The following is a 134,831-nucleotide window of genomic DNA, read 5'->3' on the forward strand; positions in this document are numbered from 1 at the left end:
TGTCTAGAAAAAATAAATTGGACATGTTTTTTACTACTGCTCAAGAAAAAAATTTTAATTTACGAAAAACTGCCATAGTACTGAAAAAAAAATGTGCGCAAATTTAAAAATTTCTAGGCCTGGGAAGATAGCAAATGACTCAACCTATCTGCTGTTTTAATTTGGCAAACGATGTACCAAACAACCTGTATATAATACCTACCTTAGAGTAAATTTTTCAGTGAACGTTTTTACTTCTTAAAAATTAACTTAATACCTACCTACTTAATTCGCGACTCTACCAAAAGCTTTTTATATCTTTGTCTGACTTTTTTAATTATTACGAGTAAATTGAATAGATACGTGGGTGGATAGGTAATTGCATTTTAAACAATATGTACGAATAAAAATACAAAAACTTAGCCTACAGTATAAATTTATAAAAAATATGATTTCATTAAAATTTATAATTATAGACATATTACGCCCAACTCTATCAATTCTCATGAATAGTACATTTTTTACATGTACGCGTTATACATACAAAATAGCTTAAGTAGGAAGATACAGATGCTTGACAATTAACAATATTAACTTAAACCAAACCGTTTCCATAACTAATTAGTTAATTACTAATTACAATAAAATCAGTAGACAACAATGTCACGGTATCTGCGCAAAAATGCTGTCTAATTAAATCTGAAAATATGCGAAATTATACCATAAAGTCTACACACATGTATGCCACTCGAGCACGTATGTGGACATAGATAAAACATACATATAACGCTATAGTCCGACTTCAGTACGATTCGCGCCGTCTGTATGACTCTACGTTCGTATTTAAAAAAAAACTACGATTAAAAACCAAGCTGTGATAACTTAACTTTACTTTTAAATATGATAAAAAGTTATATTTATCATTAATTTCTAGTAATCAAACGGTAAATTAATATAATTGTGCGTATGGTAATGTTTACGCAACATAACCTCTAAAAGTATCGAGTGTAGTGTTTGTTTTTAAATCGTCCGTCATCGATGGTGAACTGTGGCAGTGGCAATGAATCATACAGCCATGGAAAGAAAGCGGCCGCCTGTCGAAAGTAGTGCTAGGAGGCAAATTTTAACAGCACTGTTAGGTAAGAGAAAGTTATTTTTTTTTAATATAATAGAAATATTGAACACCTAATATTATAAAAAAGATGACTCAAAATTCTGAAATTGCACCTTGTATCTATAGATGGTCAAGCAAATCTTGTCAGTAGAAAAAGGCGCGAAATTCAAATTTTCTATGAGACGCTATCCCTTCGCGCCTACATTTTTCAAATTTGCCGCCTTTTTCTACTGACAAGATCTGCTTGACCAAGTTTATATTTATTATTTATAATTATAAATATTAATGAATGTCAAATTAACTTACTTAATTAAATATTCTGACAGCTGTACAAGCACCGATTGGTTATGCGAGAGTGTCGTTGTTAGTTAGTCGTTGTGATAATAATAGGTAATTTCGATATCTTTGTTTTTAATATTATTAAAGTAGGTATATAGGTACGCAAAAAATGCAAGATAATCATGATAGCATGTAACCAATCAACCTGAGCGATCGTCAAAGTCGTATCAAAACAATATCAAACCCGTAACAAATCGTTAAATCAGAATCTTACAAATAAGTTTTGGCAAAGATCATTTAAAATTTATTTTATGAGGTATTATAAATGAGTGTTTATCGGGTTTTTCCGAAAAAAATGGTACATTTTCCTTTTTTTTTCGAGAAACTATAACTTTTGGGTTATTTGGACTCAGAATCACGAGTACTATTGAATGAGACAAAGAAAAAAAGTGTCCCCAGTTTTTCATACATTTGGGTGTCAGTTTTGTAACGGTCCATGCAAAATGTAGGTACCTATGTGAAAATGCGTTACGAAACTGTCATTTTTCAGGACACATTTTTATTCTTTTTAAATCGATATTCCTCGAGATTCTGAGTAGAAATAACCCAAAAGTTGATGGATTTAAAAAAAAAATGGTACCTACACTTTTAAGAAAATTTAAGAAAAGAGTATGGAACGAACACTCTAAGCTTACTATTTCTTTCTCTTATTTCTCTATGATATTACATACATATCTATGATGTTTCTTTGAAAACAGCAGGTTAATAATAGCATTGGCTCATAACATAAACAGTTGAAGTCGATATTGCATATTGCAACATGTGTCGTAAAGCGAGACGCGGTATGGCAATCAAACGAGTATAGCATTTAATCGAATCTAGAGGCGTATTCAGGTGTAAGAAATATGATGTTGATTTGATTTCAATCCCATTTATAAAGCCTGACCAGAAATATATGATCACGAGCCAAAACACAAGAAAATTATTATCAATGCACCCTACTGTAATTTCTTTGCACTTGCACCATCCCACCAACCCGGGGTTACCCGGATAAACCGTTAAGGATGATTTTAAATTTAGACAGGGCCTCATCGTTTTCTAAAAGGATCACGTGATCGCCTGCCATGCCATAGAAAAGTACGCCCTGGAAGCTCCGGCCCGGACACGGCCCGGTCTAACGTGAGTCATCCTTTAACCCAGTGTCAAATTGTACTGGTAACCATATACCATATGGTATCTCCAGGTTTAACCGGTTAACCACGGGTTAGTGGGATGGTGCAAGTGGCCGTAAGCACAGAATAAATAATAGTACTAGCTACAGAAGACTCACTCTCTAACAAAACGCGTCTGTTACGATCAGCACAGATATGGCCGCTAGGTGGCGACAGCGCCACGCGCGGCTTATGGCTTCCCCAAAATTGGAGTGGAACGGATGTACTTTTAGCTACCTGTAGCAAAGCGACGAAATCGCGGAGTGAGCCACGCCTACCCTAAGTACATAATTAGCATAGTATTAAGCATGAAGGTGTAAATATTTACGTATAATTGGGTGTATTTCATTCGCCAACAAACTGTTTCGCAGTTTGGCGAAGTTTTGTAATAGTTATAAGTGTTTTTTTGTTTATTAGCAATAAATAAATATAAAAAAAACTTGTTCACAGCAACAATCCCTACATTCACCTACGGCATTCAGATCGGCTGGCTGTCGCCAACCCGTCTCCAGTTGAAGGCCGCCGGCGTGACTGACAGCGACATCTCTTGGCTGGCGGCCGCACTACCACTGGCGGCTATTTGCGGCATACCGTTCTTTAGTTACTCCAGTGACCGCTTCGGAAGGAAGATCTGTATTATCACAGTGTCTCTTCTATCTTGTGTAAGTCCTTGCTTAAAGCACAGAATAAATAATAGTAGTAGGTACAGAAGACTCACTCTCTAACAAAACGCGTCTGTCACGATCAGCATATATATGGCCGCTAGGTGGCGACAGCGCCACGCGCGGCTTATGGCAAACCCCAAAATTGGGGTCGAACGGATGTACGTTTAGCTACCGACGAAATCGCGGAGTGAGCCACGCCTGCTTAAAGTCTACAGAAAGAACCTGCTACTCGTATATCCCGTAACTGACAGCGACATCTCGTGACTAGCGGCAGCAATATCAAGTAGATAAACCACCTACAAATGTAAGTACTTATCTATTACCATTTTAACCATAAACAAGAAAATATTGTAGCAGCAGTTTTGACAGCTGAACTAGATGGCATACTAATAAATAACCAATATGTCCCACAGCCACTAGGGCGGCGCCACAGCCATGCACGTGAATTAGTTCCCCCACCACATACAGTGATGTGTTTTACTCTCGACGTCAACTCATAATAAGCGTATAGCATATTATATCTTTGACGTAGATGTATGGAAACAAATATTGACATATTATCCACTTAACAAAGAACATAAGGCGCCATACAAATAAACTTGCCAACCAAATTCTCCTCCTCTCTGTCCTCTCAACGAATATTATTGTATTTCTTATAGTATGAAGATGACACTTACATGTACTACCTACATACGTTTCAACTTAACCTTTTCGCCGCCATTGACTTGATATAAAGTCAGTACCGTAAAATGGGGTGAGTTGGGTGAAATTTGACTTTCAAACCTCGATACAATTTTATTTTTACATTTTTACAACTGAATGGTGTACGTATATATATATAATAAGTGGTTCGGACGTTTGTATTTTAGTTTGTATTTTATTTTGGGTAGTTCCATATCATAACTTTGACGATAAAGAGGAAAACCCACCTCACCCCGTAGTGCCTCGTATTTGGGGTGAGAGGGTTTTCATACAAAGAAGGAAAGATTGGAAGATTGTTGGATTGATTTTTTTAATTATGCGTATTACTATAGCCCCATTTAAAATTGGAATACATTATTTTTGTAGCAGTAGCCTTAAAATCCCTTCTCACCCCCCCTCAAACCTTTTCTCCTCATTCATAACCCAACTCTCCCCGCGAAACCTACTCACCCCGTTTTACGGTACATCTCGTGCCCCACACCCCACGACTTTTTTTTGTTAAATAAATGCTAAGGCTATATTTCATACGAGAACCGGACAATCGGACATAAGAAAGCGTCCACACGGTCAATGAACAAAAGTTTTCGTAAATATTTGCTGTTTATTTCTTTTTGCCCCATTTTTCCTCACTTGCCATTTTTGCTTACTTGCTTGCTTGCTTTTTTTGTCAAGTGCCGACTGCCGACTAATCGGCGACTTGATATGTTAATGGAGCATTCCATGAAATTGTCTACCGTTGTCCCGTACAAACGCGAAGTTTCTGAAGATTTAAAGGTATAAGAGTTTCCTATTCTATGACAAATGGTCAAAAATATGCACAGAAAAATAATCGCCTGCTTTAAATGCCGAGAAAAAAGTCGCAACACAGCAAATAAAATGCGTTTGTACGGGACAGCCCGTGGAATGCTCCTAATACGGGTTGTTTACTGCAATCTGGGGCTTGGCGTTGATGAAAATGGCACTTTATTAAACCCGGGTTCAGGCGCAACCTAATTTTTTCATACCAATAGCCGAGATATTTATTCACAGATATCATGGACCATCAAACTATCCACCCTCTCCGCCCCACTACTGATAGCCGCGCGCGCCATCGCCGGTGCAGCGGCGGCCGGGTGCTTCGTCGTGGTGCCCGTCTACGTCAAGGAGATAGCTGAGGACTCCTGGCGCGGAGCCCTAGCTTCGCTTACTATGACTGTCTGCAAGGTACTTTCGGAATTTTATATTAAAGGAAAAAAATGGAAAAATTACGCTTCCGGCAGGACTTGAACCCGTAACCTCCGCATTCCGTGCTTACTACTTACTTTACGTGCGTACTTTCTGACCCTAGACTTTCCCTGAACTAAGAAGACTAGTGCGAGTCGGACTCGCCCACCTAGGGTTCCGTACTTTATAATATTTGTTGTTATAGCGCCAACATACATATATCATCTGTGAAAATTTCAACTGTCTAGCTATCACGGTTCTTGAGATACAGCCTGGTGACAAACAGACGGACGGACAGACGGACAAACGGACAGTAGAGTCTTAGTAATAGTGTCCCGTTTTAACCCTTTAGGTACGACGAATAAGATTATGATTATGAAACCTAAAAATGGTATGTCTATGTTAGGAGACTGCTAGTTACTCCAGACGATGAACTCTGGCTTCTCTTACGATGTCCGTCTGTAAAGTATTTTCTGAGGATCTTAAATTTCTACTGATTTAGGGAGATAATAATAAGAATAATATTTATTTGAAAAGAACCTTGTTAACAGGATTCTGAGTGCTTTCTTGTGGTACCGGTGTACATTGAACAGATCGCTTTGATATAACGTAAGCAGCACTGGCGCCGCTTACTGCATGTGACTGTCTACAAAAAAATTCGCCTCCATAAAATTAAGTAAATTAATTTTTTTCGAACGGACGTACGGACGGACAACTGGGCTATAACCGCGAAAATCAAAGTTCGCAAATTGCGGGCATTTTTCTCTGTCACTCTAATTACGCCTTCATTGGAGTAAAAGAGAAAGATCCCCGCAATTTGCGATTTTCGGTTTTCGCGGTAGCCCCTCTGAGGCTTATTATTGCGTCCCGTTAACCGTAGAAAACTCGCAATATCATTTTGGATCTATCATTAGACCCACTCGACTATATTGAGATTCATTGAATCTTAGTAACCGGCAACCTTGAGGTCTATTTGCTGAATAAATATACTCAAGGGCCTCATTCACACACATTCGATTCGAATTAAATTTAACACAGTTTTTACCACTCAGGACAGCAGCAAAAAAAAGCGGCCAAGTGCGAGTCGGACTCGCCCATGAAGGCTTCCGTAACAGCAAGTAACATAATTAAATTGCGGTTTACGATTTATGGCGATTAAAAAAAAATTCCTTACTAGATCTCGTTCAAACCAATTTTCGGTGGAAGTTTGCATAGTAATGTATATCATATATTTTTTTAGTTTTATCATACTCTTATTTTAAAAGTTACAAGTGTCTCTCGCGCAAAATATTCAGTTTAGAAAAATAATATTAGAAACCTCAATATCATTTTTGAAGGCCTATCCATATATACCCCACACGTATGGGTTAGATGAAAAAAAAGTTTCAGTTCTAAGTAAGGGGGACCCCCAAAATTTATTGTTTTTTTTCTATTTTTGTGTGAAAATCTTAATGCGGTTCACAGAATACATCTACTTACCAAGTTTCAACACTACCTATAGTTCTTAAAGTTTCGGAAAAAAGTGACTGTGACATACGGACGGACAGACAGACATGCCGAATCTATAAGGGTTCCGTTTTTTGCCATTTGGCTACGGAACCCTAAAAACCCCACTGGTGACAATAATTAACTTAGTGGTAACTAGTGGGGAATAATCCGGAACGGTGCGAACGAGTTAAGCGTAAATAAAATGTGTAGAGTCAGACCAATCTAAGTTGGCAGCGATATTGATAGCACATACTGTGCAAGTGTTATTTTATACGCCAAGCTTCTATGAAATTAAGTATGAAGTTTAAAATAACACTTTCACAGTCTGTGCTATCTAAATTGCTGCAGAGAGTTTATCTAATTAGCAAATCGCTGGGCCCCTATTCGCTATGATGTGCACGACAGGTGCTGCCCTCATTTTGTCGGAATTTCTATGTTAAATCTTATGAAGTAAAATTAGTTCAAGCGGCTGCCGCTAGTACTAATGTCGGACATTCCATATGATTACCTGTGTTTGTGACGATCAGCGCCACCGACTTCGCACGTTCCCAATAGAGAGTCATGCATAGAGAGGGTCATAGGACCCTGGTATTTTTCGCTTTATGCCAACTAAGGGCGGGGCCACATCTAGCGTCTTTCGAGCGTCGGCGTCTGGTCAGCGCTATGGAAAATGACGTAGCTGTGCAGTTGCGTCGACGTTGCGTCGAGCAGCGGCCATAGAGTTGTAGACGCCGACGCTCGAAAGACGCTAGATGTTGGGGGGGGGGGGGGGGCTAATCGATAGATACTTTATTTCGTACGAAATTAACTTTGATTTGTGTTTGTTGAAGCTAGGCGTCATCTTCGTATACGGACTGGGCACATGGCTGCCATACACACAGAACCAGGCGGTCTACTTGACCGTGGCGATCGTCCATGCGCTAGCCTTCTGCTTCATGCCGGAGTCGCCTAACTACTTGCTGAAGCGGGGTAGAGAGAAGGTAAGAAACACTTTCAGTAAGTTGGGTTTTTTATTCTATATCCCAATATAATCCTAGAATCTAAAATGATGGTCGTATTAACCAATTTACTACCCAAATGTTTATGATTTTGTACTATAGTTCGTTTTTTTAGCATTAGAAAGAACTTGCAAAAAGGTAAGCGATCTTGACATGTCTTTTGACTGAAAAACGCTATTTAAAATCAAAAACTATTACTTATGAAAGCAGAGGAATATAAATGATCGTATTAGATTCATAATTGTTACATATTTGTCGTAACTCATTTTTAAAATGTGTTTTTCAATTAAAAGACACATCAAGATTGTTTACCTTATTTCTAATGCTAAAAAAAAACGAAGTATAATTTTGTACTAAATGGTAAGGTAAGTGGTACTGGTGCTCGACGTGGTCCCAGTACATGTCATCTTGAAACTTAAGTCATTGTCAATAGAGGTGACAGCAGGGTGTCATCTATTGGGCATTATAGCATGTCGAGCACTAGTACAGCCACCTTAGAATGAGAGATTAACAAATTGAAGCATTCGGTCTGTCATTATACTTAATCGTAAGCAAAACAGTTGGTTATTTGATAAACCCCCGAGGCTCTAGTACTAAAACACATGTTTTACATATGTTGCTCAATCTAATAGCTGCTTTATACAATTCCACGTCTCATTCCACTCTAAGAAATACCACGTCTAGCGCTTTTGCAACTTGCTATAAATAGGGTCTGCAAAAAAGGAAGACGTATTGACTGGATTATTACGTAATAGATCTTATCACATAGCAACTAGGCTCTATTTTACATGTCTTCGTATTGAGCTCTCGTGTGGTCACTAGTTTATTAACTACGTAACTTGCATTTATTCCAAAATCCTTAAAATCCGTTTTCAATCTAAGATTAAGAGGAAAGGAAACGACGTCACGTGACCGCTACTCCATACAAACATAGTCCCCCATTTTCCTCTCTATATTAAATGCTGGTCTGAATCCAAACGGTACCTACGCACCTAATTTTTGCAATACTTAATCAAAAAATCTAATAAAGTCAAACATAGGGGCATAGCATAGCTAATAGACATCAAATTATATAAATATCTCTTATCTTTTGCAAAGATCTCTTATCTCTTATTATGTAAAACAAATTTCCATAATGTCAAACCTACCCTCTTAATTACTAATCATTAGGTACGTTAATATTTAATTTGCCCCTAACCGTGCACCTATCGAAATGCATTTCTTGCAAATATGTTTAAGGATTAGAATAACAATGTAATAATAAAATAAATGCGATCGATCTACTGTGTAGATATTATAGATGTCGGCAGCTGATAGTAAAATTACTGTGTAATGTTTTGACGGTATGTATTAGTCACATTAAACCAAATATCTGGGAGACCGAACTTTCCTCGGAAAACAAATAAAAACTCCGAAATACGCGTTTTTCAAAAATTAGACCTATAGCTATCATGATGATGATGAGCTTGGCTAGATCCCCTGAAAACCCTCATACTCGTATAGCAAATTTAATTGAAATCGTTACAGCCGTTTCCGAGATCCCTGAAATATATAAATATTTATGTATATATTCATATGTACAAGAATTTCTCGTTTAAAGGTATAGGTAGGATAGGCTCGTTAGATTGTTTCAGGTGCCCGAAGGGCAAACTGTCCAGAAATAGGAGCCCCGCTCGTCGACTCAGGGAACGAGACAATGATTTTCACTTTTCACGATATGCCTAGGAATTCCACGAGCTGCCCGATTTTTTCATGATTCTAATTTATTTTATTGTTCTTTAAATTAGTATCTCTTTGCCTGAGATACAAGTTTATATTCCTAGTTCAGGCGCACGTAAGGTTTTCTCAGTAAATTATTCTTAGGGATTCTTAATTAAAATGTATGCTGCATTTATTACAGAAGGCAACACAAACAATAGCGTGGCTTCGGAGCCTGAACAGAGGAGAGACATCCGTCCTTGACGAAGTGCACAAACTCAAAGACGAGCACAGACGGTTCGATGAGATGCCCAGGGTCACGCTCTGCAGTATAAGTAAGTACCGTTGGACCATTGACGTATTATATAGGGCCATTGCGCTAGTTTCCGTCCATGCTCTAGTTTTCGTCCACTTGACCGATTCGCAAATAACATAATTGATTACTAATTTTCTAAATGCAGAATATCGTTTTTATGTAGACAGATATTAATTGTTTTGACATTAAGGATTACAATACGTACAAATGTGTGCACTAATGTAGGTTTATATTCAAATATCGTCAAGTGGACGAAAACTAGAGCTGAACGAAAACTAACACACCTACCCTATCTCAGGACGCGATTTACGGGCACTAAAAATGGTGTCACTCAATGCTCGCCAATCGTGCAGTCTAACGCAACTAGTTGCGACCAATCGCGCGCGTGATGCGAACTCATCCACCAATCGCGTTGTAACGGTGTTAGTGTCACACCGCTGTACTGGGGGCCTACCGCGAACCACGTTCGACGTGTTGCCTCTGTGTCGCACTTGTAAATTCTTACATAAGTGTGACAAGGAGGCAACAAGTCAAAAGTGGTTCGCGGTATAGACCCTGGCCCCATTCATGCCCCATATGTTTTTATTGCCCGTAAGGCCAGTCCTGAGATATTCGTCAATGGCTGGACCTATCTGCGCTGCCCAGGGGCCGTAGGCTGACAATGGATTTATCCGCCAATCGAAAAGTAGGAATACAGGGTGCCTAGCCAACGTGCCACATGCGTGATATTCAAAGTTCATAGTTCTACTTATTAAGTATATGCAGTAATTATATTAAGTTTCTACACACTTAAAGCATAATCCAACGGTTATTTCATACTCTGTAATAATACGGAATTATAATTACCTTCATCCGTTTGTAAAATTATTATAAGTACTTGTATTGTATTCACATGACTATGAGCCTTAGTTCAATATAAATACGAGTTTAATAACCCTAAGGCAAGAATAATATTGCTGTGTATATATGAAGATTAGGTACTTAATGAAAATCTCGGAAATATACCTAGACGTAGATAAACACACTGTTTAACTACGCTAATCTGCAATTACATTATTCCTTTAGTTAGGTAAAAACAATGTCTTTGGTTTTTATCTGAATCCGTAGTGTAGGCAAGCGTGGGTCACTCCGCGATTTCGTCGCTTTGCTACAGGTAGCTAAATACATCCGTTCGACCCCAATTTTAGTGGGTAGCCATAAGCCGCGCGTAGCGCTGTCGCCACCTAGCGGCCATATCTGTGCTGACCGTGACGGACGCGTTTTTTTAGAGAGTGAGTCTTCTGTACCTAGTATTATTATTTATTCTGTAGTGTAGGTACATTTTATTGACTGCGCCACTGTTGAAGCTGGGGCGATTTCTGAATTTCGATCGCTCGATTTGGTCACTCGAAAATCAGTGGAAAATGGCGAATCGCTAATTTTTTAAATACGAGCGATAGACATTTGGAATCTGGTGGTACCTATTGACCACTCGTTTTAAATTCTATTAATAGAATTTAAATGCCTAGTAGTGGACATATTATTGAACGGAATACACGAAATCGAGCCGTTGAAATTCAAAAATCGGCCCCCAGAGCCACTGTTCCCGCTCTGACCCTACCTTCTTTTCCCAGTCCGGGACCGGGCCACCTTCTCCGCTCTCCGAGTCACGCTGATGCTGATGGCGCTCCAGACCCTGTCCGGGTGCTTCGCCCTCATGAACTACGCGTCGGAAGTGTTTGCCCGGGCCGGCTCCGCGTGGGACCCTAATCTGCTGACGCTGCTCATGGGGTTCCTGCAGTTGGCTGGCTCGTTCTTCACCACGGTCTCCATCGAGAAGTTTGGGAGGAAGGTAAGACAGTTACTATTGAAACAAGCAATGAAAACGGGTCACTAAGTGACCTCTCCGAGTCAAGCTCATGCTGATGGCGCTCCAGACCCTGTCCGGGTGCTTCGCCCTCATGAACTACGCGTCGGAAGTGTTTGCCCGGGCCGGCTCCGCGTGGGACCCTAATCTGCTGACGCTGCTCATGCGGTTCCTGCAGCTGGCTGGCTCGTTCTTCACCACGGTCTCCATCGAAAAGTTTGGGAGAAAGGTAAGACAATCGAATTTATTGAAACAAGCCCGCTTTGCATCTTATTGAAGTGAAAACTTCTTTAGCAGCGCTGACAGCGCAGTGATCATTTTGTGTAAAAATATCCTATAATATTTATTTATTAATTTATATGATGACTTACACTTTAAAATTTTCCTCCCCAGATCCCACTGGCCTGCAGCTGCGCCGTGGTTTCCCTCTGCATGATCGCCCTAGCAACCTACTTCCTCACTCACTCGGGTCCAAGATGGCTGCCCGTGGTATCTGTGTGTCTGTGTCTACTGTCATACGGCGCTGGATTAGCCCCCGTACCGATGGTCGTTATGGCTGAGGTGTTCACGTACCAGGTAAATACTTCAGCCTTTTATACCACCAATATTGAAATGATGGCCTAGCACCCAACTTCCTCACACACTCGGGTCCAAGATGGCTTCCCGTGGCATCTGTGTGTCTGTGTCTACTGTCATATGGCGCTGGGTTAGCGCCCGTGCCGATGGTCGTTATGGCTGAGGTGTTCACGTACCAGGTAAATCCTTCAGCCTTTTATACCACCAATATTGAAATGATGCCCTAGCAACCTACTTCCTCACACACTCGGGTTCGCGATGGCTTCCCGTGGTGTCCGTCTATCTATGTCTGCTTTCATACGGTGCTCCTGTGGCTATTTTTGTTATGGCTGAGGTGTTCACATACTAGATACCGGGTAAATCATAGTTCATTTTTATTTTTGTTTTTAGGTAATAAAAAAAAAGCAAAAAGAAAACGGTCACCCATCCAAGTACTGACCCCTCCCGACGTTGCTTAACTTTGGTCAAAAATCACGTTTGTTGTATGGGAGCCCCATTTAAATCTTTATTTTATTCTGTTTTTAGTATTTGTTGTTATAGCGGCAACAGAAATACATCATCTGTGAAAATTTCAACTGTCTAGCTATCACGGTTCGTGAGATACAGCCTGGTGACAGACGGACGGACGGACGGACGGACGGACGGACGGACAGCGAAGTCTTAGTAATAGGGTCCCGTTTTACCCTTTGGGTACGGAACCCTAAAAATGGACTTCCGGCAGGAAAGCGTCAGCTTGAGCTTTTGGCCCGCTGAGCACAACAAAGATTTTCCGGCTCTGTCGCGCAGAAAAACAGTAAACAAATCTCAGGAAATTAATAAAAATTCATTTCTCACTTTAATAGTATATCTAATATATTCCCTAGGGATTCTTTTGAGATAAGTACCACCGTAGTTACACATATTTATATGAAGATAGAATGTAATTTACATTAACATTCGGCCCAATTCGAACTTTAAGATACTTCAGTTAATAGATCTAGAAAAGATATGGATTAGATATGTAGGTAAGTGTCAAACAAGTGTCAAAATCGACGTTTCTTCAAAGAAATACGTCACTTTTGACACTGACATATCTAATCTATATCGTTTCCATATCTATTATTTGACGTATCTTAAAGTTCAAATATAGCTGTTATTTCGCTGCAACTATTATGATCGAAACATTTCGTCCACAGATGCGAGCGCGCATGGCCGGCGCGTCCATGGCGTTCTCATTCTTCTGCAGTTCCATGACCGTGCTGTTCTACACGCCCATAGCGACCGCGTTCGGTGTACACGTGGTGTTCTACGTGTTCGCGGTCGTGACGGCATGGGGGGTGGTGTACACGGCCCTCTGGGTGCCCGAAACGAGGGGGAAGAGTCTGCAGGAGATTAGGGAGTATTGGGTCAAGCCTCAACCCGTCCATGTATAAAAAAAATGAAAGAGATGTGACATATCTATATTCTACAGATAAATTTATTAAAAAAAGACGTAAGCTCAAGATTACATCCCGTCGACAATTTAAAGAGATTTAAACGCAGTATACCATTCCACCAGTACTGGAGTTAAATAATTGTAAATTATTATGGTTAGCTTCTATGGAACGCCTCTGCAGCTCCATGACTGCTGTTCTACACGCCCGTAGCGACCGCGTTCGGTGTACACGTGGTGTTCTACGTGTTCGCGGTCGTGACGGCGTGGGGCGTGGTGTACACGGCCCTCTGGGTGCCCGAGACGAGGGGGAAGAGTCTGCAGGAGATTAGGGAGTATTGGGTCAAGCCTCAACCCGTCCATGTATAAAAAAAAATGAAAGAGATGTGACATATCTATATTCTACAGATAAATTTATTAAAAAAAGACGTAAGCTCAAGATTACATCCCGTCGACAATTTAAAGAGATTTAAACGCAGTATACCATTCCACCAGTACTGGAGTTAAATAATTGTAAATTATTATGGTTAGCTTCTATGGAACGCCTCTGCAGCTCCATGACTCAGGGCTTTAAATACCGTTAAAAAGTTGGTATCGTTACCACGAGGTGACAGATTTAACGTTAAGTTGTAACTAACGTTAGACCAGGTACCGTTAGTTATACTACTCTTTACCGGTAATAAAATGGTAACGTTAGCAGCTGTCAATTTGAGGTAACGTTAAGTCAAAGGTATCGATACACCATTTTTAACGTTAGTTGGTAACGTTAACAGCTGCTTATTACCCGTTTGATTAACTGATAGATGTCATCATCGTTGACAATCGAGCGAATATTCATTCACTCTCAAGCTCAAGCAGAGATGGGTATTTCGTAATTGATTCCTGATTCTACGATTACTCGAAATTACTTTGTAATCTGATCACTTGAATCAGGAATCATCTTTTCTAATATTACAATTACTACTAATTGAAATCAATGTCGATTCCTCACTACAGGAATGTATTAATTGATTCCTTTCAGATTACATTTCGTACTACTACTATCAAAAGTACATTTCGACTGTAAATATGTATAGATGTTGTTGATGTTGGCTTACTAGATATAAATGCACCTTATTTGAATCAGGTGTGCAGATTTCGAAAATGACCATTTTGGAGTCCAAGATGCCTGCCGTGCACTTTGACATAAAGTTATCATGGGTGTCGTTTTATAGGTTTTAGGGAGTGCCGGTTTCGAAAATCATGACAGTTTTGGGATCCAAGATGTCTGCCGTGTGCTTTGACATAAAAGTCATCATGGGTGTCGTTTTATAAGTTTTAGAGAGTGTTACGAAGCCGGTAAGATCTTTTCACGGCTAGGCATGTATAGTGCTTTTCTCAAACATGCAATGAAATAATAATGATGTCCTTAAAATATTACTATAATAATGTCCTAATGTGATAGGTTGTTCAAATGTTCAGTGCGTGTGGTTCTGAAGAGGAACGAAAATTTTATTATTTTTGCGTGACGACGCACGGTTTAGGAGATCCATCCCTATTTAAACTTTTTTGTAGTAGAAAAATTGCATTGCAAGACTTGCATCTTTTTACAATGTTTTTGATGGAATCATTTTTACAAACAAGCAATGACATCAATAAACAGATGTCTCATTTAATATAATCCGACTAAATTACATTTCAGTAACACCTCCATATTTCACAAAATAAATCAAGACATTATCCAACCTATATAATCTTGACGTATTTTATACCAAAGACGCCTGTACCTAATATAAACCGACCAAGTAACGAATTAGCTATACCATCATATTTAACAAACAAAATTATGACGTTTTGCAACCTTCTTATATTGGCAAATACATATATTACGACACAGCCGGGTGGTATTCTATCTGTCCAATCTCGGTCCAATGTGTATTCGCGTCTCACATTTTGCATAATGAGAGAGGGAGACGCAATGCATATTAGACAAAGATCTTAAACAAGTAGAATACACCTCTTTCATTTGATAAACATGAAGAATAATGACAAAAGACTATGAACTCTTAACTACTAGAATTAAAGTTGAGTTTTACTAACGTACATAATTATCTTTAATGTATTTTGACTGATTTAAATTTGACAGAAGCCCTACCGTATTTATGGTCAATAAGGTCTACTGGCCTTAAAATAGTATATGAAATTACAAGCAAATATCAGCTTAATGAACCATAGTGTTAACGTTAGTTGGGTAACGTTAGTTTATAATGGGAATTGGGTAACGTTAAGAAGCCCTGCAATAAAAAGTAGATTTACCGGTAAAATTAACGTTAACTAGCTAACGTTATAATAATGTTAAGTTACCAAGTATCGTTACCGTTTACTACCGGTAATAAGGTATATTTATGATTTTAACGTTAAGTAACGTTACTTTATAATGTGAATTGGTAACGTTAACAAGCCCTGCCATGACTGCTGTTCTACACGCCCGTAGCGACCGCGTTCGGTGTACACGTGGTGTTCTACGTGTTCGCGGTCGTGACGGCGTGGGGCGTGGTGTACACGGCCCTCTGGGTGCCCGAGACGAGGGGGAAGAGTCTGCAGGAGATTAGGGAGTATTGGGTCAAGCCTCAACCCGTACATGTATAGAAAAAATTGAAAGAGTTGTGACATATCTATATATACAGATAAATTTATTAAAAAAGACTAAGCTCAAGATTACATCCCGTAGACAATTTAAAGAGATTTAAACGCAGTATACCAATCCACCAGTACTGGTGACTGACGCATAAAACAAATAAAGTTAAATAGGGTAATTCGCCAGTCGGCCACCCCAAGCCAAAAATGATTTCTATTCACCTATAAATATAATTAATTTTAGTATAGGTGGCCAGTTATTGAAACCTTATACTAAAAGGAATTTTGTTTATAGGTGAATTGAATTCATTTTTAGTACAGAAAGACCTTAAGCCCCCTCCAGACTATGCGCGTGAATCGCGGGCGAAGCCGATTTTCGCTGTCTGCGAAAATCGACGCCACACTCGCGTTCGCGGCTTCGCGCCGCGATTCGCGCACGAGTGTGGAGGAGGCTTTAGCGAACTCGGCGCCGTCGACTGGACAGAAACGGCGTTAGACAGAGTAGCATGACAGTCTTTGGTGTCGGAGGCCAAGATCCACTTCGGGTCGTTGGGCCACAGCAGTAAGTTTAGTTTAGGTCGGCCAGTTACTGGCGAGTTGCCTAATCTAATTGTTATAAATTATTACGGTTACCTCCTATGGGACGCCCCGTGCGTTAGTTCTTTCGCAGCCTCACACCTCGGCCTGACTGCGGACTACTGGTTCCGCTGCATACTAGTGCGCTGGTATAACCGACGTTAAATATACGTTTATATTTTTCGCCTTATTACAAAGGAGTAAGGACTGATTTAGACGGCGCGCGAACTCGCATGCGATTTTAGTTACCTCGCGGATTGTTGGTTACGTCCAATTCAACCGACCGATCAAAACCCGCAATGTAAAGAAACTCGCATGCGTGTTCTCGCATCCTCTAAATGAGCCATAAGGTGCTAAAGTGTCATCAACTTTTTACTAAGTGCCAATTATGGGAGATTTGGTTGAGATTTACATTGTAATATATGGGAGATTTGGTTGAGATTTACATTGTAATATATGGGAGATTTGGTTGAGATTTAGATTGTAATATATGTGATATTGTTTTTTATGTATACCATGTTGTATTTATTTATGGAGGAATTAAATAAAAAACAAAGTGTTATATTTATTATTTAATATATAACTACAGAGAATCGTCTCGACGCACGCGTCGCGTCACCGCCGTCAGTTGTAATCCAATTTTTGGTACACTTAATTGAATACAAAAGTGAATTTAAATTAAAATTAAAAACAATACACTATTGCCAGGCTCGAAACACAGTTTGGACACCGAGCAAAAAAAACGTACAGTTACAAAAATGTGACGTCCCACTGGTTAAGGTACCTTATGGAGGTTGGCGCTTACGCTATTATTAACGCCGCTCCAATATTATTGCGGCGCTATGCCACGTAAGCGCCAGCCGCCATAAGGAACCTTTTGCCGTGGAACGTCACAAATACTTATGTACGTGTTATAAAGAACAATTTTCGTTGGGTAGCTTTGACCATTGAATACAATCTGGGATGCGTATCCCTTATCTTTTCATCTCTTTTCCACGAGCCTAGAGTGAACGAGATGTATATTCCATCCCAGGGTACCTAGCCATAATGCCAATCGTTCGTTCCGTTCGAACGATACGCTAAGTAATAGAGGGAGATTACCGTTTCGTTTGCTGGCAACGATTGGCATCTTGGCTAGGCACCCTTGTCCACTGAACGATTAGAGTCCAGGTACATACACTGTGATCATTGAAAAAATTACTCTAGTCCTCTGACATAAATCTTTTCGCCCCTTTAAAAATGCCACAAACCTACACAGCCTAACCAGATAGGAACTGTAATATTCTGTTCCTAACTACAACACATTACTCATCTCCATACGAATATTTCCGAGTTTATCTTTTAAAAAATATTAAAAATAAAACTTAATAATAAGTGAAACGATTTCGAGAAAATACACACATCTTTATAGCGGGATCCGCTAGGAAATTAACCTTTTCGCCGCCATTGACTCGATATAAAGTCAGTACATTTCGTGCCCCACACACCACGACTTCATATCAAGTCGTGGTTTTGGTCAGGTTTGCGTGCAACTTTTGACATGGTTTAACGACACTATTACTTCATTGACGCGGCGGCGAAAAGGTAAATAGTTCTTCTTTTGTAAGATAATAATATCACGAAGAAACTGCTAATATTTAAGACTTAAGTAATTCATAAGATAACTAGCTACGATGTCCATGAAGTGTCCGAATGAATTTATAATTGATACAATTAAGTCAGAATAGTAAAAACATAATTGTTTAAATTTTAAGATTTTGTCGAAACGAAAATGAACAGATAACTATCAGCCGTAAATACAAACTTAAAACAACGGGCAAACAAATTTACGTATTAAAATCTAGAAACTTATGATTATAATTCTATATTACAGACTCGACTTAATCGATATATCACTCCTTCAAATGTCAACTTAAGACATGGTGATGAAGAATGTAATGAAACGTTCTACCCATTGTCCTTCAGAAAGAACAAAATCATACTGTTATAATAATGACATAAGTGTCGCTTAACTTCAAACTCGGGTAAATCCATTGGACCCTCTCAGCAAATATCTACCCTATTACGTTTTCTTAATACCAAAATCGCATAATCTGACAGATGGATTTACCCGAGTTTGAAGTTAAGCGACTCATAAGATGTCGGTAATGTCCTTAACTTAGAACACGTTAAAGTTAAAATAGATTAATCCAGAAAATAGACAAAATTCATCTTAACATTTAAGCAAAGTGAATTTAAAATAGAGATTTACTGTCATAGTAAATTATGTAGCTATAGTACATTTACTGCCATCTTTCGACAGAAGATTTTGTTAGAACGCCATTTGACTTTGATCATTATTCTTTCACTGATATGTGTTAACTTGTTAAATATTAATATTAACGCCATCTACTCGAGAGGAGGCCAAAGGTATGGTGCAATCATTTCAAGCGATGGCGCCATAACCTTTGGCCTACAGTCGAGTAGATGGCGTTAATTTGAATATTTAACAAATTAACACATATGTGTTAATTTACTGATATCAGTAAAAGAATAAGGATCAAAGGCGTTCTAACAGTTTTAATCTTCTGTCGAAAGATGGCAGTAAATTTACAGTGGCTACATAATTATACTTTGACAATCCGCCTTTATACACTCTACTCTTTGATTTCAGTAATCAGTTCAAGATTTACTAAAAACTTCGATTATTTTGGCCCATTAAATAGGAATGGCAGTCATTAAGGGGCGTAGGTAGTTGAAAATATATGATTCTGATCCTTTAGTTTTCTGATTACTTAAATAGTCCGTAACATCATAAAGTTTGCGTTTATAAAACTTATACCTATTCAAAGACTGGTGGTTTGTGAAATTGCAGTTTTTAATGCTATATCGGAACCCAAATTTCATTACTATGACTTTTAGAAAAAGCAAACGAAATAAATGCTGCAGTCACATTAACATAAACCGAGTTATAAGAAGTATCATTTGAAATGACTTAAAATAACTACAGTACCATTCTTGCCTTAGTCTTTCGTCATTCTTTACACAAATTACATGTTTTTATTCATCTCTTAAGAATGAGAAGCTCTTACACACCATTTTAAATACCTATCAAATAAATTATTCGGACAAATCCAATTTTTCGACAGTCGAAACTCGGCTTTATTTTGTATAATATAAATGCCAAGTTTCTGTGACTCCGTCTTTCAATTTGAGACATGTTGACATATCCAATATAAAGTAACTCTTGGTATGGAGCAAATAAGTATGGCTCCTATAGGCCCCGTGCATGAACTATAGGGGGCAGCATAGGGGCCGTCAGATTTTTGGCGCGAGGCGTAAATATGTCGTTTATGCTTCCGATGTAGCCCACAAGATGGCAGAACCTATGCACAAGGAAACGTACCAAGTAGAACGGTAGATGGTAGCACTTGCTTTGGTAATGTACACTATGTGCACATAATGTTTCCGATTCAGACCACAAGATGGCAGACCCTCCAACGCGCACGGTCCCTATAGGCATTTAGGGTAATTTTAGTTTTATTTATATTTACCCGTATACAGAATACAGATGATACGGTTAATTTTATTTAACGTCGTAGACTTTAGCGCTCTTGAATTTGGAACTTTCTTTTATTGACCGAGCGTTAGCGAAGGTCTTCATTTCAGCTTGGGTAGAAATGTTTTTGTATGTCCGGATGTTCTCCTCTGCTAGTTGCATTTTTGAACCGATTCTCGTGAAATTTTGTATATATGTAATACCAGTGATTTTGCACAGAAAACACCCAAAATTTTACAGTTTTTCGAAAAAAAGTACACATTTAAAATTTCAACGCTATTTAAGTCCAGTTTTGTCCCCTTTTGATGCCAAGAACGCGAAAAATTTCACGACTGTTCTGTTATTAAAATAATACAATACCAGTGATTATGCATAGAAAACACCCAAAATTTTAGTTTCTTGAAAAAAAAGGTACACATTTAAAATGTCAACACTACTCAAGTCCAGTTTTGTCCCCTTTTGATGCCAAGAACGCCAATAAATCCTCACAAAGTCACATCAGCGCCAAGAACGCCAAGTGTTATGCTCTGCTAATGTAATTTATACTTTAAAGTAAGATTTATATTGGGTCACTCGCATACGGGGGAAATTTTCGAGTATGATGTAGACCAAGCTTTTAAGGGTCAAGATCACCTTGGTCGGTATTTCACAAAGGAATTTGGCGGTACACCAACTCGGATGTAAACCAGCCAGGGGTTACCTTGTCTGTAAACTTGGTGACCGTGTCTAGACCGATGACCGTGACCGTTCAATGGGTAAAGAAAGCATTCCACGGACCGTACAAACGCATTTTATTTCCTGTGTTGCGACCTCCTTTTCGGCATTTGAAGCAGGCGATTATTTTTCTGTGCATATTTTTGACCATTTGTCATAGAAAAGGAAACTCTTATACCTGTAAATCTTCAGAAAATTCGCGTTTGTACGGGACAAAAGGTATACAATTTCATGGAACGCTCCAAAAGTACAAAATTATCGACATAGATATCTAGGGACTGGCTTTACGGGCAATAATAATGAGGCATGACAGGGGCCAATACAGCTGTGACACTGCTACAACGCGATTGGTTGATGAGTTCGCATCACGCGCGCGATTGGTTGACAAGTTCGCATTATGCGCGCGATTGGTTGACGAGTTCGCATTACGCGCGCTATTGATTGACGAGTTCGCATTACGCGCGCGATTAGGTGACGAGTTCGCATTACCCGCGCTATTAGTCGCAACTAGTTGCGTTAGACTGCACGAATGGCTGGAATTCGTGACTAACACCGCTGAACTAGTTCATACATACATACATACATACATCACTGACCCAAAAAGGATCTTGGCCTCTGACACAAGAGCCTTTCTGCCCTATTTTGCGCCACTTCGCGCCAGGTGGGTATTCCGAGGGCGGACAGGCTTTTGGGCTTCGTCACCGCTGAACTAGTACCATATTTAATGCCCCATTACCGCTTAGATGTAAGTCAATGTACAAAATGTGTATGCCTCTATCCGTCCGTGTATAATCTTGTTGTATGTCGTTCACTCGGAGTTGGGTCGCTTGCCGGGCGGCTCGTCCACGTCGGTCTCGGGCGGCTGCTCGAGCCCCGGCAGCTGGATCTGCGTGTCGGACGCCTCCGATGGCTGGAATGTACATGTTACGATGAGAATGTGGATACAGAGATTATTCCTATAGGGCTTCGATGACAATGAAATTTTAAAGTAAAATATAATATTATAAAATTTTGAGCTTGAATATTTATTGAATATTTTGCTTACATCATTAAAGTGTATTTAGAAAATATTAAGTATGATAAGTGTACTGATTTTGATCTGAATATTATGATGAACATTTGTGAGTTTTTCACGAGAAACATCGATATGAATAATATTACATGCAAGGAACAAAACTTACAATAAACTATAACAGCTTTACGTGAAATTAATATTTACATATCATATATATAAGAACCTTTGTCCATACAAAACAATATTAAAACATTACAAAAAAGGCACAACAAGATATATTATCTATTACCACGATTTTCATATTGACATTCGCTAAAGCGTGCGTAGCTTTTTTTCAATACATTTCGCTTGCACTAATATGCCAGTACAAGCCAAATGCATCGAAAGTATGTTTCGCACACGTTAGCGAATATATCAGTGTCAAACTCGTGGTAAGGCTACAGAAGTTGATCAAGTTGATATAAAAAAAATAATTAACAAGTCATAAAAGTAAAAATAAAATTATGAATCCAATAAAAGCGAATTCACTATTGCAAGAAACCAAAATCTGAAATATCCACTTGACCGTCCGACGATAGCATAGTATCCGAAACCAATATGCTCTTAACCGTCCGACCTTACTATTCAAAGGGGTGGAAGAAAGAATTGATTTCACAGCCATTTAAGGGAATATTTTGGCATTATTTACTAATTCTCTCGATGCGACAACGTAGCCTAACTACATAGTTAGCTCTAAAAAAATTTAGACGGCAGTGTAGTCATAATTTTTGTAGAAAGTTGTGAATGCGCTGCGCGGGGCGTGCGTCGCTGAAAAAACCCGGACGGTTGACAGGAAAACAGTCTCGCGGGCCGGACGGTTGAGTGGATATGTAAGGACGGGCAACCAAGAGTATGCAACACAGAGTAGAGTCGCGCGGCAGGGCTGGGGTGGTTACCTTGAGGTCAATGACCCCGGGCAGCGCGCGCGGCGGGCTGCCAGCGCGCGCGCGCGGCCGCGGCAGCTTGCAACAACAACAACAACAACACGCTACAGGGTCGCATTTCTTCCATGGAATTTTAGACCAGTCAAATCTTACAAAAAAATCTCCTAAAAAAACAATGCGTGATGTAGTTATGTATTTTTTATATATTGTTTGGAGTCCTTGGAGGAATGTGAGACTATGTTTTGCAAGCAAAAAAAAGTTGTGCTCTCTGTGTGATTTGCGAAAAACTGCAAAAATTTCAGACTTTTTTCAGAATTTACAGATTTATTGTAAAACTATGGGTTTTTGGTCAAAACTTGCTATGTAATGTTGAAAGTATATTAAATTTGGAACAATTTAAGCCCATAAACAGCGCCGTATGTCAAATAGTTCTTGAAATATGGGGGTTTAAAAAAAGGGTATTTTTTTCCTTGGTATGAAATTACAAGTTTTTCTATATTTTAAGACAAATATCGGCACAACCGCTCATGCTATGATATATATTGCAATGAATAAAGTTATAGCAAATTTAATTACCTTTCATTTAAGTGCTAGAAAAAGTCAGTAAGTCTTACAGTACTGAAGTTATCGTATAAAAATGAAATTGCTATAATGGGGAAGGCAACTGATGTATTGTTTAAGGCATTGTCAAAATCCCTTCAAAAGGCAGTACCATCGTCGAGAACGCAATATACGATTATCTTTTACCGGTTTTCCCCGATAGCAGTAGAGCGACGTCGGAGATCAACCATTTTTAAAATGCACCCCTCTCTTAAGCACTTCAATTCAGTAATGAAATCAAGACACAATCTGTAGTTTGGCTTGTTTCTCGGCTCCATTTTTTTGCTTGTAGCCACAGATCCCACGATGCCGATTCCGATTTAACAATTTGTTATGATTTTGAACTTGTTTTCATACGACCGACCTTGACGGGGATAGTTCACGGCAATTGGCGTGGTGTTGGATAAACACACTGAAAGTCATGTCACTAGTATGATACTAGATACTAGTAGTATCTAGCTCGCGCTCGCTTATTGGTGCTCTTGAGTGAACTCTGAGTCGTGGTAATACAAGATCACGATAATATCCTAACCGTAACATAATGATTCATCAGAATCAGCTACCATTACCCACTCTAGGTAAACGTTTAGTTATAGGGCATGTATGTGACTCAGTCTTGTCATGTAACCAGTACCTATATCAAAACTTCTTCAATGGTTTACCGAATTTACACAATAAATTACAAATTCATTTCCAATGGTTGTTAAGGCTGAAATGAATGTGGTGCTACTGCTCAGAGAGTTGTCAATCCACGGGTTGTAACTAGCAATACCTCTTTCACTAGTAGTATTTACTGTATAAAATAAATGTATTTATAGTAAAAAATAAAAATAATTGGAAAGTAAATGGGTCAATTTATCAATAGAAAACAAGTAATTGTGTGGTTTTATGAAACCACGATACAAGTGAAACTTTTTTCGGATTGTAGATATAGGCATTTAACTAAAAATATTTGGAAATTTATCGGATTTAGGGTGTTCTAAACGGGTTTTTTAATCTTAACTTAATTAATATTCTCTTTAATTATCTTATAAAAGCTCGCCCAACGCCAATCACGCCAGTTACTCAACATGATGCTGTAGTTCATTATTAATATCGCTTATACGAGTCAAGGGCTAAAGAAACCGGTATGTAAGCTTACCGATATGAAACAAATGTATGCGATCCGCCCGGCTTGGCACATCATGTTAACACACACTTATCTATACTTTCCTACGTGTTTCGTTCAGTTCTTTTTCTATAAATGATTTGGTTTGTCAGTTTATACACCTATCTAGTACAGACTAGTAGTAACAGGATATTGCCAGTTAAGACCCGTGGATTATAACACAAACGTATACCTAGGGTGGGTAATGGTAACTGATTCTGATGTATCAATTTGTTATGGTTAGGATTTTATCGTGATCTTGTATTACCATTACCACGACTCAGAGTACACTCAAGAGCACCAATAAGCGAGCGCAAGCTAGATACTAATGACATGACTTCCAGTAATTTTAGTGTGTTTCACCAACACCACGCCGATTACCGTGAACTATTGTCAAGGTCGGTCGTATTAAAACAAGTTCAAAACCATAACAAATTGTAAAATCAGAATTGGCATCATGAAATCTACGGCTACAACCAAAAAGTGGGGCCGAGGAACAAGCCAAACTACAGATTGTGTCTTGATTTCATTACTGAATGAATGAAGTGCTTAAGAGGTGAGTGGCGTGAGTGCATTTTAAAAATGGTTGATCTCAGACGTCGCTCTACTGCTATCGGGGAAAACCGGTAAAAGATAATCGTAGATTGCGTTCTCGACAATGGTACCGCCTTTTGAAGGGATTTTGATAATGCCTAAAACAATACATTAGTTGCCTTCCCCATTATAGCAATTTCATTTTTTTACGATAACTTCAGTACTGTAAGACTTACTGACTTTTTCTAGCACTTAAATGAAAGGTAATTAAATTTGCTATAACTTTCATTGCCATATATATCATAGCATGAGCGGTTGTGCCGATATTTGTCTTAAAATATAGGAAAAACTTGTAATTTCATTCCAAGGAAAAAAATACCCTTTTTTTAAAGCCCCATATCTCAAGAACTATTTGACATACGGCGCTGTTTGTGGGCTTAAATTGTTCCAAATTTAATATTCTTTCAAAATTTCATAGCAAGTTTTGACCAAAAACCCATAGTTTTATGATGAAACTGTAAAATCTGAAAAAAGTCCGAAATTTTTGCAGTTTTTCGCAAATTACGCAGAGAGCACAACTTTTTTTTGCTTGCAAAACATAGTCTCACATTCCTCTAAGGACTATAAACAATATACAAAAAATACAGAACTACATCACGCATTGTTTTTTTATTGTAAGATTTGACCGGTGTATTTATCTATACCTCGTTTTTTTTAGCATTAGAAAAAAGGTAAACAATCTTGATGTGTCTTTTAATTGAAAAACACATTTTCAAAATAAGTTACGGCAAATATGTAACAATTATGAATCTAATACGATCATTTATATTCTTCCGCTTTCATAAGTAATAGTTTATGGTTTTTAAGCGTTTTTCAATTAAAAGACATGTCTAGATCGCTTAACTTCTTGCAAGTTCTTTCTAATGCTAAAAAAACGAACTATAATAGGGTTCACAATCTGAGGGTCTACCGCGAAACAAGAAAATCGAAATTTAGTTATCTGAGCGATTCGTTTATTTTTTGCCATTTTTATATATTGTGAATTTCAATGCATCTATTGTGTTATTTCAGGTCAGGATCGCGAGCCCTTTTCATCCTTATAGGAGAAAAAAAGTGTCCTAAAATTCCATACATTTTTCAAACTTTCCTTTTTGTTACCGCCATACAAAGTATATGGAGAAATGGTGACACAATAGGAAAAAAACTCTAGGACATTTTTTATCCCATTAGGATCGAAAGGGCTCATGCTTCTGAGTAGAAATAACACAAAAGTAGCAATAAAGGTCACAATATATAAAAATAGCAAAAAATAAATAAAAAAACGCTCATCTAACCTTTCTATAACTCTTGCATATTCGAGCGATAAAGAGGCAGATAACTAAATTTCGATTTTCGCGTTTCCCGGTAGGCCCTTTGTAAACAAACCGCCTCGATGCATCAATTTCCCAACCCCCTATTCCTAATAAGGAGCATTCCACGGGCTGTCCCGTACAAACGCATTTTATTTGCTGTGTTGCGACTTTTTTCTCGGCATTTAAAGCAGGCGATTATGTTTCGTGCACATTTTTGACCATTTGTCATAGAAAAGGAAACTCTTATACCTTTAAATCTTCAGAAACTTCGCGTTTGTACGGGACAACGGTAGACAATTTCATGGAATGCTCCATAAACATAGTTCGTATTTGGAGAACAGTACTAAAGGCTCGGGGGCTCTAATAGGGAATAGCCAGCCTCGTCTTACTAAACTGTTTCGTTTCCCTCGTCAATCCGGCCGGCATTTCATGGCATGAGTGCATTCCATCTGTCCAATATCATGGTACAATGTGGATTTGCGTCTCACATTTTGCTTGATGAGAGAGTGAGATGCAATGGACATTTGACCAAGATCTCAGACAAGGTGGAATACCACCCTTAGCAAGAACAAATATTAACTCACATTTATAGACGGGTCTATCGCGAATTTATATTATTACCTTCATTTACTGACATTTCCTCGCAGGTTTCACTGGTCATGGTCGCGGCTAACTGATGTCCCAGCAAAATGTCAAAACAAAGATTTGTGCTACCCCACGAAAAGTGTATAAAAAAGTTTGGGGTAGACGTCACATTTTAAAACCACCCACTACACCTAATGTTAATTGTACAGTGAAATCTGTGTCGAAACGTCGGTAAATAAAGGTAATAAATAGTTATTTGTTTTACAAGGTTGTTGTTTAACCGCTCGTGCTAATATTGATACCCTCGCAACGCTCAAGATTCCAATTCTCGAAGCACGAGGGTTAAACAACATATGCCCCCGAGTGAAACACAAATTTTTTCACCACACTAACCCGAAACGAATATCAAATCTAAAATATCAAACAAAAACAAACCAAATCAAATCCAAATGAATGTTATTCAATATTTTATCATCAAAAATCATCATTTAAAAGTCAATTCTACCAGAAAACATAAGAAAATACTTGCACTTGATTACTTTGCCTCACATGTGAATAAAATGCAACTTTGCTATCAGTTTTTTAAGTGCAAAGTAAGCCTTTCCGAGCTGGTGAGGTGAATATAAATTCGCGATAGACCCCTCTATAAATGTGAGTTAATATGTGTTCAAAACGCGGAAGTTTTAAATATTATAAGAACAAATATGTGATAGTGTGTTACCTCGACGTCGTTGGTGTCTATATTGTCGGTGGCGGGCCGCGAGCGCTTCTTGCCGCGCGGCGCCGCCTCGGCCGTCATCGGCTTCTTCGGCTGGAACTGCACAATAACATAAGAAATACGAATAAGTTAACAGTATCAAATTAACGTGCTAATCTTCCATACGTTACAACGTAAAATGTTTGTAGATATTTCTTAATTCCTATAAAAATGAACTGTAATAAGGCCCATCATTCGACGAGAGAGGAATATAGTGAAAGTGTCTTAGAGATGGGCCGAATATTCGGTAATTATTTGGGCATATTCGGCATATTTTTCAATGTTCGTATACGGCCGAATAGTTCGGTTCGAACTACCGAATATTTACAATAAACAAATTCTTTTTTAGGGCGTCCGCTATAGCCGACGCGGGTTCACTTCGCGGTCAGGCATGAGAGGGTTCCATTTCTTTTTATAAACATTTCCGGTCGATCCAGAGGGGGAAAGGTCAAAAACACGTGCGGAGTGCAAATCGCGTACTTGTATGAACTTGTTTTCAGCATTTCAGCGTTTTAGCCCAACCGAATATTCGGTTCGGTATGATTCGAACCGACCATTCGGCCGAATATTCGTATTCGGCAAAGTCCATATTCGGCCCATCTCTAGTGTGTCTGTATGTGGCACAGACAAAACATCCTCCAGACTGAGCATAGTCGCGCTACCCCCTCTGCCACGCATACGGTAATTTTACTCCGTGTTCGAGTCGAAAGTGTCTTTGTGTGACGACCGTGTCTTTGAACGGACCAATCTCGGCACGGGACTTCGCTCACGTCGTCCCGCGCACCCCCGCATTTTTGGCATCATCGGTTGCATGAAATAATTACTCTAAACCAGTCTAATTCCTAATCTATGGTCTATGGTCTCCGCGTACCTGCAGCTCGGGCGGCAGGAACACCCGGGTGTTGACGAAGAACTCGTTCTGGGGAGCGAAGTACATGGTGGGGATGCGCGCGTCCGAGGGGAAGTCGCGCATCTCGAAGCTGGCCGAGCGAGCCCAGATCACGGACATGGCCAGGTCGCAGATCGCCCACATTTTCTGAAATACACACATTTGATTCATTAATGAAACTATCAAAACAGAACTTTGGGAACAAATCAAATTATTCTCCCCACTAGGCCAGACCGGTCATCAATAACTTGCGAGTATATATACAATCTTACATAATTGTAGTTGTCGTCAAATTCCTGCAGGGCGTCTTTGTGGTTCTTCATGCGCTCGACGAGGCTCTTGTAGAAGCCGTAGCAGTAGAAGACTACCCACTAGGCCAGACCAGTGGTCAATAACTTGCGAGTATATATAAAAATCTTACATAATTGTAGTTGTCGTCAGATTCGTGCAGGGCGTCCTTGTGGTTCTTCATGCGCTCGACGAGGCTCTTATAGAAGCCGTAGCAGTAGAAGACTCCCCACTAGGCCAGCCCGGTCGTCAATAACTTGCGAGTTTATATAAAATCTTACATAATTGTAGTTGTCGTCAGATTCGTGCAGGGCGTCCTTGTGGTTCTTCATGCGCTCGACGAGGCTCTTATAGAAGCCGTAGCAGTAGAAGACTCCCCACTAGGCCAGCCCGGTCGTCAATAACTTGCGAGTTTATATAAAATCTTACATAATTGTAGTTGTCGTCAGATTCGTCCAGGGCGTCCTTGTGGTTCTTCATGCGCTCGACGAGGCTCTTGTAGAAGCCGTAGCAGTAGAAGACTCCCCACTAGGCCAGCCCGGTCGTCAATAACTTGCGAGTATATATTAAATCTTACATAATTGTAGTTGTCGTCAGATTCGTGCAGGGCGTCCTTGTGGTTCTTCATGCGCTCGACGAGGCTCTTGTAGAAGCCGTAGCAGTAGAAGTCGTTGCGGGTGATCAGGGGCTCCAACACGAACCAGATGCACTGCTTCATCACCTGACAAACCATTTAAAATACATAAGAAACGGCATTCATTATAAATGGATCTGGCTGTAAAAAATCCAGTATGCTGATTATGATTTTTTTCAATGTAAATAAGTAATGTAGCTAGGTTTTCAACCTTGCATCTTAATGTGCTGTGTTGCTCTTGCTACAGTTGATTTACGCGCCTTATCCCATAGTTTGCTTTAAATCAAGTCTGGTCCCATGCCCTGATTAACTCGAAAGCCATGAAAAGTCGAAAACACCGCTTTATTTTTGACGCTGACTGACGGTGTCCAGTGATAAGAAGTAATACTTTAGTTTAGATGTAGATGTGGTGTACCTTAAGTTGTGCCACGTTGTCGTACGCCTCGAAGTAGGGGTCGTGCGTGAGCACCGGCACCGCGAACACCAGCATGTAGTCCGGCAGGATGTGTGGCAGCTGGGACACCGCTCGTTCCACTGTCACATGTAATGTGGTGTACCTTAAGTTGTGCCACGTTGTCGTACGCCTCGAAGTAGGGGTCGTGCGTGAGCACCGGCACCGCGAACACCAGCATGTAGTCCGGCAGGATGTGTGGCAGCTGGGACACCGCTCGTTCCACTGTCACATGTAATGTGGTGTACCTTCAGTTGTGCCACGTTGTCGTACGCCTCGAAGTAGGGGTCGTGCGTGAGGACCGGCACCGCGAACACCAGCATGTATAGTCCGGCAGGATGTGCGGCAGCTGGGACACCGCTCGTTCCACTGTCACATTTAATGTGGTGTACCTTAAGTTGTGCCACGTTGTCGTACGCCTCGAAGTAGGGGTCGTGTGTGAGCACCGGCACCGCGAACACCAGCATGTAGTCCGGCAGGATGTGCGGCAACTGGGACACCGCTCGTTCCACTGTCACATTTAATGTGGTGTACCTTAAGTTGTGCCACGTTGTCGTACGCCTCGAAGTAGGGGTCGTGTGTGAGCACCGGCACCGCGAACACCAGCATGTAGTCCGGCAGGATGTGTGGCAGCTGGGACACCGCTCGTTCCACTGTCACATTTAATGTGGTGTACCTTAAGTTGTGCCACGTTGTCGTACGCCTCGAAGTAGGGGTCGTGCGTGAGCACCGGCACCGCGAACACCAGCATGTAGTCCGGCAGGATGTGTGGCAGCTGGGACACCGCTCGTTCCACTGTCACATGTAATGTGGTGTACCTTCAGTTGTGCCACGTTGTCGTACGCCTCGAAGTAGGGGTCGTGCGTGAGCACCGGCACCGCGAACACCAGCATGTAGTCCGGCAGGATGTGTGGCAGCTGGGACACCGCTCGTTCCACTGTCACATGTAATGTGGTGTACCTTAAGTTGTGCCACGTTGTCGTACGCCTCGAAGTAGGGGTCGTGCGTGAGCACCGGCACCGCGAACACCAGCATGTAGTCCGGCAGGATGTGTGGCAGCTGGGACACCGCTCGTTCCACTGTCACATGTAATGTGGTGTACCTTAAGTTGTGCCACGTTGTCGTACGCCTCGAAGTAGGGGTCGTGCGTGAGCACCGGCACCGCGAACACCAGCATGTAGTCCGGCAGGATGTGTGGCAGCTGGGACACCGCTCGTTCCACTGGCACATTTAAAAACAGACATTTATTAAAGCAAACACATTTTTGATGACGAATTTTAACATTTCATTTTAAATCAGTTGCTATTTAAAATAATTGAGGATTCCAGGTCTAATGGAATATTGCATTAGTTGACATATGACATTACGTGGACAAAACATAATCCGTACAAATGGGTTATACTACCTCTGGTCTAGGCGTACGTACAGTCGCCATCAGATATATCGGAGCGGCTGAGGCGCTGATAAATATCTGAACACGCCTCTATTGCCAGGGCGTTAGAGTGCGTGTTCAGACACCTTGGCCGCTCCGATATATCGCAACGCGATTGGGCGATCGGTCGCAACTAGTTGTGTTACGTTGTCTGTACACGATGCGAGAACTCGCATGCGAGTTTCATTATATTGCGGGTATTGACCGGTCTGTTGAATTGGACGTAACCATAAGTCCGCAGTGTAATTAAAATCGCATGCGAGTTCGTGCGCCGTCTAAATCAGCCCTTAGTCCCCCGACTGACCCTTGGTGCCGACGGTGATGTTCCGGATGTACTCGCGGCGGCGCACCACGTCGGCCAGCATGTACTGCCGCACGAGCCCGCGCAGGCGCCGCTCCGGCTCGCGCCCGCCCAGCGCGTACATGCCCATGAAGTCCAGCGGCAGACACTTGTTCGGGATACCCTGGACAACAAACACATTAACACCTGAACAACGGGCAAAGACATAACCACAGAATAAGTAGTAGTAGTAGTACTAGTAGTAGTAGTGGTGGTAGTAGTAGTAGTATTATTATCATACAGAACGGCCACTCACCGCCCCGCCCCGACTCGCATTACCTCGCCCCGCGACTGGCCGCGACATGAATCTGGCGGACTTCTGGCGTCCTCTCAGTAAAGCGACTTACCCACACATACACAATGACGTGTGTACAGACGTGCCGCGCACACATACAGGGTGTCCCAGAATTCGACGTCAAGCCGTAAACGGATGATAGACCAAGTCATAACAGTTATCATAAAAATACAAAAAAAAAATCCAACTCATGTTTTAAAAAAATTATGGTCACTTTAAAAATTCACTAAAAAATCCACACCTGTAATGGTTCTTTAACTCTTGTTACTACAAATTCCATAATTTATTCTAATTTTTTTATTATTGTGTAATCTTGAATAATTACAGGGTGTGGATTTTTTAGTGAATTTTTAAAGTGACCATAATTTTTAAAGAACATGAGTTGGATTTTTTTACATGAGTTGGATTTTTTTTTGTATTTTTATGATAACTGTTATGACTTGGTCTATCATCCGTTTACGGCTTGACGTCGAATTCTGGGACAACCTGTATAAACGCAAAATATTTTTGATGTATGGTCATATTTTTGATGTTTGATGTATGCGTGTCCGCCCTATGACATAACTGTGATTTTTTAACCCTTATTTCTTTGTGTTTAGACATGACACATATAACTACAAAATAAATAATAATACTAGGTACAGAAGGTTCGCTCTCTAACGAAACGCGACTATTACGACAGATATTTTATTTTATTTTTTTATTTTATTTATTAGGCACACAAAACAGATAACATTTATTACATGGAATAATTCTTTTCAGAGCAGGTTTTTGGTTGGGAATGCCATCCAAAGCATGTATGCACATCATGAAACAAATATTAGAGCGAAAACTACAACTATACTAAGACTACTATACAAACTAACTTAATTACACAATAATACAATTTTAGGCACAAAACATTGAGGAAATTAAAGACATTAATGAAACTTAATGTAATGGTGATCGATGGCAAAGAACTTCCATAACCTGTTTCCGAAAGATTGCAAATCTCGAGTTGAATATATCAATATGGCTATGTTTAGATACCAGTGGCCTATTTTATAAAGCTACAAGTTACAATTTACAAGCGGAAGTCTCTTTCTAACCCTATGTGTTAGAACGAGACTTCCGCTTGTAAATTGTAACTTGTAGCTTTATAAAATAGGGCACTGGTCGTTGTACAGGCGGCACATTCTTACAATAGGGTTGTAAAATGAAGTATTATTTTTATACACTTGTAGAGCAAAAGTCTTTGGGGCACGGGACCTGAACCGGGGGGTATTAAATGTAACAAGGGACAGAATATTGGGAGATACAATTTAAGTGGTAAGATATGACCATAGTAACGGTGACCGTTCTATAGCGGTGCGCGGCAACTATGTACTACTGCTAGACGCCAAAATTGGTGTGGGCCGCATGTACTCGTAGTGACGCGACAATATCGCGAAGTGAGCCACGCGATGAGTGGGTCGAACCCGATAAGTAAGCATGTCCGTGCGAATTCGGCCTGTCATAAACACAATGTTATACGACCCTAACTGTATCTGTCCACTCTGTGGTTGAAACCGCTATTTTCAATGAGTACTACGTGGCTCCTGTGGTAATATTTAGAGCATTTTGAGGGAATCTAACAAAAAATCCATCCTGCAGGTATAATTAGCCATCAATACTTGTATTTATTCAAAGAATAAAGAATATATACCTAAATAGCAAGCTTTATATATTGAAAATTACTACAGTTAAGAGACCTACTATACTGTATGCATTATTATTTGCGTTATTTGACACATTGTGACTGACGTATATAGAGATGTAACTAACCCAAATCGATTGTCACAGCAAGCGATTACGATTGGATGGCACGTAGACTGAGGTATCGAATTGTGACGTATAATGAATTTTTATTTGTGATTTAAATAAAGCTAGAATTATATGGTTTTCCCGCAAGGTAAATGCATTTAATACACCGACCGAGTAGGTCGCACCCATCGTCAAAATCTAAACTAACTGGGGATCTATTTTAAAGTTTATTTATGTTATTTCTGTGTCAAATTTGTTGTCTGTTAGGTGACGATAAATATATCCATATTTACAGTTAATTATCCACCTTTTCCTTACTTTTATTAAAAGAAAAATGAAAAATTCATATCGATTTACTTAGACAACTACCGATTCATAACGGTGGTGTCCGGCCAACCCTAAAATAAAAATAAAAAAGACGTAGAACGTAAACGTTAGCAGTGCAATTGTTTTCCTTTGTGATTTCGATGTGCAAGATATTTTACGTTGTATTGCTGTTGTGAGTGACAGATGTCAAATAACGCAAATAATAATGCATACAGTATAGACGTCCTACGTATAGTTTAATGAAATCCTCACAGTCCACTGAACTTAAACGACTTTGTAAAAAGGCAATCTGATAGTAATATGAGAAATGGTATAAAAATATAAAAACCTTTGAAAGTCCTTTGTGTAGTTTGGCTGCAAATGCTTCTCTGACTTGTGGCACGGGGTCCTGAAAAATAAGTTCGATTTAGAATAACAATATTTAAGCCATATCTAGAGACTATTCCATCTATAACAAGACTATAGTTCGTTTTTTTAGAATTAGAAAGAACTTGCAAGAAGGTAAGCGATCTTGACATGTCTTTTAATTGAAAAACGCTTTATAAAAATATAAAACTATTACTTATGAAAGCAGAAGAATATAAATGATCGTATTGGATTCATAATTGTTACATATTTGCAGTAACTTATTTTTAATATGTGTTTTTCAATTAAAAGACACATCAAGATTGTTTACCTAATTTCTAATTCTAAAAAAAACGAAGTATAATGCTAAAAAAAAATAAACTGTAAATATCAATATTAGATGGACCAAACGACTTTAAAACGTCATTCGCTGAAGATACAAATTTATTATTGTACAGTAAGGCGGTATAGGGGATAGACCTACGACATTTAATAACCGGAGTTGCCTTTAAGAGCCCCTCTGCCGAAAACCTTGCATAATTGTGCAAACTTTTGTATGGACTGACATGGCTATTTGTACGTTGCGTACAAATCATGTAGAAATAGCAATACATTTGACGTCCCGTCCCCCGCAAAAATCGGCAGACTGTTTTGTACAGAAAATGACAGCCAAGGCGTCTCCAGTTACTAAATGCTCTAAGACTAACGATCATAAGAAGGCCCGGCCTTGGACAGCTGGTTTTGTATAGTGTTGTACAGTGAGCCGGTATGATCATGAGGTGGCTGAGGTTGTAGAACTGTTCGGCGGTGTACTGGTCGCCGACGCCCTTCTGCTCGCAGATCTTGAGCATGGCGGCGCCCGCGCCGAGCCGCAGCCACGCCATCTCCGCTGTAGACAGCTGGTGTTGTATAGTGTTGTACAGTGAGCCGGTATGATAGCCCCACGATCATGAGGTGGCTGAGGTTGTAGAACTGTTCGGCGGTGTATTGGTCGCCGACGCCCTTCTGCTCGCAGATCTTGAGCATGGCGGCGCCCGCGCCGAGCCGCAGCCACGCCATCTCCGCTCTAGACAGCTAGTGTTGTATAGTGTTGTACAGTGAGCCGGTATGACAGACTCACGATCATGAGGTGGCTGAGGTTGTAGAACTGTTCGGCGGTGTACTGGTCGCCGACGCCCTTCTGCTCGCAGATCTTGAGCATGGCGGCGCCCGCGCCGAGCCGCAGCCATGCCATCTCCGCTGTAGACAGCTGGTGTTGTATAGTGTTGTACAGTGAGCCGGTATGATAGACTCACGATCATGAGGTGGCTGAGGTTGTAGAACTGTTCGGCGGTGTACTGGTCGCCGACGCCCTTCTGCTCGCAGATCTTGAGCATGGCGGCGCCCGCGCCGAGCCGCAGCCACGCCATCTCCGCTTTAGACAGCTGGTTTTGCTGTGGACATCCGAAGGGCATTAATACAGAGGTTAGGGAAATTTATGGGTTGCTGGCTAAGTAGTTATGGATAGGGATACGAGGTTGGCAACTCCTTTTTAGGGTTCCGCAGTAAACTAGAAATCCTTATAGTTTCTCCTCGTCGGGCCGTTATATAAGGTGTAGTGATATATACCTGCAGTAGGTCCCCCTTGTGCACTATAAACGCGTTGAGCATGCGGAAGGTCTTCTGCGCCGAGAGCTCGTCCCGCTTGAGCCCGAGCAGCCACCGCGCCATGCACTTGAGCCCCTCGAGCTTGCAGCGCGTCTCCTCGGGGAGCTCCTCCTCGGCGCACCACTCCTCGTCGGGCCGTTATATAAGGTGTAGTGATATATACCTGCAGTAGGTCCCCCTTGTGCACTATAAACGCGTTGAGCATGCGGAAGGTCTTCTGCGCCGAGAGCTCGTCCCGCTTGAGCCCGAGCAGCCACCGCGCCATGCACTTGAGCCCCTCGAGCTTGCAGCGCGTCTCCTCGGGGAGCTCCTCCTCGGCGCACCACTCCTCGTCGGGCCGTTATATAAGGTGTAGTGATATATACCTGCAGTAGGTCCCCCTTGTGCACTATAAACGCGTTGAGCATGCGGAAGGTCTTCTGCGCCGAGAGCTCGTCCCGCTTGAGCCCGAGCAGCCACCGCGCCATGCACTTGAGCCCCTCGAGCTTGCAGCGCGTCTCCTCGGGGAGCTCCTCCTCGGCGCACCACTCCTCGTCGGGCCGTTATATAAGGTGTAGTGATATATACCTGCAGTAGGTCCCCCTTGTGCACTATAAACGCGTTGAGCATGCGGAAGGTCTTCTGCGCCGAGAGCTCGTCCCGCTTGAGCCCGAGCAGCCACCGCGCCATGCACTTGAGCCCCTCGAGCTTGCAGCGCGTCTCCTCGGGGAGCTCCTCCTCGGCGCACCACTCCTCGTCGGGCCGTTATATAAGGTGTAGTGATATATACCTGCAGTAGGTCCCCCTTGTGCACTATAAACGCGTTGAGCATGCGGAAGGTCTTCTGCGCCGAGAGCTCGTCCCGCTTGAGCCCGAGCAGCCACCGCGCCATGCACTTGAGCCCCTCGAGCTTGCAGCGCGTCTCCTCGGGGAGCTCCTCCTCGGCGCACCACTCCTCGTCGGGCCGTTATATAAGGTGTAGTGATATATACCTGCAGTAGGTCCCCCTTGTGCACTATAAACGCGTTGAGCATGCGGAAGGTCTTCTGCGCCGAGAGCTCGTCCCGCTTGAGCCCGAGCAGCCACCGCGCCATGCACTTGAGCCCCTCGAGCTTGCAGCGCGTCTCCTCGGGGAGCTCCTCCTCGGCGCACCACTCCTCGTCGGGCCGTTATATAAGGTGTAGTGATATATACCTGCAGTAGGTCCCCCTTGTGCACTATAAACGCGTTGAGCATGCGGAAGGTCTTCTGCGCCGAGAGCTCGTCCCGCTTGAGCCCGAGCAGCCACCGCGCCATGCACTTGAGCCCCTCGAGCTTGCAGCGCGTCTCCTCGGGGAGCTCCTCCTCGGCGCACCACTCCTCGTCGGGCCGTTATATAAGGTGTAGTGATATATACCTGCAGTAGGTCCCCCTTGTGCACTATAAACGCGTTGAGCATGCGGAAGGTCTTCTGCGCCGAGAGCTCGTCCCGCTTGAGCCCGAGCAGCCACCGCGCCATGCACTTGAGCCCCTCGAGCTTGCAGCGCGTCTCCTCGGGGAGCTCCTCCTCGGCGCACCACTCCTCGTCGGGCCGTTATATAAGGTGTAGTGATATATACCTGCAGTAGGTCCCCCTTGTGCACTATAAACGCGTTGAGCATGCGGAAGGTCTTCTGCGCCGAGAGCTCGTCCCGCTTGAGCCCGAGCAGCCACCGCGCCATGCACTTGAGCCCCTCGAGCTTGCAGCGCGTCTCCTCGGGGAGCTCCTCCTCGGCGCACCACTCCTCGTCGGGCGCGTGAGGCCCGCCGCCTCCCTCGCGGACTAGAAGCTCCTTCACGATCTGGAGAAACACAATCAATTTTAGGGCTCGAACTCGCATGCGATTTTAGTTACATTGGACAATTGAGGTTACATCAATTCAGCCGACCGATCAAATAGCACAATGTAATGAAACTCGCATGCGAGTTCTCGCGCCGTCTAAATGAGGCCTTAGCCTCGGAATAAGTTTCTTCTTCTTCCTTCATCCCGGCTTTTTGCCACGACTCATGGGAGTCTAGGGTCCGTTTGACAACTAATCCCATGATTTGACGTTGGCACTAGGTTTTACGAAAGCGACTGCCATCTAACCTTCCAACCCAGAGGGGAAACTAGGAATTATTGGGATTAGTCCGGTTTCCTCACGATGTTTTCCTTCGCCGAAAAGCGACTGGCAAATATCAAATGATATTTCGTACATCAGTTCCGAAAAACTCATTGGTACGAGCCGGGGTTTGAAAACCTCGGAATAAGTATAAAATTGAAAATGAAAACAGGAATGATAATGATAAAGGGGAAAACTAGGAAAAGAGGAAACAAATATTTCGAAGAAATTGCCTGGCACGTATGCTCGTTCTGTGTGGACCCAGCTGGTTATTTTAAACACAAAGCGCTGAAAACATAGAGCAAGACTAACCTTTCTGGAGACGATGTTCTTAATGTGCAGAGGGAAGCTCTCCGGCAGGTTGTGGGCGATGTGGCCGAGCGTCACTATGGCTGTGCGGTAATGCTCCGAGTGAGGAGTCAGCGTGCCTTTGAGCGTCTCCAGGATTTCCGTGAAGATGGCCGAGCGCTGCTCCGGTACGTTCACGAATAGACATCTGCGAGAAATGGACGTTGTAGAAAAGTGTCATAGCGTAATTGTATGGAAAGGTGTCCGACAAAAAACGTTAAATCGGTGGCGTACACTATATCCCATCAAAAACATAAATGTAAAAAAGGAGAGCCAAGTTCAATACAAAAATTATGCTTGGCTGTGGGGTTCGCCGCAAAAAGAATGGAGATTTAAATGAGTGCCAAGTTCTATGCAAAATCGAAATATGTATTTATAGGAACAAAATAACATTATAAACAAGTATTAAACTCTATTTCTTTGCTTTATTGGATACCTATAACAGTTGCTGTTATTTAAAAAAATGCGAGATCTTAAAGCAGGTTAGATTTGACTTGGTCAGTTTTCATTACATCAGTCATTTTATAAAGTTATTCAACATATATATTTTGTAATTCTGATAAAAACTGGCCAAGCCAAATCTAACCTACTTTAAGACCTCACATTTTTTTTTAATAACAGCAATTGTTATAGGTATCCAATAAAGCAAAGAAATAGAGTTTAATACTTGTTTATAATGTTATTTTGTTCCTATAAATACATATTTCGATTTTGCATAGAACTTGGCACTCATTTAAATCTCCATTCTTTTTGCGGCGAACCCCACAGCCAAGCATAATTTTTGTATTGAACTTGGCTCTCCTTTTTTACATTTATGTTTTTGATGGGATATCAATACTTTTTGTAAAGAAAACTAGGCAGGTATTGAGATTTAATGTTTTTTCTTGTGTTTCCGCTGCATGTTTTTTACTTCTGTTCTTTGTATTAATTATGTGGTGCCGCGCGCCGCCAACGACACACCGTTGGCCGGTTGTTTAGCGCGTATTACAGGTTTTTTGTATGGGGACCCCCCCTATTTTTTAACTTTTTTTATTTTTAGATTTTTTCCTACGCTTACACACAATTACCGAGCTGGATTCCAAATTTCATCCTTCTAGGTCATCTGGAAGTAGGTTAGGTTTAGGTACTATATGTCAGTCACAATAAAAAAGAAATTTGTATGGGAACCCCCCCTATTTATTAACTTTATTTTGTTTTTAGATTTTTTCCTACGCTTACACACAATAACCGAGCTGGATTCCAAATTTCATCCTTCTAGGTCATCTGGAAGTAGGTTAGGTTTAGGTACTTATATGTCAGTCACAATAAAAAATGGTTTTTTGTATGGGGACCCCCCCTATTTTATAACTTTTTTTAATTTTTAGATTTTTTCCTACGCTTTCACACAATAACCGAGCTGGATTCCAAATTTCATCCTTCTAGGTCATCTGGAAGTAGGTTAGGTTTAGGTACTTATATGTCAGTCACAATAAAAAATGTTTTTTTTGTATGGGGACCCCCCCTATTTTATAACTTTTTTTAATTTTTAGATTTTTTCCTACGCTTTCACACAATAACTGAGCTGGATTCCAAATTTCATCCTTCTAGGTCATCTGGAAGTAGGTTAGGTTTAGGTACTATAGGTATGTCAGTCAGTCTTAAAATTTACGACTTTTTGACCTTCATATCTTTATAACCGTTTGAGCTAGCTTCATGAAATTTGTGCTTCTAGATGTCCTTATGGATATAATTAAACACACGTAGTTTTATGTGTTTACGTTAAAGATGTTTTGAGTTATAGAAGGGTCAAAAGTGGCACCAAGTGGTTCGTGTAATATTACACTTGGCGCTGGCTAGCCAGTTCCTTTGCTTGAACTTGGCTTGACACGCTGCCGCGTGTCTAGATACCTAGAATAAAATAAAATAAAAAAGAATGGAGTTGGCCGGTGGAAGTTTTTAGCAGATGGCGCCATCATAGCTTGCCCTGTCAATCCCTAGAATTGTCAATTTTTTGTTTTTTTAATACCCTGGATGTCAGCCCTTTAAGCCAAATCTCATAGAAAAAGGGGCAAGCTATGATGGCGCCATCTATGCTAACGTTTGACAGTTGCCAACCCAATTTAGCCTATATACGTCCCACTGCTGGGCACAGGCCTCTCAAGCACGAGAGGGTTTAGGGTATAATACCTAGAATATTTGATATATTATTTCAACAGCGCACTTCACTCCGTCGATAACGGCTATACTGCTAAACTTAATTCAAAACCAAAAAAAGTAAGACAATGTTGCCACTTTTTAGTGGTGCGTCTTGAATTTATGTATAAATAAGTAAATAATAGTTATTTGTTTTACAAGGGGGCAAAGTTGTTGTTTAACCGCTCGTGCTAATATTGATACCCGAGCAAGCGAAAGATGGAATCTTGAGCGTTGCGAGGGTTTCAAAGCATGAAGGTTAAACAAAATTTGCTCCCGAGTGAAACACAAAATTTATCACCACACCAACCCGAAGCAAATATTAAATGTAAAATATTAAACAAAATAAAACCAAATCAAATCCAAATGAATGTTATTAAATATTTATCATCCAAAATAAACATTTAAAAGCCAATTCATCCAGCAAACATAAGAAAACAACTCAAAATTTGCATTTGAATAATTTGTCTCACATGTGAATAAAATGCAACTTTGCTATCAGTTTTTGAAATGCAAAGTAAGCCTTTCCCAGCTGGTGTGGTGAAAAAGTACTTTTTAAATCGTAGGAGTAAAATTACCAATAAATAAATTATCTTAGCGTGATAAAAAGGAATTTACTATTTCACAAACAAATTATTGCAGTGGCAACATTGTCTTACTTTTTTTGGCCTTGAATTACGTTTTGCAGTATAACTTAATTTCATGTCTTATAGCTACTCTAGCGCTACTCTGGAGAGATTTGGAACTAGACTTTTGCGACTGTTCTCCTAAAGGCCCCGTGCATGAACTATAGGGGGCAGCATAGGTGCCGTCAGATTTTTGACGCGAGGCGTAAATGTGTCGTTTATGCTTCCGATGTACTCCACAAGATGGCAGAACCTTCTATGCACAAGGAAACGTACCGATGAGAACGGTAGATGGTAGCACTTGCTTTGGCAATGTACATATGCACATATGTTTCTGATTCAGACCACAAGATGGCAGACCCTCCAACGCGCACGGTCCCTATAAGAAAGTTTTCTCCTATAGGTCTGGAGCGTGGTTCGTCAGATGTTAGTATTAAGTACTAAATTACCTGACAGCATTCTTGGCCTGTTTGGGCGTGCCCACTTCGGCGTACGCCTTGCACAGCGAGATCAGTCGCGGGAACAGAGATGGACACGCCTCGCCTGTTAACAAATACAATCATAATTATAACTAGGGTTGTACCGACTAGTCGGGAAAGTCGACTATCCGGCCTCATTTGTAGTCGGCGATTAGTCGGCGACTAGTCGGCAAAAATGGCCGATTAGTCGGTATTTTATAAGTGAATGAAAATCACGGCAAAAGAAATAAACAGCACATATTTTCATAAGCTTTCACGTATTAAACTATTTTTACTCATATTCCTATTTAGAGTGCTTACGAAAACTTTTGTTCGGATTACTGACCGTGTGGTCGCTTTCTTATGTCCGATTGTACAGTCGTCATATGAAATACATAGCCTTAGGATTTTCTTATTTATTTTCTTTTTTAGCGTTACTATTTATATGATAAATAGCGCGACGAAAGAGGTAAAACGATAGTTTATTAATGCATCTGAACCGAACTTAGACCAAACTAATGATCTGGCCGACTAGCCGACTAATCGGCCATCCGAGCGCCGATTAGTCGGCTAGTCGGCCAGTCGGCCAAATCAATAGTCGGTACATCACTAATTATAACTTATGTCCGTATGTTATAGTTATGGAATCATTTATTGTTTATTATAGCAGGAGTGTAAAGAAAACTATTTTATCGGATTTATAGCGCCATCTAGCGGACGATTGGGTAAGCTACTCACTCAGCGGGCGGTATTTCCCAAGGAAAGTGAGCGCGGCCAGTATATGTGGTGCCACAGTTTCATCCTAGTGCTCCAGCAGAGCTGTGAGTCGTTCCAATACGGTCAAGTGAGTGTGATGACAGCATGAATAAGTCCTTCCTCTTCTCTTTCACACTGACCGACCTCAATACTTACGCATTCTACGTCGACACATCGTTAGCGCGATGTAGAAAGCGCCTCGGGCGGTACAGCGCACTCTATCGGTTGTTTAAGTAAGCTACTTACTCAGCGGGCAGTATTTCCCAAGGAAAGTGAGCGCGGCCAGTATATGCGGGGCCACTGTTTCATCCTCGTGCTCCAAGAGGGCTGAGTCGTTCTTAATAAGAAAGTCCTCTTTTTCACACTGATCGACCTCAATACTTACTCATTCTACGTCGACACATCGTTAGCGCGATGTAGAAATCGCCTCGGGCGGTACAACGCCATGTATCGGTTGTTTAAGTAAGCTACTTACTCAGCGGGCGGTATTTCCCAAGGAACGTGAGCGCGGCCAGTATATGCGGCGCCACTGTTTCATCTTCGTGCTCCAGCAGAGCTGTGAGTCGTTCCAACACGTCAAAGCGTAAGAAGGACAGCATGAATAAGTCCTTCCTCTTCTTCTTGACACTTATCGACCTCAATACTTACGCATTCTACGTCGACACATCGTTAGCGCGATGTAGAAATCGCCTCGGACGGTACAGCGCACTCTATCGGTTGTTTAAGTAAGCTACTTACTCAGCGAGCGGTATTTCCCAAGGAACGTGAGCGCGGCCAGTATATGCGGCGCCACTGTTTCATCCTCGTGTTCCAACAGAGCCGTGAGTTGTTCCAATACATCAGTGTGAGAGGGACAGCAAGAATAACAGCTACCACAATACTTACGCATTCTACGTCGACACATCGTTAGCGCGATGTAGAAATCGTGTGCTACTCTGCAGCGGCGCCACCATAACGAATACCAATGAATTATATGGTGAAATGATGTACCTAAAAGGTACATCATGTACATATAATGTTTATGGCTGTACCTGTGATAGGAAACGAAATAATCGGCATTGAAAGTGGCGCCGCTGGGGAGCATACTCCCCAGCGGCGCCACACAGTACTCATAGATAGAAATGATATTAGCAATTTTTTTCTTATGTAAATTTATGTACTAATGCTGTTTATTACGTACCTACTGAAAAAAAGAATCATTTTGCATTGATTAGTGATTTTATTTACATTTTAATTCCGCATTCCGCCTAATCGGTATGAGTTGTAAGAGAGGCGCGCGGGTGAGCGAGATAGAGATAGAAATTCTTCCTGCGGGACCGCGCTCCCGAGGCCCACTCCTGTTTTCAACAATAAATATTTTTGTTTTTGCTTTCGTTATGTTTCTGTGTCTGTACTTCTGTATCAAAAGTAAATTTAGATATACATATTAAGTATGTTGTATTTTCTATGTTTAAAAGTATACACCGTGTTTTTATTGAATTCCGTTAACTTCGGGGTATGGTTAAGTACGTTTAAGAGAACTAAATGGCATAGTTAATTAAAAAAAATATTTTTTTTTGTTTTTTTTAGATTTTTTTTAAGTTTAAGCAGTAATTAAATGTAGCATATAGCGTTGTTATAACACGGGCATTACATTTAACTCAACCAAACAATTGAAATCTGTGACATATCAATGTCATGTCGAACATCGGTCGACCGAGATTGTACTTATACCTGGTTTGTTAGTGCACACCGTTGTATGGGGACCTTGCACTTTGTGACTATGCGCTGAAACTTGGCACAGTTGATTCTTAGCTGGTCTTGAGCAGATACAGACCGGGAGTGCTCGAGAGCCACGTCTCATTTAGTGGGGGGGAGGGGGAAGTTCGACACCGCCGCGCTTCACTTGGAGCAACATTTCTCTAAAACTGTACCTATTAGGGCATGTGATATATAATTTTCGGATAAATTAAGGATGAGGAATCTATTTTTGGAACCAAAACAATGCACTTTCTAACAAAAAAAAACATAAAGTAGAAAAGACAAAAAACGTATCTTTGTTTTTTTCATAATTACCATTTTTTTTTAAAGTGTAGTAGGAATCTGAAAACAAAAAATATAATTATAAAGCTACACTTATTACGTTTAAGAAAATAGTTTATTACACAAAACTGTTGTTACATGAGAGATAAAAAATAATATTAAGCGTGGGTCAGAGTGATCTCAATACAACATATTATTAATGTGGGAAAGTTACTTATAATTTGTTCTACAATCGTTTATTTTTTTAGTTTTTCGTAAATAACTCGTAAATGGTAGCCCACGGCAAAAAAATATCTTTTACGTAAATAATCTGTTTCAGATTTCTTATAAAATAAGTGCTACTTTCTTTCGCTAAGATCAATATTAAAAAAAATATATATTGAAGGGAGAAAATAAATACTAAGGTCCCCTTTTTAGTCATTCGTAAATAACTCTTAAAGGATGGCCAATAGCTTATTCGCTAGGATAAATATTTAAAAAGGGGACCTTAGAATTTATTTTCTCACTTTAATATCGTTTTTAATATTGATCCTAGCGAAAAAGTTTTAAAGACCTTTTTTGTAGGAACTTTTATGCTAATTATTCATGTAGGTAGGTTGTGTAGCTCTATAACTATATTTTTTGTTTCCAGATTCCTACTACACTTTAAAAAATAATTGGTAAATATGAATAAATCAAAGATACGTTTTTTTGTCTTTTCTACTTTATGTTTTTTTTTGTTAGAAAGTGCATTGTTTTGGTTCCAAAAATAGATTCCTCATCCTTAATTTATCCGAAAATGATATATCACATGCCCTAATAGGTACAGTATTAGAGAAGTGTTGCTCCAAGTGAAGCGCGGCGGTGTCGAACTTCCCCCCTCCCCCCCACTAAATGAGACGTGGCTCTCGAGCACTCCCGGTCTGTATCTGCTCAAGACCAGCTAAGAATCAACTGTGCCAAGTTTCAGCGCATAGTCACAAAGTGCAAGGTCCCCATACAACGGTGTGCACTAACAAACCAGCTATAAGTACAATCTCGGTCGACCGATGTTCGACATGACATTGATATGTCACAGATTTAAATTGTTTGGTTGAGTTAAATGTAATGCCCGTGTTATAACAACGCTATATGCTACATTTAATTACTGCTTAAACTTAAAAAAAAACTAAAAAAACAAAAATAAATATTTAATTAACTATGCCATTTAGTTCTCTTAAACGTACTTAACCATACCCCGAAGTTAACGGAATTCAATAAAAACACGGTGTATACTTTTAAACATAGAAAATACAACATATTTAATATGTATATCTAATTTTACTATTGATACAGAAGTACAGACACAGAAACATAACGAAAGCAAAAACAATAGTACATTATTGTCGAGGCTCGGAAGTAGCTACTTGCAGGCTGAGGATTCGTTTTAAACGGACGACCTTGGGAGTCCGTTTAATTGAATCCGAAGCCAGCAAGTAGCCTTCCAGCCGAGTCATATTATTATTATATTATTATTATATGTAAATGCACAGGCAGCTTAAAGCTGATACGTGCACATCAATGTCCACTTGTGTTTTGTAGTCTACGAAAGTGTTCATCGAGTTTGTTTTTAAAAGAGCTATAAAATAGAGTTTGTTTTTATAAGAGCTATAGAGTTTATTTTTAAGAGAGATATAGTGCTTTTCTCAAAAATGGTGCAAGAAATATAAATATCATAGAAATATTTTACAAAACCAACGTTCTTACGTATGTATTTTCACATAAAAAAGCCCTTGCCGCCTTTTTATTTTTTTAATAAAAAAAGTAGAAGTGTATTTTTCTGCCGAAAATACCCCAACCTATTTGAGACAGCTAAATAGTCGCGGTACTAATCATCTGTTTGGCTGTTTAATGGGCCTGTGCCTTCATTTGATATGGTCATTACAACTTTTAAAAAGTTTGGAACTCGACAAATAATGGAATTTGTATGCAACATTGCAGTCCCAAAATCGAGACTGCAATGTTTTTAACTTTTTAATTTTTGACTGACCATAAACTACGCGCTTCGCGACCAATTTTTTAAATGGCAAAGTCGACTTTGCCGTCCATTTTTGAGAAAAAATATTTATTGTTGAAAACAGGAGTGGGCCGCGGGAGCGCGGTCCCGCAGGAAGAATTTCTATCTCTATCTCGCTCACCCGCGCGCCTCTCTTACAACTCATACCGATTAGGCGGAATGCGGAATTAAAATGTAAATAAAATCACTAATCAATGCAAAATGATTCTTTTTTTCAGTAGGTACGTAATAAACAGCATAAGTACATCAATTTACATAAGAAAAAAATAGCTAATATCATTTCTATCTATGAGTACTGTGTGGCGCCGCTGGGGAGTATGCTCCCCAGCGGCGCCACTTTCAATGCCGATTATTTCGTTTCCTATCACAGGTACAGCCATAAACATTACATGTACATGATGTACCTTTTAGGTACATCATTTCACCATATAATTCATTGGTATTCATTATGGTGGCGCCGCTGCAGAGTAGCACACTAGAAATCGCCTCAGGCGGTACAGCGCACTCTATCGGTTGTTTAAGTAAGCTACTTACTCAGCGGGCGGTATTTCCCAAGGAACGTGAGCGCGGCCAGTATATGAGGCGCCACTGTTTCATCCTCGTGCTCCAGCAGAGCCGTGAGTCGTTCCAACACGTCCGAGTGTAAGAAGTAAAGCATGAATAATAGCTTCTTCTTCTTCAGACTGATCGACCTCAATACTTACGCATTCTACGTCGACATATCGTTAGCGCGATGTAGAAATCGCCTTGGGCGGTACAGCGCACTCTATCGGTTGTTTAAGTAAGCTACTTACTCAGCGGGCGGTATTTCCCAAGGAACGTGAGCGCGGCCAGTATATGAGGCGCCACTGTTTCATCCTCGTGTTCCAACAGAGCCGTGAGTTGTTCCAATACATCAGTGTGAGAGGGACAGCAAGAATAACAGCTACCACAATACTTACGCATTCTACGTCGACACATCGTTAGCGCGATGTAGAAATCGCCTCAGGCGGTACAGCGCACTCTATCGGTTGTTTAAGTAAGCTACTTACTCAGCGGGCGGTATTTCCCAAGGAACGTGAGCGCGGCCAGTATATGCGGCGCCACTGTTTCATCCTCGTGCTCCAGCAGAGCCGTGAGTCGTTCCAACACGTCCGAGTGTAAGAAGTAAAGCATGAATAATAGCTTCTTCTTCTTCAGACTGATCGACCTCAATACTTACGCATTCTGCGTCGACACATCGTTAGCGCGATGTAGAAATCGCCTTGGGCGGTACAGCGCACTCTATCGGTTGTTTAAGTAAGCTACTTACTCAGCGGGCGGTATTTCCCAAGGAACGTGAGCGCGGCCAGTATATGCGGCGCCACTGTTTCATCCTCGTGCTCCAGCAGAGCCGTGAGTCGTTCCAACACGTCCGAGTGTAAGAAGTAAAGCATGAATAATAGCTTCTTCTTCTTCAGACTGATCGACCTCAATACTTACGCATTCTGCGTCGACACATCGTTAGCGCGATGTAGAAATCGCCTTGGGCGGTACAGCGCACTCTATCGGTTGTTTAAGTAAGCTACTTACTCAGCGGGCGGTATTTCCCAAGGAACGTGAGCGCGGCCAGTATATGCGGCGCCACTGTTTCATCCTCGTGCTCCAGCAGAGCCGTGAGTCGTTCCAACACGTCCGAGTGTAAGAAGTAAAGCATGAATAATAGCTTCTTCTTCTTCAGACTGATCGACCTCAATACTTACGCATTCTGCGTCGACACATCGTTAGCGCGATGTAGAAATCGCCTTGGGCGGTACAGCGCACTCTATCGGTTGTTTAAGTAAGCTACTTACTCAGCGGGCGGTATTTCCCAAGGAACGTGAGCGCGGCCAGTATATGCGGCGCCACTGTTTCATCCTCGTGCTCCAGCAGAGCCGTGAGTCGTTCCAACACGTCCGAGTGTAAGAAGTGCGCCGGGAACACGAACGAGAGCATCACCAGGAGCTTCAGGCCGCGCTCCGCTGCCACTTTTTGTGTTGTGCCTGAGAAATAGAGAAATAAAGCATGTAATCACAATCAGTAAATAATGTCTTCAATATTTATCCGGCCAGCCATAAAGTGAGAACCCTTGTTGGAAAAATAAAAATCTTGCATTTTTGTAGCATCAAATCGTCACTAATTAAAAAAATCTCGTATAGTCAAAGTTAAAACGCAGTAACTCTGTATGCATCCCATACATGCTTACCACATTTTTCATTTGATTGACAGAACAAGATACGAGTTTTTTTCAAAGTGGTCACGAAATCCAACATAACCATAAAATATGCCTTTTCTATTCATTTGAGATTATAACTAAGTTTCTCAATTACGTTCTATTGGCATCTTCACTAAGGCACTGGTCCCACCGCGAGCTAGAAGGCTATGAGCTATCGGCTATATTTATAGCTCACCGCTGGGCGAGTAACTATAAATATCGCCGTGTCTCTTTTATTTACACGGGAGTGCTTATCTTTGGTTCGTGTTTATAGCCGATAGCTCATAGCTTACTAGCTCGCGGTGGGACCAGTGCCTAACACTGTAAATGTATGTTGCCTCTATTATTTTATTAGCTCTATAAGTTCCTAATAGCATTTATATTATAGAACTAATAATATAATAATACTTATGGGCATTTCCATTTAAAGTTGTACCCTCGAGTTTTTCGCATGTCCCCTTACATTTTTTGCGTTTTACTCTTAAGACGAATTTTTTAACTAGGCAAATGATGTTTTTTATTGAAATATATTATATAGACACATCATTTATTAAGTTTAATGCACAATAAATCACTTTTTTCTTACTTAAAATCAGGTTTTTAGATGTGATAAAATCACTCTGTAGTACTGTCCCCTTCACCGACTTCAATTTTTGATGTACTTTTACACATATTTTTTCTATGACGGCAACACCAAGTAATGCATTCCTGGCATAGTTTAAATGTTGAAAAATGTGTTATTGATGAAAAAGAGCTTTAAAAACACCAATAATAGGGTTTAATTTCGATAAAAACGTTGTCCCCGCGAAATGGTGAAACGGACATAGTCCAGGTTGGTTACGCAGTTTTCGCTACTTAGCGAAATACTTTTTACCAACATTTTAGGTTTTTTTTCATCCTGGGAACCCTGTGACCATAGATAAAGCTTGTTTAAACGTCAAATTTGATTTAAAACAGTCAATTCGCAACCTCCAAGACGGGCTGGTGTGTGACCGGTAATTTTACTCAATGTTTTGTCCGTTTTGTTCAACTGTTTATGCAGCTTGAACCTTAAGTAACTAAAACACTGTTAATATTAAATAAAACCATGTTTCATAGTTATTTATCAAGCACATAAGTTGAACATTGCGGTTAGTTTTGTATTATTTTGAATAGATTTAATTCTGGATCAGACAAATCGTTACGTCCTTTTGGTTACAATTTGAAGCGTAACATATAGCCGGACTAGAAAAATGTAACCAAACGGACACGGTAAAGTCGCACGCACATTGAGTATGTATAGTTTTTACCGTGACTTTGTCTATACTTATTTAATTCATATGCAATTAATAAGTCATATTTTATTAAGTAATATTGAGTTTCTTATGTTTAAAACCTTATCTATTGATTTTGATACATATTTTGTAGTCCTTTTTTTAATCACTGAGTATTTGTGTAAATTTTTGATTATTGTGATCTCGTCTTTACTTTGTCCATTAAGGTACATGGGTGTCCATTTGGAAATGTCCCCTTGATTTCAAAAGTATTTTTTATTGTTTATTCAAAGTTTATAAGCTAAAATATTTAATTTTTTTGACAATAATCTTTAGTTTTGGTAACTCTAATTATTGTTATTCGTCACATGGCAGTAATGCCAATAACTATTTAATAAACCTAAAAATATCGTACGATTTGGGGCCACCTCGTAACCAAACCACCTAAAATTTCCTTTTATGAAAAATGTTTGTTCTAAATTGGTCAATGATGATTGTTTTTAGGTTGTTTATTAACATTATTATGCTTTAAACATAAAAACATTTGCTTCAAGTATGTCTTTTATTGACTATTTCAATAACCATTTGTAACCAAACGGACCGCAAAAAACCTCCCTCATCCTATTAAATATTAATTTTAACTAGCGATGGGCGAGTCGAGTTATCTGATTCGAATAATCCGAATCAACCTACAGATGAGTTGATTCGAATCAAGACTATTGGCAATCCGAATCAACTCGGCCACTAAACTGACTGGTAACTTGGTATCCGATCCGCTGACTCGGCGAATGAATCGCCAATTCACCAACTCTCCGAGCCGAGTCAACGCTACGCTAAGGCCATTCAAAAATAAACCTTAATTCGATAGCCCGAAGGTTCTTTTTACAACAACTGCCGCTTGATTCGCCGTTTCAATCCGAGTTGACTGGTACTATGACCATTCAAAAATAAACCTTAATTCCGTAGCCCGAAGGTTCTTTTTACAACAACTGCCGCTTGATTCGCCATCCCGAGTCGAGTTCACTGGTAGTATGGCCATTGAAAAATAAACCTTAATTCGGTGTCCTGAAGGTTCTGTTTACAACAACTGCCGCTTGACTCGTTTGCGGCTCCGCGGCCCGTGACCTTGTCGTGAACCACGCAAACCGGCGAGTCGAGTCAGTTCGAATTTCAACTCGGATCAGTGGCCGAATCGATTCGAATGATTCGAATCGAAAAAAGTGGACTCGTCACATCGCTAATTTTAACTGGTTTATGCTAAAAATATAACGATTCTCTTTTGTGTTTCGTAAACTAGAATATATTTACTCCTAGAATCACATAAAAAAGTACCAAATAATCCAAATTATATTTTCAACTCGTTAAGTGAGTCATGGTACAACTTTAAATGGAAATGCCCTTATGCATTCCACGTTGACACATCGTTAGCGCGATGTAGAGATCACCGCGGCCGTCTCAACGACATCTAGCGGATGATTGAGTAAACAAGAGGATACATACCGCACTCCTCAGCGATGGAGTCGTCCGAGCCCCTACAGGCGCCCTCTACGTAGCCGACGAGGATGAGCAGAGCCTCGTGGTCGATCATTACGGAGCTGACGCGTTCGAGGAGCATCTTCACTGTGTTGTAGTACAGGTTTGTCATCACGGGCTGGCCGAGCTTCTTTAGCACGTTCGACTGTCAAATAAAAAACTATGTAACTAAAACATTGGTACAGGTATCAAAGAATAAACAATCCCTCAAGATCTGAATCCCAAAAAAAATTTGATAGGTGGAATACCACCCTGAGATATATTACTTATTTAACATGGCGTCCCACGATAGTTCATATTTTCACTACGTCATGCCGTAGTAAAATTCGTCACTTCGTCAGTCAGGTACTAATTACTTTAATTTAGTGTCGAGTAGATACTAATATTCTTACCAAAATTTTAGTAAAAATAAACATCTAACTTTTATAAAAATCGTTTTAGATAGATACTTTAACCAATGAAGACTTATTTAGTAACACAATTTTGAAATAAGTTTTGCAAGTTTTAACAAAAGGAAATACACAAACTTACCGTAGTACGAACGCACACTTCGCAGCTAACATTAGGGTTCAGTATCATCTCCATTCCCTGCAGCAACTCGGGCGCCTGTTTCATATGCGCCGAGAACTTATTCAGAAACTCCTGCGCCTTAACCGACTCCGGCAGGAATTTGGAGCTTATGTGTAACACTTTAGCGATCAATTCCTTCTGCACCGCTGGTGTAGGTGGTTTTCTATGCAGCTCTACCCATTCCGCGACCGTACGACGCACCGCCAACTGATGCTTTTGAAGTTCTATAAACGCTTTAGTTGCGTTAGCGTCGACATTTGACATAAGGTAGTATAGCTTCTTCATTCTAACTTGTGGCGGCAGAGTGTAAGGAACGAGAGAGGTGTTTAACAGTCTTTCAACGAGCAATCTGTCTTCTAGAGCGGTCATATAATATCCGTGGAGGATTTTATCTTTAATCCATTGTACCGCCTTTTCTGTAGCCGGCGGCACGCTTTCCTCAGTCAAGAATTTTCTGTAAATCATAGCTAAACCTGACATAGCTTCTTTGCGGATTTTGAATTTTTTATCCAGAGTTCTTTCTCTAACAAAATGTAGCAGGTCTTCTGATTCAGCTACCGCTTGGAAGTCTCTCTGAGCGGTCGCTATTATAGCCATAACGACTTCATACCTAACCTGTTCATGAGCATCATGCTGTCTCATTTTCAATGTCTCCGTTATATCTTTTCTCAAGTCCGGATGGTGCACTAAGAAGTGCATGCAATACTGGACACATTTGATTCGAATCGGGACAGCTATATCATTAAAGCGTCCTAGGAAAGCTCTCCATAAGGCTGGGTACTGCTTGGCAAGTCCTGAGCCGGGTTCAGAGAACATTCTAGCAAGTAGGGCTACAGCGCTGAGTCGTTCTTGGAACTGGGCGGATTTGAGCTTGCACTCGAGCTGGGGCAGCACGGCTATGAGGATGGAGGGGCAGCATTGGTTCAGTTCGTAGATAAGCTCGTATACTTTGGAGAAGATGAGGAGGGTTTTCTCTTCTTTACCGAGGATTAAGACGTGGTTGAAAAACTGTAAATGATAGAATCATTTTAGCATATTGAATTTTTAGTCTATACATTTTGGCGCACTAATAGCATTATTTACTTTGGAAATCTTTAAGGTGGTTTATATCTCTAAAAACTCAAAAGACATTACAATATTTACAATTACCAAAAGACCTTTTTGTAATCATTTATAATGACTATCAAGCGAGATGAAAGCAGTTTTCAGTATTCCATAATATGACATACGATGTTTCAAGAACTTGGTTTAAGTAGAACATAATTATTACCTGGCATCTTAACAAAATGCCCTCTGAGGGAAACAACTCTGTGAATTAGTAGGTAGTAGTCCTAATGCTTTCAGTGCCAAGTGCCCTATTTCCTATGCAAAATGAACCCACCTAGCGGGGTTTTGGCAGTGAATGTGTTAGGGCCCTCCCACATCTAGCGTCTTTCGAGCGTCGGCGTCTGGTCAGCGCTATGGAAAATGACGTCGCGGCGCAGTTGCGTCGACGTTGCGTCGACGTTCGGCCATAGAGTTGTAGACGCCGACGCTCGAAAGACGCTAGATGTGGGGGGGCCCTTACTACTATAAAGTTTAGTTGGAGTGTTACTACAAATAGTAACTTACCAATAATGTGTCAACCATGCACGAAACTTTAGTTATATGTAACTCACCGCCTGTATGTAAGGTTCTAGAGTTTCGCTCGTCTTGCTAATCAGCTCCTTGGCGAGCGCGTACGCGTGCTTCCGCTCACGCTTGTTGGGCTCCACCAGGTTCATGAGGATCACGTTCAGCAGCTCGTTGGAGACCACGTCCGACTCCGTGATGAGCGGGCACAGCACGTCCAGCATGAACGATTTCACTTTGGACGAGTGCTCAGTGCTGGGAAAATAAAGGTGATAGTTTTATGTTTCGTTAAGGTTTTCCTTTACAATGAGCTTTACAATGACAAGTAGGTAACTAGCATTTTAAAGTCATCCTTGTAAAAATAAAAAAAACTGAAGTAAGATCATGTACAGTTAGCACCAGAAGTTGCTAAGCGGGTCAGGTGTTCAAAAACTTCAGAATGATCTTGACGCGACTTTTTTATTAAGGGAATAAGATCGCATCAAGGTAATTTTGAGCACCTCGCCCGCGCAGCTACTTCTGCTGCTGACTGTAAGTACTTCACAAATTAGATACTTCATAAATACACATATAATATAAGGTATGAGAAACCATTTGCACACACACTTCTATCCTGACGCTCACAAGTTGACGACATTTAAAACACACATAGATATCAGTCTACTCACTTGACAATCTTGAACATGAGCGAGAACAGAGCGCAGAAGATCTCCTGGCAGTCTTCCAGCTCAAAGTACATGTTGAACGACTTCACATAGCAGAGGCCAGGTTCTCGAGAGATAAAGATCTAGGCTATTGGTCTACTCACTTGACAATCTTGAACATGAGCGAGAACAGAGCGCAGAAGATCTCCTGGCAGTCTTCCAGCTCTAAGCACATGTTGAAGGAGCATTCCATGAAATTGTCTACCGTTTGTCCCGTACAAACGCGAATTTTCCGAAGATTTGCAGGTATAAGAATTTCCTTTTCTATGACAAATGGTCAAAAATAGGCACAGAAAAATAATCGCCTGCTTTAAATACCCAAAAAAAAGTCGCAACACAGGAAATAAAATGCGTTTGTACGGGACAGCCCGTGGAATGCCCCTGAACGACTTGACGTAGGCCAGGTTCTCGAGAGATAAAGATCTAGGCTATCAGTCTACTTACTTGACAATCTTGAACATGAGCGAGAACAGAGGGCAGAAGATCTCCTGGCAGTCTTCCAGCTCTAAGCACATGTTGAATGACTTGACGTAGGCCAGGTTCTCGAGACATAAAGATCTAGGCTATCAGTCTACTTACTTGACAATCTTGAACATGAGCGAGAACAGAGCGCAGAAGATCTCCTGGCAGTCTTCCAGCTCGAAGCACATGTTGAAGGACTTGACGTAGGCCAGGTTCTCGAGACATAAAGATCTAGGCTATCAGTCTACTTACTTGACAATCTTGAACATGAGCGAGAACAGAGCGCAGAAGATCTCCTGGCAGTCTTCCAGCTCTAAGCACATGTTGAATGACTTGACGTAGGCCAGGTTCTCGAGACATAAAGATCTAGGCTATCAGTCTACTTACTTGACAATCTTGAACATGAGCGAGAACAGAGCGCAGAAGATCTCCTGGCAGTCTTCCAGCTCGAAGCACATGTTGAAGGACTTGACGTAGGCCAGGTTCTCGAGAGATAAAGATCTAGCTATCGGTCCACTTACTTGACAATCTTGAACATGAGCGAGAACAGAGCGCAGAAGATCTCCTGGCAGTCTTCCAGCTCGAAGCACATGTTGAAAGACTTGACGTAGGCAAGGTTCTCAAGCAGGTAGAAGTAGCGTTTGAAGGCCGGGTCCTTTGGGTCCCGGAGCCCTTGCAGCTGATTGATCAGGAACAGGAATATTGTCTTCACCTGTGGATAAAAATCAGTCTCAACGTCATTTCTACTGAACATGTTATAAAATCGGAATTCTAGCGATAAAGTCCGCTTTGACTATTCAAAATTCATCTACGATTCCAAAAATAGACTATGGTATAATCTTACAATATTCATGAGCATACAAGCAACACATTAAGGCTTTCTATGAGAAGTTGGATGCTCGAGAATATCCGCGATACAACACGCTATAAGCAGTTGAATAGTTGAAGAGTTGAGACGCGAGGAGGGTTGGTTACTTGATTAGGAGCTCGTCAGCAAAGAACGCCAGATGCTCAGTTCAGTTATCTAAGGCAGCGCAGCGGTCGGCAACAAGCGGCCCGCGAACCTCTCACTTGCGGCCCGCGAGCCTCCCAGGGTATTTTGTAGTGCCAGTCTGCAGCGGATTTGATAAAGCCATAAATCTTAACAAAGTGCGGCCCGCGTCAACTTCTTTAAGTAATATGCGGCCCTTGGCTGCTAAAAGGTTGCCTATCGCTGATCTAAGGGATCTTGTTATAGAACATACCTGCTCCTGGTCTTTATACGGCGCTTCAGGCGCGTACACGCGCAGTACGTCCGCGATACAACACGCTATGAGCAGCTGGACGTCGCGCGAGGGGTCGGTGGGAGCTCGCCAGCAAAGAGCGCCAGATGTGTACGTTCAGTTATCTAAAGGATCTTGTTATAGAACACACCTGCTCCTGGTCTTTAACGGCGCTTCAGGCGCGTACACGCGCAGTACGTCCGCGATACAACACGCTATGAGCAGCTGGACATCGCGCGAGGGGTTGGTGAGGATCTCGCCAGCAAAGAGCGCCAGATGTGTACCTTAACTTCAGTTATCTGTGGGATGTTATATAACATACCTGCTCCTGGTCTTTATACGGCGCTTCAGGCGCGTACACGCGCAGTACGTCCGCGATACAACACGCTATGAGCAGCTGGACGTCGCGCGAGGGGTTGGTGAGAAAGAACTCACCGGTAAAGAGCGCCAGATGTTCAGTTCTGCTATCTAAGACATGTTGTTATAGAACAAACCTGCTCCTGGTCTTTATACGGCGCTTCAGGCGCGTACACGCGCAGCACGTCCGCGATACAACACGCTATGAGCAGCTGGACGTCGCGAGAGGGGTTGGTGAGAAAGAACTCACCGGTAAAGAGCGCCAGATGTTCAGTTCTGCTATATAAGACATGTTGTTATAGAACAAACCTGCTCCTGGTCTTTATACGGCGCTTCAGGCGCGTACACGCGCAGCACGTCCGCGATACAGCACGCTATGAGCAGCTGGACGTCGCGCGAGGGGTTGGTGAGGAAGAACTCGTCGGCGAGATGGAGCGCCAGGGGGATGTACTGCTGGTACATGCCCTCATCCTGGCCTAGACCTTGGAGGGTGTGTGCCAACGCCTGTAGACAACAAAATGTAAAACTGTAAGTGTAAAAGCTCACTTTGGTATAGTGCCCTGTTACTGTTTCTAATCTTATACCTTTTAACGAGCAATTCTTGTTTATTTATTTATATGTATATTTTGGTGATCTCGGAAACGGCTCTAACGATTTAGCTAGGTCTTATCTCTGGGAAAACGCGCATTTTTGAGTTTTTATATGTCTCCCAGATATTGTGTACTAAATATCAACTATGTCGGTCTAGTAATTTGTAGCGAATTGACTGTGACAGGCAGACAGACACACGATCCTATAAGGATTCCATTCTTTTCCTTAAAAATAGTGCAATACTGGCTTTATAATGTCTACACTTAGCAAAGTCGTCTAACTAAATGACTGGTGGCCCAGTGTCCTGTAGACCTAGCGATAAGCTTACAAAATGTAAAAATAATAAATACTTCGTTGAGAATTTCCGTCTTTTTTAATATTTTCCAAAAAACGAAACGACAGAATAATTCTAACTGCCGAACCTCACATGCAGAACTCACAAAATTTCACGAGAATCGGTTGAGAAGTGCGAACATTCGAACATAAGCCTTTTTGCCCAAGCTGAAACGGAGACCTCGCTAACTCTCGGTCAATGACAATATTTATTTATTTTTATTTTATTTATTTAAACTTTATTGCACAAACACCGGAAAAATGTACAAACGGCGAACTTAATGCCTAAGGCATTCTCTACCAGTCAACCATTGGGTCAAACAGAGACAAATGTTGGTGCAGGAGATACAATATCTTAATTTAGTTTCTTCATGGACTGTGAACGAGTATTATGGGTTATGGAGCATATATTAAGAAACTTATCGACATTGTTTGATAAGTGAAATTTGTACTCGCAATTGATTGATTATAATATGCTAGTGCATTGTTCATGCATAATTAATGTGTCGTACGGCACATGTTAGCGATAATTAAATAATCAGTTCAGTAGCTAGACGTCTGAATCATTTGACCGACTACAACCGATAGCATATACCATACTTTCGTACAGTAACACTGGCACATAAAGTAGTCAATATTGTTACCTAGTCGGAATAATGAATTTTTCACCACACCAGCTCGGAAACGCTTACTTTGCACTTCAAGAACTGATAGCAAAGTTGCATTTTATTCACATGTGAGGCAAAGTAATCAAATGCAAATTTTGAGTTGTTTTCTTATGTTGGCTGGTAGAATTGACTTTTAAATGATGATTATGGATGATAAATATTTAATAAAATAACATTCATTTGGATTTTATTTGTTTTGATTTTGTTTGATATTTTACATTTAATATTTGCCTCGGGTTGGCGTGGTGAAAAATTTTGTGTTTCACTCGGGGGCAAATTTTGTTTAACCCTCGTGCCTTGAAACCCTCGCAACGCTCAAGATTCCATTTTTTTTATTTTTATTTATTAACATAAAAATATACATCTTATACAATTACAGTGTCCCACAAAACAGTTTACACGGTTTGACTGGGATCGTGCAGTCTCTACTCTCTTATATTAGAAAAAAAAAGTTAACATCTATCATTAGTAATAATGCTCATCAATTGCTATACGCGATTTACGAGGTAACTACGCAGCTTTTTACCAAATATTACTTTACTCGCTACGCTCGTGGTTCAATTTTGGAATCTTTCGCTTGTTCGGGTATCAATATTAGCACGAGCGGTTAAACAACAACTTTGCTCCCTTGTAAAACAAATAACTATAAGAAACCCCATGGATCCGACAGATTTAAAAATTAACAAAAACTGGTTCACAAAATTTTACGAGAATATTTTGAGAAATGCGACCATTCGGTATTCGATACAGAACATTTGGATAGCCGGACAAATGAAAGCATTTTTGCCCAAGCTGCAAAAGAGGCCCTTCACTCTAGCTCGCGATATAATCACACACACACATACACACACACACACACACACACACACACACGTACACACACGTACACGTAGTGCGTAGAGACACACTGAAAGAAAACGAACTAAAGGACGTCGAACTAAAAGATGTCCTTCTGTTCTGCAAGAAAACAAGAAGATTCGAGGAGAATGGTGTGGGAATGGGACAGTAGGCACCAGCTCCAACTCCAGGGAATAGGGCTGAATGAACGCGACTCGTGTGACGTGATCGACAGCCCGCCTGCTTCCGGCCGGGCGTCCCTCACTACATCTACATCTTCACTCTAACTTAGGGGTCATCCATTAATTACATCACACGTTTAGGGGGAGGGAGGGGGTCAAGAAAATGTGACATATTGTGACATGGGGGAGGGGGGAGACACAAACTTTGTGACGTCGCTTTAACTTCATCAGTAACCGAAAATTTATTTAAATTATTTTATTCGCTGTACATTTAAATAACAAGTTTTTAAAACGATAATCGTTTTATTCGTTTAATTTTCTTTCCTAAGTAGTTTTGGGTTATAAAATTACTAATATTTATATCGTCAAAAATATTTTGATAAAATATTAATAATATACTTAATTCGATTTGGCGATTTCGTAGAAAAAATGTGACGTCACACTAGGGGGGAGGGGTTTGCCAAATGTGACCAAGTGGGACAAGGAGGGGGGGAGGGGTCAAAAAACCTAGAAATTCGTGTGGCGTAATTAATGGATGACCCCTTAGTCAAAAAAACTATAATCAAATGAGCAAAATAACCATTACGACATTTATGAATTACAACTACGAGACACGGCAATACAACTACGAAGTCACTATAGACTTATATCGACCGGGATATGAACCGCGATTACCTTTTGTAATGTTTTCGAGCTCTCGATATTTCGACGCAGTTACATGCATCTTGTTCACGGGTAATATGAGTCGGGGGGTCAATATAAGTCTAGTGAAACTAACCGTGAATCATTCAAAACTGCAACTACGAAGCGTCATAAGTCGTGACCATTAAAATTCTTCTAGTTAAAGAAAGGTGAGAATAAGCGATTCATTATGAAGATATAACAGTATGTGGGTCGCGCGGTAAAAATAGTCCACCTTAGCATTCTTTAATTTCACTCTCGTTTCAATATAACAGTGGTCATGTTTACAAACTGACATCGTAAACCTTCATAACGTGTGGGTATTGCCACGGCTCGCGGTGAGGCTTCTAAATTAAAGATTATGGGTTCGAACCCCGACTCGTACAAACATCATTATATTTGCCATGTGCTCTTTTGTTAAGGAAAACATTTGGAGGAGACTGGACTGGTCCCAACTAAGCCTAGTTTCCCCTTTTGGGTTAAAAGACACAGTCACTTTCACAAGAACTGGTGCCTGTGAAGCGGTTAACAAAGCAGACCCTGGGCTTTTTTCGGATGGAGCACTGCAACTAAGATAAACTGTGGAATGAATTGTCGCCCGCACTATATCCGGATCAGGACGACTTTCAACCTTCAAGAAAACAGCGTATTCCTATCTTAAAGTCAGGCAACGCACTTGCAACCGCTCTGGTATTGCAGATGTCCATGGATGAGGGTAATTGCTCATTATCAGGCGATTCTTCTGCTTGTTTACAACCTATATCATAAAAAAACAGGCCAAGTGCGATTCGTCCACTCAGGGTTCCATACTTTTTAGTATTTGTTGTTATAGCGGCATCAGAAATACATCATCTATCTCGGTTCATGACATACAGCCTTGTGACAGACAGACGGACACGGCAGTCTTAGTAATAGGGTCCCGTTTTTACCCTTTGGGTACGGAACCCTAAATAAACTGGGAAAAAGTGTAGAACGGGAAGATTGTATGTAAACAGGATACCTACCTTAAGTCTCCGCACTAGCTCATCGGGTCCTAGGTCATCGGTGATTGGCCTGCAGCCTTGCGGGTACACTATTTCCGCCATACTGCCAATCTGGAAACAAATAATCTATTATTAATCTTCTCCCTCGGGTTTTACCCGCGAAAAAATATACCTATAGAGTAGTGTACCTTCAAACTGTACCACAGAATAAATAATAGTACTAGGTCCAGAACACTCACTCTCTAAAGGCTCCTCTTCACGTTGGGCCAACGCCAACGCCAACGAGGGACGCATTTATGCGTTAAAGGGAGCAAGTGATATTGCTATCTCATTCTACCGCATGGCTGCGTCCCTCGTTGGCGTTGGCGTTGGCCCAACGTGAAGAGGAGCCTTAACAAAACGCGTCTGTTACGATCAGCACAGATATGGCCGCTAGGTGGCGACAGCGCCACGCGCGGCGTATGCCAAACCCCAAAATTGGGGTGGAACGGATGTACTTTTACGGCTCGGCCACGACATCGAGCGACTTGCGACGGCGGGAGCGATAACCATAGGTTGGAGCGTGACACCGCGATCGGACCTTTCGCTCGAACTTATGGTTATCGCTCCCGCCGTCGCAAGTCGCTCGATGTCGTGGCCGAGCCGTTAGCTACCTGTAGCAAAGCGAAGAAATCGCGGAGTGAGCCACGCCTGACTGTACCATCACCCACACTCTTAACTGTCCATCGGCGGACCTTATGCCTTTTGTAATAAGGTCCACCGCTAGACAGTGTTGCTGTTTGTACAATTGTTTCACAATAAAGGGCGCAAATGACACCACGAGAATACCTAAACAGTGGGAAATAGGTCACTGTCTGTCCCTATACTGTGTTTTTACTGCCCACATTCTGGTGATTTCAATAAGTCTAAGTGGCACCACTTGCACCACCACTAACCCGGCGTTAACCGGTTAAACCTGGAGTTACCAGTACAATTTGACACTGGGTTAACGGTTTTACCGGCTAACCCAGGGTTATAGGGATGGTGCAAGTGGCGCTAAGTGATCCAAAAAAAACTTTTTTTTTAAATTAGACTAAAGCCTATTTAAAAAAAACCCGGGCAAGTGCGAGTCGGACTCGCGCACGAAGGGTTCCGTACCATAATGCAAAAAAAAAAAAAAAAGCAAAAAGAAAACGGTCACCCATCCAAGTACTGACCCCTCCCGACGTTGCTTAACTTTGGTCAAAAATCACGTTTGTTGTATGGGAGCCCCATTTAAATCTTTATTTTATTCTGTTTTTAGTATTTGTTGTTATAGCGGCAACAGAAATACATCATCTGTGAAAATTTCAACTGTCTAGCTATCACGGTTCGTGAGATACAGCCTGGTGACAGACGGACGGACGGACGGACGGACGGACAGCGAAGCCTTAGTAATAGGGTCCCGTTTTACCCTTTGGGTACGGAACCCTAAAAAGGCTTTACTTTCGTGTCCCTATGCTGGGCAAAGGCCTCCCCAGCTCCCCACGTTTAAAAAAAACAACTTTTACTTAAAAATCTTGTAAGACATACGAGTATACAACAGTACTTAATGGCTTCTTTAATTTTCTCAATATTAAACTAAACAATTCTTTTAAAGGGTGAAAAATCGGTGAACCGTATAAACATATTTAATTACACAGCCACTTGAGAGTTATTTATCGTAGTCCGCAAAGGACCTTAATAAATTAAATAAATGTTAATATATACACATTACTGTAAACCTCATCGTCGCATTCGACCCTGACCATGCTGTTCAAATAGTTGTGTTATGCGTCTTGTAACATAACATATTTAAAACAATAATCCAAGGCGATAAGCGTGGAAATTAGTAGCAATGTCATACTTGAGAAAATGTTGTGCTTACTCAAAGTCACTATGTCATAAAGTAATTCGTAAATATAAATTTAGTGTAAGGGCAATCATTTCACAAATATTTTTAAATTCTGTATTATAACTGAAATAAAATAAAGTACACAATAATGTGAAATCCATAGAATCTTGACCCAGTTTACTATTTATCCTCTAGTGGTCCAGAGACCTATAAAAAGGTCTCCTGTTCTATTCTAATTTGAACTTTGTGTTGACAAAATAAAATTTAATTTTGCTTGGCAAGGTTTGACGTAGAGGTTATAGCAAGAAAATTACAACATTATATAAAATTACTATTCTGCACCTTCAAGAGACTGAGGAAATTAAATACGTATACTAACTACCACAAGACTGCCATGAATTCATCAGCTTCGACATTGTTAAATAACATCCCCCCTTCCCCCATTTTTATTTTATTTTAATATCTGCGAAGACATTCAAAGGTGTATGTGAAGTCCCCAATCCGCATTGGGCTAGCGTGGGGACTATTATAGCCCAAGCCCTCTCGCGCATGAGAGGAGGCCTGTGCCCAGCAGTGGGACGTATATAGGCTGAATTATTATATTATATTATTTTTTAATACCAAGTGTCCCGATTCCTTGCAAAAAGCACATTGTAGTGTTGGCGGGCTTTTCCATAAATTATGTGGCGTAGTGTGAACTAATCTAGACGTGGGCGAAATCGCATCTGTGAGGCCCTTTTATTTCAGTGTGCCCGAAGGGGCCTCGCTTTGGGGCGCGAGGCCGTGGGCGACGGCCCACTTTGCCCACGCCTTGCTACGCCACTGTCATATTATTTTTTATTTATAGCCTTATATATTATTTTTCACTACACCAGCTTGGAAAGGCTTACTTTGCACTTCACATGGGAGGCAAAGTAATCAAATGCAAATTTTTGAGTTGTTTTCTTATGTTAGCTGGTATTGACTTTTAAATGATGATTTTGGATGATAAATATTTAATAACATTCATTTGGATTTGATTTGGTTTGATAATGTTCGATATTTTACATTTAACATTTGCTTCGGGTTGGTGTGGTGAAAACTTTTGTGTTTCACTCTGGGGCAAATTTTGTTTAACCCTCATGCTTTGAAACCCTTGCAACGCTCAAGATTCCAATTTTCGAACCACTCGCTACGCTCGTGGTTCAATTTTGGAATCTTTCTCTTGCTCGGGTATGAATATTATCATGAGCGGTTAAACAACAACTTTGCCCCCTTGTAAAAGAAATAACTATTTAGCTTGCATAAATACAACGCATAAATTATCAGTGACAGGGCTACAAATAGTTATTATGCTCTTCTTTCCTTATAATACTGGCCCTTGATAAGGATTATTAATTGTAAATAAAAGTCTATTATATAAAAGAGAATAACAATTTTAATTCTCATCTTGTTTTACCAGCAAACAATTCTTAATGATCTTAATAACAAATACTTTCCCTTGTCTATAAAAATTGTATGATTTATGATAATTATGATATCCAGTATATATGTCGGCGGCCGATCGTAAGATCAGGCAAATCGTGAAATTCCTAGGCATATCGTGAAACGTAAAAATCTTTGACTCGTTCCCTGAGTCGTCGGAGCCCCGCGCGGGGCTCTTATTTCTGGACAGTTTGCCCTTCGGGCATCTGTAGCAATGTAACGAACCTATCCTACCTATGTATTGGATTAATGTGACTATCGTCAAAACATTACATAGGAACATTACGATCTGCCTGATCTTATGATCGGCCGCCGACATATACACCCTTCCAATCGTCTACTTTGTATGAAATTCTTGTGCATTAAGCATTCACAAGCAGCTCTCTAATCTGGAATATCTGACATCACATGGACGTAAGGTGAAAAATGTATTCACTATTCATTATTCCTTATTAATCTTATTATAAAATAGTTCTTGTAGCCAAGCCACATGTTTTGACTAAGGTGTAGAGTTTGTGATGTAGGGCTTGAAGAGTTAGAAGCTTGGGTCTACAAGAAATCTGATACCTCTCTGACAGTGCGAGCCTTATGGTTTCGTCTTGGCAACATTTTACATGAAAATGTTTTTCGTGGGATTTTAATTTATTATATGTGGTCTTCCATCAGAGAAGGGTCCTTATGCTTTGTGTGCAATAAGAACCTTTCTGTTATGGGTGGGACATCAAATGGTGGGAATGGAGGTTCCTGAGACACTTCGCAAATTGTAACAAACTATGCAACAACTACTAAACAGCTTTTTTATATATTATTTCTGAGATTGTCTGAATTATGTACATGTATTATTTTATGCAATGAAACTTATGCAGGTTGTAAAAAAAAATGCTTCTCATTGCTTGTGACGGGTGAGACAACACCTTGTGACAGCATGATCAAAACTAGTACTATAGGCATGTTTCCTATAAATATGATTCATGAACTTTCCTCTAGAACAGCCATTCTCAAAGTGTGTTCCGCGGAACCCTAGGGTTCCGCAAAGCCTCTGTTGGGGTTACGCGAAAATATACTTGTAATAATAAGAAAAAAACCAGCTCTTTTATAGGTATACCTGGTCCACAGTGATGAATGAACATTTTTATTTGCGGTTCCGTTAAATATTTCCTTGCCGAAAGGGTTCCGTCACCAAAAAAGTTTGAGAACCGCTGCTCTAGAAGTCTAGATATTGATTTCAATGTAAAACAGTTAATGATTTTTTCACCTGGGGTGTCATTTTCACTGGAATGACCCTATATCAGTATAAAGGTGAATCAACTTTTTCTTGTCACTAGTTGCCATGGTTACGGTCTCTTGGGTCACTCTTAAAATACTAGTTATTTCGTATTTATTTGAACCAAACTTGAATTTTTTGGTAGCTATAAAGCCTTGCCATAATGGGACATCTACTAAGTACGTCTATAGGACATGGTACAGCAGCTCTTCTAAGAAACAATGCTACTATTGTCTCCTGGCTGAATAACAACAAGGGGCAGAATAACAACAAGAAATAGTTGATTGACCCATAAACTGAAGAGAGCATCATTAAAGCACTATAAATCCCATATAAAATGACTATAAAATATCATAATGTTAATCCATAAGATACCTATAGGTATTTTAGTAAAAATGCAGCCTTTAACATAAAGTGTGTTAATTATATTTATTTTCAAACTGATACTTCAATTTTATAGTAGCAAATAGATAAGACTAGAAGAATGTTGTCTATTTTCTAGAACCTAGAACCATATTTTACTATAGATTAGTTGCTATATATAGTAATCCTCATGTCAGCTTCAGTCTGTCTTTTTAGCTTTTAGGCAATATACCTAAGTTTACATATCAAGTAATTAAAAAAATTGTTGATTTATTCAATACTGTTAACCTAAATCATAACATCCGTGCACTCTGCACAACTTACCTATGCCAAACAGTCAAATCGGGCACATATCTCGAAAACGCTTACACCATGCACTCTCATACGAAAACATGAAATACGTAGTAACATGAAGCAGTCCGAAAACACACATTACATTTAAATAACAGTATATTTCAAGCAAATCACTGTTTTGTGGAGCATAAACTTCGTTTGTACACGATTCAGTCGTAACAACACCACAATCAAATTATGGCATATCAACATTTTTTTTTTCATACTAAGCAAACATCGCAACCATTTCGAGGTTAATCTGTGTGAAGTTGACAAAATATCAACAAAATATACTTGATTTTGAGGAATGCTTGTTAAGAAACAATGATTTACTACCGATAATGGCTAAAATACGTACGATAAGTCATAGACGTGGGTCCCGTTTCCCGTGTTTACAAAACCGCCACGGCACTAGCTATCAAACAAAACAATCACAGAACAAACATATTCCGTCCATTAGAACATCACTGAAGAACAAAACACACGGGGATTGTAATGTCCTATTGATCTAAATTCATAGAAAATTTGTATAATATTTTTTATATCAGTCCGTGTGGACGCCAAACTGCGGGAAAAACTACAGCGAAGTTAGCTACGATCGCGTTCGCATTTTCAAGGTCGTTCTACTGTCTATGCTCAAATGACGTGTCTATGATTAGCTCATTGTCTATGTATGGAAATGGTATGGATGTATGGATCAAGGGCCCAACCTTTTCTGTTCTCTTTCACGACGCAGCAACTAGTATCATTTCTCTCTCCTCGCTCTTTTAAAATGCCGTTTGTCAAAAAAGGACAACCATACTGTTGACAAGGTGGACTTAATCAAGTGTTGCCTTGTGTTAATGCGCCCAGGCTGTGTATGTGTGCGTACAAGCGTATATGTGTGCTCTTTTAGGGATGTGAAAAGTCGATTTTAATCATGTTATATATCGATAAACGCTACACAGCGGAACGAAATAGCGATTAATTGAAGCTTCAATATCTTCGTTAAACATAAACATAATTGAAATGCTAATGGATAATGAATATATTATAATATAATAATATAATTCAATTATTGCGGAACACCTATTTTAGGAGGTATTTATGTATTTTAATTAAATATCTTAACTTTCCCTTGGTTCCCTGCTGGGGCGTGACTATAAAATTGTGATCTGATAACCACAATAAAGAATAAAAGCGTTTTTGGTCATTTTAGGTATCGTTAAGCCTTTGAAGTAAAATTAAAATTGCAAGAAATGTCGATAGTTTATCGATATGACTTTATCGACATGGCTACAGCAGCGTGGGCCTCATTGTAAAGTAGCTAACACACTATCGCACCGCACCAAGGTCATTGTGCGACGCACCCATAAGTAAGAGGGAGAAAGAGATGTCGCTTTCTCCCTTTTACTTATGGGTGCGTCCCACAATGACCTTGGTGCGGTGCGGTAGTGTGTTAGCTACTTTAATCGTACACTAAACAAAAGTGGCAACAGTGACAGCTCGCTGAGACACCGTCTATATATATATTATGTCTATGGTATGGATAAATTATATTATTATGTTGGCTAAAAATATACACTGAATAGAATTCTTTTTAACCGACTTCAAAAATAGAAATATGGTTTGGTCCAAGGGCCCAACGTTTTCTGTTCTCTTTCACGACGCAGCAACTAGTATCATTTCTCTCACCTCGCTCTTTTAAAATGCCGTTTGTCAAAAAAGGACAACCATACTGTTGACAAGGTGGACTTCAAATCAAGTGTTGCCTTTCTTGATGCGCCCAGGCTGTGTATGTGTGCGTAAAAGCGTATATGTGTGCTCTTTTAGGGATGTGAAAAGTCGATATTAATCATGTTATATATCGATAAACGCTACACAGCGGAACGAAATAGCTATTAATTGAAGCTTCAATATCTTCGTTAAACATATACATAATTGAAATGCTAATTAATAATAAATATATTAGAATATAATGAAATATTTCAATTATTGGGGAACACATATCTTAGTAGGTATTTATGTATTTTAATTAAATATCTGAACTTTACCTTGGTTCCCTGCTGGGGCGTGACGATAAAATTGTGATCTGATAACCACAATAAAGAATAAAAGCGTTTTTGGTCATTTTAGGTATCGTTAAGCCTTTGAAGTAAAATTAAAATTGCAAGATATGTCGATAGTTTATCGATATGACTTTATCGACATGGCTACAGCAACGTGGGCCTCATTGTTAATCGTACACTAAACAAAAGTGGCAACAGTGACAGCTCGCTGAGACTCCGTCTTTATATATTATTAAGTCTATGGTTTGGTCCATTGTATCCACAGATTATTAACTAGTTACTTCGTAAATTGTAACCGGGATTGGGATTTTAAAAAACAACGAGGAACACGTTTCTATTATGGTAACTATACATGGTCAAGAAAATATTGTCAGTACAAAAAGGCGCAAAATTCAAATTTTCTGAGACGATATCCCTTCGCGCCTTTAAATTTGCCGCCTTTATCTACTGACAAGCAAGATCTGCTTGACCAACTTTAAAAGGTTTTTAAAATTCAGTTTATTTAGAAAAAAATATTTACCTACATTTATGTATATTGAGCTACAATAGGTCCCACAATTTTGATAATTGCATAACTTTCACAACAAAGTGTCCTATATATTATACTACTCTTTGCAATAAAGTCAAGCGGTGCTGCACGATTAGAGTCGGACCAAAAAAAGTCTGCAGCGGATTTGATAGCCCACGCAGTATAAGTGTTATTTATTCATACGTCATAATTTCATAGAAGTTTGACATTTAAAATAACACATGCTCTGCGTGGGCTATCAAATCCGCTGCAGACTTTTCTTGGTCTGACTCTATTTACCTACATACTTAAAATTTTGTAGGTACTTTATCAAAATAAAATAGTATATAATATTATATATCATATCAATACATAGAAACATATTCTAAAAGGTGAAATGAAACTGAAATAATTAAGAAGTCATTTTAATTCTTAAGCATTAATATAACAGTATTTTACTTATCATGCATAAATAAACTAAAACTTCAACAAAGTCATTTAAGTATAGAGTACAGCTGTAAATTCAAGTATTTGGGGTCTACATTAGAATCCCGAAGTATTCAAGAATGTCATGCTCGAGAAATATCAATCGGTTGTCTATACAATTACAAAAATTCCACTCTATCGGTCACATAAGTACATAATCAACCAGCTATTATGAGATTTATAAACCCAGCAAGGTAAGAATGGTAACGTGACACCACCGACGGCTGCCACTGCCACTAGGTTACTATTATAGTTACTTAATTAGTACTGGGTTAACGCAATTATTCCTGTTATAAGTATATGAGTATATTGAGTATCACCGTAATCTGGAAAACCAGTTTCATTAGTAAAAAAAAGGCTGCAAATTTGAAAAGTTGTACGTACGAAGTTTCGGTCACACCAATAAAATTAAAATATAGCGCCTATTCTAGTGATAAATTGGTTGACGGTTGTCCAGATTATATTCATCAAGTGTCGATATAAGTTTTTTTAGCGTCATAATTGACGCTATGGATTTTACAACCGATACAAGTAAATGTGGAATACTGTCTATTTATTTATTCGGTAGACTAAAATGACATTTCATAGTATGAAATGTTATTTATGTTCATGCTATGAAATTTAATTTTAGTCTACCGAATAAAAAATAGACTTTAGTAAAACTTATTTAAATCTGAAATAATTGCATATAACCCGTTCCTTAATTAGAAGGGGAAGCCATTGAGATCTATGTATAAAATATGGAGTCTGTAAAACTATTGGAAAGCTTAGAATTATTTGCCAGCTCATGTTACTATAACATACTTAAAAATTAAATCCACAACAACAATAGAGTAGAACGTCACAAATTATAATTTAATGAAATAAAAACTAAGCCGAAATTCTAGAGACTATAGTTCGTGTTTTTAGCATTAGAAAGAAGGTAAGCGATCTTGACACGTCTTTTAATTGAATAACGCTTTTTAAAAATCAGTACCTGTTACTTACGAAAGTAGAAGAATATGTATAAATCATTGTATTAGATTCATAATTGTTACATATTTGCCGTGACTTATATTTAAAACAATTGTTTTTCAATTAATAGACACATCATGATTGTTTATCTTTTTTCTAGTGCTAAAAACACGACCTATATAAGATATCCTAATCCAATTCGAGTTTTCTGAATGACCCAGCTGTAGAATGAACATCTTGAGTTATATCATTCTTCTCGAGAGCGTTTACGTCGACACACATTTCGTCCAATGCAAGTAGTTCTTCCCTGTGTTTAAGAAGTTTGCGTTTCAACTCTTCTATCATGTCGCGCAGAGGAACCGTGCCGCCATATTCTTTGGGTAAAATAGCGGGATCTACGTGCTTGTTCAGGTCTTGGGTGTTGCGGTGAAACTGAAAAAGGACAGATTTTATTATTAAATTTATTAAGCCGAAATTGTCAGTAAAGCGCTTCACACACCTAACTTTTTTATGACCTATTTTGATAGCCCGGACTGTGCAAGTGTTTGTTTTAAATGTCAATCTTCTATGAAATTATGATGTGTAAATGACGCACTGCGTGGGCTATCAAATCCGTTGCAGACTTTTCTTGGTCCGACTCTACTGAGAAAGTAGGTGAGCCAGAGTTTAATACATGTCTTAATACTACGGTCATACTGCATCAAGGGCCCAACGCTTTCTGTTCTATTTGACGGCGCAGCAACTAGTAGAGTCTGTGCGGAAAGTGAAGAGTCGTGGGATTTGAGGGCGCGCCAGTGCTATTTTATGGTTTTTGCTATGCTGACAACACTGGTCACGTGATTATAGTACGACACTAAAGGTCATGATACTTGAATCCCTTTTGTTCCGGTTTTTTACCACGGCTTACTAAACGGAGCCTGGTGGTGGTGTCGGCTCGTCAACTCAATCCTCTGATTTAGCGCAGGCACTAGTTTTCTTTTTAAAACACACCTGTAGATACTAAAAAGTGACAGTGCGATTGACAAAACTGCTAAAACTAATTAAGAATCTGCCCAATACAACTGTAATTTTAGTACCAAACAAGATAGAGTCTCATTTATGTACTGCCTAATCTGTGCAGTCCAACAGTTATTAAAACCGGGTAGATCGGGTAGAAATTGGGCAATAGAACTGTAATTTTATCTGGGATATATTTCACCCATTGTAAACTTGACTTGTAATGTATGTGTACATTATATATGAATATGAATATGAATAAAAATAGTGCATAAGTAGGTAGGCCTTATTGGGATATGTCCGGTTCTCTCATCTCACGATATTTTACTTTGCCGAAAAGTCACTGCTAAATATGAAATATAATTTCGTAACTAACAGAACCTACAAATAAAGAAATATTTTATTACAAAAAGTTTTATTCAGAACCTAGTAAACGAACTTACAAATAAAGAAATATTTTATTAGAAAAAGTTTTATTCTTTATAATCGATCTCAGAATTAAAATATTCAATGTCACTTATGTTTGAGCTAGCTTCAGAACAACCAGGGACACTCATAGAACTATCTTCATCTGAACTGGATGTGCTTGAATCCGGCACGTAGATTACGAATTCTTGCATATCACCTACTTAGCGGTCTTTTATTCGAGATACCGTAGGTACTTTTACACAATCCTGAAAAAGAAATTACATATAAATATGCATAAAATAGCAAGTATCAAGACTATTTGTCAGTTATTTTAAAGATCATGAATGACCTGCATATTTATGAAAATTAATATATTTTGAATGAATATACTTACCGATTATGTACCGGAGACAAGTTACTTAGGGGGCTTATTAAATAGGTAGTTATTTAATATTAAATACAACATCAATACCCGCGACTAGCGGAAACACGTTCCGCGACTTTTGTAAGTCGATAGTCGGCTTTTAGCCGTTGTCTTCCCGCTGACAAAACCGAACAATGTTAAATATAATTTTCCTTGTGGTTTTATGTACGGTTTTATCGTGTTTTGAAAATATTATATATATAAAACTTGCGGTTTTTGTTAATAAAAATATACAATGACAGAAGTTTGTTTACTTTTTACAAGACAGGTGTCAAAGGTTTGATTGCCATATAAAATTTAAAATGTTAGTTCCCGTTTCTGCCACGACTCTTCTCTTTCCGCACAGACTCTATCATTTCTCTCTCCTTGCTCTTTTAAAAATGCCGTTTGTCAAAAAAGGACAACCATACTGTTGACAAGATGGACTTCAAATCCAAGTGTCCCCTTTTTAGGTGACCCAGCAGCATGCAGCATGTGTGCGTAAAAACGTATATGTGTGCTCTTTTAGGGATGTGAAAAGTCGATTTTAATCATGTTATATATCGATAAACGCTACACAGCGGAAGGGAATAGCGATTAATTGAAGCTTCAATATCTTCGTTAAACATAAACATAATTGAAATGCTAATGGATAATGAATATATTATAATATAATAAATAATTCAATTACTGCGGAACACCTATTTTAGTAGGTATTTATGTATTTTAATTAAATATCCGAACTTTCCCTTGGTTCCCTGCTGGGGCGTGACTATAAAATTGTGATCTGATAACCACAATAAAGAATAAAAGCATTTTTGTTCATTTTAGGTATCGTTAAACCTTTGAAATAAAATTAAAATTGCAAGAAATGTCGATAGTTTATCGATATGACTTTATCGACATGGCTACAGCAAAGTGGGCCGCTTTGTTAATCGTACACTAAATAAAAGTGGTCCCACTGACAGCTCGCTTGGAAGGTATCTGTATATATTATTATATCTATGTACTGCATTGCATTCAAATTTTACATTCTGTGGTCGCTAAACTTCTATACCATGAAGCTAGTTGCAGGTTGTTATGTTGGCAACGACTTTCATTGTCAACTATGATTGGTTAAAAACAGCCAGGGATTTTCAAAATTGAAAACATACGTAATTAAAATGAAGTTAATTAAAATGTTTAGAACGATAATTTATGATAAAAGAATAATACCATAACCCGGTCCTTTAATTTATCACTGAGCAGTGATACGGCGAATTCGAAGAACTTGGCTCCGTAGTGAGGTACGTTGACGAAATGAGTACACTTGTGGCGCATTGGTGTTGAATTCTGAAAAGAAACACAAACTTTATTAACATAATTTTGGGATAGTACAAATATGAGCGACATAAAATAGTAGAAATTAAATAAAATTTGAAAATTGTCAGTTTGAAAATTGAACAATTGAAGAGTAGAAATTAAAAAGTGGCAGCACTGTAGTGTCGTACCTTTCAAACCAATTCATATAAGAAAACGGGACGACACTATAGTTCGTTTTTTTTAGCATTAGAAAGAACTTGCAAGAAGAAGCGATCTTGACATGTTTTTTAATTGAAAAACGCTTTTTTAAAATCAGTACCAATTACTTATGAAAGCAGAAGAATATAAATGATCGTATTAGATTCATAATTGTTACATATTTGCCGTAACTTATTTTTAAAATATGTTTTTCAATTAAAAGACACATCAAGATTGTTTACCTTATTTCTAATGCTAAAAAAACGATGTATACAGTGTTGCCAACTTGCCACTTTTTAATTTCTACTCTTTTTTGCCAAGCTGTAGAAGTATGGAGAGTAGAACGAAGAATACCTGGATACAGTTGAGCATGGTCCGCACATCGTTGAAGGACCATAGACTAACGTGCGGCATCTGCATGCCGGCCTCGTCGTTCACGTGGGTATAGCCGAGGAGTTGGCTCCGGGGCTCGTCCAGTAGCATCTCCACTATCATGGAGTGGACGCGCGCCATGACGCAGCTGTCGTATACGTGGGGGTGGGGGACACTACATGTCGTCCCTTTCAAACCAAAATATAAAGCTCCCTCCACACTCGCGCGCGAATCGCGGCGCGAAGCCGCGAACGCGAGTGTGTAGTCGATTTCGCAGATCTGCGACCTTGGCTCCACAGCTCCACACTCGCGTTCGCGGCTTCGCGCCGCGATACGCGCACGTGTAAAGCGCCCTCCAGACTATGCGCGTGAATCGCGGGAGAAGCCGCGAACGCGAGTGTGGAGTCTAGTTCGCTGGTATGCGAAATCGACTCCAGACTCACGTTCGCGGCTTCGCGCCGCGATTCGCGCACGTGTAAAGTAGCTAACACACTACCGCACCGCACCAAGGTCATTGTGGGACGCACCCATAAGTAAAAGGGAGAAAGCGATATCTCTTTCTCCCTCTTACTTATGGGTGCGTCCCACAATGACCTTGGTGCGGTGCGATAGTGTGTTAGCTACTTAAGGAGCGGGCTTAAGAAAACGGGACGACACTACAGTGTTGCCACTTTAATTTCTACTCTTTTTTTGCCAAGCTCTAGAAGTATGGAGAGTAGAACGAAGAATACCTGGATACAGTTGAGCATGGTCCGCACATCGTTGAAGGACCATAGACTAACGTGCGGCATCTGCATGCCGGCCTCGTCGTTCACGTGCGTGTAGCCGAGGAGTTGGCTCCGGGGCTCGTCCAGCAGCATCTCCACTATCATGGAGTGGACGCGCGCCATGACGCAGCTGTCGTATACGTGGGGGTCGAAGCGACCTGCAGACATGGTAAGATAAGTAATGTATCCTTAATAAAACGTCTTAGGTATGTCTTCGCGCTCCGTTTACACTTTGCCTTTGAGCAGAGCAGGGAAATCAACGCCAGAGGGCTTCATTTCTAAACTTTAAACTCTCGCGTTTTGTACACATAACGCGGAAAGACCACATGTGGTGGTCTTTCCGTGGCCACAGCTGGTGCAACTCAACTGAAACATCGGAATTAAAGGTAATTAAAGGTAGACCCGTTTGTGTACTTAAATATATTCATTTCTAAAGATCGGTTTTCCTAGGATAGGGGTTCATATAGCGGCCGTCTCTATACAAATACTACGACATCCATATTTAACTGTATTATTTAGTATGGAGACGGCCGCTAAATGACGGCACCGCTATCCTAGGAATACCGATCTTAAGGACTGGTAACTTCGGAGCAGTAAGTAGCATATATGAGCAAATTTACACTATGCTGACTACCCGTATCTGGATTATGCCTTAATACTCTCACTGTTAATGTCAGCATCAACATACATCGCGGCATGAATTTTAGAAGCTGATTCATCGTCTAACGGAGGCACGTCGTGAATTAATCACCTGTAATTGAGTTAATCCAAGCTAAAAGTCATTTCAACTCTTGATTTCAAGTAAACAAATCAAAAAGAGGCAGGGGACATGACGACAAGGTATCTGCCGGCCTAGCCAAGGTTACAATCGCTATCGCTTCGACAACGAAAAGCATTATGTCTCTCTATCACTCCTCCATATTAGTGCGACAGTGACAGTTGCGTTTCGATCGCTACGGAGCGTAGCGATCGGCATCTTGGCTACGCGGCCAGTACCTTTATATAACTATTTTAGGATCTGAGGTGTCTTCTGGAAACAGTAATGATGGATCTGACGCAGTCTAACGCTGCGTCTTACGTAAACGAACACCTCGCGAACGCGACGCGGCGGGCCCAAGGCAAGGCGTTCGTGTTCGCAACGAGATCGCCCACGTAGGACACTTATTGATTCACCCCGCGCCGCATCGCTTCGCTTCGCGTTCGCGTCTTGTTCGTACGCTGCGTTAGCCACTCCAAGTCCAGTTATAACCTAAGAAAATCTTACCCATGCATGATAATACGACTCGTCTGCCCTCAGAGTCTCTTTTCGGCAGCGGAACGAGATACCCGGCGTCAATGACAGCCGCAATTTTAGGGTCTAGTGGGTCTAACTTCTGGAACCAGTGGGGATGGACCTGGCGCAGCGTGAGATACCGTTCCAGCATGGCGCAGGCTTGGGGGACGGAGTACTTCTTTGTGCGGAGGAATCGAAGGAGGAATGGTGCATCTGAAAATGAGTTATGTAATGTTAGCGGAGAATTTGTAAAAAGTAACTTGACAGAAATGTACAATTATAAGACATCTAACTAACTAAATACGTTAGCTTCGTGGCTCCATGAGAATCTTGGGTTCAGAGAACGCCATTTTTCCCTAGGTATAAGCCACTCCCGTCAATGGATTTTCCAATGGCTGATTCTTGATGATTTACCACTCCAACGATATCTGCCTAGGTGGGGCGACAAGGTTTATTTTTTCCCTGTATCTTAACACATTCACTGCCCTCGACGCACATGTGCGTCCACCGTCATAAAGTCTATTTCAATAGAACTTTTTACAAGTTTGTTCGTATAGGCCACGCCCCTTGGCAGTGAATGCGTTAATGGGCATCACATGCGGTTGCCCATTAAGAACATAACAACCTGATAGAACAGCAAACATAAACAAACCTGTCCTAGATTTCTTGATGGCCGGATGTTTCTCAATAAAATGCCTCATCTGAGCTAAAGCATGCTCCCTAATCGCCGGTTCTTCTCTCAGCTCCAATCTAGCTCTCTCCCTCAGTTCCGCTGGCAGGTCGCCTGTCTCCCTCTCTTTCGCTTCGAGGATCGCCATGCGCTCGTCGTCGGTCAGTCGGGGGGACTCGGCTATTTCCGCCTTCGGTTCGTGTTCGCGTCGCGACTCTGGTTGGAGGACTGATGTCGCCATCTTGGTTCTGAAACAAGAGAAGGAAAACGTTTAATATATTGAGTAGGATTTATTTGGAGATGGTAATACTGGTAATACACTCATTAATTGGCGCCCGTAATCTTCATACCCGTAATTGCCACCAACTTTTGGAGGAATGGTCCTCAAAACTTGCCAAATCCAATAGTGTTTCATCAAAACTTGCCAATTTCAATAATATTATCGTAGTTATTGTTTTACTGGTGGCGTTATACGTTAATTTGGTTATATTGCAACGTGAGAATAATCAGACCGTAAAAAGTCTGCAGCGATTTTGATAGCCCACGCAGTGCAAGTGTCATTTTAAACGTCAAACTTCTATGAAATTATGGCGTATACATAACACTTACACTGCGTGGGATATCAAATCCGCTGCAGACTTTGTTTGGTGCGACTATAGAGCCCTTTTCCAGTTATAGCCCTGCCTACGCAGACGTTACGTACGAAAATTTAAACGTTAAAACTGAATTAATGCTAAATAAATATGCTTTTCACAGTTTAAACTCTAGTCCTCATACAGTATGAGTCATATTTACTGAGGTATCGCTATAAAGGCTCCTACAGACTTTGCAACAAATGCGATTTTAGATATTATTGCCTAACCCAATCGAACAATCAAAATGGCGCATCGCATGCGATTATCGGTGAGGTTGTAGAGGCTTTTAGTCTGACCAGGCGTGGCTCACTCCGCGATTTCGTCGCTTTGCTACAGGTAGCTAAAAGTACATCCGTTCGACCCCAATTTTGGGGTTTGCCATAAGCCGCGCGTGGCGCTGTCGCCACCTAGCGGCCATATCTGTGCTGATCGTGACAGACGCGTTTTGTTAGAGAGTGAGTCTTCTGTACCTAGTACTATTATTTATACTGTGGTCTGACGATCACTCACGTCAACCAACATTGCAGCCTGTTGGTTGACCCGCTTGCAGATCATTGTCTTCGAGCAACACCGGCTTCCGACACGTCGGAAGGGAGGGGCCCAAGCGATATCTCACCGTACAAATCTTTCTGCCATTTTTCGCGGGGGGAAAGGTGCACACAGTCGCACTTCTCACACACTTACATACAAAATCCAATCTGTAATGACGACACAAATACATAGAAAATGACACACGTCAAAGACAAATCTTGCAAACCTCGATCTCTTTTTGTGTACGGACGAGTGACTAGTGTCACAACACGCACACTAACACATTTTCGTTGAAGTATGTCTATAGTATGTCATTGTATTCTGAGAGATGAGAAGTCGGATTTGTCGCTCGACCGATCCGCAATTTGTACTGAGCGAGCAAAATCGATAAATCCAACAATTACTTGAGACTAAAATATAATAATTGTATTTAAATGTAATTAAACGTATGATATGTAAAAAAAATATTACATGTGAAATGTAACACTTTCTTTTTGTAAATTTGATGTCCCCGACCTCTTTTTATAACAGAAAACCGAGCAAACAGGCATTTTTGTGCAGCAGTGTTCACGCGCGCGTCTGGACTCAGTCTAGTGAAAAATCCAAGTGCAACTAGTTTTATTACTCGCGCTAGATTAGATTGACGCGCTAATCTTGTACCTCGGCAGAGGGGAAATAGTGCGAATGCCGCCTCCCTTCCGTGTTGCTCGAAGATCATTGTAGTAACAGAATGGCACTAAAATCTGATTAAAAATAAACCTTATCTCCTTGCCATAAGGTTCCCGAATAGTCAAACTGTATCATCGATGGTATTCCAAGTCGTACCACATTAGCGTGAACTCGAGAACCGTTAGCTACTAGCTACTATAAGTACATAATCGGATAGCTCCTCTACACGATGGGCCAACGCCGGCCACTCCAAGGGACGCAGCCATGCGGTAGAATGAGATAGCAATATCACTTGCTCCCTCTAACGCATAAATGCGTCCCTTGGAGTGGTCGGCGCTGGGCCATCGTGTAGAGGAGCCAGGAGAGTGCACTTATATTGGTCGTAGCTTTTGAACCAATGAGAATTCTGATCTCTGCATTAGCTAAATGCAACGCGTTACGCAAAAACTTTAGTATTAAATGACTAATATAAAATGTTAATTAAGGAAATAACACAACTAGAGAAAATGCGGTTAAATACCATCGAGTTGTTCCAAAAGCCGGTGAGTACGAGCAAATAGGTATAGAACATTACAAATGCTGAGCATGTTGAGGGCGTGTCACACCAGAGGGGCTACCGCGAAAACCGAAATTCGCAAATTGCGGGGATCTTTGTCTTTTACTCCTATGAAGGCGTAATAAGAGTGACAGAGAAAAATGCCCGCAATTTGCGAACTTCGATTTTCGCGGTTATAGCCCAGGACGGATCCAGGATCTTGACTTTCGGGGCTTTGGTTTGGGAAGGGCTTGAACCCAATGAGAGTACGTTTAGGTGGGTACCAGATTCCCACTTGTTTGCCTAAGGGCTCATTTAGACGATGCGAGAACTCGCATGCGAGTTTCATTACTTTGCGGCTTTTGATCGTTGATGTCTTTTGTTTGTTCTACTGTTGTGTTTTGATGGCCTCAGGCGGCACCTGCAGAGTTTAACTTGGCATAACTGATGCCAGATCTGGCATATTTTCACTCGCTTTGGCACCAAAATTTTCCATTTAGCATCTGGCATATTTTTTAGCATAATTTAGTCTAAGCCAAGTTTGCACCAACTTGGCAACAACAAACAATATGCGCCATCGCCTTATGATGTTCATATTTTCACATGAATATTGACTTTTCTGGACGGATGGACGTCGACAGACTATAAAGTTGGTCAAGCAGGTCTTGTCAGCAGAAAAAGGCGGCAAATTAGAAAAATGTATGTGTTTTAAGTGTCTAATTTCAAGTTACATTTTAGCATTTTTTTTATTTATTTCAAAAAACTTTAGCATAATTTTGGCAATACCTAGACAATTAGTCTAGCATTTTTTTTAAATCCGTGTTGGCAACACTGGGCACCTGATTGCTCGAATACCTATACAGCTGTTAATCTCGTTCACGAACACGGGAATTTGTTTTTAGCATTGTCGGTTGGCATTAATTAAATTAAGATAAGTGAGATTGAGCACACTGTGAGATTAATTCGTGCTAATTTTATTCAAGGAATTCGTTTAGATTTCTCACCCGGTATTTGGACTCGTAAGAAGAATTTAATTGAAGCATAAAGTAGAAATTTACCGTAAGAACCGGATGTAAGAAATAATCATAGAAGAATATATTTAATCTTCTTAATATAAGCGTTGGGGCCGAGCGGTAAAGCGTGTGGCTTTTAAACCGATGATCGCGGGTTCGAACCCTGGCTCGTATACTCGTACCAATGATCGAGTTTCTGTACGAAAAATAAGTCGATATTATTAATCAGTTGTTGGTAAATCCAACGTGAGACAATACACACCAATTTAAGACCTATTTTCCCCTTCTGGGTGGGAAGGTCAGTCATCAGTCACTTTCGTAAAGAATAGTGCCTGCGCCAATTCTTGGGATTACTACCAAAACGAACCCTGGGTTCCTTTAGTAAGTATGCAACCAGGAAAACGTTTAAGATAAGGAGGAGAAAATTTTAAATGCCCCATTTTGAGATAATTTGTTAAGTACGAAATTTCGGCTTGCACTAGTGTTCGTTTTTTTAGCATTAGAAAGAAGGTAAACGATCTTGACATGTCTTTTATTTGAAAAACGCTTTTTAATAATCATGAAAGCAGAAGAATATAAATGATCATATTAGATTCATAATTGTTACATATTTGGGATCATCCATTAATTACGTCACACGTTTAGGGGTGGGAGGGGGTCAAGAAAATGTGACATGTTGTGACATGGGGGCGGGGGGAGTTACAAACATTGTGACCTCATTTTAACTTCATCACTGTTCATCAGTAACCGAAAATTAATTTATATTTTTTTATTCGCAGTACATTTAAATAATGAGGTTTTGGAAGTAGGTAATTTTCGTTCCTAATTGGTTTTGTGTTATAAAATTATTAATATTTATTTTACCAAAAATATTTTTTTATTAAAAAAATAATGCCGACTTAGTATTGCCGATTTTGTTGAAAACAAAATTGCCTAAAATGTGACGTCACACCAGGTGGATAGGGATTTGCAAAATGTGACCAAGTGTGACAAGGAGGGGGGGAGGGGTCAAAAAACTTAGAAATTCGTTTGACGTAATTATTGGATGATCCCTTTGCTGTGACTTATATAAGACACCACCAGAATCACACCAAGCTAACTTTGCATATAATCTGTAGTAACAGTAGCAGTGTGCGGAGTGTCACCAAAAACTTCAAATTCCTATGAAAATATGACTATTGTGGCATCAATCATTTATATTTATTTCAAAAAGAAGACTATGTATACAATATTTTCGCTAAACTGAGGCAGTTTGTTGGCGAATAGTGCGCTCTCAATATTCTATTATCTAGACACGCGGCAGCGTGTCAAGCCAAGTTCAAGCAAAGGAACTGGCTAGCCAGCGCCGAGTGTAATATTACACGAACCACTTGATGCCACTTTTGACCCTTCTATAACTCAAAACATCTTTGACGTAAACACATAAAACTACGTGTGTTTAATTATATCCATAAGGATATCTAGAAGCCCAAATTTCATGAAGCTAGCTCAAACGGTTATAAAGGTATGAAGGTCAAAAAGTCGTAAATTTTAAGACTGACTTATGACTTATAGTACCTAAACCTAACCTACTTCTAGATGACCTAGAAGGATGAAATTTGGAATCCAGCTTGGTTATTGTGTGTAACCGTAGGAAAAAATCTAAAAATAAAATAAAGTTAAAAAATAGGGGGGGTCCCCATACAAAAAAACCACTTTTTATTGGGACTGACATATAAGTACCTAAACCTAACCTACTTCCAGATGACCTAGAAGGATGAAATTTGGAATCCAGCTCGGTTATTGTGTGTAACCGTAGGAAAAAATCTAAAAATAAAATAAAGTTTAAAAATAGGGGGGGTCCCCATGCAAAAAAAACATTTTTTATTGGGACTGACATATAAGTACCTAAACCTAACCTACTTCCAGATGACCTAGAAGGATGAAATTTGGAATCCAGCTCGGTTATTGTGTGTAAGCGTAGGAAAATCTCTAAGAATAAAAAAAAGTTAAAAAATAGGGGGGGTCCCCATACAAAAAAATATTTTTTTATTGTAGCGTTGGAACCGTTACAAGCAGATATTTGAAACTACCCCAATATATGTATTATTATATTTGCTATATTAAGTAGGTTAGATTTGGCTTGGCCAGGTTTTATCAGAATTACAATATATATAAAATGATTGATATAATGAAAACTGGCCAAGTCAAATCTAACCTACTTTAAGATCCCACATTTTTTTAAATAACAGCAATTGTTATAGGTATCCAATAAAGCAAAGAAATAGAGTTTAATACTTGTTTATAATGTTATTTTGTTCCTATAAATACATATTTGGATTTTGCATAGAACTTGGCAGTGGCACTCATTTAGATCTCCATTCTTTTTGCGGCGAGCCCCACAGCCAAGCATAATTTTTGTATTGAACTTGGCTCTCCTTTTTTACATTTATGTTTTTGGTGGGATGTACTTTTCTAATAATACTAATAATTTAATCCATTAGACGGATTCTATTCGAAAGTCATAAAGTGAAAGTTGTGCATGCAAACTACTGAGGATGCCTAGACAGCTAGGTTGAAGGTCGAATGATGACGTTTTCCTGTCGTCTTTATTTACTATTCAGCTTTTAGGGCCAATCCCCACCATCGTCTCTGGAGCGTCGGCGTCTAATAGACAACTTTACGGGTGCTGCTCGACGCAACGCGTTGGCGAATTTGGCGCAACTGCGGAGCGACGCCATTTCTATAGTGGCACTTAAAGTTTACGATGTGTTTTCGTTCTCGCACTAAAAGCAAAACAATGTTTTAACGGACAATGCATGTATTTCGTTATAATAACGATCTCCTGTAGGAGAAATGGGAGCATTGCAAGTATGAACGTTCATGTACGAACATTATTCGAAAAATCCCTGGTTAATAAGTATGTAAAATAGTTATAGCCCCCCCCCCCCACCCGAGTCCCTAGGCCTTTATAAAGGATTGAATCCAAATGGAATGTTTAATGATTTTTAATCAAAATGTAATATAAGAAGGTTCCAAATTCAAAACTACAATAATATCAAGGACACAGGAGGATAGACCAGTAAAGATATCGGGTCAGGGTCGTTTCTCAAAAAGTTGGCACCGCCAGGTTAACGTTAACGTTTTTCAAAAATTTTGCATTTTCGCATTTTTTTTTATTGGGATCGTTAAAAGGCAACTTTAACTATTAGAAAATGTGGAAGGGAAGCGATTCCTTCAATTAGTTTAGGAGATATAGGCGTTTGAAATTCAGGTTACTGATATCAAGGACAGGTGAAAGATATTTTGTCTCCAGGTTATCGATAGTAGAAGCAGGTTATCGAGAAATAAGTACAAATTCCAATGAAAATATTGACAGGTTATCGAGAGGCGTCATTAACCTGTGTCCGTTGCCGTTAACCTGGTTTCTTGTCATCGTTCACCTGTAATGAGTGTCATCCACCTGTCCACCACATCATTTTCAATGCCTTCTAAATATAATCGAAAAATGTGTCATCTTCTGTAAAAAGGGACCTTATTGTCCACCACGATGATTAAAATTTTGGATTCTGACCCACCTCACCTTCGATTCGATTCCCAATTTAACAACAAGTTTCTGTGAATAAGTAAACATTCAATCTTACTGTCTATTCACCCTGGCAGTACCTATGGAACTCAGGTTTGGTGCAACATAGGCACATGCAGTTTTGGTCATCCAACTCGTCTTGGTGAGCACTTGGGAGAGCAGAACTCAAGATAGAGCTGATGCTGGACCATCGCAGTACCTAGTGGAACTCAGGTTTGATGACATAGACACACGCTGTTTTGGTCATTCGACACGTCTTCATGAGGACTTGGGAGGGCAGTACCCAAGATAGAGCTGATGCTGAACCCTCGCAGTACCTAGTGGAACTCAGGTTTGGTGCAACATAGACACACGCTGTTTTGGTCATTCGACACGTCTTGATGAGGACTTGGGAGGGCAGTACCCAAGATACAGCTGATGCTGAACCCTCGCAGCACCTAGTGGAACTCAGGTTTGGTGCAACATAGACACGCTGTTTTGGTCATTCGACACGTTTTGATGAGGACTTGGGAGGGCAGTACCCAAGATCGAGCTGATGCTGAACCCTCGCAGCACCTAGTGGAACTCAGGTTTGGTGCAACATAGACACACGCTGTTTTGGTCATCCAACACGTCTTGATGAGCACTTGGAAGAGCAGTACCCAAGATAGAGCTGATGCTGAACCCTCGCAGTAACTAGTGGAACTCAGGTTTGGTGCAACATAGACACACGCTGTTTTGGTCATTCGACACGTTTTGATGAGGACTTGGGAGGGCAGTACCCAAGATAGAGCTGATGCTGAACCCTCGCAGCACCTAGTGGAACTCAGGTTTGGTGCAACATAGACACATGCTGTTTTGGTCATCCAACACGTCTTGATGAGCACTTGGAAGAGCAGTACCCAAGATAGAGCTGATGCTGAACCCTCGCAGCACCTAGTGGAACTCAGGTTTGGTGCAACATAGACACACACTGTTTTGGTCATCCAACACGTCTTGATGAGCACTTGAGAGAGCAGTACCCCAGATAGAGCTGATGCTGAACCCTCGCAGTACCTAGTGGAACTCAGTTTTGGTGCAACATAGACACACGCTGTTCTGGTCATTCGACACGTCTTGATGAGGACTTGGGAGGGCAGTACCCAAGATACAGCTGATGCTGAACCCTCGCAGTACCTAGTGGAACTCAGGTTTGGTGCAACATAGACACACGCTATTTTGGTCATCCAACACGTCTTGATGAACACTTGGAAAAGTGGTTACTAAGATAGAGCTGATGCTGAACCCTCGCAGTACCTAGTGGAACTCAGGTTTGGTGCAACATAGACACACGCTGTTTTGGTCATTCGACACGTCTTGATGAGCACTTGGGAAAGCAGTACCCAAGATAGAGCTGATGCTGAACCCTCGCAGTACCTACTGGAACTCAGGTTTGATGCAACATAGACACATGCTGTTTTGGTCATTCGACACGTCTTGATGAGCACTTAGGAGCGCAGTACCCAAGATAGAGCTGATGTTGAACCCTCGCAGTACCTAGTGGAACTCAGGTTTGGTGCAAGGTCAGGTCAGGTTAGGTCCGGGTTCAGGTTCAGATAAGAGCCGGGATCCAGGTCCAGGTCCGACTCCGGGTTTGAGTCTAGGTCCGGGTCCGAGTCACAGTCCGGGTCCGAGTCCGGGCCCGAGTCTGGGTCCGGGTCCCAGCCCCAGTCCCAATCCAAGTCAAAATCTAAATCGCCAAACGTGTACTATGCATCGTTGAAGAGTTCTGTTCTAATCATCATCAGCAGTTCCACTTCATCAAATGCGACAGTTTTTAATGAAAATACTTGATTTTCTGATGTAAATCCAAAAGTCACTATACGCATGCTTTTAAGGTTTGAGGAGTTCCCTCGATTCCTCATGGATCCCATCATCAGAACTCGAGATTGACAAAAATGCAGCTTATAAACTTATCTTGCTTAACAAACATAACGAAGAGGACAAATCGCCAAACGTGAACTATGCATCGTTGAAGAGTTCCGTTCTGATCTTCATCAGAGGTTCCACTTCATCCAATGTCACTTTTGTGAATGTATATGCTTGATTTGTAAATAAAAACACAAAAATCACTATATGTATGCCTTTAAGATTTGAGGAGTTCCCTCGATTCCTCATGGATCCCATCATCAGAACTCGAGATTGACAAAAATGCAGCTTATAAACTTATCTTGCTTAACAAACATAACGAAGAGGACAAATCGCCAAACGTGAACTATGCGTCGTTGAAGAGTTTCGTTCTGATCTTCATCAGCAGTTCCACTTCATCCAATGTCACTTTTGTGAATGTATATGCTTGATTTGTAAATAAAAACACAAAAATCACTATATGTATGCCTTTAAGATTTGAGGAGTTCCCTCGATTCTTCATAGATCCCATCATCAGAACTGGGTTTTGACAAGAACGGGACTAATCTGCATATACTTATACTTTTTACAAAACATTTTAATATATGTCTAAAACTAAAAACCCTCATAAGGTACCTTTTCCCGTGGGACGTCACAAATCTAGTTTGAGTATATGTAACGTGGATTTTAAATAATTATCGATCACCTGTCATATGGCAGGTGAAGGACGCTTCGTTCACCTGCCATTGCATCATTCACCTGACTTTTTTGGACAGGTTAACGAGACTTAAGACAAAAGTACAAAAATTTCAATAATATGCAGTTTTAACAGACAGGATAGTTTTTATTCCTAAATTAACACACAAAAGCGATATAACCGCTATATAATTATATAGTTACCAGTATTAGTTGTGGTATCAGTGACATTAACCTGCCGCAAAATCTCATCCACCTGGCAGTTTTAGCCAGGTGGACGATATGCAGGTGATGGGGAAAATGGCAGTTATATCGCGAATACACAAAATGTATTAGCTTGATGAACTCCATACTTAGGCATATAAAACTAAACTATTGTTTACGTTACATATCTTGATAGTAATGCGATAGGTTACATAATTAGCAAGATATCGACTCCAGGATAAAGAGTACTTACCCATTACAAACTCCAATTTCCGATACTTTGTCGTTTGTGTTTTATTTGCGAAGCACAATAACCACGTCTTCGTCCTACCAGGTGATAGCTGATGAGTGACGGCTTCAGCTCGTGCGGAGTGAGACGGGAAAGGTGCGGTGGGGGTTATACAATCGTCGTGAATGTGACGCGCCAGGTGACTGTTAAGAATTGCCTTGGACAAACTTTGAAGCCGAATAACTTAAAATATAAGTATAATATTGTTATGCGATAGTAATACTTTAAAACTTAAGGATATATGTTAATAAAATACGGTAATGCCGTTAAATTAAGTTAATATTTTGTGTGGTTTTCATAGCTCGGAACATCAGTACCTCGCGTTGGGACACGGCAGGTTAACGGATAAACGTAGTTACAATTTTTTTTTTTGTAATCAATATTTATTAAATTTTTTTCTAAGTATTAGGCCTCTGTGTAAAAAGTCTCTCTAAACATGTATTAATTTTTTATATATAAAAATAGTACATAACGAAAAAAAAGTTCTAACATAAACCTATTTACAGGTGGCGGTGCCAACTTTTTGAGAAACGACCTCAACTTGTTTACGGTCTTAGTTGTCACTCAAGAAAATTAAATGACCGCTCTTTTGCCGTTAGAAATGCTGTCAAAAAGTTCAGATAGACTATACTGCAAAACGTAATTCAAGACCAAAAAAAGTAAGATGATGTTGCCACTGCAATAATTTGTTTGTAAAATTGAAAATTACTTTTGATAAATAATCACGCTAAGATAATTTATTCATTAGTAATTATACTTGTACTATTAAAAAAAGTTCTTTTATTTACTTATTTGTACACAAATACAAGACGCGATAGTAAAAAAGTGGCAACATTTCTTACTTTTTTTTGGTTGAATGGTAAAATCATTTATTTACATACAATATATAATACAGTGGTACAACTACGAAATTAATAACTAGCTTAAATCTAAAATAGGCCCCTTCCCCGCTATATCGCAATACTGATACGTTGTGCGAGGTAGCCGCCAGCTCTTTGGTCACCAGTTACGTCAACCAGACGCTTCGCGATTTCTGCGAACAACTTATGCGCGCTGGGACCCCATGGACCTAGAGTTTCAACTCCAAATGGTACAAAATGGTACTCTCTACTGAGGCTCTTATATTTGTTACGTTTTAGAATTTCGGCGCTTTCCGCCGCCCCGCCCGCTTTTACAGTAGTCCGTTGGAGGTGGGACGGTGCCAGCGTGTCTACACACAGGTAGCATCCCACACCAGCATCCGTCCCAAGCTCCAAGGTAGACGTGCGCGCCGCGCCGGCGCCGCCGCGCCGCGCCGCCATTCATACGCGCCGCCGCCGCCGGCTCATCCACTCGGCGCGCCGGTGCACGGCCGTATATATGAATTTTCTCAAAAATGGACGGCCAAGTCGACTTTGCCGTCTAAAAAATAGGTCGCGAAGCGCGTAGTTTATAGTCAGTCAAAAATTAAAAACATTGCAGTCTCGATTTTGGGACTGCAAACTTCCAAACTTTTTAAAAGTTGAAATGGCCATATCAAATGAAGGCACAGGCCCATTAAACAGCCAAACAGATGATTAGTACCGCGACTACTTAGCTGTCTCAAATAGGTTGGCGTATTTTTGGCAGAAAAATACACTTCTATTTTTTTATAAAAAAAATAAACAGGCGGCAAGGGCTTTTTAGCCATCAACCAATGGTTCACCATTATCTAGTATATGGTCGAGGCTTTCCAGCCATGCTTGCTTAGCCTCGTTTGAACCAGTTACCATATCCTTTGCTCCTAGTAAGTTCTTCAGCAAATCTTTGCCGGAAACGTTACAACCTTTCGGAGGGCGTATTAGGGAAAAACAAGACGCCAATCGGTAAACTTGGGCAAACATTTTGGGATCAGGGTGATCGTTTCCTCCACACGAATATCTCATGACGGAGATGATCTGCTCAGTGACCGTCAATATGGCTTTCGCCGAGGTCGGTCTACTGGGGATCTTTTAGCGTATGTCACGCACTGCTGCGGCGAGGCCATCGAGAGGAACGGTGAAGCGCTTGCTGTTTCACTGGACATCTCGAAGGCCTTTGACAGGGTTTGGCACGCAAGTCTCCTTAGCAAGCTTCCTGCATACGGCATCCCTGCTGACTTTTGTAGCTGGCTATCTGATTTCTTGAGTGAACGGTCGATCAGAGTAGTTATTGATGGCTGCTCTTCAGACCTCATGGCCATTGACGCCGGTGTTCCTCAGGGGTCTGTTCTCTCCGCAACCCTTTTCCTGCTCCACATTAACGACATGCTGCAACCCAGCATTGTAGGTTATGCAGATGACAGTACGGTTGTTGAGAGATATTTGGCTAGTGCAGGGGACAGCAGGGAGGATATACGTTCACAGAGAGAGGCCATGGTTGAGCGAATGAACTTGACCCTTAGTCTCGTTTCCCAGTGGGGTGATGACAATCTGGTCACGTTCAATGCCTCCAAAACGCAGACGTGTCTATTTTCCGCAAAACGGAGTCCATTCGACCTGCCTCCTTCTTTCCGGGGTGCATCTGTACCTATTGCCGACAGCCTGGAACTCTTCGGCATGGAGCTGAGTTCAGTCCTCAGCTTCGGCAGCTTCATTGAGTCTAAAGCACAAACTGCGGCCAGAAAGCTGGGCGTCCTAAATAAGGTGAAGCGATACTTCACACCTGGACAGCTTCTAACACTTTACAAAGCTCAAGTCCGGTCGTGTATGGAGTATTGCAGCCACCTGTGGGATGGCTCAGCTAAATACCAACTCGCCGCTTTGGACTCAGTGGAGCGCAGAGCCAGGAGGATGATTGGCGACAAGAAGCTAACGGCTAAGCTTCAGTCTTTGGCCCATCGGCGGAAAGTCGCCAGCCTGTCGGTATTCTACAGGTTGCACTTCGGGGAGTGTGCCCAAGAGCTACACGAGCTTATTCCACCGTCCCCATTCTACCATCGGACTTTTAGACGCACGGCCGGTTTCCATCCTTACTTGGTAGATATTCCACCAATTCGCACGAAGCGCTTTGCTTCTACTTTCCTTATGCGCACTGCCAAGGAATGGAATTCCTTGCCGGCGTCTATATTTCCGTGTTCTTATAACCCGGCAACCTTCAAATCAAGAGTGAACAGGCACCTTCTGGGCGAGCTCGCTCCATCGTAGGCCACGTCTACGCCTCGGCTAGTCTGTGGCCATGAGTAAGCCCATTCATAATAAAAAAAAAAAGAGAAAAATCTCTGAAAACAAGTCAAAATTATTATTCAATAAAAAATATAGGACCTCGGGTCTCAAACTATCTCCATAATTTTATCTAAATTGGTTCAGCGGTTTAAGCGTGAAGAGGTAACAGACACACTTTTGCATTTATAAATAGTACTAATATTTGTATGGCTATGTTCGTTTTTAGGGTTCCGTACCCAAAGGGTAAAACGGGACCCTATTACTAAGACTTCGCTGTCCGTCCGTCCGTCCGTCCGTCCGTCTGTCCGTCTGTCACCAGGCTGTATCTCACGAACCGTGATAGCTAGACAGTTGAAATTTTCACAGATGATGTATTTCTGTTGCCGCTATAACAACAAATACTAAAAACAGAATAAAATAAAGATTTAAATGGGGCTCCCATACAACAAACGTGATTTTTGACCAAAGTTAAGCAACGTCGGGAGGGGTCAGTACTTGGATGGGTGACCGTTTTTTTTTTTGCTTTTTTTTGTTTTTTTTTTTTGCTTTATGGTACGGAACCCTTCGTGCGCGAGTCAGACTCGCACTTGCCCGGTTTTTTCTGTAAAAATATATACGTAAGAATATTGCTTTCGTGAAATATTTCTGTGATAATTATAGTTCTTGCACCATTTTTGAGAAAAGCACTATATATGACTCGGCTGGAAGGCTACTTGCTGGCTTCGGAATCAATTAAACGGACTCCCAAGGTCGTCCGTTTAAAACGAATCCTCAGCCTGCAAGTAGCTACTTCCGAGCCTCGATAATAATGTACTATTTTCGATATTTTTTTATGGCAAATCTAATGAGATCCTAACGATTTTAATGCCTGAACAAACGTGAACTAACGTCGCCCGATGACTTCACATAGTTAATTTGGCTGATTTCGGGGTGGGGTGGTTAGCGTGAAGACAACCACCCCCTTTTGTTTAAAAAAAATGTATATTAGAATCGGGGATATGTACAAGAACAGCGTGTGCGTAAGTATAATGCTAGTGAAAAACTATACATAGTTAATTTTTGCAGTTTTAGTAGGTAATACCTAAATGAAAAAAATTGCTACACGCCGGCGCCGCCGCGCCGCGCCGACCAAAAAAGCCGGCGCGCCGCCGCCGGCAAATTTTAGGTCGGCGCGCACGTCTACTCCAAGGAACTAAAGACACCCCGTCGGGCCTCTTGCCATCATCTCTGATAATGCCAGTCGGCTCAAGAATTGAATTACGTTTTGCAGTTTAGACGGCCAAATCTGTCTAATAATCTGTCTATAGCTCTCCAAAGGATATGAGTTGATTTCGATGCGGTTTTTTGTTACGTAAATGCGAGTTTTCTTGCGGTGGTTCTTAGCTATGTTTAATAGAAATCGATTCAGGAATTGAAAAGGCTCCATTCCAAACTGATGTAAGGCAGTTTTGGGATAAAATGGATTTTATTGGGATATAGTGTAGGACCCCCTACGCTATATCACAAATAAATCCTATTCGAAATCTTAAATTTTTAATTCAATAGGTCCAGAATAGTTTGGTACGTAACCTACGTCAGGTCTTACATAGCGTATAAAAAGTAAAAGAGATGCAGTGTAAAGCCGTATTCGCGACAAGCAAATTGAATTGTCACCAACCAACGCGACGCCTAAGGAATATCAATGTAAAGATTAACCTTAGGATCCTAGATGGAATAATCGAGATAACATAAATGGAATTGAAACTGGTCAAGCGTGAGTTGGGCTTAGAAAAATAGTTCTCGAAATATTTAGCGATGTGACAGACAGACAGAGTCGCACCAAGGTTCCCTTTGTACCTTTTTAGTACGGGATGTAAAATGGTACATGATTTTGCCGATACGATACTGATACCGATTTTTGAAGTAAATAATCGGCGATACCGATACAGATACCGATATTAATGGCACAGTAGTTAGTTAATAAATAAAATAAATAAGGAATTGTATACTTAATATGCATAAAACATACTTATGTATTATAGACACACGATTTTGTGAAGTGTTGTACAAAATTGTAAAACAAATAAAGAAAAATGCCAAATTAATATCAAAGAAAACAATTATTTAGGTAACCATCAAGCAATCAATGCAAAAGTAAATCAAATCAGTAAATTATAGTTTACTTTAACCCTTTATAAGGCAGAGGCGATATATCGACCACATACGCTCAATCAGAAATTCAACCATACTGTTTTAATAATAGGGCTCAAAATCGTTTGCATTAATTGAATATTCAACTTGCTTTTAAAATAGATTTTTGAAATGTAGGCTTCTGATAGCTGCAACAAATTCTGCGATAGCACGTCCCTGTCAACGGGCCTTATAAAGGGTTAAGTAGCTTATTTGTTATGGAAACAAAGTTTATTCAAATTATCAGCAGCGTCATTTCGCGCGGTTTTCAAACTGTGATATCGGCTGAATTTAAATCGGCGATGCCGATATATCGGCCTACCGATTATATCGGCCGATATATCGGTATCGGTATCGGTATCGTTACATCCCTATACGGAACCCTAAAAACATAAATTTAACGTGTGATGATTCTAAGGTAGGTAGGTACGAAATTATTTCTTGGAGCGCCCGCGCCAATGCCCGTCTGTGTGTCTGTCTGTGGCATCGTAGCTCGCAAACAGATGAACTGATTTGGATGCGGTTTTCTTCGTGAAAGCGAGTTTCCTTGCGGTGGTTCTTTTAGCTACTTACGTTTGAAAAAAATCGATCCAGCAGTGTGGACACTTTGTGCCGGCACTCCCTGAGTGAAACCCGTTCTTTTTCTTTTAATTTTTTTAATTTAATATAGTTATGAATATTATAGTAAACACATATGGGAGCTTAATTGTTATTCAATTGACTCACTCTCAATAAAGCTATTTGGATTCACCCAACGCGCTCCTTACCTTACATTTGACGTCATTGTGTCACCTTCTGAAGCATTTTAGACTCTATATTGTCACTCATAATGGCTATTTTTAAAAGAATGAAACTTAATCTTAAAGTTGCATTAAGAATATGAAAATGCTGCAAAGATTGAGTTAAAGATACGAGTTTCCTGGCATCTAAACGTTAACATACTTAACAAGCTTCTTTGTTGTGTTTTTTTAAACGGATGCTGAATTTTATTTAACATGCCCTTTGTGTTTTCATAATCGTTTTAAATAGATCTAAATATAGTATGATCACTGTATAATCGAGATCTTAATCACAGAAAAAAATGTATTTAAATTGAACGCCAAATTCACATTCCTATGAAAAAAGAAACATCACATAAAAAAAAACTGCAATTTTATCCTGGCAACATTACACTGATAAGTCTATTTTGTCTATGCTAAAATTAGCACATCCCTATAAAACGCCATTTTGTAGGGTAAACGCGCCTGTAGCCGGCACGTCGGTATAGCCCGGCGGCCCGTCCCGACTGCGGAGTAACGGTCGCTCCCGAAATATTGCGACATGCCGACTTTATTTTATAAGTAGAGTATTGCCCTTAGCAGGTATTTGTACGAGTTTTTAGAGTTTGATGACCTGCTGCTTGGGGCTTGTGCACAAATCACGAGAGGTTCAATAGGGAAGGACGGGGGAACGAAAAAATCACGTCAAATCACGTTGGGGGAGGGGGGTATAACGAGACACGTGTATTTTTCTACAGTGAACGAAACTAAGTAAACATACCTACCGCGTGAAATTATTAATATTATTTAAAATAAACCCATTATAAACCGCAAACAATTTGAATGAATGACATAAATTGACAACTGACTTTTAGCTTTTTTTTTTAAATCATAGACAATTGGTGATACAACAACGAAATATCTGTCAACAATTTTTGGTTAGCCAGACTCTAGCTGAAGAAATGTTTTCGTCCGGATACAATTCTCAGCAGATTTTCGTGAAAATTTGTGAGCAAGGTCGATGATTAAACATATTTTTTTATCGATTCATTTTTTTTTATTTGGCTGTGCCATACATTTATTCAGCGCGGGGTCTACAGCTCACAGAGCCATAGTGATAATGAAGTTACGGAGTTAACCTATTACGTTTCTCAACAACAAACAGTTGTGGACAGATCTCCATGGTAACGTTGTGGACAGAACAGATCTCCATGGTAACGTTACGGCCAAAGTATGCAATTTTTCATCAATGTTTTCTTATGACGTTATCACGCAAAATTATCGTCCATAAACCGACTTTAACAGTTGTCTGCAAAGTCGGTTTATGGACGATAATTTTAAAATGGTTGTCCATTTTAACTGGCTGGAGGAAACACCAAATCGGGAGTCATGGAAATTAAGGGGAGAGGCCTTTGCCCAGCAGTGGGACACTCAAATAGGCTAGGAAAATAAAATATTAATATTAAGCATGAATTATAACCGAGGTCAATAGCTCCATCGGCCTAGTAGATTAGGGTTAACTCGTTACATGTAACACTTACGTAACTCGTGAATAACATAGTCACGCTATCGGCATAATGTAACCCGATCGTTGATATAAAAACTGTTATGTAAACAGAAGAGATGGTTCCCTGAGAAACAACAATGTATCGAGATACATATCTTGTCAATCTTGTCATGTTAGAGATGGTTTAGGATGGTATAGGATGAGATACAGCTTCCCCCATTTCTTCTCAAATTATACATTAGCTCTAGGACGTTGACGCACCCAGTACCGTTTTTACCATATTAAAGGCACACGGGGCCCGTGCCCACAGGGCCCCCATCCTCAGGGGGCCCCGAAGGATAGACAGTAACAGAGTATATTTGATAATAAATAGAGGATCGCAATAGAAATAGTTTAATCTGCTTTCTTTAGTTTCCAAAAGGGTCCCAAATATTTATATGCCCAAGGGCCCAGCATAGTTTAAGACGGCTTTGGACCCACCGCTCTATTAACTGAGCTATCCAAGTTTATCTGGCTCTCGTTTATATTTCCATTATATAAGTAGGTATATTTTATGGTAAATGCCATAAGTGGCGTAACCGGTGACCCCGAAAATAAAGGTTGTATAAAGTAACTGGTATATTAAAGGTACAAAAAGAGCGTACATTTAATGTAAGGTTATGGGAAGTTGTGATTGTCTTGTTTTGGTTAAATAATCGCTATAAACGGTTATAATTTAAAACGTTACTTAAAGGCCGCAAGAAAAAAATTTTGTTTTTCACACGTGAATGTCAACTAGGTGCCTAATTAAATAAATAAAAAATCAAATATTTGCATTCACACAAAAACTCACAAACACTGTGCCAACGAACTTATACGTTACAAAACCTAGTAGGTAAGATAAACGTACTAGTACTCGACATGCTACTGCCCAATGGATAACTTGCTGTCACCTCTATTGACAATGACTTAAGTTTCAAGGTGACATGTATTGGGAGCGCGTCGAGCACCAATACGTTTACCTTATTTATATTATTAAATGGATCTATTAATTGGTGGTCCTCAATCTGGTCATCTTTTTCGGTTATCCAGCGATGGAAGTGATACTAAAATACTAAACACAATATATTATTGGTACTTAAGAAATTCAATACCTATATTGCAATAAAATAAACCCTTAGTGTTATACAGCTCTATTGCTTGGAATATTCATTCCACGCAATCTTTAATTAGGTGATGTAAGTCGTCTTAATTTACCTTAATTATGGCGACATTCATTTCCCAAATGAATGACACGATAAAAGTTTCCCAAATTAATGTTTTATTAAATACCAATGAATGACAATCATAATAATCCATAAAAACGTCAGCAAAAACCAACTTATTAAAAAGGTACTGTTATGCACGTGGCCGAAAAGTGCCCACGGTCGATGCACCCAGATGCACCGTTACACCCGAATTGCGAGTCATTGACTGCACTTGGTGCATCCTTGGGTTCCGTCCTTCCTTCATATTTTATTTATTTACTTAAGGTTATTGTGACCAGTTACATTAGATAGAAGGTACGCACTTAGTATAAAAATAGTTGCAGTCCACTCAACCTTTTACCTGCGACGTCACAGCGCGTTTTTTTTTTGACCCGCGGTGCACGTGCCACATTTATTTTCGCAATTCGGAAGTTTCTGGGGCACAGTAGACAGCAATTTTATTAGAAACATTTAAATGTCATGGGAAGTAGAATCGTTTGACATCTTCAAAAATAATCATGCATGTAACTGATTGTCATCGTGGATGACGAAATAAAAAATCATAGTAAAAACCAAGCATTGGTAATAACCAATACAAGATGAAAATATGATACAAACTTTTACCGTCTCGAACTAAATTTATTACGGAGTTCTTATGGCCAAGCCTTCGCCAGACTTCCCCTTTATCAGACTAGCTATTAAGGTAAATGTACTAGTGCTCGACATGAACTGCTAATGCCCAATAGATGACACCTTGCTATCATATATATTGACAATGACTTAAGTTTCAAGATGACATGTACTGGGACCGCGTCGAGCACCAGTAGGTACTTATACAGTCCTTTGTCTATTTCTCACTGAACTTACATACGATCGTAGTTCAATTTAACTGAGCGTTCGTGAATTTTGTTGTAGATATAAGGAAGGATCTACCGCCACCATGAAAAAAGTGGTGGAAAAGCACCCGATGTTGTGAAGAAAGTGGTCAAACACATTCAAACGATAAATAATTTGTATTTGTTGGCGGCAGCATGCAGTGCGTGACCCATCTATCTATGGAGATGGAACATACATGGTCGCGATACTCAGCAATAAGGGACCAAGGAAGAAGAGAGACCTCTACCATCGCGGCTGCTCTGTTAATAGGTACATGAGTGGAGTACTTATTCAAAATTTCATCTCGGAAATCGGGAAGTGGTTTCAATTTGTCTTGCAATATTTAATAACAGACAGACCTACACAAGGGCAGTTAAATTAATAAAACTCTGTGAATTATTTTATAAAACATGAGAATGAACTGTACGGGCCCTTGACTTTTAAAACCAACAGCTGGTCGTTTCTCAAAAAGTTGGCACCGCCAGGTTAAAATTTATGTTTTTCAAAAATTTTGCATTTTCGCATTTTTTTTTATTGGGATCGTTAAAAGGCAACTTAAACTATTAGAAAATGTGGAAGGGAAGCAATTCCTTCAATTATTTTAGAAGATATAGGCGTTTGAAATTCAAGTGAATGATATCAAGGACAGGTGAAAGATATTTTGTCTCCAGGTTATCGATAGTAGAAGCAGGTTATCGAGAAATAAGTACAAATTCCAATGAAAATATTGACAGGTTATCGAGAGGCGTCATTAACCTGTGTCCGTTGCCGTTAACCTGGTTTCTTGTCATCATTCACCTGTAATGAGTGTCATCCACCTGTCCACCACATCATTTTCAATGCCTTCTAAAAATAACAGTACCAAAGATAGAGCTGATGCTGAACCCTCGCAGTACCTACTGGAACTCAGGTTTGATGCAACATAGACACACGCTGTTTTGGTCAATCGACACGTCTTGATGAGGACTTGGGAGGACAGTTCCCAAGATAGAGCTGATGCTGAACCCTCGCAGTACCTAGTGGAACTCAGGTTTGGTTCAACATAGACACGCGCTGTTTTGGTCATCTAACACGTCTTGATGAGCACTTGGAAAAGTAGTACCCAAGATAGAGCTGATGCTGAACCCTCGCAGTACCTAGTGGAACTCAGGTTTGGTGCAACATAGACACACGCTGTTTTGGTCATTCGACACGTCTTGATGAGCACTTGGGAGAGCAGTACCCAAGATAGAGCTGATGATGAACCCACGCAGTACCTACTGGAACTCAGGTTTGATGCAACATAGAGACATGCTGTTTTGGTCATTCGATACGTCTTGATGAGAACCTGGGAGACCAGTACCAAAGATAGAGCTGATGGTGAACCCTCGCAGTACCTACTGGAACTCAGGTTTGGTGCAACATAGACACACGCTGTTTTGGTCATTCGACACGTCTTGATGAGCACTTGGGAGAGCAGTACCCAAGATAGAGCTGATGATGAACCCTCGCAGTACCTACTGGAACTCAGGTTTGATGCGACATAGAGACATGCTGTTTTGGTCATTGGACGCGTCTTGATGAGCACTTGAGAGAGCAGTACCCAAGATAGAGCTGATGCTGAACCCTCGCAGCACCTAGTGGAACTCAGGTTTGGTGCAACATAGACACACGCTGTTTTGGTCATCCAACACGACTTGATGAGCACTTGGAAAAGTAGTACCCAAGATAGAGCTGATGCTGAACCCTCGCAGTACCTAGTGGAACTCAGGTTTGGTGCAACTTAGAGACATGCTGTTTTGGTCATTCGACACCTCTTGATGAGCACTTGGGAGAGCAGTACCCAAGATAGAGCTGATGCTGAACCCTTGCAGTACCTAGTGGAACTCAGGTTTGGTGCAAGGTCAGGTCAGGTCAGGTCCGGGTTCAGGTTCAGATAAGAGCCGGGATCCAGGTCCAGGTCCGACTCCGGGTTTGAGTCTAGGTCAGGGTCCGAGTCACAGTCCCGGTCCAAGTCCGGGTCCGAGTCTGGTTCCGGGTCCCAGCCCCAGTCCCAATCCAAGTCGAAATCTAAATCGCCAAACGTGTACTATGCGTTGTTGAAGAGTTCTGTTCTGATCATCATCAGCAGTTCCACTTCATCAAATGTGACAGTTTTTAATGAAAATGCTTGATTTTCTGATGAAAATCCAAAAGTCACTATACGCATGCCTTTAAAATTTGAGGAGTTCCCTCGATTTCTCATGGATCCCATCATCAGAACTCGAGATTGACAAATGTGGCTTAAAACTTAACTTGCTTAACAAACATAACGAAGAGGACAAATCGCCAAACGTGGACTATGCGTCGTTAAAGAGTTTCGTTCTGATCTCCATCAGCAGTTCCACTTCATCAAATGTCACTTTTGTGAATGTATATGCTTGATTTGTAAATAAAAACACAAAAATAACTATATTTATGCCTTTAAGATTTGAGGAGTTCCCTCGATTCTTCATGGATCCCATCATCAGAACTGGGTTTTGACAAAAACGGGACCAATCTGTATGCATATACATACAATAAAAAAAAAAATCTAAATCGGTCAGGTAAACAAACGTTAAGCATTAAGGTTTCAGATTATCATCATCATTCGCTTGCCCTTGCCCCATTCGTTTGGGGTCGACGCAGCATGTCTTTTTCTTTTCATCCATACCTCTCTCTCTCGCCCGTCATCTCATCACACAATAAACAAAATGAGCATGTTTTCACCTTTTTACAAAACATTTTAATATATGTCTGAAACTAAAAACCCTCATCATAAGGTACCTTTTTCCGTGGGACGTCACAAATCTAGTTTGAGTATATGTAACGTGGATTTTAAATAGTTATCGATCACCTGTCATATGGCAGGTGAATGACGCTTCAATCACCTGGCATTGCATCATTCACCTGACTTTTTGGACGAGGCTTAAGACAAAAGTACACAAATTTCAATAATATGCAGCTTTAACGGACAGAATAGTTTTGATTCCTAAATTAACACACAAAAGCGATATAACCGCTATATAATTATATAGTTACGAGTATTAGTTGTGGTATCAGTGACATTAACCTGCCGCAAAATCTCATCCACCTGGCAGTTTTAGCCAGGTGGACGATATGCAGGTGATGGGGAAAATGGCAGTTATATCGCGAATACACAAAATGTATTAGCTTGATGAACTCCATACTTAGGCATATAAAACTAAACTATTGTTTACGTTACATATCTTGATAGTAATGCGATGGGTTACATAATTAGCACGATATCGACGCCAGGATAAAGAGTACTTACCCATTACAAACTCCAATTTCCGATACTTTGTCGTTTGTGTTTTATTTGCGAAGCACAATAACCACGTTTTCTTCCTACCAGGTGATAGCTGATGAGTGACGGCTTCGGCTCGTGCGGAGTGAGACGGGATAGGTGCGGTGGGGGTTATACAATCGTCGTGAACGTGACGCGCCAGGTGACTGTTAAGAATTGCCTTGGACAAACTTTGAAGCCGAATAACTTAAAATATAAGTATAATATTATTATGCGATAGTAATACTTTAAAAGTTAAGGATATATGTTAATAAAATACGGTAATAACGTTAAATTAAGTTAATCATTTGTGTGGTTTTCATAGCTCGGAACATCAGTACCTCGCGTTGGGACACGGCAGGTTAACGGATAAACGTAGTTACAATATTTTTTTTTTGTAATCAATATTTATTAAATCTTTTTCAAAGTATTAGGCCTCTGTGTAAAAAGTCTCTCTAAATATGTGTTAAAATTTTATATATAAAAATTATACATAATGAAAAAAAAGTTCTAACATAAACCTATTTACAGGTGGCGGTGCCAACTTTTTGAGAAACGACCAGCTACTTTTTTTTTTATTTGCCAGTCAAACTGGACTGGTCTCTTCCGGGAGCCACACAAGGCGATTTTACATTGCTTCGGACCAGTCCCAATTCACAGCACAGTTTATTTTATTCCAGCATAAGGGGTTCCTTTTTAAAAACCTGCTATAATTGTACACCTAAATTACACCAACACCGTAATATATAATTGCAGATTCCTTTTTTCAGAAGGATTGGTCTATTACCGGATCAAAGTTTTGGCATAAATCGGCATTCTATAATTAAAAAAAAAAACTTTTGATAGCCATACTCGTACAGGATACATATTATACAGACAGGAACGTCTGGCTGACCCTAAACTAGGCTGAGCCTCTATCTTGGGACCCTAAAATGCAAATATTTTTATAATTTATTGGGTAGGTACTTAACGAAAACCGCTAATAAACTATGGGTTAGTATTAGGTAGGTACTAGTAGGTAGTGTTGGTAGTAAGTAAAATTTTTAAACCCTTTCATTTTGGTAGGTACGCTGTTTTTTATGTATTTCATGGTATTTCTAAGTAAGAAGACCTTGACTTTCTCATTCAAAGATTATACAATAGTCAATGTTCTATTTTTGAAATTGTTTGAAAGCAAAGATAGCAGACGACCGCGACCTCTAGACTATAATTATGTTAATATTAAATTAATATCATCTCCATGCATGTATTAAGGGGCCTATTACTGATTAACAGTCCGCCGGACGGTATCGGTCTGTCAGTTAGAACAAAATTTTGACAGTTGCGAACAACTGACAGGCCGATACCGTCCGGCGGACTGTTAATCAGTGGGCCCCTTTAAACATCTATGACCATTCAGTAAATTATTACTATACCTACACATTAGAAACAAACTCACGTACATAATTCATCATTAAAATCGTCTTACCCGTGTCATTCCTTTGTTTCTTCCTAGCAAAGCCATCAACAGCCATGTATGGATCAATTATGTCCTATACTAGGTGCACTTACCCTACACGGTACACGGAAAATGGTGGTGATTCTGAGTAGTGCCGCGAATCGTTCCGGGATTTGGGGAACTAAATACAAAATTTAAAAAAGGTTTTCTATTCGGTATATTTTTTACCGTCATGTATTTTTTTCCGTGACGAAACGGAGACGACAAGTAGGTACAGTCAAGATAATCTGTTAATTATAAACAATGCAAATTTGCTGTTAGTGTACATACCTATATGCCTCTAGGAGTCTAGGCCTCTACGTAAATATTACCTACTCTGTTAACTTTGTACAAAACAAGTAAGCAAATTATACAGTTTCGAGAAGTGCGAATTGAGATGAGTAGTAGGTAATTATGAACTGAGAAATAAACCTTAATTGCTTTACAACATGTTTGTATATATACAAAAACAAACAATAACATGCTAGACACTTCCTATAAATATTGTTGATTTATAGAAAGATTGCTGAATTGTATTTTTTTTAATAATTTTTTTTTTTGTAATTTTCCTGACATTCTATTTTTCTGGCGTGTAAGTGAATCGGTATACTACTGTACATAACCGTGCACTGTATTAAATTAATAATAAATAAGAGAATAACCTACTCTATCACGTTTTGCCAACATGGAAATCACTTATAATTTGCATAATTATCAAATAGTCAAACATAGGTGCTTTATTGACCCATGGGATTCCATAAAAACTGGCTTAACCAGAAACCTTTACATTGGCACCCACACAAATGTACATTCGTCTATTCTAATGAGGTCCCTCGTTGGGGGTCATCCATTAATTACATCACACGTTTAGGGGGAGGGAGGGGGTCAAGAAAATGTGACATATTGTGACATGGGGGAGGGGGGAGACACAAACTTTGTGACGTCACTTTAACTTCATCAGTAACCGAAAATTTATTTAAATTATTTTATTCGCTGTACATTTAAATAACAAGTTTTTAAAACGATAATCGTTTTTATTCGGTTAATTTTCTTTCCAAAGCAGTTTTGGGTTATAAAATTACTAATATTTATATCGTCAAATATATTTTGATAAAATATTAATAATACTTAGGTACCTACTTACTTAATTCGATTTGGCGATTTCGTAGAAAAAATGTGACGTCACACCAGGGGGGAGGGGTTTGCCAAATGTGACCAAGTGTGACAAGGAGGGGGGGAGGGGTAAAAAAACCTAGAAATTCGTGTGACGTAATTAATGGATGACTCCTTGTCTGAGATAAATGTTTCTCAAATAATATGATGGTAAGGCCTTTAAAACAAATCTTTCAACACGTGCAGTTAATAGTATTCATTAATACATCTTTTGGTATGTAAATAAAAGTAAACAAACAATTTGTAAATTTTCGGGTAGTTATAAAATTTAAACCTCCATTCACCATTAAATTCCATCAAATCTACCAAGCAATGTCACTGTCACAATGACATCTGTCAACGTCAGTATGACGGATCAGATGTCACCAACCTTTTTGTGATACTGTAAAATATAATTATCTAACTGAAGGTAAAGAACGTACTTAATAAAATCCCTTTTTGTATGGAATATGGAAGCTACGTCAAAATATAGACTCCATTTTTTATACCTTTACTGAAACGCAGTCAACGACATTAATGCAGGGCTTTCGTTAAATGTGTCGCCTGTATTTCGACTCTTAGATATTTTTTTATTTATATAGTAAATATTAATAGCGGAGAGAGAAATATTCTCCTTCATGTGAGAGGGACCTGCCACAGGTTCCATTTTGCTTTCGTAAAAGCAAAACTCACGTTCGCGGTACAAACTTAACACGGTATTAGTATCAACAAAAAGAAACAACACAAACTTAACGAAAAACTTAACAAGAAACAAAAACTTAACAAAGGAAATCACCACGACGGGTTAGGAAAACATTCGAGCGCTCAAGACAGACGTCAGGGCTATGACCACGAAAATCGAAGTTCGCAAATTGCGTACATTTTTCTCTGTCACACTTATTACGCCTTCATTGGAGTAAAAGAGAAAGATCCCCGCAATTTGCGAAGTTTTCGCGGTAGCCCCCCAGATGCCGAATGAAGTGACAACTTGACTTGACAAGTAAGTGTCATGGCCTCCATAAATCCATCATGGTACCCATAAGGCCGTTTTACACTATCCTGTACTTGTCGTTTTCGAATTTACGTTTTAAGGTATAAAAATATACGCGCATCGTAAGACGATAATGTTATTGTATTAAAACGGAATACCAAATGTTGTTTACACCTGAAGTGTTACCAATTCAATACGAACTTTTCTACCTCAAAATTGTTATAATTCAATATTAATTAATGGGACAGCTTTTTTTAGAAGACTGATTATTTAAAATAAGCATTTAAATATTGTTTTTAAAATTAATAGTAAATTATTTACTTATGTGCATTCTTCCGCTGATAATATATTTACTATTAATAAAACGTTTCATTTTACTGGCAACACAGTGATAGATTTGATGGAATTTAATGGTGAATGGAGGTTTAATACAAACCGCCTGGATCAGTCACTAAATGACCTGACTTTAACCTACATTATTTGATCATGTAATGTTATCGTCTACCCTCAACTGGCTTAAGGAGCCATTTGAGGGTAGATTTTGTTTACTTTTATTTAAATACCTAAAGATACAGAGTATAGTAAGTAAGTAACTGTGGCTCCCATAGATATAAACTATGGATGAGCGCATGCATACGAATTGCCTGTTGCGATCTTCATGTCAGCAAAAAAGCGCCATCTGTTACACACTGCGTACAACTACGTGAGCTCGACTCTCGACGCTCGACGCGATAACTTTGTACGGGCGTACAAGGCTTGTTAAGTTTATTCGCGGTTTATATCAGAGGAGCGTCGAATAAGTTTATGGTTAATCAAAACGATATTTATTGTATTAAAATGGGCGAACTTATCCTTCTAAGTTTCAGTTCTTCTACGTTATTTCGTGATGTCATTATCGTCTCAGGCGGCAATGCAATATTTTAAACATTCGCGCCGTGCGGTGTGCCGCCCTGTGTAAACCGGCTCTGTCAAGGTCGACAAGTTGGCCGAGCTACTAGCTACAGCAGTACAGTTCAATAAGTACCTCCCGAGCTTTCGCGCATAAAATGCGGCGAACAACTATTTCTGTCAGTTTCTTGCTTGCAAAACAGGTAGAGTAAAAAAGAAGGAATCTATACAGCAATACGAACTAACTAACTAACTAACTATTTTGGCTCAGTGATCCAAAGAGAATCTTGGCCTCCGAAACGAGAGCGTGCCACCTGTCCACAAACATGATGCAAAAATATAAGTAGGTAATGGAAAGTAATAAATACAGCGATGTGAATTAATCGGTGTTTGAAAATGCGCGCTTTTTGAGTTTTACCTACAGTTAATTAAAAACTTATACCTGACAAGAATTAATATACTAGGTAGGTACCTAAGTCAACGAATAAAACAATAACAAATACTTGATCTTGTTATTTTGAATGTTTTTTAAATTATGTAAAAGAAACGGGAACAAACTCTGTAAGACAGACAAATAGGTACTTTAATTTCGGTAATTATATCCGGTAGGTAATCAACTAATCATATTTAAGTAAATTTACCTATACAAATCACGCATTATGCATTTCTACTTCATAATAACTTCCAAAGAGAAATGACGTCCTTACAAGGTTAATGCATTAGCGGTATGACGTACGAGCGAACATCAGTTGCGCGTGAGAATGAAATAAAATTATCGTTTAAAATTGGCTTTAAGCAATAAATAAACCTAATTGGAAATTACTTACTGATGATATGAGATCCCATTTTTTTTCTTATACTTCCTATAATGGTTTTTGCACCCTTTTACAACGCAATGAGGCATTTTTGTGTTATGCTGCGTAACAACTTTCTACTGCGCAATTCGCCACACGACTGAGCGCCGGGGTGTGATAAATGCGAATATCACACCCATGTAGCGGCCCCCTTTTTAGTGCTCGTTAGCCGCGTCCTTACGAAGTAATATATATGTCCATGGTGGCTCCAGATACCGTCATCTCTCTGACAGACAGACCATCGGATCGGGATATGTGGCAATCCATGGCACTCTTGTTTCAGAGGCCAAGATTCTTTTTGGATCACTGAGCCAAAATAGTTTAGTTTTTAGGGTTCCGTACCTCAAAAGGAAAAAACGGAACCCTTATAGGATCACTCGTGCGTCTGGCTGTATTTTCTCGAAACTACTGAACCAATTAAGTTGAAATTTGGTACACATATGTAAGTCTGTGACCCAAAGACTTGATATATGTAACGTAAATAAATGAATTTTAAACATAGTAGCAGGGGTAACTGAAATTTCGTTGACCTTTAATAGAAAATTTCTAGACTTTCTACAAGTTAGCCGCCATAATTCTTTAGCGAAATTGTCCGAAATGAGACCAAAATCCGCGCATTCTCAGTGAAAGTAGCCAAGCCGAACGAGATCGCGTTAACTGTTGCATGCGCCGGCGCACAAACAAAGATTAGACACGTTACTGTTGTTAACTAGTTAAAGACGATTAGGTATGCTCGATGAACTCGATGTAGCCTATGGAAGCTGGAAGAGAACATACACCAGGCTAAGTTGACAGCGATGTTGATAGCCCCGACAGTTTCTATGACATTATGACGTTTAAATAACACTTGCACAATTTGGATTAAAAGTTTTACATTTTATGATTTTTATGACATTCTCTGTTGATGACAAACAATTTCGTGGTCTTTTTTTCTTCTATGTTCGCGTTGATTAAATTCGTTTAAAAAATATTCATAGCGTCAATTAAGGTAAACGTACATCGACATGCTAATGCCCAATAGATGACACCTTGCTGTCACCTCTATTGACAATGACTTAAGTTTCAAGATGACATGCACTGGGGCCGCGTCGAGCACCAATACTTTTACCTTACTGGCACTGAATTAATAAGGTATGTATGCTTAACATACCTTAATCTGCTCTAAAAGCTCTTAAAACTTCTTCTTCTTCTTAGTCGGATACTCTTGTCAGAGCAGTCGTGGTCATTGAGGTCGTTATACGGCCTTTTTTGTTGTTTCCCGCCTTGCTTCTCTATTTATTGCATTCCGCACGCACAGATTTAAAGGTGACCCGGTGAGAGTTTTAATTTGGTCGGTCCATCGCATTGAAGGCCGCAATCTGGGTCTTGTGCCATCCTCTCTGCCTTGAACTACCAGCCTCTCCATGGCGTCGTCTTCCCTGCGCGTAACGTGACCGAAGTAGCTAAGGATACGAGAGTGAACGATTGCCGAAAGTCTTTGTGTAACTTTGAGCTCCTGGAGAATTGAAGACTTAGTTAAGAAGTTGCTTTCCAAGTACCAACATAGTTGTCAAGCCATCATGTGAACGCACCATTACATAACAGGCCCACCGACTAACCGAGTGGCATACTTTACTTGCCATTTCCCGCCTAAGTCTACATAACATAGTCTATTGCTAGAATGTGCCGCTTAGATACTTAGTTTATTCCATTCTGGAAATATCTGGAACCCTCAGAAATCCATCAAATGTGAGGTTCCACGATTAAAAGTGTTTACCTACCGTACCTTACCGTGTTTTCTATATTACCAATAGTTTTATGACGATTGGTAATATAGAACCAGATATTACATTAACATTACATAATAAGTATTAGTCAGACATTACTGACGTAGGTTTTCTGGCTATAAAGTAACCACATTATTTCCCGCTTAGCTAATTATCACAATTTATCTATAATAAATGACAAATTGCATAAAAATGTTACACATAACGAAGGCCGCAAAAATAATTATGTAGAGCGATAAGAGCCTGTCACATATTTTTGCTGGATTAAATTAAAAGACTCTCCTCTCGATCTCGCTAAGATGGGGTCACCAATGTGGGAGTGCTGTAAGGTGACTACAGGAACATTAAAATACGACCGTGTTGTGTAGAATAAGCACAATGTTTATTAACCTCTAGCCGCCCAGAGACCTATAAAAAGGTCTCGTGTTCCATTCTAATTTGAACTTTGTGTTGACAAAATACAATTTCATTTTGCTTGGCAAGGTTTGACGTATGGGCGGCTAGAGGTTAATTACGTCACAATTCTTTTATCTTATTCACGTGTAGTTTCCCGGCTTTTTTTCTCTGGCTGTCAAGTGTCAACACGACAGTTTAGTGTTGCCACACCTGCAAGGTCATCTCTCACTCTCGTGTCTCTCATCTCAAGATTCTATATTTTAGCACCATTATATATTATGTTGAGACTATAATGTCTAAATGATTATATTCAAAAACTGAGTGTCCTTGACATTTAGATAAATATCACGGCTGCGCTTTTACATTCAGTATTTTTAACAAATTTAGTAAATTTAAATAACGGTGAGACATTACTAATTTAACTGTCGCATTTTATTGGATCTAATAAGCTAACCGACTTTCTTACGATATTCTAAGGGGTCATCCATTAATTACGTCACACGAATTTCTAGGTTTTTTGATCCCTCCCCCCTCCTTGTCACACTTGGTCACATTTGGCAAACCCCTCCCCCCTAGTGTGACGTCACATTTTTTCTACGAAATCGCCAAACCGAATTAAGTACCTAAGTATTATTAATATTTTATCAAAATATTTTAGACGATATAAATATTAGTAATTTTATAACCCAAAACTGCTTAGGAAAGAAAATTAAACGAATAAAAACGAATATCGTTTTAAAAACTTGTTATTTAAATGTACAGCGAATAAAATAATTTAAATAAATTTTCAGTTACTGATGAAGTTAAAGTGATGTCACAAAGTTTGTGTCTCCCCCCTCCCCCATGTCACAATATGTCACATTTTCTTGACCCCCTCCCTCCCCCTAAATGTGTGATGTAATTAATGGACGACCCCTAATCTAAACCCGTTATACATTTAGTACTTACTTGTCATTATTTACATACACATATTATTACACCGTGTTACAAAAGGTAACGTGGTTCATTATCATAATATGATCGATAAACTAACTGCCCATGGTAATTGGCACATACACCGTGCCCTTAAAACATGTGGCTATTATGTACCAACATATCTTGACCCCAACGTAGCTGTAACAACAACAGAAAAAATCCACTATGTGTATTAGTTGTTTCCTTTTCGCTTAGTCATAATACAAATGCATTTTGGTGGGTGGATTGTTCAGATTTGGCTCTGTATTTTTAGGATTTTTTTTGTAATTAGTGTGGCAACACCAAAGTCACGGTTTGAGTAGCCTATAAGCCTAAAAATCACCTCAGAAAATTCCAACTATACCTAGGCAAAAGACCTAGAAGTAGATACCATTATTTAGAGACCTCGCGTTTACTAGTTGTGAACAACGACCCATGTGCTAACAGACTGTCACAACGCGTTGCGTTAACGCTTGGGACTTGGGTCACTTGGGCAACCGTCTGCGTTATTGGCCTTGGGCTGGAGACTTACAAAAGGAGAAATTCAAGTTTAAATTGATGTCGCTGACGAATTCGCAACATTCACGGCAGGTTTCCTTGTAATTTAAAAAGTTAGTGCTTGGCCGATATTGAAATGAAAATACTTTTATCCTCTAGCCGCCCAGAGACCTATAAAAAGGTCCCCTGTTCCATTCTAATTTGAACTTTGTGTTGACAAAATAAAATTTCATTTTGCTTGGCGAGGTTTCACGTACGGGCGGCTAGAGGTTATGTAAACGCAAAGCACAAACGTGCTTCCCTACAAAAAATGTCCAAAGAATAAGTACCACGACTCAGCGAAGCTTTTTCCTATCGGATTTTGCCGATTCCGCGTCGATATAGGTATATGCATGGGGAGACCCATAGGTCCATTAGGTTGGGGACAATTTCCCTCACGGAAGAAAGAATGAGCCCGCCGTTGTTTTGTGGTTTCCCTATTTGAGTTGGGCAAGTAAGAATCTTCTTCCTTTTTTGCAGTCTCCAATCAATTCATAACAGTTCATTATTATGCCATTTTCTCCTTAATGGCACCGCCAACAATAGGTTCGAAAGTTCGGAATGCAACATGATTCACATTAAAAAGTGGCCGGTCAAAAAGTGAAAGCTTTCTGTGTTAAGTTGGTGCTCAAAATGGAACGACTGCGTGAATTAATTATTCATTATTTTTAAATTCAAGATGTCACAAAACTGCTGATGATACGATTAAGGGCATAATCAATTTTATTGTTCTTATTACGCTATTTATTTTATTTTTGTATAGAGTTATGACCTTTTTGGGCGAGTATTAGGTCTATGCATCGCCATGAGATTCAGATAATAAGAGAAGAGAAAACTAAGCAAATGTATGAATAAGTCTACTATACAGGGTGATTCATGAGACGTGAGCAGGACTAATCCTACGCACTCAGTAACTGATAATTATTAATCGATCACCGTCGTATTTAGGTGAAACAACCACACTTTTTCCTATTTTTTTACATTTTGGTGAGGGCAAATTTAATTCTCTACAATCATGGTCACCCTACAAGACCTAATTAATAAACTTAATCCTCTTTAACCGTAATGACAGCACTTCGATTACGAAGAAAATAAACTGTCAAACTTGAGTGAGATACGACTTTTCAAAAGTAACCAGACCGTGATGACATTCAATTTGACACAGAATATCGATTTTAATATTTCGAGTGCCTGTTAATGGGTGTTTTACCCTACATTTCATAAAAGGACTTACTTACTTAAAAATAACTTTTAAAAGTAAAGAAAATGTGAAACTTACCTGATAAATTCCAAAGGTTTCCCACAAAACTATCACACTTCCAATTAGCTTCAATGGCAAATAATTCTAAATATTTACAAATAAAATGATCACAAAGTCTGGCACTGGCACGAAACTGTCAAAAACTTAAATTAAAAAAAAGTAGAGCTATGGTGTGGTAGACGTAGATACCACCGCACCGAGTGTCAGCGGAACACTGGCGTAGAATTCCAACTTCTAGCGCTAGGTACGTTATTCAGGTGATTATAGAGTGAACGCAACAAACTATTAATTTCAGTATACATTTTCACAATTTCGTTTCTCCTCTGATCTCGGCACAATAAAAAACCTTTCAGCTCTCAATTGGGGTGTTCCAATTTCAATTTCAAAATTATTAAAATGGCGCGGTCAAGACTGGTTCTGATTGGTCAACGCTCAAGTCATCTTGTGGCAGTAGCATCGCGTCAGTTTCAACTTTCTCCGACCTCGTTTATGGGCTTTTGATTTTTAGCGTTCTGTGTAGCGTTGCATTAAGAATTAATTGCTTATGTCAAAGTAATATAGGTTAAATTGTTGTTGTTGGAGTTGAAACTCTAGGTCCATGGGGAGTTGAAACTCTAGGTCCATGGGGTCCCAGCGCGCGTAAGTTGTTCGCAGAAATCGCGAAGCGTCTGGTTGACGTAACTGGTGACCGAAGAGCTGGCGGCTACCTCGCACAACGTATCAGTATTGCGATACAGCGGGGAAATGCCGCCAGCATCCTTGGTACAATGCCTCAGGGGCCTATTTTAGATTTAAGCTAGTTATTAATTTCGTTTAGTTGTACCACTGTATATATATTGTTTGTAAATAAATGATTTGGGTTAAATTTGAATGGCAAAGATTTTTCTGTATTCAAATTTAGTCCTTGTCACTTTGACATAAAGTGCCCATGTCGAATACTAGTGCTCATATCAAGCTCACGGGGAAATATCATAGCAAAAGCATAGAATTAGGATGTCAAGCGCGAGCGCGGATGCCATGTTTGTGAGCAAAAGGAAGGTGTCAAATTAAATATCATAGCAAAAGGAAGGTGTCACATTTTTGGCAGGAAAATGTCAAATGTGGTACTACCATCCAGTCCAAGTTCAGGAAGATGTCAAATGTGGTACTACCATCCAGTCCAAGTTCAGGAAGATGTCAAATGTGGTACTACCATCCAGTCCAAGTTCAGGAAGATGTCAAATGTGGTACTACCATCCAGTCCAAGTTCAGGAAGATGTCAAATGTGGTACTACCATCCAGTCCAAGTTCAGGAAGATGTCAAATGTGGTACTACCATCCAGTCCAAGTTCAGGAAGATGTCAAATGTGGTACTACCATCCAGTCCAAGTTCAACCTAACATTAAAAACTTTTATTTTAGGAACTGCCAAGAGCTCTTTTACTTATACCACAGAATAAATAATAGTACTAGGTACAGAAGACTCACTCTCTAACAAAACGCGTCTGTTACGATCAGCACAGATATGGCCGCTAGGTGGCGACAGCGCCACGCGCGGCTTATGGCAAACCCCAAAATTGGGGACGAACGGATGTACTTTTAGCTACTACCTGTAATAAAGCGACGAAATCGCGGAGTGAGACACGCCTGCTTAATACAGACGGACTGCAACCCGACTGCTATTTGCATGGAAACTGCATGGCGACTGCACGCCAACTGCAACGTCGGCATGCAGTTCCCTTACAACTCTTACAAGTTCTGTTGAGTCGGGTTGCAGTCCGTCTCTACCGGCCCTTATCGAAATTCGTAAATTTTCCATCAACTATCTCTGTCACTCTAATTTTGCCTTTATTGGAGTAAAAGAGAAAGATGTGTGCCCTCTGGTAACTCGGCATCAAACATGTTTAGACAAAAACTTGTAATTCTCTGGAGTAGCCATCATCTAAAGGCCCCCGTACATATTGGGCCAGCGTTGGCCTATTTGGCCAGTCCACGGGACGCAGCCATGCGGTAGAATGAGATAGCAATATCACTTGCTCCCTCTAACGTATAAATGCGTCCCCCAGACTGGCCCAAAATGTACAGGGGTCTTAAGGATAGTATTCTACCTGTCCGATTTCTTTGTCCAATATCATTGCGTCTTACTCTCTCATTAAAGTAAAATGTGAGACGCAATACACATTGGACAAAGATAAGACAGATGGAGTACCACCCTAAGGGGCCTATGGCACCATTTGGCATCGCATGTTGCGCATAAATGATGTGTTAGAGTCGATTATATTGTATCGCTCACAGGTGGACCTTATGCCTATTGTAATAAGGTCCACTGATGTACAGTAAGGAGTGTTGCTGTTTGTATGGCAATGATATTCGCATGCAACCACCGGCCTTGTCACAGATGTGAAGATTCGCGATCTTTGTAGTGTTGGCACATAAATAATAGTACTAACGTACAGAAAGGTAACTTCCTACAAAACCGAAGTTTCAGGGTCGACTCATGCTGTCCCTTCCTAATTAGGGTTCCGTACCCAAAGGGTAAAACGGGACCCTATTACTAAGACTTCGCTGTCCGTCCGTCCGTCCGTCCGTCCGTCCGTCCGTCTGTCACCAGGCTGTATCTCACGAACCGTGATAGCTAGACAGTTGAAATTTTCACAGATGATGTATTTCTGTTGCCGCTATAACAACAAATACTAAAAACAGAATAAAATAAAGATTTAAATGGGGCTCCCATACAACAAACGTGATTTTTGACCAAAGTTAAGCAACGTCGGGAGGGGTCAGTACTTGGATGGGTGACCGTTTTCTTTTTGCTTTTTTTTGTTTTTTTTTTTTGCATTATGGTACGGAACCCTTCGTGCGCGAGTCCGACTCGCACTTGCCCGGTTTTATAATTATATGGCACTATTCCTTTCAGCTATTTAGGGTTGTCAAAATTCAAGCCATTACCTTCTCTGTGGTCGTGCACGCAAAGGAAAGTCAATTTGTGCCAACCCTAATAATTGCTCGAAGCCTTGCTGAGCCGAACAGGGCTATAACCGCGAAAATCGAAGTTCGCAAATTGCGGGCATTTTTCTCTGTCACTCTTATTACGCCTTCATTGGAGTAAAAGAGAAAGATCCCCGCAATTTGCGAATTTCAGTTTTCGCGGTAGCCCCTCAGGTCGGTAGGGACTTGAGTGCTTTGAATATAAATTTGAGTTCGTTTTAAAATTGGTACTGGCAACGCTTAAAAAACTTCAGAGTTTTTAAACTCACGAGCATAGAGGTACAATAACATAGAGAAGACACGGGGGAGTGGCCAAATGACCAAACGAGATACACTTATAGAACTTTCAGTAGGAGTAGCAGAGAAAGCGGTACTATTGCTTGTCCTTGTCACAGTCTCACTTTTTGTTTGTTCCCCATTTTTTGTTAGTATGGGCTATGGTGGGCAACAAATAACCCGACCGAATTACGTAGATTGTTTTTGGTATATTGTCAGGAATGTTAAAACGTGTTTTTAATATTGTCGCATTGCGTATGTTTTGTCCCTCACGGAGGCACGCGCACGCCACTTCTATAGGATGCTACTTCTATGCTCACGAGTGAAACTCAAAATAAAGACTATATCAACAATTTTACAGGTTTAATCTTAATAAAAGTAAATACCTAAGATTTGTGTAGTAAGGTACAGTCGACGTCAAAGATATGTATATATACACTTTTGGGGTCATCCATTAATTACGTCACACGTTTAGGGGGTGGGAGGGGGTCAAGAAAATGTGACATGTTGTGACATGGGGGAGGGGGGAGTCATAAATATTGTGACGTCATTTTAACTTCATCAGTAACCGAAAATTAAATTATATTTTTTTATTCGCTGTACATTTAAATAATGAGGTTTTGGATGTAGGTAATTTTCGTTCCTAATTGGTTTTGTGTTATAAAATTACTAATATTTCCTTTACCAAAAAAATTTTTTTATTAAAAAAAATTATGCCGAGTCAGTGTTGCCGATTTCGTTGAAAACAAAATTGCCTAAAATGTGACGTCACACCAGGTGGGGAGGGATTTGCAAAATGTGACCAAGTGTGACAAGGAGGGGGGAGGGGTCGAAAAACCTAGAAATTCGTGTGACGTAATTAATGGATGATCCCTTTGCTCCTTTATAATAAGGCGAAAAATGTAAACATATCTTTGACGTCGACCTACCGTACCGTACCTAATAACCTACGTGAACTCATATTGCTTTATTTTATAAATAAATATCTCTGAAAAGGACTCGAGTTTTAACAAAAGTCTGGGTAACGAGTCGAAAAAAACTCGAGTTTAGAGGTAGAGTTTGTATGGAAAGAGAAGTGTAGATCTTAAGTTGCTAACACACTATCGCACCGCACCAAGGTCATTGTGGGACGCACCCATAAGTAAAAGGGAGAAAGCGATATCTCTTTCTCCCTCTTACTTATGGGTGCGTCCCACAATGACCTTGGTGCGGTGCGATAGTGTGTTAGCAACTTTAATGTAGACCCTAGTCTAGGGCCTAGACTTTGTGTTATAGACCTTATATGCTTTACAATAAGAATTGTTTTAACAGAGCCGAGGTGCCGTATGAATAGGGTTGCCAGATCGAAAGGCGCTATTATCGGGAAACTATATAAATTTTTCGGGATTTTGGGACTTAAGTCGGGAAAAAAAATACATTCAAATTAAAGTACTTAATTGTATTAAAAACAACGATATTTTACATTATTGGCACTACGTCAGCTCGCTCGCTCGACGACAGTTCGGAACTTGAAATTATTGTTTTATAACGTGAAGCTGTTTTTCGGGACAGTTTACACTTTGTCGGGAATCGGGAACACATGCTAAAAATCGGGAGAATCCCGCCAAATCCCGACCATCTGGCAACCCTACGTATGAACCTTGCGTCACGAAATTGGAAAATGCATGTTGCAAAATTGTCATTCTATTGTTCTGTGACTAGTGTTACTTTCATAGACTTATAATATATAGAGACGGTGTCTCAGCGAGCTGTCACTGTTGCCACTTTTGTTTAGTGTACGATTAACAATGAGGCCCACCTTGCTGTAGCCATGTCGATAAACTATCGACATTTCTTGCAATTTTAATTTTACTTCAAAGGCTTAACGATACCTAAAATGACCAAAAACGCTTTTATTCTTTATTGTGGTTATCAATCACAATTTTATAGTCACGCCCCAGCAGGGAACCAAGGGAAAGTTCATATATTTAATTAAAATACATAAATACCTCCTAAAATAGGTGTTCCGCAATTAATAATTATATTATTGTATTATAATACATTCATTATCCATTAGCATTTCAATTATGTTTATGTTTAACGAAGATATTGAAGCTTCATTTAATCGCTATTTCGTTCCGCTGTGTAGCGTTTATCGATATATAACATGATTAAAATCGACTTTTCACATCCCTAAAAGAGCACACATATACGCTTTTAGGCACACATTCACAGCCTGGGCGCATCAAGAAAGGCAACACTTGATTTGAAGTCCACCTTGTCAACAGTATGGTTGTCCTTTTTTGACAAACAGCATTTTTAAAAGAGCGAGGAGAGAGAAATGATACTAGTTGCTGCGCCGTGAAAGAGAACAGAAAACGTTGGGCCCTTGGTTACTTTGGCTATATTTGGCGAATATTTGTAATCATACTGAGAACATAAGACTGAGAGTTAATTGAAAAAAAATGTACGTGCTTAATTAAGCGCAGTTAAAGAGCTGTGTAATAGTTTTTGATTTTTAAAAAGCGTTTTCAATTAAAAGACATATCAAGTTCACTTACCTTCTTGCAAGTTCTTTCTATTGCTAAAAAAACGAACTATATACATATAGTCTTAACTTACTTGATTCATTTGTGTTACGAAAATTAACTATGTACATTGTATTGTATTTATTGTACTTAATTCGTACACATATAAGTCTATACTTCTATAGCATACGCTAACATACAAACAACTCATTTAAATAGAAATGGCTTAACTGTGGAACACTGGTAACACAATGGAATCAACTTTAGACTAATTACAGGTTTTATCATGGTTTTATTATTAAATATTTATCTATAAGTATTTATTTAGAACATATTATTTGTATAACAAAGTAAATTAAAAAATACATTAAATACATATTTATAGTGTGTCAAGCAAATCTTGTCAGTAGCAATGTAAAGCAAACTAAAGTAGGGCAACACTCAAAGAGTAGTATTGCGCTAGACTTTTTGGCGGGAAGTCGAAAAAAGCGGGCGATTTAATTTTCCCAGATTTTCTCAAATTGATTTCTTTGTATATATTAACTTAAATTTGGTGTAAATAGTAAATTTGTGTACATAGAACATTGTGTAAATAAAAATGGGTGAAAACACCGGCGGGGGCCAGCCCCCCGGTGATAAAGAACCAAAAGAAAGAAAGAAACGAAAGTTGGCGGCTTCGGACGTTACCGCAAATTATAAAATGTTTGTTAAGCCAAATTACAAGCGACAATTCCCAGACAATCACAGCGCTGAGTGCGTCGTGTACGTAGAATCGCAGGAAAACGACAAGTTGGGCAATAGGAATCCCATTGCTCTGACAAAACTATTCACGGACAATGTTAAAGGAATAGTCGGCGTGCATCGAGTGAACGCGCATAAAGTAGGCGTCACTTTTAAGAAACCTGCACCGGCCAATAACTTTCTCAAAATGGACAATTTTTTGGGCAAACATAAGTTGAAAGCTTTTGTACCAGTACACCTTACAGAGACAACAGGCGTGATACGTTACGTGCCTAAGGAGATGACTAATGAAGAGATATATAAAAACATTACCTGTGATACGGAGGTGATCTCGGTTAAGAGATTTATGAGAAAAGTGGACGGCAAATTGGTCCCCTTAGGTACGATTGCCGTTACTTTTGCGGCTACGACATTACCCCAATATGCATACATGCAAATGTACAGATACCCGATTCACATGTATATACCACCACTGCTGCAATGCTACAAATGCTTAAAATTCAACCACTCAGCAAGAGTTTGTCGAGGCGAACAAATGTGTTCAGCTTGTTCTGGACAGCATTTATATAAAGATTGTGATGTAGATGAACTCACTTGCATTAATTGCAAAGGCAATCACTTGGCGATCTCCAGAGACTGCCCTGTGAAACAAAAGAAAATAGAAGAAAAGAAAGCTAAATATGAAAACCTCAGCCGTAGTTTTGCCACTGTGGTGAGTAATACTGTACCATCAGCCCCTGTACCTATTACAAATCCAAAAGTATTTCCAACCATAACCAAACCAAATAATAATGTAGGCGTAAGCCGCGTAAGCCAAACTTCCCTGAATATTGAGCAACTACTGAATGACGAGACTATCATTAATGCTTTAATCAAATCTTTGGTTATGCTGGGAAATGACAGGAGTGATACTCCAATTAATAATAAAAGAATTAAAGAAATACTCAAAACAAATTTATTAAACTAAATCATGGACACTTTTTTGCATCTAGCACAGTTTAACATTCAAAGTTTGTTACATAAGAAAGCCCTATTAAATACATTTCTTGCAGAGCAACAGATAGACATTTGTTTATTAAATGAAACATGGCTCAAAAGTACAAGTACAATTCCTAACTTTGCCCCGTACAACTTTATACATAAAATTTCAAAAAATGCCAAAAATGGAGTAGGTATACTTATTAAACAAAACTTACAATATAATATCATAAACACAACTTTTTATGAATCGATTCAGAATATCTGTGTAGCTATTGAAACATCAGTTGGTAAATTATACATTCTTTGTGTTTATTGTCCACCCAATGGTAGCAGGTTTGATGTTCGTAAAATGAAAAAGCTGTTGCTTGAAACCCCCAAGCCATGTCTAATCATGGGTGATTTTAACGCTCATCACATATTATTTGGCTGTCAATCAAATAACAGTAGAGGCAATAGTTTATACAATATTATTGATGAATTTGATTTGTGTATTTTAAATGATGGCAGTCCAACAACAGTGCAATATCCAAATAGGAATCCATCTGCAATTGATATAGCTCTTGTCAGTCCCACAATAGCTCCCCTTTGTGAATGGCGAGTTCATGATGACCCAATGGGTAGTTACCACTATCCGACTCTGGTTGATGTAAATGTGAAGCCATCCATATATGAAGTCCGACCTGTGGAAGAAAAATATATTTATAATAGAGCAGATTGGTCCAAGTATTATAATTTATCAGAAACCTGTTTTTCTCATTTAGACATTGATGATAATACAGAACCTCTTAATTTGTATACTAATTTTGTAAACATTTTATATGATATTCGTTCAGAAACAGTTCCAAAACTAGAGTCCAAACAATCCGTGAAGGTCATGAGGAAACCTGTTCCCTGGTGGAACCAAACATGCCTTGAGGCTGTTAAAAAGTCTAAAGATGCTTTAACTCAGTATAGAACATCACCCAGTATTGCTAACTTTATAAATTACAAAAAGCTTGATGCCCAGAAAAAAAGAACATTAAAACAAGAACGTGTGAGGTCTTGGCAAGAGCTATGCAGTAGTTTTAATAGGATGACACCGGTTTCTAGGATATGGGGATACATGAAAAAGTTTAAAAGAATTGGCTCTTCTCACAATAGACATTTAAATGATGAATGGGTGCCAAGTTTTTTAAATAAATTATCAGATTCATCTCCATTAAATAAAAATCATTTAAATAACATTATTAATCAGTCAGACGAAACTCCAAGGAACTCTTTTCTGAATAGACCGTTTACACTTAATGAACTTTTTATATCACTCAAAAGTAGAAAAGACACAACACCAGGGTTAGACAATATACCATATATGTTAGTAAAAAAGTTGCATCCTAATGCTATAGAAATACTTTTACATATTTATAATAAATTATGGGATCATTTAGTCATTCCAGAGTCATGGAAAACACAATGTGTCATTCCCATCTTAAAGCCAAATAAACCAGTAAATAGTCCTTCATCATATAGACCAATTTCATTGTCATCATGTTTAGGCAAACTTTTTGAAAATATGTTAAAGTTACGTTTAGATTACTATGCAGAAACTCAGGGAAAGCTACCGGATGTTCAGTTTGGATTCAGAAAAGGCAAAAGCTGCACTGAAAGTTTTGTTTCATTTATTAGTGACCTTAAAAAGGCTAAACTTAGTCATACAAATGTTATATGTGTTTTTCTAGATGTAAAAGGTGCCTTTGATAATGTTAATATTGAAAGTTTAATAACTGTATTACATCAATTAGATCTCCCTGCTAAAATTTTAAATTGGATTTTTGGTTTTTTATATAATAGGACTGTATATGTAAAATTTAACAATAAGTTGTATGGCCCTACAACAGCTAATAAAGTGTAAGGATCATTATTTATTAATAGCTTATATTTTGATCATTCTTACTTTTGGTTATGATTAATTTATAAAAGAGTATCAATTGATTCATACTTGTCACTGGTTCCCGCCATGTTGAATTATTATAAAAGGCGGGTATCTCAATGACAAGTGGCCAGTTCGAGTACGGACAAGTTAGAGTGAAGACGTCTTGAATAATTTATTGTAAATTGATTGTTATTATGTTTGTAACAAATGAATAAAGTTAAAATATTGGTACAAGTAATAGTTTTCATCATCAACCCGGTAATAGTCCAACAACTCAGAAGTTGGATCCAACAAAAATCGATAGGATTTTTGTCCACGCCGCACGAACGTAAGGTTTTCTTTTCTCTTTCGTTTGTATCAGTAAGTAAACTATGTTTAACGGAAAGTGTATTTAATTATGGTAAGTCAGTTCTTTATATTTCTTTTTTTTTACTCCCTTTTATTTTAAATAAAATTGGTTTGATAACCTACCTTCAACGTCATGTCTGTATTAAATATACTGTATATATCATTAAAGATAATGATGATGATTTGCCCAATTTTGGTATGTGTATGTGTAGAAAGAACGTACGAACGGATGACGGGTAATCTCGCTTATAATAAGCTTATATCGCTTATCGCTTATAAGCGTTTCTGAATATTACATATGAGTGTAGTGAAAATCAGATCAAATGTCATTATAATGCTTCTATCTTATCAAACTCAATTGTATAATGGTGTACCACATCGATTATATCAAACTCAGGCTAAGGACTCATTATTTAGTTTTATTGCGTAGTAAGATAGCATAGTACAACTGTAGTAGCGGACTACAGTAGGATATTGTTTTATGTACATTAAGATTTACGATCTGCTGCACCTTTTGAGGTCAGTTTGCGTTACTAAAATTGTATGAATACACTAACTTTGTAACCGTGAAACCGATGAGTAAACTAAAAATAAAATCTTGCTAATTGAATACCTCTGAAGTAAACCCCTGATACGTTTGTATTAGCAATGCCTCTGTTACGAAGCGTTTTAAACGCGATTTGCGTCAGTGTATAACTTAGTATTGTTACGAATGCATCTAAGATATTGCTTTTATTAAAATGTTGGGCATTATAATATATGACCTTTCGGAACTCCACTTTAAAATTATTCTGATCACTATGTAAGTTTATTCATAATATTGCGATTCCATGCGCACAATAACGACAAGATTGATACATTATTTAAAAGAAAATGACTTGTCGATCTAAGTTCAAATTGGAAACCATAATGCAGGGTACGTTATGTAACTTGTGTACCTAGTGCCTATCAGCTATTAATGTTTTATTTTAACCTAGTGGTTTTATGCTGATGTCGGTTTTCATTCAGCGACGCTGCCCAACGCAGCATTACTTATAAAAGCCTCGATGAAGCTGAATGACTAGAACACGTGTTTATAATTATCTCCCTCTTGTATGGAAATACAACACCTCTATGACATGTTGGATGTTAAACGTAATAATAATATGAATCAGAGTTGGGCACTAATAATTGCAATCTATGATTAAACTAAAATAAAGCTTAGTCAAATGATTTCATAAGGAGTAAAGTAGCGGTCGTAAAACGAACCTTATTTTAACTGTATCAACTAAAACATTAGTTTGAATAACCATGATAACCATTTGCTCGAATAATTAAAATAATTTCAAACCCGTGATCGATGATAAAATCATAAGTGTGTGATATCTAATTCAAGCTAATTGATAAACTCATAATAAATTTACAAAATAAGTTGCTGTTATTAAAACTAACGTTCCCATTCTCATTTTTTAATTTAACTAATTTTGCCCAACTCTGGTATGGACATACCTACTTACATCTATATTAAATCTCCATGTTATGGAGCGTATGTCGTTTGTTGAATATACGAGTAGTAACTCGTTAACGAATGTACTTATGTAATATGATCTTATTGTTTTTCTATTGCACACTCCTCAAGATACGTAACTCGTAACTTTGTGCGCTGAACATTAAAGTATTTTTTGTGTCAATTTACACATACTAGATATCGTGAACTTGAATCTCAATGGATTCAATTTGATAACCGGTCACCTTTTGTTTAGACTGTATAACTGTATGTCATCACGCCTAAATTCTATGATTAACGAATGTAGTCAGTTTCATCATAACAACCTTGTAAGGACCAGTAATTTTGGCACGAGTACTTAATCAATGTATATAAATCTGTGTTACCATGATGAACATGGAGAAATAAGAGGTCGATGGGAAATCGATATGCTTAACTATTTGATATAATATTTGATTGCGAGGTACGCATACTTTAAACATTTAGAAACTCATTTACCCCTTTATTTATAGGATGTGAATATTTTGAATGACGTTAAAGTAAAATAATATTCATAATTGCAGTGTTTTATCTGACAGTAACGTTTGCTACATTTTATTATTTTCGTTTGTTTTTGTAATAGTAGTAAATCATACTTACCTAAATGAAAAAAAAGGACCTTAATTGGAACAATAGTGTATTCTGTGGATATCTCTGAAGTTGCGTGTAGTACTGTAAAAGTGTAAAGTTGTAACTTAAAACTACGCTTATGCATAATATGTAGAGTCATATGTAGAGTCATATGTAGTCATATGTAGAGTCATATGTAGAGTCATGTGTAGAGTCATATGTAGAGTCATATGTAGAGTCATATGTAGAGTCATATGTAGAGTCATATGTAGAGTCATATGTAGAGTCATATGTAGAGTCATATGTAGAGTCATATGTAGAGTCATATGTAGAGTCATATGTAGAGTCATATGTAGAGTCATATGTAGAGTCATATGTAGAGTCATATGTAGAGTCATATGTAGAGTCATATGTAGAGTCATATGTAGAGTCATATGTAGAGTCATATGTAGAGTCATATGTAGAGTCATATGTAGAGTCATATGTAGAGTCATATGTAGTCATATGTAGAGTCATATGTAGAGTCATATGTAGAGTCATATGTAGAGTCATATGTAGAGTCATATGTAGAGTCATATGTAGAGTCATATGTAGAGTCATATGTAGAGTCATATGTAGAGTCATATGTAGAGTCATATGTAGAGTCATATGTAGAGTCATATGTAGAGTCATATGTAGAGTCAGAGCTATACGTAGCTATACGTTGAGTGGTTTTCATATAAAGAGTCGATGATGTATGTGCAGACGCTAGTATCAGTAGATCTTGTGGAATCGATGTGTTTGTGTAGGTATACACAATATGCAACGCACGTGGATGGACGTGCGAGACTTTAACACACGTGGATGAACGTGTGAGACTTTGACGCGCGTGGATGAATGCGCTGGACTTTTATTCCAACATTCATAAATATATTTACAATTTAAAATAATTAGTCAAACATAAATATCAGTGTAAATTCAAAAAAAAAATACCTAAACAGTAATAATAAAGAGCAAAGAAATTTCTACACGTCTATTACTAATATGTTGAGTTCTCATCTGAGAGCAGGATAGATTTAAACGGTATGAAATATCATATTATGTGTGTTATACACGAGCTGGTAAAATCCTAAGATTGTAATAATTTTATATTCAGAAAAAAAAAATATACCTGTTTTCTTAACGTTCAACTTGAACTAGGCTGGGCGCTTGAGCCATAGAGACTAGACATTCATAATGTACAATATATAAAAAAAACCAATGGTTATTAATGAGGAATATTAATGAGGTAAATTATTTGCAAAAGAAATAAAATAATAATATTCTTATGTTTAATTCATAAGTGAAGCTTTTACATTTACATGGGAAGTAATTTTTCCATTATTTCAATCATCATAGTACAACATGATTATGAACTTTTATATATCAAATAATAATTGATAAGGTGCTTCGCTTTTAATATACTGTCAAACTGTTCAATATTACTTGACACTTAAACATGATTGTTATGCATATGTGAATTCACATATTTTTATATTATTATACTGTGTTCGATAATGAATAATTCATATGAAAGTCTCATTTATTTGAATGTCAATTTCAATACAAGTTATAAAGTTACAAAAATTAAATATATAGTTTTTATTTAATGAGGCTTCAGAAAACTGTTCTTAATTTGTCTCACATTAATTATTTACAAATATCTCGGTATAGTAAAATAATTTTATAAATAATATGCAAGATAAACTGTATTCTATATACCAACACTTTATTGTGTCCAGAGTTTTATACGTGAATTACAACAGTAATAATATTTTCATTGTGACTAATGAATTAATTTATTAATAAGTATTATTTTCGTAAAGCCAGAATAATTTTAATAATAAACATACTCCAAGCATACGTACAGATTTACATGCATTAATTGTCAAATCTGATTTAATTAGTATTATCATTAATTTTTTTAGATATGTCGAAGCAGTAACGTATTAGGATAACAAATGCACCGTAATACCTATTAGACTTTAGTTTCTGAAAAAAAACACGACTATAGCTGGAAATTAAATATTTGGTATTCAAACACAACTACAATAATAAACTTGTTGGTTTAGATAAAACCTGTTTAAATAAAAACAGTATTTCTCTTAATCACTTTGTAACATGAATATTATTCGATCTAGATTCGTTAAGAATATTGTTATAATAACCAAATACTTTTAAAAATAAATCTCAATGTAGATATTCGTCATTCATGTGGAAAAATTAATTAACTAGTTTATGTCTGATGTTTAAATCCATTTCATGTGATGAGGAATTTGTTCTTGTAGTGAAGTTATGAACTTATGTAATAAAATTATTCATTCGTTCATTCAAATTTACTAAACCTAACGGCTACTTACTTAATGTTCGTATACCTACTTGATGGATCTTTAATTGCTATATTTATGACCTAAGGCGTGTAAGCAGTTCAAATGAGGATTAGTCGGTCGCATTCATATTAAAATATAAAACTTTGACTGTTGATAATAGCAGGTTAAAGGGCAATAGAACTACCTCTACAATAAGATTTACCAATATCAATCTCAATGATTTAGAATTTTAAAACTTATCAATTAAACTCTTCAAACAAGTTCAGTTATAATATCTTAATTAAAAAAAAAAATCGTTGGCAACAGGTAACATTCGAAGTAATATCGAAAGTTTATTATAAAAGAAATTATAATTATATAACCTAATACTGAAACTTCACTTAATCGCTCACTTGTGTTTATTACGTTTATGAAATTAAAACGTGTTAATTTAAATCAACATATTATATCATCAAATAATCAGTAGCCTAAACAAAAAAACATAATTTGTCATTTATATTATTATTATCAAGATGTTTTTATATCACGGCATAATTATGATTGCATTCATGTCAACTACGGGATGGGCCCAAAGATATAAAATCAGAACCATGCATTTTATAGGGATGTGACACTTATGTTCTATTTTCATTATTAAACTTTACTGCGCAATACATGATATAGCGATTTGAGGACTAGTTTATTTACAAATACTATAATAATTAATATAAATTAGGTACAATATTTGGTAACCATATCGTTCATGTACTAAAATATTTGAAACGTGAAACAATAAATTCATAACATGCTTAAATCGATATAACGATTAAAATATAAAGATTAATAATAAAATAAATCGATGAAATAAAACCACGAGTCTTAAGCATTCAATAATAATTTAAAAAAGGAAGTTTTAATTTCATATATCTAAAGAAAGTCTTGAAAGTTTCAGAACGACCCAGGAGCGTCCAGGTGAAAGGGCCAGGGTTTGGCATTCCATTACCACCCAGGAGTGCCCAGGTGAGAGGGTCGGGGTGAGGAATCACTTCCGACCCAGGAGTGCCTAGGTGAGATGGCCAGGGTGATGACATTCCTGTTCCTTAGCAGAACTAAGATGCTTCTACGCAGATGTACGATCGTTGACTACACCGCAGAGTCTTTGACAGCTGGCATCATGGCACGCCAAGCTGCGGCTAGTAGCGGCGCGAGATCCGGTGCCCGTGTTGCGCAGCATTAGCGTGGTTGACGGCATCTTCATCGAGGACAGCTTCAGATGTGTCCACGGCACTATCGCAGTGGGCAGAGCTTGCATGGTTTGTGGCACCCTTGCAGCTAATGAGAACGTGGCGACGGTTAGGCAGACGGCGCAACCCGCGGTGACGCAACTATCTTCTGTTGGGGAAGTGATCCGTGTATAGCGGTTTGAATATTTACGTGTGAAAGTGAATGGTGTTGTGTAAGTATATTATATTATATTTCTTGAGCATAGTTGTTGAAATTTAACAAGTGTTAAAGAAAATTTAATAATGCTAGATTGCGTAATCTTACTATTACATAATGAATTTTCTGTTGTTTAATATTTTATTATATTTCGGCAGGCCGAACTAATTAAATTTATTCGTTTCTATGATGACATATAGTTTCTTCAACCTTGATAACAGACTTGTGAAAATTCTTTGAAAACCATAATTTGAACGATTATTATATGTATTATGTTTTGGTATCAGCCACCTATTTCCTAATTATCATTAATTATCACTTTATTAATGCCTAATGATTAACGATAATACACATTATAATTATAATCTTATTAATAGTAGATATCGTGCAATCATGAGTGCACATGAGTATTACGTGTTTGTAATTTTAATTTCTCTTGTTACTTATTATTATTTAATATGCATATTATGTGCATAAATATCATTCACACAGTAATATTAGATCAGTGAATCTTGGTTTGTTTTAATGTATACGTTTTAATTTAATTCATTATTTTCATAAATTGGTCTTTTGTTTTTCTCATTTTAACTATTTTATATTAAGGTTTGGCGAAGGGTCTCGCCTCGAACAGGATGGCCGAGCTGTAAGGATCATTATTTATTAATAGCTTATATTTTGATCATTCTTACTTTTGGTTATGATTAATTTATAAAAGAGTATCAATTGATTCATACTTGTCACTGGTTCCCGCCATGTTGAATTATTATAAAAGGCGGGTATCTCAATGACAAGTGGCCAGTTCGAGTACGGACAAGTTAGAGTGAAGACGTCTTGAATAATTTATTGTAAATTGATTGTTATTATGTTTGTAACAAATGAATAAAGTTAAAATATTGGTACAAGTAATAGTTTTCATCATCAACCCGGTAATAGTCCAACAAAAGGAACAATGCAAGGTGCAACCTTATCACCCTTATTGTATAACCTTTACACATCTCAAATCCTTAGTTTTGTAAATACATCCAAAGTTAAAATATTGCAATTTGCTGATGACTTGCTTTTGTACTGTGAAAATCAAAATCTAAATATGGCTGTTGAAAATATGAACACTGCTTTAACTCAATTACAAAGATATTACAGCAACATTTTAAAATTAGAAGTTAGTCCCGATAAAAGTAAAGTCTTAGTAATCAGTAGAGACCCATATGCACAGTCCATTGTAAATATTAGTTATAATAATAATGTAATTCCTATTGCCAATCATCACAAATTTCTAGGTGTTATTATAGATGATAAATTGAAATTTGATAAACATATAGACTATATAAGCCAAAATGCTATGAAAAGCATAAATATTATGAGAAGTTTAGCAGGAACATTCTGGGGTTCTGACCCAAAAACACTAAACATGCTTTACAAAAGCATAGTCAGAAGCCATTTTGACTATAGTTCCCTAGCATACATGAATGCAAGTAGCACGCTTTTAAGAAAGTTGGATGTCTTACAAAACATTGGTTTGAGAGTCATAAGTGGAGCTATGCGCACCACTCCCATTAACTCAATGGAAATTGAAAATTGTATACCTCCATTGTCCTTGCGTCGTTTACAGCTGGCTGAGAGATTTTGTTTAAAGGAGTTGTCGTGTGAGAATCTTGTTGTCTTGGATAAAGTCTTATACCCAGTAGAAATTGCTCAGTCAGCTAACATCTCGGCTAATACTCTCATTACAGGTTCTTTGCCTGAAATATCCATAATTATGATGAACACCAAAAATTTGACAAAAAATATGTACATAAATAACCAGTGGCCAATTTATAAGTACTCATATAATACTATACTAAGTTATTTTAATGTTAAATCTCACTTAGACTTGATTAAAAACAAATTTGACTTTCTTGAATTTATAAATGATAAACATGACTACTATATTATGTATACTGATGGCTCCAAAAATGACCATGTTAAAGCTGCATATTATGACCCTCAAATGAAAGTGACAAAATGTATCAAAATCAATAGCAATTGTAGTACTGGGATCCATCATCGGCTTCCACGCCAAGACAGATCTTGAGGTCAAACTAGCCGTAATTCAAGCCTGCATCCTTCCCATCATGGACTATGGAGTGGTACAGTTATTATCCAGATACAGTAACTCGAACCTCCAAAAAATCGAGAGGCAATATAGAATGGCGCTGAAGAGTGCAGGTCAATTCCCTAGACGTCTACCCACAGAGACGCTCTGGGAAATGACAGATCTAGAAGCATGGCACCTCCGAGCCGCCGACCTGAATTACAAAATGCTGGCCAAAATCGCATCGCTGGGAATAGAAGACCTGGACACACCTGGAGACGCTTACCTGGCGCACGGAGAATTTAACCCACTGCTAAAAAACAAAAGAATCGGTGAAATAGAGTATACTATTAATAAAGACATGAGACGTTGGCCTCCCGGGGCGGCGGCTCCTCGTCCTCTTAGAATAAAATAAAATATAAAATTGTAACATATGACGCACAAAATATTAACATCTTCAACTCATCACTTGTGACATGACACCTTCAGCTTACACAGATCTTTTTAGACATAAGTTAGCTGACACAATCCTGCGGGAACTGAAAGATGTAAACACTAACAGGCAATAAACGATTTCTGATTCTGATTCTGATTGTAATAGTTCGTTAGAATATAAGCAAAATTATATAATATGTCAGATTAAGGATAGGCTATGTAAGTTACAGAAAAATGTAGAATTTTTATGGGTGCCCTCCCACAGTGGCATAACAGGAAACGAGGTTGTGGATCAGGCGACTCGTCGGGACCACGACCTGGACCTCACAGAATCTTTTAAAGTGCCATTTACTGACTATTACCATTACTTCAAAAGTATTACTAAAGGAATATGGAAAGAATATTGGAGACATAACACAGAATTACTGGATATAGGAAGATGGTATGCAAGCATACAAAACGACTTACCAACAACACCGTGGTATTATACCTTTAAATACACCACCAGGAAATTCATGACATGCATAAACCGTCTGCGATTTGGTCATTGTTTGGTCCCGGCACATCTTAAAAGGAAGAATATCATTACTGATGATAAGTGTACATATTGTTTTAAAGAAAATGCGGACATAAAACACGTTATATTTGATTGTGTATCGTTTGCCATGCAAAGGCTGTTACTTGTCAGTGTCATTAGTGATGTAGCTGAAGAGAACTCGTTAAGTGTTCCCCGCCTCGTTCAAGATTTATTATCTAACCCAGTTTATTTTATACCAGGGCCCAGTTTTATAAAGTTACAAGTTACAGGTTACAAGAGTACAGGCTACAGGCACCTGTAATGCACTGTGAACGGCTACAGGTGTTTTATAAATTCACACAGATGATTACAGTTGTAAAGAACCACGGTCAATCTCGATTACATGTGAAATCTACAGGTGTGAAGGACATCACTATAAAAAAAAAGTCTGTCATAGATACTCTGTGCTCTACTAAATGCTGTGTTATTATTTGCTGTAAAATATTGGAAAAAATGGCCAGAAATAAAAGAAAAATCGAGTGGTTGAGAGCGGTGTTCGATGTCAATGATATAATTTTCGGGCCATTTTCAGATTCAGATTAAGTTAGATTTAATGAAATATTTACCTAAATAAGTACTGTTTCATATTACATTAAAATGTATCGTTTCGGTAGTACGCTAAAATAAGTACGCTGTGTATCGAAAATTATGAATAGTACACTTTAACATAATGTGAATGCATTATACTTAAATAAAGAGACGAATGCTAATAAATCAACGACAAATATCGGCACCAATCCCTTTCCATTTCCTAGTAGATAAAATAAAACGAATCATCAATAAAATCAATATCAAACATATTGTCACTTTATTTCCTATTTAATATATATTTCAGATACATTAACATAAGCTGATAAGGTAAGTGCATGGAAAAGTATGCATGCCCTGGCACAATCGTTGGCGTTGGTGCCTAACAATAAAGAGTAAAGATTAAAATCTCTCAGAAAATGAATAATTTTAATAAAAATTAAGAATTACGAGCGAAAGAGCGAATCACTGAGACATATAGACCTATGTAATATTTCATATTCCAGTGCAGTTACAGGACTCAAGACGTATGTAAATTTTCGTTACAAGTGTACCAATCTACACTTGTAATTTACAATATTTTTATAAAACGCTTGTTCGATTATGAGTTTAAAACTATTAAACTCCCATATTTTCGTCTATGGTTGAGCTACAGGCACTTGTACCTGTAACCTGTAAAATTGTAACGCGGTACTTTTATAAAACGCAAATTGTAAAAAACGGAGCAAGTGTTGCCAGTAAACGCCTGTAAACTTGTAACTTGTAACTTTATAAAACTGGGCCCAGTATTTAATTTTATTTTAAATACTGTAAAAGAAATTTAATTTAAATGTATACATTTGATTGTCATGTAAGATATAAATTACTTGTACATTAAGTTTCAAAAGAGTTAATGTTATATAAGTTGTGTTTGCTAATTGATACTAAAATTGTTATTCTTTGTGTACTAGTTTATCTCATGTTGTTATGGCTATTATTGTGGATTTATATGGTTTTTATGTAATGTTTATGAATACGACTGAAGGACTTGTATCCATGGTCATGAAATAAATTAATAAAAAAAAAAAGTATTGCGCTGAAAAACAGCAATGTACAATTTACATCGAACCAAAACTTTTTTTTCCGCTAAGCGCGCCCTATTACATACGTCAATTCAAATTGTCACTCGCGGATTTCTCTATTGAAAATGTTTGAAATTGTTATTAATAGATATAGACGGACAATTTAAAAGCGGTGTGTGATGTTGATAAAAATATTAACTAATTTGAAGATTTCAATATAAAATTAAAAGTGGATTATGCCGTTAAACAAGAATATATGAATAAAAACATTGTTTCAGCAGGTAGATGTCCTACTGGATTTCAATATTTTATTAGATTTCTCAGTTGGCACTGTAGGCATTGTAGGCACCTTAGCTTTGATTAACCATAATCTTATTTAATATATTGGTATTTAACAGCAGAAATATCTCTTGAAATAGAATCGATTCAGAATGTAAACAAAGATGAAGGCTGTCATTCGCGGTCCACATTCCACAGATAAAACACAGATGACACGCGATTTTCGAATTATTCGAACACAGTGTTGCTAACCCGCGATTTTTCAAATTTGCCGCCGTTTGCTACTGACAAGATTTGCTTGACCCAGTATAATTGAATTTGCTGATTTCCTTAATTATTAAGCTTTCTTGTTGCAATCAAGAACGCTTTCAAAAATTTATTGATGATTGTAATCACATTAGTCTTATGTCGAGATAGTCTTATGTATCTTTCAGTAGGAGTAGCAGAGAAAGCGATATTATTGCTTGTCCTTGTCACAGTCTCACTTTTTGTTTGTTCCCCACCTTTTAATTAGTATTAGACTAGACAAAAAAATTCAAAATCGCTCTCCTTCTTGATGCGACTGGCAAATCATATTACTTTTTGGCAACCGGGTTTTTTAACCTAATTAGACCCCGCTGAATCTGAATTTGCCGGTTGCTCGATCGAAATCTTGACCGGAAGTGAGATATTTGACATTAAAGATCCCTTTTTTTCGTTTATCGTAAATAACTCTTAAACGGTGGCGCATAGCAAAAAATGCTCTATTACATAAGTAATCTGCATAAAATTGCCTACAAGAAAGATTCAGTACAATTTTTCGCTAGGATCAATATTCAAAGAGATTTCAACGCGGGAAATTTAATTATAATCACTTCTAAGGTCCCGTTTTTTAGGTTTTCGTAAATAACTCATAAACGGTGGCCAATATCAAAAAAAGTTGTTAAACGTTAATAATCTACACAAAATTTTGAATAAAAAAGATTCAGTACACTTTTCGCAGGGATCAATATTTAAAAAGATAATAAAGAGGGAAAGTTAATTATAATAAATTCTAAGGTTCCTTGTTTTTATTTTTTCGTTAACAATTTGAAAAGTATGACTCATAGCAAAAAAAAATCTTATACATAAATAATAAACGTAAAATTTCCTACAAGAAACATTTAGAACACCTTTCGCTAGGATCAATATGTAAAAAGACAAAGCACCGGGTAAGTTAATTATAATCAATTTTAAAGTCCCTTTTTAGTTTTTTGTAAATAACTCGTAAACGGTGTCTCATAGCAAAATAGGTTTTTAAAAATAAATTATCTACATAAAATTTCCTCCAAAAAACATCTAGAACACTTTTCTCTAGGATCAATATTTCAAGCGATATTAAAGGAAGAAAGTTAATTACAATCAGTTTACAGGTCACTTTTTTTTAGTTTTTCGTAAATAACTCGTAAACGGTGGCCCGTTGCAAAACAATATTCTACATAAATACTAAACATAAAATTGTCCACAAAAAAGGTTATGTACACTTTTTCGCTACGATCAATATTTAAAGAGGTATTAAAGGGGGTAAGTTAATTATATTCAATTTCCAGGTCCCTATTTTTTGGTTTTCGTCTATATAGGTAAAGAACTATTTTATTTTATTTTAAAAATGTAGACCCAGTAGTTTCGGAGATTATGGGGGGGGATGGTAATTTTTTGTATTTTAATGTTTTATTTTGGGGGGAGGGGCTTTATCTCCGAAACTATTGGGTCAAAAATTTTGAAAAAATATACAGAATAGAACCTCTATAGATTACAGGAAAACCTATTAGAATTATGCAGTCAAGCGCGATCCCGACAGGTTTTTTACATATACAAAATTCGCGTTTCACATATACAAAATACATTGTTAAAAATTGGGTAATGTACGGAACCCTTGCAACGCGAGTCCGACTCGCGCTTGGCCGGTTTATTTTCATTTTGAGGTACGAAACCCTAAAAAGAGAAAAGTGTTCCATATGTTTTTCGTAGAAAATTTTATATCGATTATTTATTTACAAGAACATTAAGAACTTATTTTGCTATGAGCCTTATTTTACGAGTCATTTACGAAAACCTAAAAATAGTGACCTGAAAATTGATTATAATTAACTTACCCCCTTTAATACCTCTTTAAATATTGATCGTAGCGAAAAAGTGTACAGAACCTTTTTTGTGGACAATTTTATGTTTAGTATTTATGTAGAATATTGTTTTGCAACGGGCCATCGTTTACAAGTTATTTACGAAAAACCACAGGTCACATAAAATACAGGTACATAAAATTTCCTCCAAAAAACATCTAGAACACTTTTCTCTAGGATCAATATTTCAAGCGATATTAAAGGAAGAAAGTTAATTACAATCAGTTCACAGGTCACTTTTTTTTAAACTGATTGTAATTAACTTTCTTCCTTTAATATCGCTTGAAATATTGATCCTAGAGAAAAGTGTTCTAGATGTTTTTTGGAGGAAATTTTATGTAGATAATTTGTTCTTAAAAACCTATTTTGCTATGGGACACCGTTTACGAGTTATTTACAAAAAACTAAAAAGGGACTTTAAAATTGATTATAATTAACTTACCCGCTGCTTTGTCTTTTTAAATATTGATCCTAGCGAAAAGTGTTCTAAATATTTCTTGTAGGAAATTTTACGTTTATTATTTATGTATAAGATTTCTTTTGCTATGAGTCATACTTTTCAAATTATTAACGAAAAAATAAAAACAAGGAACCTTAGAATTTATTATAATTAACTTTCCCTCTTTATTATCTTTTTAAATATTGATCCCTGCGAAAAGTGTACTGAATATTTTTTATTCAAAATTTTGTGTAGATTATTAACGTCTAACAACATTTTTTGATATTGGCCACCGTTTATGAGTTATTTACGAAAACCTAAAAAACGGGACCTTAGAAGTGATTATAATTAAATTTCCCGCGTTGAAATCTCTTTGAATATTGATCCTAGCCAAAAATTGTACTGAATCTTTCTTGTAGGCAATTTTATGCAGATTACTTATGTAACAGAACATTTTTTGCTATGCGCCACCGTTTAAGAGTTATTTACGAAAAACGAAAAAAAGGGACCTTTAATGTCAAATATCTCACTTCCGGTCAAAAATTCGATCAAGCAACCGGCAAATTCGGATTCAACGGGGTCTAATTAGGTTAAAAAACCCGGTTGCCAAAAAGTAATATGCTTTGCCAGTCGAAATCGTTTTTATGAAAAATATGACCAGTCTATATGGAGAATGGTGGGCAACAAATGAATTCGAACAATCACAGTGTCGCATTTGCGCATAGAGGTACAATAACATAGAGAAGACACGGGGGAGTGGCCAAATGACCGAACGAGATACACTTATAGAACTTTCAGTAGGAGTAGCAGAGAAAGCGGTACTATTGCTTGTCCTTGTCACAGTCTCACTTTTTGTTTGTTCCCCACCTTTTTGTAAGTATGGGCTATGGTGGGCAACAAATAACCCGACCGAATTACGTAGATTGTTTTTGGTATATTGTCAGGAATGTCAAAACGTATTTTTAATATTGTCGCATTGCGTATGTTTTGTCCCTCACGGAGGCACGCGCACACCACTTCTATAGGATGCTACTTCTATGCATTTGCGTATGTTTTGTCCCTCACGGAGGCACGCGTATACCACTTATGCGATCCTACCTTCTATGGTATTGTACGACCCGACCTCGGAGAACTCACAACTCACGATCATTATAAATTTACTTATACTCTTTGCTCACATTGACATCTGAACCGGAAGCCGGTGTTTCTCGAAGCATCTGAATAATGTAAATTTAAATAACCAAACTATAACCAAACCGTGCTATCTGCGAGACTGGAGCATGCATACTCTAGCAACTCAACGTTATCCGTAGAAAAAGGCGCCAAATTCTACATTTTCATATATCAATCTCGCATACTTTGTTCAAATTTGCCGCCTTTTCTCCTGACAATGCTGGCATGCCAGAACATAAAGGTGCGGGCAGGGGTGCGAAACTCCTGAGATCGGCCAAACTCGGCTCAGCATTGCTCCGAGCAATTATTAGGGTTGGCACCACTTGACTTCCTTTGGCGTACACGACCACAGATAAGATAATCACTTGAATTTTGACAACCCTAATTACTGGCTATTTAGCCGAAAGGGATAGTGCCATATATTAGGAAGGGATAGCATGATTCGACCCTGAACCGCTGTCAAACTTCGGTTTTGTAGGAAGTTTCCTTTCTGTACGGTAGTACTATTATTTATTCTGTGGTGCGGGCTCCTATTCTACAAGTAACTTTGCAAGTTGCGCAACTAGAC

At 39.1% G+C, this 134,831-nt stretch overlaps 3 protein-coding genes and 1 long non-coding RNA gene across 4 annotated transcripts; 1 reads left to right on the forward strand and 3 right to left on the reverse strand.

The window, feature by feature from the left end:
- Positions 1-790: 790 nt before the first annotated feature.
- LOC134673793 (facilitated trehalose transporter Tret1-like) lies at positions 791-13,487 on the forward strand. The gene is made up of 8 exons (XM_063531821.1): positions 791-1,118; positions 3,034-3,245; positions 4,980-5,153; positions 7,472-7,621; positions 9,540-9,672; positions 11,267-11,484; positions 11,893-12,075; positions 13,251-13,487. The coding sequence occupies exons 1-8, from the start codon at positions 1,040-1,042 to the stop codon at positions 13,485-13,487; spliced, it is 1,386 nt and encodes a 461-aa protein (XP_063387891.1). The 5' UTR covers positions 791-1,039.
- Positions 13,488-17,237: 3,750 nt separating this feature from the next.
- Positions 17,238-66,900, reverse strand: LOC134673783 (sister chromatid cohesion protein PDS5 homolog B). Its single transcript, XM_063531809.1, has 19 exons — positions 66,663-66,900; positions 61,050-61,139; positions 57,063-57,257; positions 55,656-55,846; positions 54,016-54,223; positions 52,319-53,365; positions 51,755-51,932; positions 48,601-48,789; positions 41,968-42,061; positions 38,685-38,868; positions 37,851-38,072; positions 35,922-36,059; positions 34,610-34,669; positions 31,842-32,001; positions 31,208-31,326; positions 29,598-29,741; positions 28,715-28,879; positions 27,808-27,903; positions 17,238-21,840 (listed from the first exon to the last, which is right to left on the reverse strand). Exons 2-19 carry the CDS (start codon positions 61,128-61,130, stop codon positions 21,739-21,741), a joined length of 3,573 nt encoding a protein of 1,190 aa, XP_063387879.1. The 5' UTR covers positions 61,131-61,139; positions 66,663-66,900; the 3' UTR covers positions 17,238-21,738.
- Positions 66,901-69,271: 2,371 nt separating this feature from the next.
- LOC134673798 (clavesin-2-like) lies at positions 69,272-92,960 on the reverse strand. The gene is made up of 6 exons (XM_063531827.1): positions 92,790-92,960; positions 76,672-76,937; positions 76,011-76,232; positions 74,711-74,904; positions 73,323-73,439; positions 69,272-70,732 (listed from the first exon to the last, which is right to left on the reverse strand). Exons 1-6 carry the CDS (start codon positions 92,804-92,806, stop codon positions 70,490-70,492), a joined length of 1,059 nt encoding a protein of 352 aa, XP_063387897.1. The 5' UTR covers positions 92,807-92,960; the 3' UTR covers positions 69,272-70,489.
- A 24,439-nt stretch (positions 92,961-117,399) lies between these two features.
- Positions 117,400-128,785, reverse strand: LOC134673823 (uncharacterized). Its single transcript, XR_010099513.1, has 2 exons — positions 127,143-128,785; positions 117,400-118,120 (listed from the first exon to the last, which is right to left on the reverse strand). It is a non-coding gene; the product is annotated as an uncharacterized LOC134673823 (long non-coding RNA).
- Between the last annotated feature and the right edge of the window lie 6,046 nt (positions 128,786-134,831).

The sequence above is a fragment of the Cydia fagiglandana genome, chromosome 19 (genome assembly GCF_963556715.1).
Source record: "Cydia fagiglandana chromosome 19, ilCydFagi1.1, whole genome shotgun sequence".
Taxonomy (NCBI): domain Eukaryota; kingdom Metazoa; phylum Arthropoda; class Insecta; order Lepidoptera; family Tortricidae; genus Cydia; species Cydia fagiglandana.

Excerpts from the sequence above, each read along its gene's own strand:
- LOC134673793 (XM_063531821.1), top strand. The coding sequence starts at position 1,040 with ATGAATCATACAGCCATGGAAAGAAAGCGGCCGCCTGTCGAAAGTAGT. Across the intron at positions 3,246-4,979 it reads CAGTGTCTCTTCTATCTTGT|ATATCATGGACCATCAAACT; the intron begins GTAAGTCCTTGC and ends ATTTATTCACAG. Across the intron at positions 12,076-13,250 it reads CTGAGGTGTTCACGTACCAG|ATGCGAGCGCGCATGGCCGG; the intron begins GTAAATACTTCA and ends TTTCGTCCACAG.
- LOC134673783 (XM_063531809.1), bottom strand. The coding sequence starts at position 61,130 with ATGGCGGAAATAGTGTACCCGCAAGGCTGCAGGCCAATCACCGATGAC. Across the intron at positions 34,670-35,921 it reads ACCTCAGCCACCTCATGATC|GACCCCGTGCCACAAGTCAG; the intron begins GTGAGTCTATCA and ends CTTATTTTTCAG. Across the intron at positions 21,841-27,807 it reads TAGACACCAACGACGTCGAG|CCATCGGAGGCGTCCGACAC; the intron begins GTAACACACTAT and ends TGTACATTCCAG.
- LOC134673798 (XM_063531827.1), bottom strand. Across the intron at positions 76,233-76,671 it reads CATCAAGAAATCTAGGACAG|ATGCACCATTCCTCCTTCGA; the intron begins GTTTGTTTATGT and ends ACTCATTTTCAG. Across the intron at positions 74,905-76,010 it reads AGTCGTATTATCATGCATGG|GTCGCTTCGACCCCCACGTA; the intron begins GTAAGATTTTCT and ends CCATGTCTGCAG.